Source organism: Callospermophilus lateralis, chromosome 6, assembly GCF_048772815.1.
Source record: "Callospermophilus lateralis isolate mCalLat2 chromosome 6, mCalLat2.hap1, whole genome shotgun sequence".
Classification (NCBI taxonomy): domain Eukaryota; kingdom Metazoa; phylum Chordata; class Mammalia; order Rodentia; family Sciuridae; genus Callospermophilus; species Callospermophilus lateralis.
This window is the reverse complement of record NC_135310.1, coordinates 38,299,736-38,402,457: the sequence shown is the minus strand read 5'-3', so window position 1 is coordinate 38,402,457 and position 102,722 is coordinate 38,299,736. Positions and strand designations below refer to the sequence as shown.

At 34.2% G+C, this 102,722-nt stretch overlaps 1 protein-coding gene across 1 annotated transcript; it reads left to right on the top strand.

Moving 5' to 3' along the window:
• The first annotated feature begins 39,410 nt into the window (after positions 1 to 39,410).
• Positions 39,411 to 91,584, top strand: LOC143401828 (protein LEG1 homolog). The gene is made up of 6 exons (XM_077109721.1): positions 39,411 to 39,711; positions 41,194 to 41,277; positions 42,800 to 42,984; positions 43,893 to 43,993; positions 50,106 to 50,344; positions 91,508 to 91,584. Exons 1-6 carry the CDS (start codon positions 39,411 to 39,413, stop codon positions 91,582 to 91,584), a joined length of 987 nt encoding a protein of 328 aa, XP_076965836.1.
• Positions 91,585 to 102,722: the final 11,138 nt, after the last annotated feature.

Below are 102,722 nucleotides of genomic sequence, written 5' to 3'. Positions count from 1 at the left end.
TTCCTAAAAATTTTATTAAATTTATTACATAGGATAAAATCCAAAATCTCATAGGTTTTCTAACCTATTATTAATTTATCAGCAATTTTAGTAATTGATCTAAATTTATGTTTTATTTGAGCATCTTAATCATTTTTGAATACTAATTTAATAATTATTAGTCAAATTAATAGCAATTTATGTTTAAACTTAAAAGCTCAGGTATAGGTAATGACAAAATTATGCTAAAGTTGCATAAAATAAAAATTAAGTTTTGGTCGTATTGTTCCTTAAGACCCTACCAATGAAAATTTGTATTTCATTATGCTTTCAGAAACATTAAAGTAGATACTGAAGTGTAAGTTCCAACCATCTAGAAAATGTTTCTTTCAAGCTTATAACTTCATAAAAATCTTCCACACAAAAGGTGGGGATATAGCTGAAAGATAAAGTGTTTGTTTGCTTAGTATGCATAAAGCCCTGAATTCAATCCCCAGTACCACTAAAAATTTTTTTCCATACAAACACAATGTCCATTGAAAATGAATGAAAGTTATTAAAATTGTCAAAAATTAACCTAGCAACACAATGTTAAAAACATTAAAAACAAAATTCTACTTAATTACTACAAAGACAGTTTATTTTCATAAACATGCTATAATAAATCACCTAAGGTTCTAAATTTACAATTATGTGTTTTTATTTTGCTTTCATGCTCAAACTAAGAAATATGTAAAAATATTTTTATTTTATTTTATTTTATTTTTAACTTTTTTAAAAAAATTTTATTGTTGGTTGTTCAAAACATTACATAGTTCTTGACATATCATATTTCACACTTTGATTCAAGTGGGTTATGAACTCCCATTTTTACCCCGTATACAGATTGCAGAATCACATCGGTTACACATCCATGTTTTTACATATTGCCATACTAGTGTCTGTTGTATTCTGTTGCCTTTCCTATCCTCTACTATCCCCCCTCCCCTCCCCTTCCATCTTCTCTCTCTACCCCATCTACTGTAATTCATTTCTCTCCCTTGTTTTTTTCCCCTTTCCCCTCACATCCTCTTATATGTAATTTTGTATAACAATGAGGGTCTCCTTCCATTTCCATGCAATTTATTTCCCTTCTCTCTCCCTTTCCCTCCCACCTCTCGTCCCTGTTTAATGTTAATCTTTTTCTCATGCTCTTCCTCCCTGCTCTGTTCTTAGTTGCTCTCCTTATATCAAAGAAGACATTTGGCATTTGTTTTTTAGGGATTGGCTAGCTTCACTTAGTATAATCTGCTCTAATGCCATCCATTTCCCTGCAAATGCCATGATTTTGTCATTTTTTAGTGCTGAGTAATACTCCATTGTGTATAAATGCCACATTTTTTTTTATCCATTCATCTATTAAAGGGCATCTAGGTTGGTTCCACAGTCTAGCTATTGTGAATTGTGCTGCTATGAACATCAATGTAGCAGTATCCCTATAGTACACTCTACAAAAATACATTTTGAATGCCATTCTTCTACTGCTTGCAAAAGACTAAAATTGGAAATACTGAAATCCATTTAATGGAAATCTCTATCTCTCTGTATTTTTTAAAGAGAATGATGTGACCAATATTTGTCAATATCACCCGAAATAGTGTTAGCAAAAAAGCTTAGCAAACAGTAAAAATTTACCTACAAATTCCATCTTTTTTTTTAAAAAAGAGGTAATGTTAATAATTTTTTATTAATTTATTTTAGTTGGAATGGTTTTAAATTTATTTTGTAAAAGAAAATTGTAAGAATTATTTTAAAATATTGAGTAAGGAATAAGGCTTGGTGATTAAAAGCATAAGATTTATTTTAATTTAATATTCTTTCTGTATACTTTCAACTTTAAAATTAGATGAAATTTAATATATCTGAAAATAAGAATAAATTACAGTTATTAGAAAATGAAGGATTATGAAGAAACAAATTAAAAGTAATTAGTAATGGTATGGTGTGATTTTAAGTAGAAGAAAAATGTCAGATTGTTTCAATTAATGTGTAAAAAGTAATCAGTTTCAATGCTACAAAAATCTTTATATTAAGTTTATTTCTCTTTCTTATTTACTTTTGGAAGCAAGGAAACATGGTGGATGGTTAATTTCCATTGCAATTTTCCAGGAAATGTTATTTCCATAAATATTCCTGGATTATTTCCCCAATTCTCATTTTTTTTCTATAAAGGTAAAGGAAGGTACTTTGACAAAGATTGACAAATAGTTGGAACTAATATGTCTCATCTCCCAAGACACAAAGCATTTTGTATCTTTCCATCTTATTCCCTATATGACCAGTAAATCAGCGATCTTTTGAAAGTGTATGTCTTCTGCAAGCTCAACTTTTCCTTTGTTTGCTTTCTCAGCCCTAAAATAACAAACAGAACAAACTCAAAAAAAAAAAAAAACAAACAAACCCACAAATAAAGGCACAAAAATGGAAAATTAATTCTAACTAGAAGCCTACAAAAATGTTAATTTACTTTAGGGCTGAAATACAATGAAATTTATTTCTCTTTCCTGTGTCATATTAAATTGTAACAATTCTGATGTTAAAAATATAGTCAAATGCCATGTTAAAAGCCTTGATTAATATGTTAACATATTTACTATAATCAAATATATCCAGGTTAAAAGCATTTTAATTAATGGCTTTCTGGCCATTGTTTTCCCTCTATCGTCACTTAATTAAAAAAAAAAAAAAATCTGTCCAGGCAGTTGGCTCTATGCCTGAAACTTGAGCATCAATGGTAGTATAAAGCCACTAGATGATGCTAGATAGCTAGTTATCTCATTTTATTACACTTGAGTTTCTTATGTTTACCTGCAGGAGGAACTCAAAAATCCACATTAAATCTAATGCCAAGTTCAGTAAAAGGAAATTCTATACAATTTAGACATTTGCTGCTTCCCAGTCTCAAGTGAAATAATCCTAACACTCTCTTCAAAGCAAGAATGTAAGAGTTTGTTTATGCCATCCAGGAACAGAATTTAACTCTTATATCTGACAAAGTGTAGAAGAAGTTTATTAGATCACTGACTTTTATGCTCCTTCAGTCGGTGGTATAAATCAGAAAAACCTTTTCCAGATTTCCCACCAGCCTACAACCTCCAGAAACAGACTCTGGGAGGTCTCCTGTGACTAGTTCTTACAAATAGAATGTGAGATGGAGTGATGTGCATCACTTCTGGCTCCAGGCATTTAAAGGAAAGGATGTCTCGTGTAAGCTCACTAGTTCTTTTATTCAGCAGATGCAGACAATGGAGAAACACAGGGACAGGTGGAGCCACAGATGGAAGGATCCAAGGACCCTGAATAACTGTGGAGGAAAGCATTCTGACACATGGGTAAACAATCTGAATCATTGTGAGAGTGATAAATAGTGAAATTCTGTAGGGTTGAGCCGTTAACCTTTGGGGGATTTATTATTTAATGCAACTAGAGTTAGTCAAGAGATGCTAACTCTTGTAAAAAATTAATATGCAATGTATTTGTTTTAATTTTGATGTAGCTCCTATTTTTTAATGTAATTTCTACTTCAGAAGAATAAATGTTCAGTAAGTAATCGTTAATAATTCACATATACTTTTATCTAGAGTATGAGCAAATGATGTAGGTATTTTCATAGTAGCCAGGTCGAGTGCTCAACACAATGAGCACATGCTCCATCTATACTAGCCCTCATCCCATTTTTTTCCTTTTTATGTTCTCCCTTATCTTCTATTTTGAAAACTTCAAAAGTCGTTTTGTAAAAATCTGTCCATCTTCTCCCTTGGCTCCCTGCATACCCTTCCATGATCCTGACTCCATTCTCTCCTGCTTATTCTCTGCACTCTTTCTAGCCTCCCTTCTTCTCTAGCTTCCCCTCAGCAGTTTGACTTTTCCCTGGGCTTTCAGCTTCACTTACCTATTAGGTACACCCCCTACTTCCTCCCAGTCCTCTTTCTCTGCTACCCTCACTGTTGTTTCTTCCTCATTTCCATTCCTCTCGCTCTGGGACTCACTGTGTCCTTCTCACCAGTTCTTCCTGCTTTCTCTTTCTATTTTTTTCTTCTGCCCTTCTGGGCCTGCTCACCCTCACACAGGCGTGCGTAAAAGCCTGGATCATTCCCTCAATGCATGTGAATTTTTCCAATCATTATTCCTGTTTTAAAGTGGAATAAGATTCCAGGCTGTTTCACATTGCTATCCTAATTATAGGTGAATCTCCTTCTGAAGGCTGCTTTGATTCCTGTTTCCAAGCAAGTCTGCTTTGTGAAATTTTTTATTTCTATTGGAGAAATAATAAATTTTTTTCAATCAAATTAGTAATCCAATAGGGAAAATGTGAATTAAATAAAATCTGAGTTTGCAAGTAAATTTATTTATATATCTATTCTAATACACATCCTTATCTTTTTGACCTTGCTTTGTAGCCAATCTGTGCCAGCATGTGTCTGCATTCTTCTTTAAACATTTTTTGTTTCGGTTTGCTTCCCTTGGCCACTGCTTCCTCCACACTTGCACCTTATACATAGATTAGCTCTATAGTATCTGAGCTGGTCCCAATGAGTCAGTTTTCTTCTTCAAGTCAAACGTGTTGTTCTTTATAACCCTGATCAGCAACAACAAACAACAAACTTATTTCTCTCAAATTTCTTTCTTTAAGCAACCAAGTAATTCTATACTTCTCACTGCTTCAAACTCAAATTCCTGATCCATAAATTATAATCTTTATGATTATTTTATTTTTCAAGAAAATGATAAATGTTGCTGCTCTGACTAGGCCTCATCCCTCTCTGTCTCCGCTTTCCCCTTCCTTTCTCTTTTTCTCTTTCCCCCCCTCCTCCCCTCATAGACACCACAATAATTGCAAACCCTGTTTTTTTCTTTTCTTAATGCCATTATATCTTTTTAATATTCTTAAAAATTTTATATACATACAAATATTATTTCCTTTTATTCCTGCAAACTCTACCCATTTTTGAGATTTATACCATTTTTCCTTTCCTTCAGTGATTATTCCAGCAGACAATATTCTTTCTCTTCCATGCATCTTAGCATACTCCTATCTAGTATCTTATACTTTGTCTTCTTATTTATCAGAGTTGATTCCTTCCTTTCCCTCTTCCTCAATGACATACAATTTTTTGATGGAAGACACGAAAAATCTCCCTTCAATTCCTTGAATACTCTCTGTAACCCTAATTGAGCTATAGATGGATACAAACAAATGTCACTTCACCAGGTAAAGCCAGAGTCTGGTTTCTATTCTACATCAACTCTGATGTAAATTTGTAGTGGTTTGTGCTCCTCCCTTTTTTCATTTTTATTTATCCTGCTACATATTTCCAATATTTTTTCCCAAGATCTCATTATTTTTCCCCTTAAAATCTTACTGCAAAGAAAAAATATAATTGTATGTACCAATAACATGATGGGTAAATTTCCAAATAAGAATTCCTAAAAAATAAAAAAAAAAGTGTAGGGCTTTATTTTTACAAAATTATACAAAGAGCAAAGAACTACATAGTTAGAAAGCTGAAACATGGTTGCTTAGGGTAAGAGGTATTGGTGATGTTGGAAGGGCAAATGAGGAAAGGAATGCAAAGTGGCTTTTGGGGTAATAGATTTTCTGTCTTGATTGAGATAATAGATGTTTGCAATTTATTATGTCAATAAATTGTTTTTTTAAAGCCCTCTGGTAGTCAAAAAGAAGCAAGAAGCAAACATAAAGTAGACTTAATTGTTGGGTGAGTTCTGGACTCTAGTTTTTAGGTATGACCATGAATCATGCCTTTTATAATTTCCTTTAAATCTTTTCCCCAATAATGACACCAACTTTATCACTAATTCTTGACACTTAACCTCTTAAGTTGATTTGTTGAAAAAAAATTGAATTGATGATATTTTTGATTTATGATAATTTTGTCACAAACAAATCTCCAATTTAATTTCTGAGTGTGGACATAATTTTTTTTAAGAGGAAAACCTTTTCTAAAACGTTTCTCTGAAACACATTTTCTTCTCCAACCAGAGATTTTCCAATATATAGCAAGCACACTAATCTTATGCAGCCTTAGGTCTTTAGTTTGGCAATGTTCGTGGCCTTATTTATTTCATTCCTGTTTGCATGCCCAGTTCTGAGAACTAAGCCTAGCACATAAAATGAATCCAATTAATAGCAGTTGATTGAAGAATGAACTATTTCAAAGTCTCTAGAGTTTGGCAACCATGTGTTTTGCCTTAGTTGATTCTCACTTTCTACTTACAATAGTAACTAGGCATTTGATCTTTTAAATTGGAATTAATTCAAGTGAAACAAATTAAAAATTTATCTCCTCTCTCACACTGGCATGATTTCATGTGTTAAGTAGCTACATTTGGCTACTGGTATCATACTAGAAAGTGCGCATGTATAATACTCATCACAGAAGGAGGTTTATTTGGCCAGGGTACAAAATCTTGAACATAGAAGCATTCATAAATGCTTAATTTAGAAGAATGAGAAGAAAAATGTGAGCCATAGGAGAAGGAGGAGGTAAGAAAGAATAAAACAGTATAGAAGCAGTTCTGATTCAAATTCAAAAATCAGTCTTCACTCTCAGCCTCTGTTCGACCCTATATAGCCACTCCATCTCTGACCGCTCAGGCTTCTGGCCTAGGTTTGGGGAGGTGCAACTTGACAGCTTTGGTGTTCCTTTGCATTTCATGCCAGTTCACACCTCTGCTGCTACGTGGGGGTGGTTGCTAGAACATGTTTGGTACTCAAGCATGTCCAACCAGAATGGCTGGATTGTTTCTACCCTCTGGGCCATTCACAATCTAAATACAGCAAGGATTTAATTTATTAGTTATGACTGAGTGATGGCACAGTCCAGTGCCATGGAAAGAATTTATACTTGTGCTCCTACCCTGCAAGTGCTAGGGACTGAACTCAGGGATGCTCTACCACAGAGACACATTCCCAACCCTTTTTAATTTTTTTCTTTGAGATAGGGTCTCTCTACATTACCCAGGCTGACCTCAAATTTGTAATCCTCCAGCCTCAGCCACCCAGGGAGCTGCAGGTGCTACTGCACCTGGCTAGAAGGTGCCACACCACACAGGGCCAGAGGGAAACATCAGGATGATCAGTAGGCAGATGACAGAAGTAAGAGAAGTCAGGCTAGAGCCTTTAATGGAGTTTCCATAAAAAAGGCAGAGCAGAGTGAAAAATTTAGGATTAGATGTTTTGAATAATTCTGGTAGCTTATCAAAGAAGATGTTCCTTACATGCTTGGTAGATGGCCATGCAATGATTTAGGACAAGGGAAATATTGGCTTGGTTTATGAGTATATATAACAAAGTGGGTGGGAATGGCCTTGGGTTGCCCGTTTGCACACAAAAGTCAGTTTGAGGCAGCAGTCCAACCCTTCGGGAATTACCTAGCCTTGGTATGGGCACTGTCTCCCCAGGTCTGTGAGGCTGCCAAGAGAGTTATTATTAAACAAGTCATTTTCTTATCAGACCTATCAACTATCTATCATCTACTCACCTAATTTTAATGTATACTATTTTAGTTCATTTAAAAGTAATTGTATAAAATACTGTAACATAGCATGAATATGTCATTATTTATTCAAAGATCAATTGTTAATAAGAATTCAATAAATTTGCATCAAATCATCTTTCCTATATAAACTTTAATATAGATGCTTTCATGCCTTTAAATTATGTTAGCAAAGTGAAATGAAGAGTTCATGAAATTTATTTGCATATAAAGTTCAGTAAAAGACATAATTTTATTTGTTTTTCCAAATAGTTAATCAATGGCCTCAATTGCATGCTTTAAGTAATATTTTTTTCACTATTCTGAAGAGTCATATTTTTCACAATTTTTTTCTTGCAAATATAGAGAAAACTATTATCTAGGTTATTTCTTAATTTAGAAATTCTTTTTTAAAATTCTACTCCAATGAGCTAGTTATCTGTCCATCTTGGACACTACCCAGGATTCATGTCTATAAAGACTGTGGAAGTATATTAAATTTAAATATCTGATTGGACATTATCCAATTGTTTTTTTCATAAAATTTTTTGGCTATTCTTATACATAAAAGCCACCTTAGTAAATATACTAAAGTCCTCAGGTTATTTTGTTTCTATTTTGTTATTTTGTTTCTTTTTCTACTCTTGCCCTTGGAAGGTAAAAGAATAACTGAATATGCATAAGAGAATAAGCATGGTGTGTTCTAGTAAAAAATTATTTATGAAAACAGGTGATTTTCTGGATTTGGCCCCAAGATTGCTCTCTTCTGATATAGATATAATGCACAACATATTGGGTAAGGATAATGTATTGATTCATATCAACCCTGTCCTTAAAGCTCTTAATCCTTTTCCATTTTCTTCATTTGATTATATTAGAGCTTTCATCATCTAATTCATCACTTACCTTGCTGAATTTATATAGATCAACTCCTGCATATATATTCAAACATAACAAAATACTTCTTGGACCCCATTGTAATCTTATATATTTACTTTACTATTATAATTATTTGTGCATATTAATGCACTTTTTTTGCTGGAGTGTAATTCAGATTTAGGAAGGAAAGAGAACTAGAATTTGTCTCTATTATTTGCAAGGCTTTTTTAAATCATTATTTTACGTAATTTCACAGTTATTCTATGAAATATATATTTCTAGCTCTATTTTAAAGATTATGGAAAAAGTAGAGCCAAAAAATAAAAATATTTAAGTGCTATTTTTATATAAAAGTACAAGAAATATTAAAACTTTCCTTCTTTAACATTTTGTCAAAAATCATTTACATGGTAAAAAAGTAAAATATGACCCTTATTTAAGAAATTAATCAATAAATAAAACTGATATTAAACTGAAAAGTATGGTAGAATTAGCATGCCAGGACAATAAGTCATTCATAAGTACCATCTATATAGTCAAAAAGTCAAAAAGACATAAATGATTTCTAAAGATGAAAAATAAAATTCTATACATAAAATCATAGTGTATTAAATTAAAATACATAAAACATCACAAATGCTAGATAGACACTGTAGAAATAAGGCGAATTTACTTGAAAACATAACAATAGAAACTATACAAAAGAAATAGAGAAAAGAATACTTTAGGAGATGATCCAAGATGGCAGGCTAGAGGTTAGCTGCATTTCTTGTTGCTCTGGAACCTGAGATTCAAGTAGTGAAAAACTGTTTCTCTGTGTGTTATTAGAGGACCCCTGACAGCTGCTCCTGCTCAGGACCCCCCGCCACTTGTCCATGCAGAACTCCCTGGCATCAGTGCCCTTGCAGGACCCCAGACACCCTTCTGTGCAGGATCCCTGGTGGCCACTTCCATGTGGACCCCCATCTACCAACATGGGGCTCCCCAAGTTGCTTCCATCTCTGGACACTGAAACTGCTGCCATGGTCCCTTTTATGTGGTAGCCTGCATCTGGGGACACCAGACAGGGACTGGAGAGAGCCTTCTGCTTCACCATGCACGCCACAGAGCTCTACTGAATATGCCACCCAATGCTCCTTCCCGATCCACTCTGAATACCCATTCTGAAAGCAGCCTCCTCCATCTTGGGAACCTTTGTCTCCATCTTGGGTTATCCTCACTACCACTATTGCCGTATTTAGTTAGGGCAACTCCCAACTTGGGACACCTGCTGGGGACTAGAAGCAATATCAAGGTACCTATAGTCCCCCAGCTGCCCCCCACCCTCGCCACTAACATTGCTTTCAGCTCCAGATACAAAACAGCTCTCTGCAACAGATGCACAGGCCCCAGAGTGTAGCCTACAAGACCTCCAGAGAGAGAGTTTTCTGGTTGGGAAATAGAAAAGGAGGGGTGAGTGAGATACAGTTTAGAGACTCAATTAGACACCAGGAATTGTGAGGTATACAGGCACTGAAAGGAGATAAAACCCACATCACACAAGTGGGCCCCAAGGAGATTCTTGGGTTATAGTCTCCTAAAGGGGACCAGCAAGTGCTATACCTCACATCCAGGAGTTTTGCCCCCAAAAGTAACCCTCCCACCCTAATAACCTTTACCATCCTGAGGGTGGAGATACCAGCAAACAGCAGACAACCCCACCTACTGGATGAGAAGGGAAGCAGAAAAGATACTGAACTCCAATAGAAACAATCCTGTAATTTTCCACCAAGATTTTTTTTTCTTTTCTTTTCTTTATTTTTACCTGTCTTCACATCCCCAACATTTTTGAAATCCTGTATTTTTCATGCATTAGGCTATTAAGGTCAGGGATGTCTGAATACTATATTACAGTTGTGTTGTATATTCTTTTATCTTTTATTTTATATTTTTTTCTTAATTTTTATGTTTGTTTTTTGTACTCTCTCTATTGTCTTCCCACTTACTTGTCTCCTCCAAATCTGAAAACTAAAGGATGATATAAGAAAGCAAACACAGGCAACAAAAGACCATTTTGATAAAGAGCTACATAAGCAAATACAGGAAAGAAAAGATTACTTCAATAAGATAGAAAGTCTGAAAAAAACAAAAACAAACAAACAAACAACAAAAAAACCCAAAAAAACAAAAACATAAATCTTTGAAATAAAGGAAACCTTAAGCCAAATTAAAAACTCAATAGAAAGCATCACCAAGGTAGATCACTTGGAAGACAGAACCTCAAACAATGAAGACAAAATATATAATCTTGAAAATAAAGTCAACTACACAGTGAAGATGTAATAAACCATGAGCAGAACATCCAAGAATTGTGAGATAACATGAAAAGATCAAATTTAAGAATTATTGGGATAGAGGAAGGCATAGAGTTACAAACAAAAGGAATAAACAACATATTCAATGAAATAATATAAGAAAAACTTCCAAAGCTGAAGAATGAATTGGGAAATCAAATACAAGACAGGACACCAAATCTACAAAATCATAACATATCTACACCAAGGCACATTATAATGAAAAAGCCTAGCAAACAGAATGAAGAGAGAATTTTAAAAGTCATAAGAGAAAGGAATCAGATTATATATGTGTGTGGGAGGGGGGAACCAATTAGGATTTCTGCAGATTTCTCAACCCAGAGCCTCCCAACTAGAAGATACTGGAACAACATATACCAGCCTCTAAAAGAAAGTGGATGCCAACCAAGAGTCTTATATCAAGCAAAATTAAGTTTTAGATTTGATGACAAAATAAAAACCTTTCATGATAAACAAAACTTAAAATAATTTATAATTAGAAAGCTTGCACTACAGGACATTCTCAGCAAAATATTCCAGGAGGAGAAAATGAAAACCAAAAATGAAAATCAGCAAAGGGAGGTATTACACTAAAGGAAAACCAATCAACGAAGAAATCAAGTTAAATTAAAAACCAAAAATAAACAAAAATCACTGGGGATACAAACCATGTCTCAATAATAACTCTGAATGTTAATTGCCTAACCTCATCAATCAAAAGACACAGACTAGTAGATTGGATTAAAAAAGAAAAGATCCAACAGTATGCTGCCTACAAGAGACTCATCTCATAGGAAAAGACATCCACAGACTGAATTTCAAGAGTCAAATGGACCACAACACAACAATACTGGGTGACTTTAACATAACTCTTTCATCACTGGATAGATCTTCCAAACTAAATAAAGAATCTAGAACTCAATAATACAATCAACAATTTAGACTTAACAGACATGTATGGAATATTTCATCCACCAACAAGTGAATACACTTTCTTCTCTGCAGCCCATGGATCCTTTTTAAAAATAGATGATATATTATGCCACAAAGCAACTCTTGGCAATAGAGATACTACCCTGCATTCTATCAGATCATAATGGAATAAAATTATAAATCAATAATAAAATAAAAAGCAGAAGCTATGCCAACACCTGGAGACTAACCCTATCATCCTGATGCTCAAAACCAGACAAAGACACAAAGAAAGAAAACTTCAGACCGATATCTCTAATGAACTTAGATACAAAAATTTTCAATAAAATTCCGGCAAATTGAATATAAAACATATTAAAAAGAGAGTGCATTATGATCAAGTGGGGTTTATCTCAGGAATGCAAGGTTGGTTCACCATATGGAAATCCACAAAAGTAATTCAATAGACTTAAAGGTAAGAATCATATGAATAGACTTAAAGGTAAGAATCATATCAATAGATTTAAAGGTAAGAATCATATGATTATCTCAATAGATGCAGAAAAAGCATTTGAGAAATACAGCACCCCTTCATGTTCAAAACATTAGAAAAATAGGGATAATAGGAACATATCTCAACATTGTAAGAACTATCTATGATAAGCCCAAGGCCAACATCATTCTAAATGGAGAAAAATTGAAAGCATTCCCTCTAAAGACTGGAGCAAGACAAGGAAGCCCTCTGGCACCACTTCTATTTAACATAGCTTTTGACACTCTAGTCAAAGCAATTAGACACACAAAAGAAATTGAAGGAATACAAATAAAAAAGAATAATTCAAATTATCACTATTGCCAATGACATGATTCTATACTGAGGATCCAAATTTTTCTATCAGAAAACTTCTAGAACTAAAATATGAATTCAGCAAAGTTGCAGGATATAAAACCAACACCCATAAATAAAATGCATTTCTGTATATCAGTTATGAATCCTCTGAAAGAAAAATTAGGAAAACTACCCTATTTACAATAACCTCAAAAAAATATATATATATATACAACTTGGGAATCAACTTAATGGTGAAGACCCCTACAATGAAAACTATAGAACACTAGAGAAAAAAAATTGAAGAAGACCTTAAAGATGGAAAGAGTTCCTTGTTCTTGGATAGGCAGAATTAGTATTGTCACAATGACCATACTTCCAAAAGTACTATACAGATTTAATGCAATTCCGATCAAAATCCCAACAACATTCCTCATAGAAATAGAAATAGCAATCATGAAATTAATCTGGAAAATAAGAGACCCAGAATAGCTAAAACAATCCTTAGCAAGAAGAGTGAAACAGGTGGCATCACTATACCAGAACTTAAACTATACTACAGAGCAATAGTAACAAAAATGACATGGTATTGGCAGCAAAATAGACTTGTAGACCAATGATACAAGAATAGAGGACACAGAGACAAATCCACATAAATACAGATATTTTATATTAGACAAAAGTGCCAAAAACATATATTGGAGAAAAGATAGCCTCTTCAACAAATGGTGCTGGGAAAACTGGAAATCCATATGCAACAAAATGAAATTAAGCCCCTATCCCTCAGCATGCTCAAAACTCAACTCAAAGTGGATCAAAGACCTAGGAATTAGACCTGAGACCTTGCACCTAATAGAAGGAAAACATACGCCCAAATCTTCATCATGTCAGATTAGGCCTCGACTTCCTTAACAAAACTCCTAAAGCACAAGAAATAAAATCAAGAATCAATAAACGGGATGGATTTAAACTGAAAACCTCATCAGCAAAATTAATAATCAGTGAGGTGACTAGAGAGCTTACAGAATAAGAGCAAACTTTTATCATATGCACATTAGATACAGCACTAATCTCTAGCATATATAAAGAACTAAAAAACTAAACACCAAAAAAATGAATAACCCAGTCAATAAATGAACTAAAGACCTGAACAGACACTTCTCAGAAGAAGATTTACAATCGATCAACAAATATATGAAAAAAATGTTCAATATCTTTAGTTCTTAGAGAAATGCAAATAAAAACTACTCTTAAGATTTTATCTCACTCCAGTCAGAATAGCAGTTATCAAGAATACAAGCAACAATAAGTGTTGGCAAGGATGTGGGAAAAAAGGTACAGTATACATTGCTGGTGGGACTGCAGATTTGTGCAACCAATCTGGAAAGCAATATGGAGATTCCTTAGAAAACTTGAAATGGAACCACCATATGACCCAGCTATCCCGCTCCCCAGTTTATACCCAAAGGACTGAAAAACAGCATACAACAGTGATGCAGCCACATCAATGTTTATAGCAACACAATTCACAATAGCTAAATTATAGAACCAACCTAGATGTCTTTCAATAGATGAATGGATAAAGAAATATATATATATATATTCTCACACACACACACACACACACACACACACACATAAACATACAATGGAATATTACTCAGCATTAAAAGTGAATAAAATCATTGTATTTGCAGGTTAATGAATGGAATTGAAGAATATCATGTTAAGTGAAGTAAGTCAATCCCCCAAAACCAAAGACTGAATATTTTCTCTGTTAAGTGAATGTTGATCCATAATGAGGAGGAGGAACATAGGACGAATGGAGGAACTTTGGATAGGGCTAAGGGGAGGGAGGGGAACGAAGGGTACACAGGGGTATGAAAGATGGTTGAATGAGATGGACATCAACATCGTTACTCTAGGTATAAGTATAAAGAAACAAATGGTGTGTCTACTGTAAGTAGAATTGGAGAAATGAATAATTGTGCTCCATGTGTGTACTATGAATCAAATTGCATTCTGTTGTCTTGTATAATAAATTAGAACAAATAAATAAAGTATATTTTAAGAAGTGCAAAGATTATTTTCTTTAGGAAATCTTCATGCAGTTTTATACATGAATAATTAAAACCTTTAAAAAACTTGGAGGGGAAACAACAAGAATCAATATTTTGAAAAACAAAAGTCTGTATATTTCCAAATTTGGTTAAATCTATAAGACCACAGATCCAAAAGACTCAATAAAACCGAAGGGCAACAGATAATGCCATCATAATCAAATTATAAACAAAAATACATAAAAAGTTATAACAATTATAAATAAAAGGGGAAATAGAAGTATCTTCTGTTTAGCCTCCAATCAAACAATATAATATATATAGTAAAAAATTACAAGAATATCTGATTTCACCTCTGGTATTTATTTAACATAATACTGGAGGACCTTGGTAGAGTAATTAGGTAAGAAAAATAAATTAAGGACATCCAAATTTGAAAGAAGAAAAAGTTATTTCTGCTCACAAATGATATGACTTTTTTTTTGGTAAAATCAGTAACTACTGTACAATAAGAGTAGTTAGAACTTATAATGAAATTCACCAAAATTGTAGAATACAAAATCTGTAGAAAAAACATCAGATGTGTTTCTGAATGCTGTGAACTATCTAAAAAAGAAAATAAGAAGAAATTCACTAATAACATCAACAATAAGAAAGCACTTAGGAATAAATTTAACCAAGGAGGCAAGACTTGGCCACTGAAAACAGAAGAAAATGTGACAGAAAGAAATTAGACAGAGGTAAATGAAAAGACAACTCATATTTATGGATTAAAAGACATTATTGTTAAGTTACTAATAGTATGCAAAGATATTTATAGCTTTAATATTCTCCAAAATTCCAATGTTGTTTATGGTGGTTTTTAAAAAATATTTTTAGTTGTAGATGGAGACAATACCTGTATTTTTATTATTTAGTTTTTTTATGTAGTTCTGGGGATTGAACCCAGTGCCTCAGGTGTGCCAGGCAAGTGCTCTACCACTGAGCTACAACCCTAGCCCTCCAGTGTTATTTATTGCAAAGATAGATAAATATATTTTAAAATTCATATGAAATTTAAAGGGACTTGGAATAGACCTCAAAATCATGAAAATGAAGAATGAAGTTGGAGTCTTCAAGCTATCCAATTGCTAAATTTATTTCAAAGATATAATACAACATAGTGAGAAGGCCACTTAAGAAATGTGAGAAAATTTTTGCAAATCATATAAATGATGAAGGACTAATGTTCAAAATATATAAAATCTCTGTCAGTTAAGCTGGGCCTGGTGGCACATGTCTGTAATCCCAGTGGCTCAGGAGGCTGAGGCAGGAAGATTGCAAGCTCAAACTAGCTTCAGCAGCTTAGCAAGGCACTAAGCAATTCAATGAGACCCTGTCTCTAAATAAAATATATAAAAAGGGCTAAGGTTGTATCTAAGTAGGTAAGCACCCTTGGGTTCAGTCCCAGGTACCAAAACAAACAAGCAAAAAACCAAAACCAAAACCAAACCAAAACAACAACAACAAACAGCTCTTACAGTTAAACAACAAGAAGAAAAATAATATTTCAACTTAAAAATGGGCAAAGTACTTTTTATGGTTTTGATCTGAAATATTTCTCTAAAACCTCATTTTCTAAGCAATGCAGAAATGTTCAGAGGTAAAAAGATTGGATTGTGAAAACTTCAACCTCATCAGTGGATAAATCCACTTAATGGATTGATAATTTGAATGGACTACTGAGTGATAATTTTAGACAAGTGAGGCATGGCTGGAGGAAGCCGGTCATTTATCTGTCACTGACCCATTTTCCCTCTTTGCTTCCTGGCTACCATGAACTGAGAAGCCCTTCTGTCCTGAGATTCTGCCTCACTCAGGTCCTGAGAAATTGTCTGACCCTGGATGAGACCTCTGAAACTATGTGCCAAAATTAAAATTTCCTCCTCTCAGTTTTTCTTGTCAGATATTTTGGCCACAGCAATGAATCTAGTATGTGAAACTAATCTAGTATGTGAAAAGATATTTTTCCAAAACTATATACAAAAAGCCAACACATACATGGAAAGATATTTAACATCACTAAGGATTAGGGGAATGCAAACCAACAACGAGTTACACTTCACATCTATTATGATGATTACCATAAAAAATAAAAAAAAAAACAAGAAAAATGACAAATGTTCAAGTAAATGTGGAGAAAATATAAGACTTAAGCTCTGTTAAAGAGACTGTAAAATAGTGCAGCTGCTATGGAATATGATAGGATAATTCCTCAAATAAATTAGAAATAGATTTACCCATGTGATTCATCAAATGCATTTCTGTGTATAAAGTCAAAAGATAAAATGGCAGGATCTCACAAGCTATCTGTACATCCACGTTCATAACAGCATTATTTACCATAGTCAGAAGGTGAAAAAAAACTCAAGTGTCGTCTATTTTCAGATGACTGGATAACAAAACATTAATGAGTCTTGAAAGCATGGGCTGTATAGAAAAGATAATAGATTTGTTCAGTGGATAGAGTTTCAATTTTGCAAGATGAAGAGTTCTGGATATTGGTTACATAATAATGTAAGTATACTCAATACTACCTAACCTAAAATTGTTAAAAGGATAAATTCTGTGTTATTTTTAGTTGATAACAGTTAAACTGCTTTGAAGGATATGACATATTTACAGAAGCAGGGAAGCAGAAGCCAGAATTGGGACAAAATGAATCACTCTTAACTTGCACAACTGTCCCAAACATTAAAGTTAGTAGAAAAGAGTATTAAGTAATTTATTACATTCATAATCCAACTGCTCAAAAATTTTAGATATACAAAATATTTTAAAAGATCAAATACAACACATAGAAATGAAAAGTACATCTGTGAAATAAAATAAAACAGATAAACAATTTATAAGTAATTTATCAGACAGCACTGATGAAAAAAAATAGTGAACTTAAAGTCCTAACAAAAAACTATTCAAGGACTGGGGTTATGGGCTCAGTAATAGAGTACCTGCCTAGCATGTGTGAGGCACCTGGTTCGATTCTCAGCACTGCATATAAATAAATGAATAAAATAAAGGTCCTTCGACATGTAAAAATATATTTTAAAAAAACTATTCAAAAGGAACCCAAAGGGGAAAAAAAGAATAAAATAGTATAAAAGGTCATCATTACAAATTTATATAACTATAGAAAGAAACACCATAAGGGATGAATTTTGTTGAATGCAAATTTAGAAAAATTCAACCAGAACACATGATGTAATATAAACTTGGACAAAAAAAATCTACGTGTATTAAAATTGTATGACATATGCACAATAGGGCATAGATTTGACAAGAAATGGCCTAAATGATTTGGTAATGTTCTTAACTATATCTTATGTCAATTTATCTACATAATGACATCTATTTATATATATTTATAAAATAATATAAATACCCTATTTTCTCTAGAAAAATAAAATTATACTAAAGCACTGAATATTAAATTTTTAAAAATTTGTTTCTACATGGTACAGTTTTTCAATGCTGAGTTTCTTATATGTGTATATATGTAATATGCTATATATGAAAATTATATATGCACACTAGGCTTGAATGAATAAATAAATACAATCTAGATAATAAATATCCATATTTTTACAGTTGAGTAAAAAAGTTACTAAAGCAGTGGCAGAATGTTAGACCTGGATAGGAGACACAGATATGATATATGCAGATGATAAAGAAATAAATACAGATACAAATGCATGTGTAAGAATACACGTTTTCTTTTTTATTAATTTTTTATCTATATATGACAACGGAATGCATTACAATTCTTATTACACATATAGAGCACAATTTTTCATATTTCTGGTTGTATACAAAGTATATTTACACCAATTCGTGTGTTCATACATGTACTTTGGATGTCCATCATATTCCACCATCATTTCCAACTCCCTGCTCCCTCCTTTCCCTTCCCACCCCTCTGCCCTATCTAGAGTTTGTCTATTCTTTCCATGCTCCCTCTTTCTACCCCACTATGAATCAGCCTTCTTATATCAGAGAAAACATCAGCAATAAAAGAGAATAAAATCATGGCATTTGTAGGTACGAAGTTAGAGAAGATAATGCTAAGTGAAGTTATACATATGTTTTCTAGCTGTGTTACTGAGTGGGCCTTAGAGGTAGTGGCATTCCAATAGCAATGAGAATATCTATCATCCAGATTTTGGTTTCTAGACATCAATATCCAATGAACGGGATCAGGTTTCTTGAAGACATTGCTGATTCTATGCCTGGTCTAGGGAAGTATAAGATTATCTGGGGCATTTTATAGTGCTGGAAAGTAAGAAAGATGGTAGAAAAAAAGTGAGAAAATACAAAAGTCCAACCTAAGAAAGGAGAATGATTTAAGAAACAACACATGTCAATAGCATTAGATTTTTGCTTCAAGAATAAAACATATATACAAAAGCACACACTGATACAAATAAGTCAATGACTAAGTAAAATAATAAATGGGTAATTATAGACAACAATTTTATGGCAGAATTCCAATTAATAATTATAGTAGGAATGGGGAAAATTGAAAAGTCAATATTTGAACATAATAGTAGTAATTGCTTCCAGTAAGGTTCTCTCCTTCTGAAATTCTAAAGAGAAACATATTCCTCCCAAAGATTAATTATGGTGGTTCTAATACATGTTCATAAATTTCATACTTTTGCCCAGTGTAAGCTTAATTGACAACTTCTTGAGTGTTGGCTTGATTTAGAGACTTATTTCTAATGAATAAAGTATAAAAGGGAATATTTGTCACTTTACAGTGAAAGAATCTAATAGATATCACTGTAACCATCTGATCAATGTTGATAGTAAATCATGTTAACATCGTGTCACAAAAGATTATGCTCATTATGTTCTTTCCAAAGATCCATTACTTCAGTCTGATCATGACAAAAATAGCTGAAAAATCCAAATCTAATTAGTGATGTTGATATAATTCAGCCTCTTTATGGATTCTAGAATACAAAAGGGGCACTAGTACCCTGCCCACATCCCTCATGGGAGGTGGGAATGGAGTTCCTCTTGGTGGAATGGGCTGGCTGCAAAATAAAAGCTAAAAAAGGTAGGGTGGCAAAAAAAAAAAAAAAAAAAAAAAAAAAAAAGAAAAAAAAAAGAAAGAAAAACAACCCATAGGACACAGAAAGTAATTTTAGAAGCAGGGGCAGGACAGTCTAGCAGATCTTAGGGATCAAGCTTCCATGCTAAAAAGAGTAAAATGGAGCCCCTTCTTGCTTTATTTACATCAGGAAACATCAAAGGTTTTCCATGTAATGTTCTTTGCCAAATAAGATGGTAGGTGGGCTGTCCAGTTCCCAATGGTTAGCCCAACTCCAGAGCTATGAGAGGCGTCTTCCTAGTAGAGCAGAGATAGAGGTCATGTGTGTGTGTGTGTGGGGGGTGGTGAGGAGAGGGATAGTTCCCAAGGTTAAACCTAAATGTCCATGGCTCCATACCAAGAGGAGACCCTCCCTCAAGTAATTCACAGGTGGCTCCCTGCACTAGTAGGAAAAGGAGAAAATCCAAATGGAGTCCACAGATAATTCTATTAATATTATTTTCAATATTTTAATGATTTTATCACAAATAACATGAGGGACCTAGGTGATGTACATAAAGGGATTTTCAGTGGTAGCTTTGTTTTTAAATTGTATGTCTAATATTATTCTAAAATAAAAATCTTTTAAAATAATTTAGTCAAAAAGTAAAAAATACACTAATGTAAATAAAGAATCTTACACTAAATATTATTTTATACATTGTCTTATGACACATACTTACATTTATTTCCTGATAGTAAATGAAGAATTGACAGACTTGGACAAGGACCCAAAACTTTTTATAATTGAAACAAAATCACAAGGTTTTTAATTTCAGTCTTCTATTCTCTCTACTAAGCCAACCTAATACTATCAATAAAATTATGGACATATGAAATATAGAACAAAATAAAAGATCAAATATTCTCGAAAGGCCATTATAGTATTTGAATCTTTCCACTATTTTAATAGTAACAATGCAGGCAATTTAAGGAATTCAATAAATCACAAAGGTGAACATCTTCTTTGTGAAGGATGTCACACTAACAACAACAACAACAACAACAACAACAACAAAAGAATAGAGGGAAAAATCCCAAAGAACAAAATAATACTATAGTTTATTTTATTTATTTTTATGTTTATTTATTTTTATTTTTATGTTTAGTCATATCTTCTGTATATAGAGATTTCACTGATTAAATTTCTGAAAGATAATATTCTTTGAGCAACTTCATAATGCAGTATAAATTTAAGAAGTTTAAGTGACCAAAAGGTTAATAAAATGATGCTCTTTTTTTTTCTGAAAATGTTTATCCAATCAGTGACAATTATCTTGATGTTTTGACAAATATCAAACATCCAAAAGTACACAAAAAACTCATTTTTTTTTGATAATGGAGAGTAAATCTGGGGACCCTAACCACTTAGCCACATCACCAGCCATATATATATATATATATATATATATATATATATATATATATAATTTACAGACAGGGTCTCACTGAGTTATTTAAGCCCTCAATAAGTTGCTGAGGCTCACTTTAAACTTGTGATCCTCCTGCCTTAGCCTCCTGAGCTGCTAGGATTACTGGGGAGGGCCACCACACCTGGGCCACAAAAACTCATTTTAAAAATGTCTACCATTATCAATTTTATGTGAATTATCACACTTGATAAAATAGTGCTGTTCAGAGTTTCTCATACACAAAAGAGAAAATGATGTCGATATTAATTCTCTTAGATATTATATGATTTCTAAACAATAATATGAGATTCCTCCTTATTGGTATTCTTTTTATTTTGTACTCTTGCCTCATTGCTCTGGCTAGAATTTCAATTTACTACATTAAATAGAAGTGATGAGAATGGGCAACAGCTAAAACAATTCTAAGCAAAGAAAAGCGACGTTGGAGGAGTTACTTCACCAACCACTCCCTCTGCAAAATGCCAGGCGCCATCTTGGCATTTTGTTGTTTCCATACCTTTCAGACCACACATTGCGGACAAAACCAGAGGCATAACCACAGAAGGTATACTCTATACACCTTGCCTTGTATAAGACAACGGCCTGAAGTACCAGAGGGATCCCACTCTTGTGAGACATATGGAGAAAGCAGGAACCTCAGGTTATGACACAGTATGCTTTACCCTGAAACATACTAATCAGGGACAAAGAAGCAACAGGGAAACTGTACTACAAAGTCGAGTTGGAATTAAGCTCAAACTGTACTGCAAAGTCGAGTTGGAATTAAGCTCAACACTACTCAAGAAATTAATATTCCATTAATATCTTAATGTCATCAAGAGAAGGCAGTTCCCTAAGGAGGCACCCATATAAATATGGAAGAGAAATATATCCAACAGATGCACAAAATGAAGTAGAAAAAAAGTCAAAGGACTGGCACTACCCTACTGTAAGTCTCATTGTAAAGCTACAATAACCAGGAAAAGAAGGTACTGGAAAAACAAGAGTCAAATAGGTCAGTGGAATGAAATAGAAATTGTAGAAATACAACCACATCATAGCTTGTCTATGGCAAAGAAACCAAAGAAAAACTGTGAAGAAAGATGGACTTTTCAGCAAATGATACTGAAACAACTAGACACTTACATAGAACAAAAGTTAATCTAGATCAGATATTAATAAAAAATAACTAAAAGAAAGACTTAAACGTAAAACACAAGAGGTTGGGAGGAGCAAGGGATGAATAGATATAGCACAGTAGAATTTCAAGTAATGAACTAATGGCAAATGCATGCCATTATGCATTTTTCAAAATCCGTAGAATGCTTGTTACTAAGAGTAGACCTTGATGTAAACTGTGGACTGATGTATCAATAGTAAAATCATTGATTATAATAAATGTTCCACATTAGTGGGGTCTTGATAGTGGGATAGGCTGTGCATGTATGGGATCAGGAGGTGTATGGGGACTGTCTTTAATTTTCATTCCATTTTTTAAAAATTTAAACCTGTTTTGAAAAATAAAGTCTTATTTTAAAAGAATGAATACTTACCAAGTTTTCTTGTAAGAGAAGGGAATAGAGAGGCAGGGAGTAAATATCCTACCAAAGTCAAATCCCAAACAGATAGCAAGAACTGTTGTCCGTTATATGCTGTTGTTTAGTCAATATTAGGAAATGTGAAATTGGCAGTTGTTTAATGGAAGTATTGCTAGCTGGCTAGATACTGGGAGCGATGATAATCTAATTCCATTCACTGTAAGAAGAAACAATCAGGAAAATGTGTGAACTCTACAGAGCTAGAGAAGTATAGAGGAAGAGAAAGTGATTAGCTCAGCTTTTTAAAATTAGCAGTGAATGAGAACTTTATTTTTTTAGTCTTGACTTTTAAAATAGCAAAGTGAAAAATTTAAACACACCAAGTGGAAATTTTAAACACATTGAGATATTCAGTAGTATCATTTTCCTGTTCTTAAATATTCTTACCAAAAAAGAAGAAGAAAGAGAAGGAATGTAGGGAGGAAAGAAAGAAAAACTAGGGTATTGTGAAGTGGGAGTGATAGGACAAGAGTATGTTTCATTTTATTTTAAATATATGATGAATTATAAAATTTTTATTGGTTCTTTTTAATTATATATGACAGTAGAATTCATGTTTTGATATAATTATACAATCATGGAACATACCTTGTTCTAGTTGGAGTCCCATTCTTATGGATATACATGATGGTGGGATTTACTCTGTTGTTTTCATATTTGTACATGGGAAACTATGTCAGATTCATTCCACTGTCTTTCTTTTACTTATCCCCCCTCCCATCTCTCCATTCCTCATTGTCCAAAGTACTGTGTTTCTATTCTGCCACACAGACCTCCTCCCCTTACTGTGGGTTAGATTCTACCTATCAGAGAAAGCATTCAACCTTTGGTTTTCTGGGACTGGTTTACTTCACTTAGCATGATAGTCTCCAAATACATCCATTTATAGGCAAATGCCATAGTCATTCTTCTTTATGGCTGAGTAATACTCTATTTTGTATACATACCACATTTTCTTTATCCATTCATCTGTTGAAGGGCACCTAGTTTGGTTCCATAGCTTAGTGATTGTGATTGAGTTGCTATAAACATTGATATGGCTGCATCACGGTAGTATGTCAATTTTAACTTCTTTGGATATTATTGAGGAGTGGGATAACTGGGTTAAATAGTGGCTCCATTCCTAGTCCTTGTAGAGTCTCCATACTGTTTTCCAAAGTGGTTGCACCAATTTGCAGTCCAACCAGCAATATAAGTATAACTCCTTCCCCCACATCCTCTCCAATATTTATAGTTAATTGTTTTCTTGATAATTGCTATTCTAACTGAGTGAGATGGAATCTGTGGTTTTAATTTCCATTTCTTTAATTGCTAGATGTTGAACACTTTTTCATATATTTGTTGACCATTTATATTTCTTTTTCTTTGAGGTGTCTGTTCAGTTTCTTTGTCCATTTATTGATTGGATTATTTGGTTTTCTTTTGGTGTTACATTTTTTGAGTTCTTTATATGTCTTGAAAATTAATGCTGTATCTGAGGTTTGGGTGGCACAATTTTCTCCACAATTTTCTCTGTAGGCTCTCTCTTCATGTTCTTGATTGTTTCCTTTGCTGTGAAGAAGCTTTTCAGTTTGATGCCACCCCATTTATTGATTCTTGATTTTACTTCTGGCACTTTAGGGGTCTTATTAAGGGAGTCAGATCCTGTGCCAACATGTTGGAAAGTTGGGCCTATCTTTTTTTCTAGTTTGTGCAGCATTTCTGGCCTAATATCTAGATCCTTGATCCACTGTGAGCTGAGTTTTGTACAGGGTGAGAGATGGGTTAAATTAATACAGGGAATCTTCAAGAAAGAAGACCCATAATCCTCAGTCTTAAAGAATGAGTAGGACTTCCACTGGTTATCTGGGTGAGAGGGGACCCCAGGGATGATGATGGTACACAAGACATTGTAAAGGAAAGCTCCTGGTGCAAGCCTAGTTAGCTACTGTTACTGATCAGATATGTGGTGTCCTCCAAAAGCTCATGTGTGACATGAGAATGTTCAGATATGAAATGCCTATTTATTATGAGATCCTTAACCTAATCCTTGGGTTAATTCACTGATATGGATTAACTAGGTGGTAACTGTAGGCAGTAGGGTGTGGCTGGAGGAAGTAGGTCACTGAGAGTGTGTCTTTGTGTTTTTTGTCCTTGGTGAGCACAGCCCTCTCTGTTTCCTGTTTACCATGTCTTGAGTGCTTTCTTCTGACAAGTTCTTCTGCATGATGTTCTGCCTCACCTCAGGGCCCAGAGCAATGGAGTCAGCCATCTATGGACTGAAACCTGTAAAACCATGAGCCCTAAATAAGCTTTTTCTCCTCAGTGTTGTTTTGTCAGATCTTTTGTTCACAACCATGAAAGCTGACTAAAACTACTGGGATGGTGCAAGAGGTTGTACAATTGGAACACTAATCATTAATACTAATGTTAATATTTAATTTCTAGTTATTATCTTTAGGACAAGGGAATCTAGCTTTTGGGGAGAATATTACCATAAAACTTACAAATTTTTAAGAGGTAATAGTAATTCTTTCTCAACAAGGCTTCATGTTCTCCCTGATTTAGGCAGAACAGCTTTACTAAAAGATTGCCTGATTCTAGCAGAAGTGTTATCTCACTGTTTTTGCTTTGTAACTTTATACGTGCAAGGGATATTATTACTCATGGCTCTCGGCAGTGGTATTATCTGAGATTCAGTTGTTAGTATTATAACATTGGAAAAAGTAAATAAAACTAAACATTTGATGTGAGAATCTTTTGTGAATTTAAAGGCCTAAGTTCTTGGTTTCACATTCCCTTGGAACAAAGGTTAAAGTCACTACCATCTCCAAAAATATATAAAATATATTTTATTGAGTGAAATATATATGCTTAGTTTGAGGGACAGATAATCATGAAATCATCTTTTTTGAAAACTGTAGGAAGTGAGATTCAGAAAAATGCCAAATTTGTTTGCAGTTATTTCTATTTTTCTTACCTTTGAATATTATGCAGCATACTTTGTAAGAAGCTGGGCTATATTTGAGGACTACAATCCTTATTCCTATAATCTTGAAAAATATTTGTTCCAGAAAACCAGTCACCATGCATCCCTATTTCTGGAGATAAAAAAACCTCTTTATCAGTGGCTTTGGTAATTTATGTGTGTTTTTCCATAAATCAACTAATTTTCCAAGTAAAAGCTTTTGATACATTTTACTTCGTATGGTATGGACAAAATGAAAGCCCAGAGGCTGAATCATAGATATAAATCATTGCAATGTATTCTCAAAAACAAAAGTGTGACTTCCTCTCAATTTTGTCTAGTCAGTCACACCTGTTAATAGGGACACCTAAGGCCCTCCCACAATTGGCTTGCCTCTACACAGGGATCTTAGGCAGCTATTTTATTCAGCTTTTTAGCTGCTGAGACTTAAGGACGCAACCAGCACAATTGTAGATAAGGAAAAGTTAATATTTGAGAGCTTACAGTTTCAGAGGTCAACAGAGGGCCTCCATCCCTCTGGGCTGGAGGTGAGGCAGGATACCATGGCTGGAGAGTGTGGCAGAGGGAAGCAGCTAACATCACCATGATCAGGAAGTAGAGAGAGAAACTCCACTTACCAGATACAAATATGTACCTCAAAGCCACGCCCCAATTCCCATCTCCTCCAGCCACACCCTACCACTTCATTTAATCCCACCGGAGATCAATTCTCTGATTAGGCTAAGGCTAAAACCCAATTATTTCTTCTCCAAACATTCTTGCATTGTCTCACACGTGAGCTTTCAGGGGACACTACATCTAAATAATAACAGCAGCAGACCTCTATAGATGCCCTCCAATTTATGTGGAGGTGATAACCCTTTCTATCTTGTTTTCCTGGTTCTTAGTATTTTGCATCGTCCACCACATTTCAAGAGAAAAAAAAAGTGAAAAATAGAAAACTTGCCTGATTGATGTAAGCAATAATTGAAACTGCTTTACCAGAAGTTTGCCTAACCTGTTCTGTTGATTTTGTACATAAGCAAAATTCCCATGCCCTAATCATACCTATCTGCCTCCAGCATTCCCCGATTCTTAGGTTATATAGCAAAGAAAGTATCTGCAGCAATTGAATGTTTGAAAAAACATTCATTTCTCCTTGTTCTGGAATAAATGTGCCAAGTTGAATCAAGTTTTAATTAAATCATATGTAGTCATAGAGCAAAGAAATCAAAGTTAACATGGAGTGGATCATATATTTAAAAAACTATATTATGAGTATCATTTTCTATAATATAGTTTTTTATAATAAATAAATATAGATTTGGATGGTTACATGTTAGAATGTAAAGAAAAGAGGTTGAAGGCTGAGTGTGATGGTACATGCCTGTAATCGCAGGGACTCTGGAGGCTGTGAGACCCTGTGCATAAATAAAATACAAAATAGGCCTGAGGATGTGGTTCAGTGGTCCAGTGACCTTGAGTTCAAGCCCTGGTACCCGACCCCCCAAAAAAGAGGTGGAGTAAAGAATTGGAAGCAAGTTTTTCTAAAAACATGGGTGTTATACATTGTAGCTCTTTATATGATTCAAGTATACTTAAAACATGGGATGAGATATTGTGTTTGAAAAAAATTGGTGAAGGTGGAAAATTTTTTAAAAATGTAACTGCTTAGATTTATAAACTAGATAACTAGCAACATCTAGTGGTCATTTCCATTGTTACAACTCCGTTATAAGCCAAAAGGATTAGGAAGATTTTGAGTTAAATAATAATAATAATGATATAACTCAGAAAACTAAAATTAAACATTAGTTTTAATGTATATATATAATGTAAACAGACATCACACAAACCATTATTTTCAGCATTTGGTGTTCAGTTTATGATTAATACAATTTGATATATTGAATAAAGTTTATTTAAGAAATGTTCAGTTGCTTTGCCTATCATAGAAGGATTATGATTTTGCTATACCCAGGGTCAGGGCTTTGCAAGAATTTAGAAATGGGAATTCATCAAATTAAAAAGCTTATGCACAGCAAAGGAAACAATTAACAGAATGAAGAGACATTCTACAGAATGGGAGAAAATATTTGTCACCTACTCTTCCGAAAGAGAGTTAATATTCCAAATACATAAAGAATTCAAAAATTTTAACATCTCAAAACTGAATAATCCAATAAATAGGCAAATGAATTTAACATGAATCAAAATAAGTAGAAATAGCTAACAATTATATGAAAATGTGTTCAACATTATTAGCAATTAAGGAAACGAAACACAAAACTACATTGAGAGTTCATCTTATTCTAGTCAGAATGGCTATCATTAAAAATACGAAAAATAATAATTGCTGGTGAAGCCATAGGGAAAAACAAACCTTTACACTTGGTTTGTGGGAATGAAAATTAGCACAGTCATTAAGGAAATAAGTATGGAAGTTCTTCAAAAATCCTAAAATGGGGTTACTATATGATCTAGCTATACCGCTCCTTGGTATATACTTGAAGGGATTAGAGTTGGCATACTGTAAGGCTTTCTGTGTACTTTTGATTTCACTGCAAAATTAACAGTAACAAAGTTATAGAATAATTTATAAGTCCTTCGGGTATAGATTGAGGAGAGGGATAGCTCAGTCAAATGGTGGTTCCATTCCCAGTTTTCCAAGGAATCTCCATACTATTTTCCATATTGGCTGCACCAATTTGCAGTCCCACCAGCAATGTATGATTGTACCTTTTTCTCCACATCCTCAACAATATTTATTGTTGTTTGTATTCATAATAGCTGCCATTCTGACAGGAGTAAGATGAAATCTTAGAGTAGTTTTGATTTGCATTTCTCTAAATGCTAGAGATGTTGAACATTTTTTCATTTGTTGATTAATTATATATCATCTTCTGAGAAGTGCCTGTTCAGTTCCCAGGCCCATTGATTGTTTGGGTTATTTGTTTTTTTGATGTTAAGATTTTTGAGTTCTTTATATATCCTAGAAATTAGAGCTTTATCTGATGTACTTGAGGTAAAAATGTGCTCCCCTTCTGCAGGCTCTCAATTCACCTCACAGATTGTGTCTTTTGCTGAGAAGAAATTTTTAGTTTGAGTACATCCCATTTATTGATTTTTGATTTTAATTCTTGCAATATAGGAGTCTTATTAAGGAAGTCGGAGCCCAATCCAACATGATGAAGATCTGGGCCTACTTTTTCTTCTATTAGGTGCTGGGTTTCTGGTTTAATTCCTAGGTTCTTGATTCACTGTGAGTTTTGTTTTGTGCATGGTGAGGGATAGGGACTTAATTTAATTTTGTTGCATATGGTTTTCTAGTTTTCCCAGCACCATTTGTTGAAGAGCCTTTGTTTTCTCCAATATATGTTTTTGGTACCTATAAGATAACCGTATTTATTGGGTTTGTCTCTGTGTCCTCTATTCTGTACCATTGGTCTACAAAGCTATTTTGCTGCCAATTCCATGCTGTTTTTATTACTATTGCTCTGTAGTACAGTTTAAGGTCTGGTATAGTGATGCCACTTGCTTCACTCTTCACTGAGGATTGTTTTAGCTGTTCTGAGGTTTTTTATTTTTCCAGATGAATTTCATGACTGCTTTTTCTATTTCTATGAGGAATGTCATTGGGATTTTGATTGAATTGCATTAAATCTGTACAGTGCTTTTGGTAGTATGGTCATTTTGACAATATTAATTCTGCCTATCCAAGAACAAAGGAAATCTTTCCATCTTCTAAGGTCTTCTTCATTTTTTTTTTCTTTTTAGTGTCCTGTAGTTTTCATTGTAGAGTTCTTTCACCTCTTTCACTAAGTGTGTTTTTAAAAATCAGTATGTAGTAAACTTATCTCTTCTGACTAACTTTGTTTTGTTTTGAAGTCTGCTTTGTCAGATATGAGTGGAGCTAATCCTGCTTGCTTTGGGGTTCAATTTGCATGGAATGGCATTTTTCATCCTTTTAATCTTCCTATGTTTTTGCTGGCTAAGTGTTTCTTGCAGGCAACAAACAATAGGATCTTGGTTTTTGATCCCTTTTGCTAGCCTGGGTTTTTAATTAGAGAACTAAGACCATTTACATACAGAGTTAGCCTAGAAAGTATATACTAATTGCTATCTTTTTGTTTTATTTCTAATGTTTGAGTCTTTCCTAATTCTCACTTGCATATTTACTCTTCTAATGAGGTTTGTTCTTTCTCATGTTTTCATGGTTGTGTTTCTCTTCCTCTTCTGAGTGTGGAATTGCTTCATATATATTCAGCAATGCTGGCTTAATAGTCATGAATTCCTTTAGTTTATACTCATCTTGGTCGGTCTTTATTTCTTCTTTGAAGCCAAAGGAAAGCTTGTCTGGATATAGTAATTTCTATTAGTAGCTAATTTTTTTTCTAGGCTTAAAATATATCATTTTATACCTTCCTGAACTTCAGAGTGTCTACTGAGAAATCTGTTATTATTTTGGTGGTTTCACTTTTATACATGTCTTGATATTTCATTCTTGCGGATTTTAACATTCTTCCTTTGTACTATTTTTGTTATTTTAGCTAAAATGTGTTCTGCTTGTTTGGGGTAACCAAGATGAAATTCCCATGGAAGATTTGTTTGGGATTTACACTTACTTGGGGCTCTTCTCAGGGCTTATCTGTTTTCCACTCATCTATCATTGAGTTGACACAATCTCACATTAAGAGAAGTCAAACTTTGAGGGGATTGTGTGTTTACAGAACAAAACACAAGAGGCAAGACATTTCAAATTAAATGACTTACGCTGTTAGTTTCACAGAAGGAATTTTTCATCTCTAATAGTGTGCTTTTTTTATTTCCATCATTTTCATTTATTCTTTTAAAATAATTTTCTTCTCACTGATAAAATCTTCTATCTTTTCATACATATTTTAAACCTAGTCATCTAGATGCTTTAACAACTTATCAAAGATATTTATAGTATTTTGACTGATAGTTCTAATGCCTATACCATCTCTGTACCTGTCTTTATTACTTTATCTCTTTACTACTGATAACTATTCTTATTGATTTTTGAGTGTGCCTAATAGAATTTGAGTAAATGTCAGAATTATGTATAAAGTGTAGTTAACAACTGACATCAGTTTTATATCCCCTTGTTAGTATGCATCTTTGTCTTTGGGCTATTAATGTGTGAATTTGAATTAACTTTATTTAACAAAGTTTGGTTTTGATGTTTCTATAGTTATCATTGGTGCACCAAAGAATTCAAATTCATCTAGCTGTGAACTGCTCCTTCCTGTGCTTAGTGTAAAGCCTGGAGTGCTGGCATGTTTTTGTAGAATTTAGTAGTGACCAAATTACAGTAAGCCTTTCATACACTCTATTCCTCAGTCCACAATAAGCTGTTCTTTGCACAGTAGGTCTGCAGCTCCTGGTGGGTGATGGACACTATTCTCTGTTCTGTGCAAATTTCATTTATTCAAATTTCTCTGTGCCTGGGGCTGAAGTGCGGAGAATGCTCACTATTCTTACCTCTTCCTGTCTTGGCAGAGGAAGTTTGCTCTTTGTGGTCTTGCATAGGGGTGGGTTGACCACCTCTCACCACCAACAGTAGTCTTTTTACTAGCAGTATAGGGTCTTGGATGTGAGGAGATTGTGCCCCTCTCACAATGGCCAAAGGTTTTTGCTTTTTGTTTTGTTTTTTTTTACTTCCCCAGCAGCAACCAAACTTTTCTTGGGAAAAGAAATAAAACTTTTGCTCTCCTGCAGCATCAGGGTTTTTGCTTTATATGAGAGAATGGTCCAGATATTCTTCCTGTCTCTTTCTGACAGCCAAACATCACCTGCATATCTTAGTATGGAGGGAACACTACAGTTCTACTGTACAATCATTTTCATGAGCTACATGATGAAGTTCAAGGAAAAGAGCTGCTGAGTGGTGTGTACTCCCATTATGCTGGGACTCCCAGGGATTCTGCATTGTCAAGTTAGCAACAAATCTCCAACACTAGAGCTTATCATATAGTGTGTGATCAGCACATGTAGTCTTATAAGCTTCATGCACATAATTCCAATTTTGGGAGGATTCAGCTGAAGGAAGTACAATATGCAAGTATAGCAATTTGAGAATATTTTGAGATCTTGATTAATTCAGAACAAATGGCACACTATTTTACTGATAGATAAAGTTAAACACAATCACTCTGAAGATCCAAAAGTGAATTTCCATATTTGTCCAGATCTCTACCATATTTTAACACTCTCAGTTATCAGTATTATTCATGATCCATAATGTAACCTCTGATTTTGAGCAGTAATGTAATAGGAAAATAAAGCAAACATTGTAAAGAATCCACTGAATCACAAATAAATATAGATCTTCTTGCAGATGATTTCTGTAAAGCCAACCTCCATGGAAGCTGAGTAGGTGGGGTGCTTTAAGGAAAAGATAAAATCAACACAAAATGATTAAACATAAAAATATAGATTTTTTTCATCACTAAGCTACTTCCCCAACTCTTGTATCTAACTTTTTGAGAAACTGACATAATTATATATCAATTTGAATTCCCACCATTAGTTGTGGATTCTGATTTCTCCAACACTTGCCATTACCTTTTTTTATAATAATCATCTTAGAGTGTGCAGAGTGTTATCTACTGAGATTTTAATTTGCATTTCCCTGATGGCTAATGATTTTCTTTTCATTCATCGAGTGGCACATACATGACTAATTTTGAGAAATATCTATGGATCCTTTGCCTTTTTGGAAAAAGAGTGATCCTTTTATTGTTGAGTTTCTCTCATCTACTTTTATTTGTTCTAATTAATTATACATGAGAGTAGAATGCATTTTTGACTCATAATACATAAATGGTGTTTAACTTCTAATTCTTCTGGTTGTACATGATGTAAAATTGTGTAATCATATATGTACATAGAGTAATAATGTCTGATTCATTCTACTATCCTTCCTACTTCGATACCCCTCTCATTCCTCCCCCACTTCACTCCCTTCTACCCAATCCAAAGTACCTCTATGTTTTTCTAGCCACCCACCCACTCATGGTGAATTAACATCATATCAGAGAAAACATTGGCCTTTGTTTTTCTGGGGGGATTGGTTTATTTAGCTTAGCATGATATTCTCCAAATCCATCCATTTATCTGCAAATGCCATCATTTCATTCTTCTTTAAGGCTGAGTAATATTCCATTGTGTGTGTGTGTGTCTTTGTATGTATGTGTGTGTGTGTGTGTGTGTGTGTGTGTGCATACATATATCTCACATATATTAATCTGTTGAAGGGCATCAAGGTTGGTTCCATAGTTTGGCTATTGTGAATTGAGTTGCTATACACATTGATGAGGCTGTGCCACTGTAGAATGCTAATTTTAAGTTCTTTGGGTATAAATGGAGGAGTGAGTAACTGGGTCAAATGGTGGTTCCATTCCAAGTTTTCTGAGGAATCTTCATACTGCTTTTCATAGTGGTTGCATAAAGTTGCAATACCACCAGCAATGTACTGCATATAATCAACAATATACTTTGTACACTTTCCCTCAAATCTTTGCCAACATTTATTGTTGCTTGAATTCTTGATAATTGCCATTCTGACTGGAGTGAGATGAAATCTTAATGTAGTTTTGATTTTCATTTCTCTAATTGGAGAAATGTTGAACATGTTTCCATTTATTTGTTGATTGATTATATTTGTTCTTCTGTGAAGTGTCTGTTGAGTTCCTTAGCCAACTTATTGATTGGATTATTTGGGGTTTTGGTATTAATGTTTTTGAATTCTTTATATATCCTGGAGATTAATGCTGTATCTGTGGTGCATGTGGTAAAAATCTTCTCCTGTTCTGTAGACTCTCTCTTCACATTATTGATTGTTTTCTTTGCTGTGAAGAAGCTTTTTAGCTTGATTGCATCTCATTTATTGATTCTTGATTTTACTTCTTGTGCTTTAGGGGTTTTGTTAGGAAAGTGATTTTAAAACAAATGTGGAGTGTTTTCAAGTGTGGCGTCAGCTTGGAGTACAATTGCCAAAAATTATTAAAAGTAACAAAGGCAGTAGAGCAGATAAGATCTACTGATAATCAGAGGATAACTGAACACACAAAAACAAAGACAGCAGTCTTGGTGTGATCCCTGAAAGATCCAAAAGGCTCACCATGGCATTTAAATAATCCTGGCATGAAGACATATCACCCATCATCTCATCCTTGAGGCAGTGGTAAAAGAAAGACATATTGTTCTTTATAAAATAATGCCTCTATGCAATGGATATTTCAGACAGAGAAGATGGTGAAAACCTGAGTTGTCCAACAGAACATGGAAGCATTTCCTGCAAAACAAAGATAAGTAAAGGCAGAATACAATGGAGTGCTGTTGGGACAATTATGTCAGGGCTCACAGCACAACATTCTTAATGTGTCACCTTGGGAATTGATAAAAAATTCAGAAACAAAAGTCCACTCTGACTTTCCCCATTTTTCCCTTTGAGAGCTGGACATAGAGGGGTTTTCTGACCCACCTCACTTGAAAGTAGGTCATAAGATTCTCAATCTATAGGGGTTCTTCCCTATACCTAGAAGCAGAGAGTGCTCCAGGGAGAGGCCAAGGAAGATCTGAACAAACAGGCCTTGCTGAGTTCCTCCCCAGTTCATTACTATTAGATTGTGCATCCTTTTTGTCCATTACATTTCTATGACTGTCTATTCCTTATTGAACTAAAGCATAAAAGTACAATTTTCTCTGGGTCTCTGGTCTCCTCCTTTCTGAAATCTCTTGTGTCACATAAAATGTGTACAAAAAAGTCTATTATGCTCTTTTCTTATCATCTGCGTTTTGTTTCAGGGGAATTAGCCATGACCCTTGCCATAGGTGAGTAAAGAATGTTAATTTTTTTCTCTCCTACATATGACATATAAAAAAGTGATAGAACACAATAATGTAAGGTAAATTTACATTAAATTTAAGCAAGAGAAAAAAATCCTTTCTTAACTCTAAAATTAAAAAAAAATATATTTCCAGTAGGTTAATTCATTTATGTTACGTGACTCAGGGCTGAATAGAACATGTTAAAATGTATGCATTTATGTGCTATTTTACAGAACATGAACAAATACCTGAAAAATGGAAATTTAAAAATTGGTCTCTAACATGTGTATTGAATATAAGTAACATTTTAAATCATTAGACTTTCTCAATGTTACCATAGGCATTCTGTTGAGACCAATCTGAAGAAGTAAAGAAATGTAAACATTATTAAGCAACATTACTGCATTCCAATTTATACAATTCACTAAGACAAAGCTAAATATGCACATAGAAAAGCTAGACAAAATATTGATTGAAAAATACAAAAACAAAAAAATATGAAAAGTCGATAGATTTACAAAAAACTGTTTATTAAGGCATACATCAATAAAATGAAGATTAAAACTATGAGATTTGTATTTTTTCTTATTAAGTAAAAGAAAAAAAATAGCTGTTAGTCCTTTGTCGCTTCAAATGTAGGAAAGTAGACATTCTGATTAATAGCAGAATTAATTAACATTCTAATTAATGTTTGAAATTTTAATTTTTGATAGAAATTTAGCAATATATGGGTAAATGTTTAAAAATGTTCATATCCTTGAATCCAAAAACTCCAATTATTATAATTTATTCAAGAGAAAATAGAGCAAAGGATATGATATGCAGTAGCATATAGCAAAATTAGGGAAAAGTTTGAATTTGATTTTAGTTCTGTTTCTTCTTCCTTTCAAAATACTGAATGAGGCTAGTTTCTGGCACTTTCCTCTGAGATTAACCTATAGGAAAAATGCCATATAAAAAATAGGACTCTGCAGGAATCTTTGCAATGATGGTTAAACAGTGGTTTTCACCTAAAGCAGGGGTCAGCCAGACAGTGAGCCTAAGAACCTACCTCAATTCTTGCTGTTACTACAGAATGGAGTTGCTGAAGAAAACAGGTGAGGGCAAGAAAACTTCAGGAACCATCAATGTGGATGAAATACAATCCAAGGAGAACCTCTTCCAGATTCTTCTTTTTGGATAACCAAGATGAAATTCCCATGGAAGATTTGTTTGAGTAAGAGGCATTTGACCAGAGTTTCCTGTTGCTTGGGGCTCTTCTTAGGGCTTATCTGTTTTCCATAGACCTCTCATTGGGTTGATTCAATCTCATATTAAAAAGAAGTCAAACTTTGTGGGGAATATAAGTTTATAGAACAAACACGTGGAGCACTGCTATTAAAAAAAAGTCATATTGAATTATAGTTTTTATTAGAAGCAGAAATGTTAAAATACATGATAAAATAATTTAAAATTAGTCTTATAGCATTCTAAACAAGATGAGATGTTACTAGTATGATACAAGAAAACACAAAAAGTATTCAAAAAGAATATTTGATTTAAGAATCACAATGACCGAAATCAAAACCCAATAAATGTGCTAAAGAATGGAAAGTGAGACTGCTGGTAATCAATAATGAGCTCTGCTCCCTCAGATGTTGAAGTATAACATTAGAGAAACACACGAGGAGGCAAGCATATAAAGCAGGGTTTGTTTAAAAAGAAGTGACACAGACTTTCCCCAGGAGGGAGATTGGGGCCATAGCTGGTGTCCTGATACCCCAAGAAGTAAGAGCCTTCTGCCTTTTTATATGTCCTAGGCTTCCTTTGTTCTCCGGTCTCTTTCCCTTAACTCTCTCCTTCTTGTGTAAGTGACTAGGCCCAGGAGTTGCTTGGTAGGATGGCCAAAAGGTGAGATGCAAACGGGCTGGAGGGGCCAAGGTGGAGAGATAAAGACAGGAAGGGGGCAAAATTCACAATTAATTCCCTGTAGGGAGGGACCATCCCTGGGACAGGTTACCTCAGCAACCTTTGGAGAGGGGCAGGTTATCTTGTTAAGGTTGGAAGAAGGGCTCTGAAGGAATCAACATTTCAATCCCTCCATTCTCTGGATCCCACCTTTTCCTATCTGCCTGTCTAATTCTGGCTTCAAAAAGACTGTCAAACCAGAAAATTTAAATCTTCTAGACATAAAAACAAAGAATAAAATTAATAGACAATATTCAAAAATTAAGCCAAGAAATATGTACTTTTAAAGTGGAACAATGGAAATATTTAAAGATATTTTGAAAAAGTAGATATTTTTACAAGAGTTTTAAAGAAAGATAAAAAAATTATGTATAGTGGAAGATATGAGAAAAAGAAAAATCCCTATATCTGGATATATAATAATGGATTTAAGAACATGAAAAAGTCATAACACGTTATAAAAATTTTGTGGAGACCAAAAGCTGTTCATATACAATAATAGATGATTTAGATATTTCACCAGCAGCTATGCAAACAAAAAACAAAAAACACTACCCCCAAAGAAAAACACCACAGAATAAAATTGTGTGTTTCAAATCACTGAAGCAAAGGAAGAAGAAGATTAAAACAAACAAACAAACAAAAAACCTGAGGATTCTGGAGCTAGAGTATCATTTAAGTTTTAAGAGATATGTATCTATTTTTTTCCTGTAATCTAAGCCCTCCAAGTTTGCAATGAAAACCAACCCTTGAATAAGTGTTGGATGAAGATTTTTAAATAAGTGAAAGAATAAGTCTGGAGATGTTACAAGGGATCTATTAAGTTGTAGTCATGAATAAAATTAAATATCTGGACAAATTTTATTTTTGTCTTAGAAAAGTTACTAGAGATTAAAGAACATGTGCCTCAAATATACACATATTTCACTTAGATATATTTATATATAAATATAACTTTAAATTATGTATCCAAAACTAGAATGCTAGGTATCATCAACTAAGTGTCCATCAACAAATAAAAGATAAAGAAAATGTGGTATATATACACAGTGAAATACTACTCAGCCATAAAGGAATGAAATCCTTTCTTTTGTAGCGACATTGATAGAACATTATGCTAAATGAAATAAGTCAGACACACACAGAAAGACAAGTACTACATCATCATATGCATATGTAGAATCTAAAAATTGTCTCAAAGGAGTTGAGATAGGATGATGGCTACCAGAGATGGGAAAGAATAAGGATGAAGAAAAAATGGGGAAAGGTTGGTTGATGGGTATAGTCATGGTTGAAAAGAGTGAAAAGACTGGTGCATATTAGGGTGATTGTGGTAACAATTATGTCCAATATATTTCAAAAAGCTAAAAGAAAAGATAGTGTTTGTACCTTGAAAACGTGGTGGTCAAGGTGATGGATAAGTTTAACCTGATTTAAACATCACATAATGTATAAACATTGAAAAATACCATGGTACATCATTATTAATTCCAAATGTTATGTTTTTATGTATCTATTAGAAACAAAATGTAGAAAAGTAAAAATCCTCTTAATGTGTACACTTACAGATTGACGTGTTCCTAATGTTCAGTCTACCAAAGAACATGGTATGACTTGATTGATTGGTACCACAAATTGAACCCAGAAGCATTCAACTCTTAAGCCACAACCACAGCACATTTTATTTTTTATTTTGAGACAGGGTCTTGCTAAATTGCTCAGGGCCAAATTACTAAAGGTCTCACTACATTGCTGAGGCTGGCCTCGAACTTGGAATCCTCCTGCGTTACTCTCTGGAATAACTGGGATTACAGGTGTGCACTATCAAACCTGGCTATATTGGAAAGTTGAATAATTAATTATTGAGTGGCTAGTAGGAAAATAATATGACAGAAATAAAGAGTTAAATCATTTTAAGGAGTATCTAATATCTATTGAATAATACCAAGAGTGAACAGTACTCTTGACATACTATGAAGGATATGGATATAGTTATGCTAATAATTGAGATTTTTCCAATGTATTGCTTTTTGACTATGTGTAAATGAAACCCATATGACAATCATTGAAATGAGAAGATTATTATTTCTAAGGTAAAATTCAGATGTAGGAATTCAGTTCAACCTCATAGTGCCACAATCTCCTGGTCTCAGGCACCTCCAACTTTGTATTCTGTAATTCCTGCAATTGTGTCATGTGCTTAGGGATCAGGATTGAGGTTTATATTTATAATCCAAGTCACAATATGGAGGAAGGAAAGGAAAGTGGCATATTCCTTCCACTTATGAACATGCCCCAGAAGTCGTGGATGCCATCCATTTCTGTTTATGTACCAATGGCCAGAACTTAGTTATATGGTTGTTTGTACAAGGGACACTGGAGAGTTAGTCCTAATTCTAGGAGACCATGTTCTTTGCTAAAATTTTAAGATTTTTTTTCTGAAAAAAATGGAGAAAGGAGATTTGTAGTTAATTAGCAGTCCCCCCACCCCATAAAATGGCTTTTCATTTCTTTCTCAAAGCAGAAATGTATAACTGGATCACACATAATATTTTAGCATATCTTCATATATTATTACAAATCCTAATATCTCTGGTTTCAATTATTCAATATTTCTTGTGAAATGTGTGAAAGTCTACATGAGAAGGAAGCATTTGAACACTATTGGGTGATATATTTTGTTACCATGATGTAGACTAGAAAACTTCTGGAAAGTTTTATATTAACAAAATAGTTTCAACTTATATATTATAAGAAACCTACTCTTATATTTAGTTTCAGGCACAGTGTGGTGATACTGAAAATGTGGCAAAACTGAATTATTTTAACTGATTAACTAACCTACCAATTTCCTCTACATCTATCTCTATCTGATCCAAAAGGGTGGGGGAAGCTAAATGATAGTAAGGTGTGATGCAAGAAATTATCATGACTTCCTCCTCCATGCTCTAATAAATACCCTGACACAACTTTAATCCCATGTGTTGGCACTATGGCTTTTCTTACTTGCTGGGCCTGTGTACTAGTTGGTTGTCTTTCTGCTTCTTTAACAAGAGCTTCTGACTTCTCTGACCTGTATCCTCCTCTGTGGAAGGAGAGTCCTGGTCAACTCAGTGATTACCCAGTGGAGAATGGAAAGTACATTATTAATCCTTGGGTATTTTCTGAGAAAATGGGGGTGTATAAAATCTTATTGAACAAAACAGCCACTTATTTTGCAAAATTTGCTCCAGAAAATGAACAAAATCTTTTATGGGGATTGCCTCTGCAGCATGGCTGGCAATATACTTCAGGTAAGAAAGATTCTCATTTTCATTCTCATCATCTATCCATACAAACAAGAAGAGTTTGAAAAATAGGACTCTGAGTATGCCATACATGTCTTGAAAGTTAATTCCTTTTCTTTCCCCTTTTCTCCTCATAACTATCATTTTCCACTCCCTCTTCTCCAGAAATCTTTCTCTTAAGCATTGTCTTTCTATTAGAAATTTCAATGATACAAAGCATAGTGACCAGCTGCAAAAAAATGTCATATCTAAAGTACAAGCATCTACTGCACACCTGTTAGGTGGTTCCTTGCTTTTAAATACTAGGATGAATAGAAGAGACAAGGGATGTACATTGCAAATAGAACATTATGTCAAACTTTAGTTTAAACTTCTTGAGTCTTAATTATAATGGCCTGATTATGGATATGGAGATATAAATGAGAAGCTACTTGTTCATGAAGATCTTTTTCTGCAACTGCTTGCTTTCCCTTGAAATTAAGTTACATTCCAGTGCATACCCAGAAGATACATTTTGGTCTTGTGACATTTTTTTTTTTGAGAGAGAGAGAGAGAGAGAGAGAATTTTAATATTTATTTTTTAGTTTTTCGGCGGACACAACATCTTTGTTTGTATGTGGTGCTGAGGTTCTAACCCGGGCCGCACACATGCCAGGCAAGTGCACTACCGCTTGAGCCACATCACCAGCCCACATTTTGGTCTTAAATACTCATGAGTCAATAAATATATTTTTTTTCTTGTTGATAGAAAAAGCTTATGAGAAAGAGTGGTGACAATTGCCCAACATAGACGAAAAATAAATTATTGACTAACAGAAAGAGAGGTGGTTGGAGTGGGTGAAAAGAGAAGAAGAGAAAGAATAAGGGAAAATGAGAATTTCATTTTAAGGAAAATAAATATTATTTTCAAATGTCTATGTCACATACAGTCACCACATGAAACACAATTGGTGATCTGTCTCACTTCACATAGCAACCTTGGTAACTCTTTACTCCATGTAAAATAACTCCTATAATTTTGATCAGAAGGTAGAGAAGGATGTAAAAATGTGAATACTTACAAAAGCCAAAAATCTAAGACCTATAACTCAAAAGTCAAAAATTATAATGTGGTTACTAAAAAGAAAAGCAGTTGGTTGAGATACGGGTAATAAAAGCTGAAGAGTGATGGAAATACAAATACAAGTAATTCAGAAATAAATGTGGGGGCTGGGGATGTGGCTCAAGCAGTAGCACGATCGCCTGGCATGCGTGCGGCCCGGGTTCGATCCTCAGCACCACATACAAAACAAAGATGTTGTGTCTGCCGATAACTAAAAAATAAATATTAAAAAATTCTCTCTCTCTCTCTCCCTCTCTCCCTCTCTCACTCTCTCTTTAAAAAAAAAGAAAGAAATGTGCATCTACAAATAAATGTATCTACTTAAATGATGATAATAACTGTTTCACACTGTGCATTATAAATACTCTTGCACATTTTCTCTCTAGGCAGATTAGCTGATCCAAGCCAAAGGACAGATTGTGGCTATGAATCTGATCATCTGTGTGTCTCTGTGGACAGTTGGTGGGCTGGTAGGTTCACTTAGAGAGCAAAATAAATATTACCATTTCCAAAAAGAAGACATTCAACCTAAAACTTCCGGACTGAGACTAAACAAAATCAATACTCTTTCTTTTAAAAATGAATAAAATGAATCTAGGGTTTAGGGTAGAGCTCTGTGGTAGAGTGCTTTACTAGGTTGAGCAAGGTCCTGGGTTCAATTACTGGCAGCATAGATAAATTAATAAATAAACACAACAGAATCAGTTTGACATATTCCTAGTGGCCTTTATGTCATGTTATAGACTTTACTAGCCACAATGTTCATAATCATATATTCACCTTTTCACAGAACTCCAAGGGACCAATGCTCAGAGTTATATGGCATGTCCTGAAATTGACAGGGAATATTTGGAAAGTGAAAGACTAAGAAGTGTGAGATTAGGAAAACACTGCTTTTCATTCTGCTCAGATCAAATATGTTAAGTATTAAAATTCATAAACATGTCAGAGAATAATACCTACTGCACTCCATTTTATCATTCAGTAATCCAGGGCTTCAGTTGTACACTTAATGCTAAATAACAAGAAATGATTTTCTATATCTTTAATTTCATGTTTAAGTCATGAAAATAAATTACAGAACAACATTTTAGAAATATTTTCCAATTATTAGAAACAAGAACACACTAAATTTTACTTTCTCAGAGTAACACTCATGATATATAACCCTACGTTTTTTCCTCATGCTACCCTGGGTCTTTATTCTCAAAAACTTACCAACAGTTCTACCCACAGACCGAGAGTTTGAGTTTCATTGGTCTCGGATTAGTCTAGTAGTTTGAATCATCATCCTGTTACACTGGAGCATAGGACTGCATTCACAAATGCAGGGACAATCAGTATAAAACCAATATCTAATTAAATTAAAGTATCTAAATCTTCTGGAATAGGTTATCTGTAGGGAGATATTTTCAAGAGTTTTATTTAATTGTCAATCTAATTATTTATTAATCTAATGATTTATTGCCAGAACTTATAAATAAATTTGCTTTAGAGGCACAGAATAAATAAAAAACCTAGTGATTACATGATAAACTTAAATATGTTAAATAGAAAAGATCTGTTAATCAAAACTATAATCATGTTAAAATATTTTAGAAAAAAATACCATTCACAGTACTACCTCAACGAGAGGTTTTGTATCTTTCCCTGGGCAATGCGCTAGTTTTTTTTTTTTTTTTTCCTTTCTAATGTAGTGTTTTAAAAATCAATATTGCCCAATCCATTAAAAATTACCCTTTTCTTTAAAATATTATAATCAAGTACTTTAACCAATATATATTCATGATTATAGGATTATTAACTGAGGCACAACAAAGTTATCTATATGATTCCCAGAGGGATTCTGTACAATATTTTTTTCAATGTGCTAAAATGTTATCACCTTTCTGGATTTGTAAATTTCTCCTCAATGACCTGTGGCTTACTTAAAAATATGCTCTTCAACATTTATTACTGCTTATGGTAATAATAAATCTTTTGTTCTTACAGATTTAAATTATTTTCTTAGTGTAATACCTTTCCTTGCTGCGGTTGATTCTGGCGTTCTGGGGATATCATCAGACCAAATCAGGTTTTTGCCACCACCCAAGGATCAGACGAGGTTTTGTTATGATGTTTCTGGCTGCCACTCATCCTTCTCTGAGATAATGAATAAGTGGATTAACTTTTACCAGGTTTCTTCTTCAAGTTTTATAATTTATACTTTTAGCATATTAAAATAATTTATTTTGTTGTATAATTCTTTTTGTTTAGGATTTTTTGTGCATTGTACAATATTTTTCTTAATATAAAAATATACGTTGTTATGCTAGATACGTTAATAATGTATATTTTACGAGGGCATTACATGTCATTGACATTACCACCCCAATGCAGCATTAACAAATTCTATGCATTCTTCTTTCCTCAAACAAACTACGATACAAATTGTCAACACACAGGCTTTTCTACTGCAGGTGAATAGGTTAGTATGCTTAGTTGGAATTTCAGGTCAACTGTAATTTTAGAAGAAATGTGGTAATAGAATTGTGTTTGGATCAATAATCTCATTTCAGCTAAATTAATAATTAATCACCTGTGATAGAAGCAAACAATTATCTGTTGTTCTGAATTAAATATTCAATGACCAAAACAAAATACATTGGTCAAATATAGATATGGAATAAAATCCATAATGAAAAGATATATTTATTAGTTGTTTAGATTAATTCATTAATTTAGGTATATTTAAACTTAACATTACAACAGTTTTTTTTTCTTCTTGCTGTTCATATTTTATGATAATTTAATGATGTTTGTGGGAAAAAAGTGACAAAAAAGATTTCTGGCCAGTATAAAATATGGACTCTTTGAAGATATTTGAAGTTTACTTCTTCTAGATGCATGCGCTTTACTCAATATAAAAATTTTTCTTTTGCCCTTTACAAAGGGTTATAGACAAAGGCTTTATACCTACTAATTCTTAAAAACAAAATCTTCCTTTCATGTAGAATATTGTGATATTATAAATCTGAACAAAATTAAATTTCAGGGAGAGGAATTGTTAGAGTCTCTCAAATCCTAATAAGTTTCTCCTTTTCAGTATATGAAGTTACCTACTAGTAACTTTGATGACCTTTTGAAATACCTATGGGATGCACATACCGTATCCTTGAAAACCTCTGTCAAATTTTTTGAAGATAGGTAAGAATGGATCTGAAGTCGTTTCTCTTTAATACGATAAATGATTTTTGTCTTATTCATACCATTTTCTTCTTCTTCTTCTAGAGTGATAGTATTTTCTCAATCTTAGTGTTGAATAGCAGGTCTAATCAATGGGAATTACAGTGATGAGGAGTAAATAAGTTATCATGATCGATTTTAGAAGGTATTTTATGATGAGGGGAGGAAATATGAGCCAAAAGAACTGCATTATAAAACAAATGACATGCAATGAACTTTTCTAATTTTACAAATCAAAATATAAATATGTGGAATATATATATATATATATTCCACATATTTATATATATATATATGACAGTGGTACAGTGGTATATACTGGAGAAAATATCAACCAGAATCATGGTTAGCCACACAGCATCTAGATTATCAATCTCTCCTTATACTGTGTGACACAGAAAGCAAGTATAATAATGGTTTGGGTTTGGCAGTGAATGGCACGCTCTAGGCAATGGAAACCTAAGTGTGGCAAAAAGCAGAAACAAAGTAAGGATGATTCACTGGTATTAAACAAGTAGATAAGTAAATCCAGGCAGCCATATCTGAGTCTTTTTTATACCTCTCACTCATCTTTTTCCTACCCACTCAATCTTTTTCAAGGCAAATGCTTGGTTGGTTGATCATAGGGCATTTTCTCTTCTCCTGTTGATATGGCTTCAACAACTGGGTATTAAATTAGTCTCGGAAGAGTTGAACCCCTTGCAGTGTCTGTGATTTAATTTGGGGCTGTACCCATCACAGAAGCTGGGACTCAGTTGCTCCTTCTATGGTGATTGTGGGAAACAGATAAAATTATCCCACTAGGATCTTGAGTAGGGATGATCAACCTTGCTTGATATTTTTGATTGATGATAAATTAATGCCATAGACTACTATGTTTTTCATTTTCAGGTTATCTGGTTTCACAAAGTAAACCAATAGAAAAATATAACTTTGAACACAGGAAACATGGATATTTTAAACTCAGAGAGAGCCAGAGCTTTAGCTCAGTGGTAAAACACTTGCTTAGTATTAGTGAGGCCCTGAGATTTATCCCCAACTCTGAAAGCACACACATAAAAAAGAAAATTTAAAGATACTATGGATTTTTCACTTTTTAGTTTTGTTTCCTTTCCCTTATGAATTTAGATATTCAAGTACCTTGTCTTTATTTCTATTTGTACAATGCAATTATATTTGAAAACAATTGTATTTCTAACAGGCCAAATTTATTTAAAAATTGGTCAAAAAATCATCATTCCTTTTCTTGATAATGAAACTGTGCCTGAGTTGTTCATGAAGGTGCTTAAAATCTTACAGCAGGACAGAACAGCAGGACAGGTATGCAAACTCCCTGACTCGCCAGCCCATCTTCTCATCTTGCACACTGCAGTCTGTAATGCACAGGGATTGCAAACTGGATTTCAAAGGTCAATTCTACAAAGATTTCCCCTTATTCTTTAAGCTGAATTGAGAATAAAAATATGCTTGAACATTTGTAATGTATAATTAACAATAATAAATGGAACAGAAATAGAAGGTAAAAATTACTTCGTTTTGTGAGGAATTTTGAATATTGAGAAGAGGTAATTCACAGCTGCCCTCACTTAATTGTGCAAAACGCCCTGTGCACCTCTTGTCCCTCCCATTCAGGTAGGTCAGAGGACAGGTGAATGTGAGTAGAGCATCCTACTCCAGGAGGGAGGAGGGAGACAGGCCTTAGAGTTGGATGGCTGGTCCTGCTGCTGCTACTTACAGAACTCTGCAGAGATCCTTCCTTGTCTTCTGTTTATTTTCAATTGAATTCAGATGTGATTTAAAAAAATTATTTACTCTAATTTGTATTTATTTATATACTTTTTACATGCTAATGGTTTAAAAAGTCAAATAATTCAAATAGTATTCTCTTCTCCCCCGCCCACCCCCCCAAAAAAAACCCACCATGGCTATACCTCGAAAGACCACCGATATCATCACTTACTTAATTACTTGTGTATTTACTATAATACTTTCTTGCCGCAGCCCGGCTGGCTGGGCAAAATAACCAGGGGGTGACGAATAACTTGTGTACGTTGATACAGCAGGAGTGGAAGCCCTTTATTGTAGAATAAGAGCGGTATTTATACATTTTACACAGCTTATCTAATTAGCATAAAATAGATACAGCAGTCAACCAATAAGGAATCTCCACACTTAATGGCTCGCTTTTGTTACTTCACAAACCACTCCCTCTGGCATTTTGCCAGGCACCATGCAGACTTATTTACAGACTCTAACATTTCTCTGGCAAAATAACAGGTGCCATCCTGACTTGTTTACAGACCTGACTTGTTTACAGACCTTAACATTAATGTTAAGGTACAGGTACGTAAACAAGTCAGGATGGTGCCTGGCAAAATGCCAGAGGGAGTGGTTTGTGAAGTAACAAAAGTGAGCCATTAAGTGTGGAGATTCCTTATTGGTTGACTGCTGTATCTATTTTATGCTAATTAGATAAGCTGTGTAAAATGTATAAATATAGCTCAGATCCTACAATAAACGGCTTCCATTCCTGCTGCATCAATCTTTTCATTTAATTTTCAGCTTTAGGAGTATCCTGTGACACTACTTTAAGTATTCTACCTATAACCTCTAATTAACAAGGTCTGTTTCCGAGCCACTTTCTGCCCCTTCCTGTACATTGTTTTGGTAGGGCACAGCCCCTAGGTGATTCTGAACAGGTATATAATAGGTAAAATTGTTTTGAGACATGGCATATATGAATAATTTTAATTCTGTATTAGTAGTGCCTGAAACTTTGTATCAGTACAGGAATCTAGGATGGTAATATTTTAGCATCTAGTTCATTTCTCTATTAAATTTTAATTTCATTTTTGCTGTTGAAAAGTCTACATGCTCTCTGTTGGTACATCCTTTCTATGTAATCTCTTCCTCCTCTTTCCCATGGTGGAAGCTCTTGAGGTATCTGGTTAACTGAGTCATCCATTCATATTTAAAAGCAGCACTTAGAAGCTTTGAGCTGGTGTCAATGACAATATCCTTAGTTCCTGCAGTTTTACAGAAGTGGGATTTTCAGTCACTTTCAGGGAAAGGTGTCTGGCCATCAGACTCTTGCATCCCATAGACACAGTCCCTCCCTTCCACTGTGACAAGTCTACCCTCTGCTCTACAACCCCAGGGTAAGCAGCAGGTCCTCGGGTGACATCTGTGTGCATGCTTGCCTGTGTACTTTCTACCTGCCTGATTCTAGCCTCCCCCTTCTCCCAGAGGGCATGGCCCTGCCTTAAATTGGGGGAGATTCTACAAATTGTATGAGCATTAATTCTGAGTTTTCCTCTCTGCTTGGGGGATTTAGATTGTTCTTTTAAATATCCAGATTTCACATTTCATGGTGTCTTTCTTATTTTCTGAGTCTATTTCTTCTTATTGTCATTTTAATGGGGCTTTGGTGGGTGGCAAATGTGTAACTCTTTGTTACAAATTGGCATTTTTACTCAAAAAAAACCTTTAACTTAGAACAGTCTTCTCTGTTGTTAACTGGGATCATTTCAGGATAGTTGTATTATATGCTATTTATTTAGGTTGCAATACACATTGTCTACTAATCTACCTCACTTGAAAGTTTGATAATAGATCCTCAGGCAGTTTGAATCTGTCTGAAGGCCTATTGGTGGAAAGCAAATCTCTTAGTGATGACTATCATGGAAGATTCCAAATGTCTGTTCAGGTGTCCTCTCATTTGTCAATCCAGTTGATGAGAACTCTGCTTGTCAAGTTTTGTGAGCTATTTTGAGGTTCTAAGCTGTTGAGTGTTTCTTGAAATAAAGTAATAATGTGTAGAATAAGATTTTTATTTGGATTTCTACAGATCTATTTTCAAATCTTGGCTCCATTTGACCTGGGAATCCAAAGAGTAAAAAAATCTAATTTTCTCATTTTTAAAGTGGCAGTGTACAGTACCTGCCAGGATAATTTGGGAACTAAATGAGAAATGCAGCACCATGTTAACAAATCACTGGTTCCTGGGATGCATTCAGTGCACAGTAATCACAGTCACCAGGACAAGAGATAGGGAGGACAGTAAAACAAGGGTTCTAAAGGCAGATTGTCAAAGTTTATAACCTGGCTGTGAAGTATATAAGCTGTGTGACCCAGTATTTTATAGCTTTGTTCAAAAGAAAGCAGCGTTATCTACACCATTAAGCCTCAGTGTCATACCGCCTGCTCACATGTGTGGGTTCAGCAGGGTGACTCTGCTGGTGCTTCCTGGCCTCACTCTCAGGTGGGTTGATTCTGACCAGCACCAGTAGAGGTGATTGGATAAGCTCTGCTCTGATGCACTTATCTCCTTTATCAGCTGGGTCTGGGCATTGTCCCTGGTGGTGGCAGAGTTGCAAGAGAGAAATCAAGTGTGAAAATTCACTTCAAGCATAAGCTTATGCTTCATCAAGTCAGTTAATACTGACTTGATGAAGTATCCAAATCAAGTCAAATGACCAAGCAGCAGAGGGGGTGGAAGGGTGTCAGGGGTTGGGGTTCTGCCTCTCACCTACTGCAGGCTGGAAAAATAACCTTATAACCTAATCAGTTACCTTCTTCAGGCAAAAACATGATGTAGTGTTTATTTAAGTGAGAGATATAATACTGTGTGGCCTACACAAATTCCAATTAAGTTCTGTAGTCCGGATTCTATGATGGGTTGATTCATGGATATCTATGTTTTCTCTTTATGAGAACCATTTAAAGTTTATTTTTTATGGACACATTCTATTTCACTCATGGTCTTAACTAACCAATAAATCATTCATATGAAGCATTTTCATTGCTTCTTCTGTTCTGTTGTTCATGTGTCCTGTGTGTTTTAAACCAGTTCCCTCATCCCTTTTCACCTCTCCTATGTCTCTGTCTCCCTTGCATTTTGTTCATTACACTGTTACTAGGGCTTAGTGGCTCTTACTCAATATCCATATGAACTGACATTTCCTTTCATTTTTGCTTGATAGAAAACTGATATATTAAGGGTACTGAAACCAATCCCAGCCCTTGTCTTTAAGAATTCATTTCTGGCTACTCTACTAGTTCCAGGCTGGGGGTAGAGAGAATCTTACTAGCATGGGGGTGAAGGGGACAAGAAGTGTCCTCTGGGTTATTTTATGATTTACTTAACACTGTCAAGCTTCTTTTGTCTGGTGAATCCTACATGTGTAATGTCAAAATAAAATTAGATTGTCTAACTTTTAGAAATTAGAATATAATCTGATGTCATAACAAACCTTCAAATATGTGAATAGTTCCATGGGAACACAGAAGAGTGGGAAGTGCTTGATTTTATTTTAGGTGGAGTGGAAAACTTTTTGAAGAAAGAAAATGTTCCAGGTAAGTCAAATGGGGAGTGCAAAGTGTTTTATGGAGAACAAGAATGTTTGCTAAACTGCAAATTGTTTAGCATGCTTACAATGTTCATAGACACAGGAGCCCTGAAATATATAGTTATAAAACCATTTACTACTTTCTAATGTAGTTATTTGTCCCCCAAATAAATGAGATAGTTCAGTTTTTAAGGGAATTTCTCCAGTAGATTTTTTTTTTAAACTGAAGCCATTTAGCAAACTAGACAAGAAAATTAGACCTCTATTTCACTAGAATGTGCAATGTTTTGGGGACTCCCTAACAACAGGACCCAAATTTTACCAAAAATGTCTAAATCCAGCAATAATTTTTACTTTAATCTTGATATTTTTTCTGTATGTTGCCAAGGAATATTATTTAAATGTATCCTTACATTCAGTTATTTTATGTCTTTTAAGTATAATATGCTTAATTCAAAGCATAAAATGCAAACTAAAATATTAACAATAAAATATTTAAAATATTAAAACATTAGCAGATGCATTGATCCTTCCCAGACTGAATTTTAAAATTATGGTTCTTCGTATTTCCTGAAAGATGGACAAAATTCATCACATTAAAAACCTATCTTCTAAGTAGATACAGTATGAATATTATTTATCAGCAAGAGATCATATTTTCTGAAAGAGGGAGGTTGAAATCTGAGATGATTTACCAAAATTAAATACTTTTTTTCATTCTTTAGATACGCCTTTTACTCTGAAGAGGAATCAGAATTTGAGAAAAATTGGATTATTGCCGTGGAATATATAGGTGCATCCCGCATCCCTACAACTTTAATCAGAGTGCATAAATCCCAGAAGGGCCTTCCACCACGAATCCTTGTTAATACTGACATAGCCCCTGTAATCAGTGACTTCACTGTTTTTCAGAACATCGTTTTGTTGGATCTAAGCACTCTTGGCAAAGTGCATAAATCTTCAGGTAAGAATTTTAAAAGAACACTTCATAAATATCAAGATTATATCAAACAGCTAGCCAATGAATCAATTAAATCAAAGTATAGACGTTATAACCTACTTCAAAAAGAAATTTATGATGTTATATAGGTACCTTTTGCATTTTCTAGGTGTAATCATTCTTGATATATGGCAGGACCATTGAATGACCATGGTTCTCACCCTCATTGCCTATTCTTTTATCTGGAGTCCATATTAAAGCTTGGGGTATAAAAAGATTGGATGATTTAACTATAATGATTTTGTTATTTTTCCCAGGTGCATTTTCTTTGATTTCATGGAAAATTGCAATGAAGACACAAACTTCAAGAAAGCTACTTCTAAAGACTTTTGATATACTTTTAGAAATATCTGAGTAAAAACTTCTCAAAATGGTTCAAGACTCGAAAATGGACCACTCTAAATTTTTGACAATGACTTTTAAAAAATGAATATGATCACCATCATGTATCTTTGTCAATTCTGATGTTTGAAAATTATGCTAATTTGTTAAGATTTGTCCATGCATTCCTACCATGAAATCCAATTTATTACTATGATTATTCTGTTCAAGCAATATTTCTTGATTTTTAAATTAATCAATATTTAAATGTTAAGATATAAGGAGACTGCGTGAAGCTACCAAAAGAATCACTATGAAATTAGTAAATAGCTATTAAACTTGTACGTCTCTTTTTGGTGTTATTCTATGTAACATAATTTCATGAAACTCAAAGGGATATACTCTGCTGATTCATAACTAAAATCTGGAACAGTGTGAAATAAAATAGAAGCAGTCAATTTAAATGTCTATAATTCATAACACTGAACTGGCAAAGTATATACTGATTCATCAATTTTTTTCTGAATGTTTCTGCAGAACCCAAGTTTATAGCAATTACTTGATATATATCAAGTTTCCTTCTTTGACCCATAGTTGATAATGAAAAATCCAGGGTCAATTTTTTTAGGGATGTTTCCTTTTAGGAGAAAGAATGTCCAGGATATGGTGATTTCCAAGTTTTCTAATGTAGGTTTTCTCAGGGTTTAGTTCACAGATTAAATCTACCCACCACCTATTGGTAAGTGAAACTGAATAATTTGGTTTGAATAACATGAACTTTGAAGTAGAAAAGTTGTAATTGTAATATGAGCTCTGGGACTAGCCAGTACTGGGTCACTGTTCCAGCGCCCTCTGTATTTCAGCTTGCTTATTGTTATAATAATTAATATGAAACCTAGTTTGCAGGATTATTTTGAGGGTCAATGGAAACATGAATGAAAGGTGACTAACACTCTTCCCAACATGAGGTAGAGATGCATAAAAAGCAGCAGTTGTTACAATAATTGAACTGAGAGATGAAGAGATGAATGTATGCTCTTATGCTCTGTTGGTGGGACAAGCAACAATATATTAAACTGACAAGGGAGGCCTTAAGTGAAAATATGCACACTGTGTAGTAAAACTACAAATCTTCCTTATCTAGAATTTCCTCATGTGATAAACCAGGCCTTCCTTCTTAAAGCAGTAAACGGGAAATTTCTTATATTCAGTCAGTTCAGGAAGAAAGGCATAAACTTACTGGAAAAATTTAGTGACTTAAATTTCCCAGCCCATACTCTGCAGTACAGCAGTGACCAATCATTAGTTCAGCTCAAAGAGTTTTGAATCAGCTCTTTACTGCTCCTATTTTAAATATCTAAGATATACCATGAATGAATATGACATACTACACAAAGCAATAAATAGAAAGCTACAGAAAATACTGGAAATTAAATAATTATAATTAATATTCTAATATTTACAGAATATTATCAGTGTTTTGTTGCAAAAGAAAAGCAATACGATACTATAAAATCCTCATAGACATCAGTGCTGTTCCTCATTAGGCCTCTTTTTAGAAAGCAATAGGTTTAGCTTCAGCTTTGACTTTTTATTTTAAATGCAAAGTTGCTGATCTCTGAGAGTTGTTATCACAAATGTTATATTTATTATAGTGTAGTTTTGCAGTTGATTGGGAAATCTAAAAATGAAAAACATAGTATTTTATAAACAATATATTGCGACTCTAGTGACTTTATCTAAGATCTAATTGTGCTGTTGATAGTCCCTTTTCTCTTGTCTAATAGCCTCATCCCTTCTTTGTAGTCCTTGGAGTAGGTTCAGTAGTTGAGTCATACCAGTAAGCTATAAGGATGGCTACAATCCTAATTCATTTCTAGGACATGCAAAGGGAGAAAACTCTTTGCATCATGCAATATAAATATCAGCCACTTAAGCAACACTAAGAGACAAAATACACAAAGCAATGTGAGCCTCCTGACTCTGTTTTATTTATCTAAAATGGATATAAGATCAGTGGGAAAGATAATAGTAGGTAGTTAATAAGAAATCCTCAATTATGTATGTTTGAATTTATACACATTTTTAAAAACACTCACCCATTCTTTCTTTATTTCTACCTGGTACTTCACTCTTGATAGAAGATACCATTCCTAACACAGCATTTTTGCTTCCGCACCACGTCATGCTCTCTTTCAACTTCATTTTCTGTGCAGTGGGGAAATTTTCGACATCATTTTAGTTATCTGGCATAATAAAAGAGATTATTCTTTGAATTTCCTTCCAAATATGTGTTAACCAAGCTATAGTCTTTGATCAAAATGATGTGGAAATCCTATTATCATCTGTCATTGTGTCGTTTTGGTTTATAGAACCTAGTTTGTGCTAAACTTTTAAAAAAGAATCTTCTTGTGCTTATGGTTACATTGTTTTTATTGCTTTTATTTTGGTACTTATCTTTCATTATACTTTTCTTCACATTTTTACTCCCATTATAAAATATTTTTTTTGAAATTTATAGATTAAACATTTCTTGTCAGTTTTTTATCACAATATTTATCCATTGATATATTGTTAAATAAGCTATTTGTAAAAACTTCAATGGAAATGATGGCAGAAAATGGAAAGATTGTCACTATATTACAATAAAATCACCTTGGGGTCATTATTACTTAAGGTGAAACAACTTATAATATCAAGAGATGAGGTCTGTAGCCTTTCACAGGCCATCAAATCTAATATACATATGCTATCCAAGAAAGAAAAAAATTAATATTTAGGCAGTTGTAACAGTCTTTCTTCCTAAAAAATAATTGTATTTACAAATAAAAATTTTCTACAAGTTAGATAAAAGGATAATTGTGTTACTAAGAAATAAGGTATAAAATTTTAATGCTTAGTAGCTTTTTAAAGAGCTTAAATTGGTAATATTTATTACTAGTAATTCTGAATCTACTGAAAAGGAATAGATTGCAAAATCATTTGGTTGTTTTTGAACTTGTCAAAATTTTGAAGTATTCAGGACCAGACTTTCAGTACTCTATTTGTTTTTTTCTTGCCATGCAATTAACTTTCCATAAATTTTACAAGTCAGAAATGAGGAGAGTGGGGAACATTTGATCTAATCAAATGCAATATATGACCAAGTTGTCTGAAGGGAAACTTAATCTTTGGCCAAGAACTTTTTCACCCATGACATATTACTTTGGACATCATTATTTGATTCTGATTGTCAAATGATCATTTCAATCAATACATCGGTGTAAATAACATTTGCAAATGAATGATTGCCAAATTCACCACCTTTTCCATAATTTCATTATATAAGCAATTGCTCACTGACCTAAAATTATGAAGAACCAGAGCACTTATGTACTCTTAAGCCATAACTTTGCTGTGCTCTGTGTATAATTTATGGTGTTATCTAAAAATTCATTTTAAAGCTTAAGACTTAGTTAAAAGTAGAAATTTTGTTTGAGGTTTTTGTTTCTACAATTGAGATTCTGGGTTGAATTGATCCTTTGTATAAAGTCATCAGTTTGAGGTTTATTATATTAAACTTACCATCCCACCAACTATCCACAGATACGCACAGAGGATCCCCAGAGTCATGGCCACAGTCAGTCCTATGGGTGGGATCAACTAGTCTACTTAAAAGAGAGGACATAGAATTGGATTTTTTAGGCTCATTTCTAGCCTACATACACAAAAATTTTGTCTATCTATTGAGAATATATATAGATAGATAGACAGACAGATATATAGATACATATATATATCTCCCAACTGTTTATTCTCTGGAAAAATTGTCCCCATTCTCACTACTTTCCTTCTTCTACTTCAAAGCGTTTTGCTTTTCATCTCACATTTATTTGCTTACCTTTCCTTTAACATCGTCCTCTATTGTGTCTCCTGGGCATCATTCATTTTCTTAAGTCTCTGTGGTTGTTACTTTTTGCTTAATAACTTTTCTATTCTTCACTAACTCAAAGTTAGGGAGTCAATATTTATATATGTTAAAAAAATCTAGATTCCCTTTTCATTAAATAAATTCTTTCCCATACCTTACCCACTGTTTGACCCTACCTAGATGATTAAGTTAAAATGTACAGTTTAGTGTATATTTTTGTACATTCTGCAAATGATTTCAGTCAAAGACAAGGTGAATTCTCTGCTGAATTCTACCAGGCCTTTTAAAGAACCAGGCCCAAAGCTCCTCAGATTACTCATATTATTACATGGAATATAAATGGGGGGACACTGCCAAATTCATTCTATGAAGTCAGTATCACCCCAATACTTAAACCAGATAAGGACTCACGAGGAAAGAAGACCACAGACCATTATCCTTGATGAAAATAGATGTAAAATTCTTTCATAAAACATTAGCAAATCATATTCATTAACATATTAAAACAAGATTGTAAATCTTGATCAAGGTAGCTTAATTCCAGGGATGTAAGTTTGTTTTAATATACACAAGACAGAAGATGTGATTTTGCCACATAATTAGAATTAAGGGAGGGAAATCATGTAAATAATCTTCATAAATACAGAAAAAGTTTTGACATGGGGCTGGGACTGTAGCTCAGTGGCAGAGAGATTGCCTAGCGTGTGTTTTAATACCAATTCATGATAAAAAACATTGAACCAACCAGAAATAGAAGGAACTAAGCTCAATATTATAAAGGATATAATGACAACCTCATAATGAATGGCAACAAACATAAAGCATTTTTTTTCTAAAATCAAGAACAAGACACTTGAGTATATGCACCTCACTCTCCTATTCATTTAAGTACCTGAGATTCTAGCCAAAGAAATTGTACAAAAGAAAGAAACAAAAGGGATACAAGTAGGCAAGAAAGAAGGCAAATTATCACCGTTTGCAGATGATATGATCCTATACTTAGAAAATACAAAAATCAGGCTGGGGATCTGTCTCAAGCGGTAGCGCGCTCGCCTGGCATACGTGCGGCCAGGGTTCGATCCTCAGCACCACATACAAACAAAGATGTTGTGTCCGCCGAAAACTAAAAAATAAATATTAAAAAAATTCTCTCTCTCTCTCTCTAAAAAAAAAAGAAAAAGAAAATACAAAAATCTTCCCCTAGAAGACCTCTACAGCTAATAAATTCAGCAAAGAAGCAACATACAAACATCAATATAGCAACATACAGTATCAATAGCTTTTCTACACATTAATAATGAATCCTCTAAAAGGAAATTGGGAAAACAATTCATTTCACAATACCCCTAGCAGGTACCACCTCCAAAATAAATAAATAAATAAATATAACCAAAGAGGTGAAATATCTGTATAATGAAAATTTCAGAACACTAAAAAAAAAAAAAAATTGAAGAATACACTAGAAGATGTAGAAGATGGAATGACTTCCCTTGTTCTTGGATAGGCAGAAATAATATAGTTAAAATTATCATGTTACCAAAAGCAATTTACAGATTCAGTGCAAATCTTATCAAAATTCCTATCAAAATGTGAATACATTTTTCACAAAACTATAGAAATCATTCCTAAAATTCATATATAAAAACAAGACCCAGAATAGCCCAAAGTATTCCAAGCTAAAAGAGCAATGCTGGAGTTATTACATACACCCAACTTTAAATTATTCCACAGAGGTATATTTACAAAAAGAGCATGATACTGGCACAAAAACAGCACATAAAACAATGAAAAAGGATAGAGATGCAGAAATAAACTCACAAAGATTCAATCTTTGGGTCTTTGACAAAGGAACCTAAAACACACACTAGAGAAAAGACAGTTTTGTTACATAGTAGTGCTGGAGAAACTGAATGTGCATTTTGAGAAGAATAAAACTATCTTTATCTCTCATACTTCAGAGAAATCCACTAAATGTGGCTCAGAGACATGGAAATCGGACCAGAGATACTGAAACTGCTAGAACAAAACATAGGGTCAACACTGGTAACATTTACATGCAGGCAATAGTTTTGTAATAGGATTCCTAAAGCTTGGGATATCATACAAAGAATTTTGACATTAAATAAAAAAGGTTCTGCACAGTAAAGAAAACAACTAATAGTGTGAAGAAAGACCTTACAGGATGGGAGAAAATCTTTGCCAACTACTCTTCTGACAGAGGATTAAGAATCAAAATCTATAAAGAACAACCAAAATATTAATCCAGTCAATGAATGGGCAAATTAATCAATCAAACACTTCTCAAAGAAGAAATCAAATGCTCAACAAATGCATGAAAATTTTTCAACATCTTTCTAATCAGGAAAATGCAAGTCAAACTACTAGATTTGATCTAACTCCAGTTTGAATGGCATCATCAAAAATACAAATAATATAAACTATGTTTATAATGTTGAAATTCACAATAGCCAAGCTATAGAACCAGCCAAGGTGTCCATCAGTAGACGAATGGATAAAGAAATGTAGTATATATACACAATGGAGTATTATTCATCCATAAAGAAGAAGAAAGTTATGTCATCTGAAGAAGAACGGATGAACTGGTGAACATTATATTAAGTGAAATAAACCAACTCAGAACCTCAAGAAGCATATGCTTTCTCTCACATGTGAAAGCTAGAAAGACAAAACATGAAAAAGGAGGTCTTATGAAGCTATGTTATAGTTTAGATATGAGATGTCCCTCGAAAGCTCATGTATGAAACAAAGCAAGACTATCCAGAGGCGGAATGATTAGATTGTGAAAATTATACAATAGTTAGTGGATTAATTCACTGATGTGGATTAATTGGGTGGTAATTGTAGGCAGAAGGATGTGGCTGGAGGAAGCAGGTCACTGGGGCTATGCCTTTGAGGTTTATATTTTGTCCCTGGTGAGTGGCACTCACTTCTTCCTGGTTGTCATGTCTTGAACTGCTTTCCTCTGCAATGCTCTTCCACCATGATGTCCTATGTCACTGAGATGGGAGCCCATGGAGTTGGCTGACCATAGACTAAACCTTGGAAATTGTGAACCAAAACAAACTTTTTCTCCTTTAGTTGTTCTTGTCAGGTCTTTTAATCACTGCTAAAGGAAATCAACTAAAACAAGATAGAAGGGAAATCAACAGAATAGAGGAAGAGGATGAGGGTGAGGGAGGAAGGGAGGAAAAGGGAGATACTGAGGAAAAAATGTGCATGTATGTCACAACGTCACAATGAATCCCACTATTATGCATAATTATAATGTGCCAACAAAATTAGATTTTAAAAAGTTAAACAATTTATTTTAAGTCTGAGAAAATATGTAAAGGATACGAACTGTGAAAAGTATAAAATACTGATGAAAGAACCAAACAAAACCTAAATATTCATAGCAACATACCATCTTATGGTTTAAAAATCTTAGAATGATACCAAATTTCTCTTAATTTAACTACAATTTAAGCACAATTTCTATTGAGATTTAAGCATGTTTTTTCTGGACATAAACAATCTTGTAAAATTTATGTAAAAGGGGAAATACTTTATAATAGCTAAAAACTATTTTGGGCTGGAAGAATAAGTTGGGAGGAATTATTCTGTCTTACTATATAGCCATATTAGTCAAAATAGTGTGGTGCTACTAGAGGAGCAGATAGATAAATAAAACAGAATAAAGAATCTTCATCTACAAAAATATGCCCAGTAAATTTTTGAAGAAAAGTTACAAAAGCAACTTAATAAAGAAGTGATGACTTTTTAAGTAAATTATGCTGAAGTAATTAGGCTCCATAATCAAGCAAATGAACCTCATTAATATACCTTTATAAAAAACTCACTTTGAAGTAGATCAGGGACATAAATATGACTCATAAAACCACAACATCTCTAGAAAAAAAATAGGGTTGGCCTGGAACCTAGAATTAGGCAAAGAGGTTTTGGATTAGACTCTAAAGGCATCATATATTAACAGGAAAATAGATAACTGGACCTCAGCAAAATTTTTTAAAATTTGATCTTTGAAAAATCTTGATACAGAAGTGGAAAGATAAGCTAAAGACCAAGAGGAAATGTTTGCGAGCCACATACCCAGTTGTACAGCTGAGATATCATGTGTTCCCCCAAATCTCCCGTGTTAATGCAGGAATGTTCTGATGTGAAGGTACTGGATTATGGAGAGCTTTAACCTAGTCAGTGGATTAATCTACTTGATTAATGATGTAAAGACTACTGTACTGGATGGTAACCATAGGCAGGTGGGGCATGGCTAGATGAGGTGGATCACAGCAGGCATGCCCTAGGGGATTACATCTTTCCCCTCTGGCTCATCCTTACTTCTCTGTTTTCTGGATGCCATGAACTGAGCAGATTTTCTCTGCCATGCCCCTTGGTCATGATGTTCTGCCTTACCTCAGGTCTAGAACAATAGATTTGGCCAACCATTGACTGAACCTCTGAAACCATAGGCCCCAAATAAACTTTTTCTTCTCTATGGTTTTTTTTTTTTTTTTTTTTTTTTTTAGGTATTTTGGTCACAGTTAAGAAAAGCTGACTAAAGAATTAAAAACAACAAACAAGCAAACAAACAAAAACCCAACAACTTGTATTTAGAACACAAAAAGAATTCTTAAAATTCAACAATAAATAATCCAATTAGAAAATGTTCAAATGGCACTAAGAATTTATTAAAGAAAAAATAAAGAAGCCAAATAAACACAAAAAGATGCTTAAAATCATTAGCCACTGAAGAAATAAGAATTAAAACCACAATAAGCTATCACTGCATGCCTATCACAGATGCTAGTGAGGATGTGGAGAAAGTGGGTCACTCATACTTTGCCTGAGGGAGTGCAAAATGATGCAACCACTGTGGAGAATAGTTTGGCAGGTACTTTTAAAATTAAAAATGCATTTACCCAAATCACCTGTCATTTATACTCACAGACATGATGACTTATCTGCTCACAAGGAATTCTGCACAAATATTCACAATACCTTTATTTGTAATAGCCTATAACCCATATTTACCTCAGTGAGTGAATGAATGAATGAACAGTGGTGAATCTGTGACACAGATTATTATTAAGCCATAAAAATAAATGGAGTGTTGATATATGCAACAACTTGAATGACCATCAAGGAAATTATTCTGAGTGGAAAGCAATCAATAAGGAAACTTACTTCATGATTCCATTTGCATAATATTTATGAAAATGTCTAAGTATCACCTTGAAAAACAGATTAATCATTGCCAGGGGTACAGAGTGAGAAGGAATAGGACAGATGTGGCTATAAAGAGTTAGGATGAGAGAGTCTTGTAGTGATGGTACAGTTAAATATCATGATTTTGGTAGTGACACAATGTCAACAGCCTCAATTCAATAATGCAAAATGTTGACATTGGGAGGATAAAAGGAAACATAGAATATCCCTGCAGATTTCTTTGCAACATTTCATGTATATTTAATTATTGAAAAATAAAAAAATTAAAGAAATATTTAGGCTGTTATTATCGACCAAATTCTCCTATAAATGTTATAATATTTTGAAATGATACCACTAAAAAAGGTTTTAAGTTGTCCAGCTTCTTCCTAATTTCTGAGTAGAGACTGGTATCCCAGTATTTATTTGCATTTCTCTTATAATGGATATGTTAACACATGTATAGAACTGTCAAAGAATATTCACATGAATCATAAATTTTCCCACTCCAATCTTAACAAAGGTTTCAAGTATATAAACAAAAGCTAGACATAATTTACTTTTAGAAGGCAAGAAACTTTGAGACACTGAATCTTAATTGTCTTATTCTATAGTAAAGTACAATTTGAATTTGGATTAGCGCATATGTTTTGAACAAATGTAGTTTTATGCTTTGCCATGCACAGACATAAAATGCTTACATGATTAACTCCCATCACCAGCTATGCCCAATAAATTTGTAAATTCTATGTTTATTTGCAATAAGTGATCATAAAGATGTCTGGTACACAATGTCTGATAAGATTTACTTTTAAAGAGTGGGTCTCTGCTAACATTCCACCTTTATCTTGTTTACTGGGAGATCTGTCATGGGTTATTGGCAGATGCATAAAGAGACCTATTTAACTAAATCATTACCTAGGCTATTCTGCTTAGGGAGTGATGAAACACATCACTGTTCCACTAACAAAGTTGAACAGTTTTTTATGATTAAGTAACAGTTGAATAGTTCCTTTGTAAACTTCTTTTTCATGTTTTTTGCATATTACTCTATTGTTTTCTTTAAATTAAATTTATTTTTAAGTGATGCATTTTATATATGTACCCAATTTCCTTTAGCTATCCAGTAGTTGATGAACTCACAGGTTGTTTCTATTGCTTGGTTTTTGTGAATAGTGATACTATAAACACGGGGTGTAAATAGTATTACTTTGACATACTGATTTCATTTATTTGAATATATACCCTGCAAAGGAATTGCTGGATCATATGGTAGTTCTATTTTTATTTTTTTAAGGAACCTCTGTAGTGCTTTCCATAATATTTCACCAACAGTATGTAAGTATTCCCTTTTCTACCCATTCTTGTCAGCACTTATTATGTTTTTGATAAGTCATTCTTACTTAAGTGAGGTGATAGCTCATCGTGGTTTTTATTTGTATTTCCTTGATAACTAGCATATACCTGTTTTCCTTTATTCATAGATGTTCTTTTGAGACATCCCTATTTTGTTAATTACTCATGTTTTATTTCAGTTGCTTTGCTATTGAGTTTTGGATTTCTGTTATATATTTTGGGTATTAACTCCTTGTCAGATCCATAGTTTGCAAATATTTTCTCCCATTCAGTACATTGGCTTTGCTCTCTGTTTCCTTTGCTATGCAAAAATTTTCAAAGTTGATGCAATCAGATTTTCCTAGTTTTGCTTTTGTTTCTTGTCCTTTTTAGATCTTGTTCCCAAACTCCTTGCCCATTAAATGTCCTAAAACACGTGCTTATTTTGTTTGTCTCATTGTTTTATAATCTCAGGTCTTATGTTTAAGTTTAATCCATGCATTGATTTTTGTGACTGACAGAAATAGAGGTCTCTAATTAGGCTTCATTTTTCTGTATGTAGACATCCAATTTTCCCAGAAAAACTTATACTGTCTTTTCTGCAATCTCATTTATAGCAACTAGGCTCTCTATTCTGTTCCACTGATCTGTATGTTTGTTTTTATACCACTATCTTGCTGTGTTGGTTATTATATCTTTGCAGTATATTTTAAAGTCAGGTAGTGTAATATCTACTGATTCTCTTTTTTCTCAAGATGCTTTGACTTTTCAGGGATTTTTGTGGTCGATATGAATTTTAGGATAATTTTTTCTAGTTATGTGAAGAATGTCATTAGTAATTTAATAGAGATTACATTGAATCTATATATCAATTAGGGTAATATGAACATTTTAATAATATTGACAGTTCCAATTCATTGAAATGAGATATCTTCCCATTTTTTAGTGTCATCTTCAATTTCATTCATCAATATTTTATAATTTTCACTGTAGAGATATTTCCCTTCTTTGACTAAATTTTTTCCTCAGTATTTTATATTTTTGTAGCTGCTATAAGTTGTATTGTTTTCCTGATTTCTTTCTCAGATGATTGTTTGCTATTGACATTTAGCAACAGTAACAATTTTTTAATGTTTGTATCTGAAAAGTTTAATGACTTTATTGGTTCTAGCAGTTATTTGATGGAGTTTTGGGGGATTTCTCTATATAAGATCTTGTCATCTATAAACAATGATAATTTGATTTTTCTCTCCAATTTGGTACTGGAGATTGAATTCAAGGGTGCTTTAGAGCTAAGCTACATCCTCAATTATTATTTTAAATTTTTGAGGCAGGGTTTCACTGAGTTTTCAAAGCTGGTCTTAAATTTGTATCCTCCTGCCTCAGCCTCCAGAGTCAATGGGATTACAGTAATGTACCACTTCACCAAATATTTTCTCTTTCATAATTTGGATAACTTTTATTTATTTTTATTGCCTAGGTGTTCTTCACAGGACTTCTACCACTCTGTTGAATAAAAGTGGGCATGCTTGTCTTTTTCCAGATCTTAGAGACTAAGATTTCAGCCTTTCTCCATTCTGTGTTAGCTGTTTGCCTTTTATAAATGGCCTATATTATGTTGAGAAATATTCCCATTACACCTGATTTGTTCAGTATTTTTGTCAAGAAAGAATATTGAGTTTTATAAAATGCTTTACTATATATATATATAGAATCTATATATATGATATATATATATATATATCATATATATATTCATCTGTTGATGTCATCTAATTTATTGATTGGCATATGTTGAACCCTCCTTGCATCCCTGTGACAAATCCCTCTTGATAGGGATTTGGTGCTGTTTGATTCAACTTGTTAATATTTTGTTGAGGTTTTTTATATTTATGCGCATCAGATATTGGTTCATAATTTCTTTTCTTCTTCACCCTTTTCTCTTTCTTTTGTCTTTCTTGGTGTTCTTGCTTTGGTTTTGCTCTATTGAATAGGTTTTGAGTATTTCCATCCTTCTTCCTCTTCTCCCCTGACTTCTTCTGGGATAATTTGAGGAGAATTCATATCAGTTCCTCTTTAAATGCTTTAAAGAACTCATCAGTGAAGAAATTTGGTCCTTGGCTTTTCTTTGATGGTAGACATTTTTATTAGTGATTAAATCTCTTTACTTGTAGTTAGTCTTTTCAGGTTTTCTACCTCTTTATGATTTGGTCTTGTGAAGATGCATGTGCCCAGGAGTTTGTCCAGTTCTAGGTTATAAGTTTTTTTTCATGTAGTTCATAACAATCTAATGTGACTTTGTGGTGTCTTGTAATATCTCCTCTTTTCTTCTGATTTTATTTGAGTCCTCTCTCTTTGACTTTCTTTAGTGCAGTTAAGGATTTGTCTGTTTTATCTTTGTGAAGACCCAATTTCTGCTCTGATCTCTATTACTTATTTCTACCAATTTTGAGTTGATTTATTCTTATTTTTCTAGTTCCTTTGAATGCAGTGATTTGAGAACCTGATGCAGTCATTGATTGCTGTACACTTTTCTCTTCACACTGCCTATGCTGTAGCCCTGTGTTAATCAGATATACATCACTGTGATCAAAATACACAACTAGAACAACTTAGAGAAGGAAAAGTTTATTTGGAGCTCATGGTTGCAGAGGTTTAGTCTGTGGTCCGTTGACACCATGGCTCTGGTCCCAAGGATGAAGCAATGCCCTGTGATCATGGCAGAGGAGTGCTATTACCTCATGGCAACTGGGCAGCAGAGAGAGGAGAGAGAAAAACAGAGGTGGGGGTAGGGAGAAAAAGGGAGGGAGAGAGAGAGAGAGAGAAAGAGAGAAGAAAAAGACCCCCAGTGACACTGATCTTGCAGCCATGATTCACCTGCCTACAGTCACCACTAATTCAATCCATTTAAATGAGGATGGACTGATTAGGTTTTAGTTTTAAAAATCTAATCATTTCACTTCCGTGTAATCCTGCATTAAGACAGAAGCTTCGGGACAACACTTTGTATCCAAGTTATAACAATCCCATTAGTTTTGGTAGGTTATATATCTCCATTTTCTTTTATTCAAGATAATTAAAATTTACCCTTTCTTTCCTGATTTCTTTATTCATCCATTGGTTTGTTAAAATTGTTTAGTTTCTGTGTATTTTTACAGTTTCCAATTTTTTTCTTGCTGTTGACTTTTAGTTTTATTGAACTGTAGTCCTAAAAGATAGTTGATAACGACTTTAAGTTTTATAAATTTGTTAAACCCTGTTTTTTTTGCCTATCAAATAATCTATCCTGGAGCATACCCCAGGGGATAATAAAAAGAGTAGGTACTTAGTAGTTGTTTTATGGGATCTTTAATTATCTGTTGGGTTCATTTGGCTTAGCATGCAATTAAACTTTGCTGGGGTTTTTGCTGTTGTTGTTGATTTCCTGTCTGCTTTATGTGTCCAGTGTTGAAATTGAACTATTATTCTATTGGAGTCTATCTTTTCCTTTAGGTCTATTGATTTTTCCTTTCTATTATTTGTGTGATATGATTTTTGGATGCACATGTATTTAAATTTGTTGTTTCCTCCTTGTTACTTTTTTACTGATTTTGATTTAAAGTCCAATTTCATCTATATAATATGACTACTTCTGCTTTCTTTTTTATTCCATATCAATGGAATACCTTATCCTATCCCTTCATTTTCAATATGTGTTGTAAACAAACATATAATTGGGTATCCATTTTAAAAAGTCCATTCAGCCACTTTATATCTTTTAATTGGAGAATATTTTTTTCCAGTACTGGAGATTGAACCCAGGAGTGTTTACTATTGAGTTACTGTCCTAGGCATTTTTTTTTCTTTATTTTGAAACAGGGTCCCATTAAATTTTCCAGAGCCTCATTAAGTTGCTAAGGCTGGCCTCAAACTTGTGATTCTTCTACATCGGCCTCCCGTTTGGCTGGGATTAAAGACATGCACCATCATGCCCAGCTTAGTTACCAATATGTAGGGTCTTACTTCAAACACTTTGTAACTTGTTTCCTAATTTTATTGTAGTTTTTTTCTTTCTCCCTCATTTTCTTATAGATTTTCTTTGTTGCTAAATAATTTACTTAGGTAATGCATTTTTATTTACTTTCTTATGATTTTTGTTGGAAAACATGTATGAACTATGGATTTTATTTGAGCCATGAAGGCAAGTAAACTGCTTTTTTGGGAACTTCTGGGTGAGATTCCCTAGTTTGAGAAAGCCCAGATCACACTGGACCCTGCCTTAGATCACAGCCCTAGGATCAAACACAGCTGCCTGGAGATGGGCATATTCTTCCAACCACTAAACAACCTGTTTTTCTGAATAAGCTCCTTACTGATTCCCTGTGGTGTGTACCACTATAAATAAGGCATTGGAGGGCTTTTCTCTTTGCTAGGATCAAACCCATCAAGTCTATTCACCTACCAATGCTTCTGCTTTTGAATACACAATTCTCATCTTTTGTCTTTATTTCTTAATATTACTTTCTTATCTTTTATTTTGCTGCCGGCCCACACATCCAATGGTTACCTACTCCCTCCCCACACAGGATGTAGGCAATGTTTGTTGAATTTATTATAGATTTTCAATTTGTTGTTACCATGAGACTTACAAAAAACATCTTTTACAAGCTATTTTTAAATCATAGAAACCTAACATTATTTTAATGATAAGAAACCAAAAAAAGTTAAAATACTACAATTAAAGCTTTTATACTTTTGCTCCATTCACACATTTTACAACTTTCTATATTCTTATCACTCACATATTGATGTAGTTGCAATCATTTTGATCGTTTAGTGTTCATACTGTAGATATGAATGACTTATGCACCATGTTTTCTTCTTACTCATTAATGTCTCTTTCTTTCACTTTGAAGAACTCCCTTTCTCATTTCCTATAGGACAATTATGGTGGAGATAAATTCTCTCGACTTTTTTTTTTTTTTTTTGGCCTGGGAATATCTTTATCCCTTCTTTATTTCTAAAGGATATATTTGCTAGATAAAGTATTCTTGGTTTGCAGTCCCTCTGCCCCCACTTTGGTACTGTGAAAATCTCATACTACATTCTCCTGCCTGTTATGTCTACTGAACAGTAGGCTATCAGGAGAATTGGGACATACTTATGTTTTAACCGTTTCTTTTCTCTTGCTGCCTTGAGTAACTTATCTTTATCTTTAACATTTGAAAGCTTGATTATAATATATTTCGGGGTAGACTTGGTTGAGTTAAATCTGACAAGTGATCCTTGACCTTTCTGTATGTGGATATTTGTATACTCCTCTAGGTTTGGGAAATTTCCTGTTGTTATTTCTTTAAATAACTTTCTTAACCCTTTGGCATCTCAAGTTCCTCTTTGAGCCCCAATAATCCAAATTTTTTATTTAATATTGCTTCAAAATTCCTGTAAGTTTTATTCATTCATCTTTTTTCCTCATCCTCTATGTATTTTTAAAAATTAAGTATTGGAACCCACTAATTCTTCTCCTGGATTCATCCTGCTATTGATACCTTATATGATATTTTTAATTTAGCTTAATGTTTTTTTTCAGCTCATGACTCTGTTTAATCTTTAAAAGATTGCTTCATTTCTTTGTTACATTTTCCTGTAAAAGTATTGAATTATTTCTCTCTGTTTCCTTGAGGTTCGTTGATTTTCCTTAAAATAGGTATTTTAAATTCTCTGAGAGTTCTCCTGTCCTGATTACTATCTGATCAGTTTCTGGCACTTTATTTTGACTTTTAGTTTAAAACATCATTTACCAAAAGCTGTTGATGCTTGTTAGTATGCAATGTCATCTGGGCATTGAAGAATTAGTATCTCATACCAGTGTTCTTCATCTATGTTTGTGCCAGTCTTTTCAGAACTTTAATTAGGCTGTTTATTTTCTCTGAGCCTGTGGTCCCTTCCACTATTTCAGCAATGCATGATGCACAAGTCCAGTTTTGCCACAACACTGCTTTGGAGTATTATCAATATTTTGGGAGTAGAGGACAATCCAAGTCCGGATTTTCCTCAAGTTCACAGTTGGTGTATTGTTCAGAATCAACCAGCAGAGTATCTAGAAAGGGTAGTCCACTGTGGTAAGACTGTCCCTGTGGCTGGTATAGGTGCAGATGTTTCATTCACAGTCACTAGCCTGTGGTCAGTTATTGCAGGATTCTTTCCATCTTTACCCAGAATCACCTTAGATGGACGAGCTCCAGGTTTTTATATCATGCCAGTGGCCACCAATGCATAAACTCTGTCACACATCCTAGCCCACAGCCTTCCAATGCCAACATAGCAAAATACCGTGGCCCATGCTGCTATGGGCTTTCTATTGCTGAGATAGAGTCATGGCCCTAAACAATCACGGTTAATCACAGTTGATCCTGGCTGGAACAGAAATGTCCCTAAATGGGGCTATGTGTCTTTTCCTAGAACCAGGGATATTCTGGAGGTTTTTCCTGTAGGAAGTCCTAGGGATGGGGGACATTAGGATCTGTCTGGTATTAGGTTTAATCAGCCTATTACTAAGTTCCAAGGCAAAGTCCTGTGATTACCACACCGTTATGCCTCCAGCAAAAATGGATATAACTTCTCACTGTGTTTCTTGAGGGTGAGATAGTGTTGGTGAATCTCTTTGCCACCTAGGCTGATGCTAAGCTGGATTGTACTTGAATTATATAATTGCACACCAACCTGCACAGTCTCAGGGAAACACTAAGTTCCACACTACAGATGGTGGTGACATAGGCTGAAACATATCTCCATTCCACCAGGGTGCAGTGTCTGCCTGGTACTGAGGCAGGTATAGAATTCCCTCTGTGAACTCTGGCCTGGTGACAGCTGTGCTACACAATGTTGAGGAACAGACATGCTCTTGGATACCAAGGCGGATGCCACACTAATCACACCTGAGTCTCACAGGCACAGGGACCTGCAAAATTTTGAGGGAAAAGAAGAGTGATCCAGGCCCACTTTAAAGCTGGCAATGATGCAGGCCCAAATCAACTCTGTTCCATAAGAACATAGTGCTCCATCTGATGCTGGGGCAGGTCTACAGGCTATTTCTCTGAATTCTGATGGAGATTTGGACATTTGGTTCACTTCTGGTGCTCACCACAGCAGGTCCAGCACTGAGTTCCAAGAGGAAGTCCTCTTCTAGCTTGTATAGCTTATTTCCCAACAGGTAGGGTCTTGCTCCTTGCTCTTCCATTTAAGGTAGAGGAGGCATAGTGAAGTATTCTCTTTCCCGTTTGGCTAACATAGTTGCAGTAGCTCAGTCTATGGGTATTAGTCATGTGGTATTGGTCTTGGAGCTCTGCCTAGTGCTGGGCCTGTATTGGGTTTCAAGTCCAAGGCCTGGAATTAATTATTCTTTAGAGGCATCTTCCAGCTGTAACTTGTTTGCATGGGGGGGAAGGGCAAATTAGACAACTGCTTTCATCAGGGCATCTATTCTTCTTGAAAGAATAATTAGGCACTATGGTCTATCACCTGGTGTGTTTAGGTCTTGTGAGGGTACTTAGTATATGAACAGCTGTTCAACTTGGTGTGTCTATGGGGAAATGAGAGTTCAAGAATCTTACTCAGGTAACATGTTTCTATTCTCTTTTTTCCCACTTTTTTAAAATGGGCCTTTTTTTCTTTCTTTCTCAGTTGATTTTTAAGATTCTCTCTATAATTCTTGAGCTATGCTTACAAATCTCCCACTTTGTGTCATTCAGCTTTGTACTTTGAATATGTGTATATGCTGAACCACATATCCACAATTATTTCTCTATCTATCAATCTGTACCTGTATTAAACAGGATTTATATTGACAGATCTGACTCTAAGATACCACCACAGGGTGGTATTTCGGCCTTCTCAGGTCTCTACAACACCCTTGTACTTATTTGTTTCTTCATTTTCTGATGTAGATAATCCTGTCTGGCTCAGATTACCTAAACAGAATTTACTTTTTTTCGGTGTTCAATTTAATAGTTTCAGAATTGCTACCCTAAACTTTGAAATAAACATTTAGAGTATGTGTGTACAATTGTTTTTAGTGTCATGGTATCCAGATCATTTTATGGAATTACTTAGGTCAAAACCCCTCCTCCATTTCTGCAGAGGTGTGCATTTGTCATGCATTTTCAATACCTTTAATGTCATTTGCTGCAGTCTTCATTTCCTCCTGGTTTTTCCTAGTATGATTAAGAATGATCTGGGCACAGTGGCAAATGTCTATAATTCCAGCAGCATGGAAGACTGAGACAGGAGGATCACAAGTTCAAGACCAGTCTCAGCAATTTAGTGAGGCTCTAAGCAACTAAGCTCTAAGCAACTGCCCCAAATTTTTAAATAAAAGGCCAGGGGTGGCTTAGTGGTAAAGTGCCCCTGGGTTCAATCCTCAGTACAACAACAACAACAACAACAACAAAAACCCCAAAAACAAAAAACAACAACAACAGAATGAAGTCCTTTGCCCAGATGGCCTCTGGACTTTAGAGACAACAAATACCTCATCTGGGCATGCTGCCCTAATCCATTTGTGAAGTGATCAGAAAAGCTGAAAATTTTAGTGGGGCCTCGAACAACAGAAAACTCTGTCACGAGTCAGAGCTGTTATGCAACAGACTTGATGTGCGTCAACAGACTCATTGGTACTTGAAGACAGAGTGGAAGACAGGTTTGTCAGCTCGAGCTTTTGTTAGGCCCTTGGGTTTGAATCAAAGTCCAGAGCCTTAGGATTCCTGGAGTAAAAGCAGGTCATTCTCTTCAGGTAATGACTCTCCTTTTGAAAAGCAGTTTCTCTCTGGTTTCTGTCACTGGTCTAGCAAGTCACCATACAGCCGGGGCCACTCAGCATGAAAAGATACTGTCGGAACACACCAGGCCTGTCGCCAAACTGCAGTGACATGGAATAGACAGACTGACCTTGAACAGATAAATTGCCTGAGGAACTTGCTCACTTTCCCACAACTCATGCTGTTTACTGGTTTCTCTATCATATTTCTCAAGAACTGATAAATCGGGTAGTACATTAGTAGTCAGTTCAATTTTATTTGTCTTAGAAATATGAATTTTTTTTAAAGTCTTATTCTGCCTTTTGACAATGAACTATGAAAAGTGATTCCTGTGAACTTTGCATAATTATACTGCAAAGGATCAAAACCAAAATCTAGTAGTTTTCTGACCTTTCAATTAATTTATCAGCACTTTTAGTAATTCACTTAAACCTATGCTAGATATAAGCATTATAATTATTATTGATTACTAATTCAAAATTATTAATGTCTGATTAATAGCAACATAAATATAAATTTATAAAATTTTGTTAAATTTGTATAAAACCAAGGATTATTTTTAATAGTGTTATTCCGTATTTTGTTAATTGTGAATTTTTATTTCACTAGACCTTTTCAGGAACATTGGATTAGATAGTAAACTTGCATCTTGTTTCTTTCCAGTAAGCAACAATCCTAAGTAAGTGCATGCCTTCAGCAGATTTGATTTTCCTTTCGTTGGCTTTCTAAACCCCCACCCCAAATAAAATAGTCACAAAACAAGGCACAGAAAATGAAAAATATATTCTAACTTCAAATTTACAAAAATGTTAATTAACTAATTTAAGACTCAAATGCAACAAAATTTAGTTCACTTTTCTGAGAAATATAAAACTATAACCATTCTGATGTCAACAAAAGTAGCAGAATGCTTTGCTTAAAGGATTGCTCAATGTGTTAATTTACTTACCATAATCAAACACACCCAGGTTTAAAAGCATTTTAATTAATGTCTTTCTGTCTATTATTTTAACCTTATATTGACTGAACTCAAAACATCTGTCTAAGAAGTTGGCTCTGTGCCAGAAAAGTGAGCATCAGTGGGAAAATGAAGCCACTAGATGATGCTAGATAGCTAGTAATATTTTTTTCCTTTTAATTAAATTTCCTTTTCTCATTTTTACCTACAGAAGAAACAAAAAAAAAATCATATCAAATGTAATGCCAAGTTTCAGTGAAAGGAAACTGTGTATAATTCTACCCAGCTTCAAGTGGAATAATTCTAACTCTTTATTCAAATAAACAAAGTAAGAGTTTATGTTATCCAGGAATAAAAAGTAACTGTTAAATCTGAAATAGTGAAAAAGAAGCTGTTAGATCACTAACTTTTATGCTCTGCCTGTCAGTGGTATAGACAAGAAAAATCTTTTCCAGATTTTCCACCAGCCTACTAGACCTACCACCCAACTCTGGGTGGTCTCCTATGACTGGTTCTTATAAACCCAATATGAGATAGAGTGATGTGTATCACTTCTGGCCCTAAGCATTTAAAGGAAGTGATGTCTCATTAAGCTCACTAGTTCTTTTATTCAGCAGATTCAGACAATGGAGAGACATAGGGACAGGTGGGGCCACAGATGGAAGGATCCAAGGCCCCTGGATAACTATGGAGGAAAGCATTCTGACACATGAGTAAACATTCTGAATCATTATGAGAGTGATAAATATTGAAATTCTATTGGGTTAAGCCCTTAAACTTTGGAAGATTTATTAGTTAATGCAACTAGAGTTAGTCAAAAGATGCTCTTATAAAAAATTAACATGCAATGTAATTATTTTAGTTTTGATGTAGCCCTAATTTTTAATTTAAATTTTTCTTTAGGAGATTAAATGTTCAGTATTGAATAATAATAATAATTAGAAATTTATATATATACTTTTATCCAGAGTATGAGCAAATGATATAGGTATTTTCATAGTAACCAGGCAGAGTTCTTAGCATAGTGAGCACATGCTCCATATATACTAGCCCTTGTTTTATAAATTTTCTTTTCTTTTCATGTTTTCCCTTATTTTCTATTTTTTAAACTTCAAAAGATTTTTGGAAAAATCTGTTCGTCTTCTCCATGTGCTCCCTGCATACCCCTCTAGCTCTCCTGACTCCAAGCCCATCTCTCTCCTGCTTGTTCTCTGTGCTCTTGTTAGACTACCTCAGCTGGGTTTGACTTTTCCCTGGTGCCTGCAACCTCTTCTCCTTTGAGGTACATCCCCTATTTTCTCTCAGTCCTCTTTCTCTGCAACCCTCACTGTTTCTTCTTCCTCATTTCCAACCCGCCGCCCCCCATGCTCTGGGACTCACTGTATCCTTCTCACCAGTTCTTCCTGCTTCCCAGCAACATAGTTTTTTTTCTCTCTCTTTTCCCTTTCAAGTTTCTCTTTCTGCCCTTCTGGGCCTTATAAACTTCAAGGGGGCATGGATAAAATCCTGGATCATTCTCTCAATGCATGTGAATGTCTCTAAATCATAACTTCTGCTTTAAATGGAAAAGAATTCCAGTCTGTTTCACATTGCTGTCCTAACTTTAGGTAAATCTGCTTTGAGGGTGTTGAGAATCCTGCCTCCAAATCTCTTTCTTTTAAATCTACCCACTCTCTGATGAACTTCATTCACTGCTCTTTAAATTTGGGATTTTTGTTTGTTTCCAGTGTCGCTGAATCCTCCCGGGGGTCCAGTTCTGTCTTTGTCAAGTCTCTAGAGCTCCTCCACCTGGGATTTCAAGTCACCTGGGCCTGAACATGACTGAGATGGAATCCATGGTCTCAAACACAAACAAATCTCTGTTGTGAACATTTTTATTTTTATTTTTTTTAAATATGTGGTCTTCTTTAATAAAAGAAAACCAGTAAATCTATATGGCAAAAATATAATGGTATAAAGAAAAACCAGAGTTTGCAGGTAAACAAATTCTTTTAGACATCTTTGTCTTTTCATCCTTTCTTCATGACCAATCTGTTCCAGCATGTATCTCTTTTTCCCTTTAAACATTTTTTTTTAAAAAAATATTTTGTCTGACTTCCCTTGACCATGCTTAATCAATACTTTTACCTTATGTGTGAATTAGCTCTCTATATAGTATCTATCTGGCTGTTCACTATGATTCACTTTTCTTCTTGTAGTCAAACGCATTGTTCTTTATAACGCTGAACAACAAGAAAATCTGCTTCTCTCAAATCACTTTCTTTCTTTAAGAAATAAAGTCATTCTATATTTATTATTACTTCAAACTCAAATTCCTTGCCCACTTACCCAATATTCAAATTATTTTAACTTCTAATGACAAAATATATATCGCTACTCAGAGTGGGCCTTTCCTCTCTTCACCCATTCTCTCTCTCTCGCCCCCCCCCCCTCACACACACACACACACACACACACACACCATAATATTTACACTCTTTATCTTAATCCCTTCATGTTTTTTTTCCTATGTAGATTACTATTCTTTTTTTCCTTTTATCTATCCAAATTGTGTCTACTGTTTCAAGATTTACATCTCTTTTCTTTCCTTCAGCGATTACACAGCACACAACACTTTTTCTTATATATACATCTCATCACACTAGTACATACCATCTTATTTTTTGACCTTGTATTGTCCAGTGATTTATTTTTTTTCCTTCAATGGTGTTGCAACTTTTTGGGGGAACATACTGCGGAAGGAACTCAGGGGCACTCAGCCACTGAGCCACATCCCCAGCCCTATTTATTTTATTTTATTTTGAGAGAGGGTCTCCCTGAGTTGCTTAGTGCCTTGATTCTGCTGAGACTGGCCTTGAACTCTCCATCCTCCTGCCTCAGCCTCCTGAGCTGCTGGGATTATAGGCCTAGGCCACTGTAGGCAGCCATGTCACAACTTTTTAAGGAAAGGTGTGAACCCATTTAGCACTAAAGCATGTCCATCCAGAACGGTTGGAAAGTTTCCAACCAGTGGGCTTTCCCTATTCTAAATAAGGCATGGATTTTACTTACAAGATATAACTGAGTGCTGACACTGGGGCCAGTGCCTTTGCAGGAGAAATTTCCTGGGAGAAGGAATGAGCCATACCACACAGGGCCATAGGGAAATATCAGAATGATCAGCAGGCAGATGACAGGAGCAAGAGGAAGTCAAACTAGAGCCTTTATTGGAGTGGAAAAGGCAGAGTAAAGAGTTTAGGATTGGGTGGTTTGAATAATTCTAGCATGTTGGAATAATGGAGAGGTTCCCTAAATGCCTGGTACCTGGTCTTGAATGATTTGGGGCAAGGGAAATAATGGGTTGGTGTATGAGTGGTACATTAGAATGCCGTGGGGCATCTTCTCTAAAATAGACCATATATTATGCCACAAAGCAACTTTCAGCAAATACAAAAAGTAGAATACTACCCTGCATTCTATAAGATCATAATGGAATGAAATTAGAAATTGTAAAGAAATAAATAAAGGGTGGCACAGAGCCATGATGCAAAGGCATGAAAGTGACAGAGTGGCTCCTTGTCCAAGTGGCCACATTTATATATACCAATAGGTTACATTAGGTCATTAGTGCCATAGCTACATTATTGTCTAGAGTATCTTAAGGTTGCTTATTTTGCAGTTACATTTCACAGTTACAATATGCAATGTCAGGAGTTTTGTGTAGCTTTCAAGAAAGTCTATTGACTAAATTTACCAGTAGGAAGGCAGACCCAGGACCCCAAAGCTTGATGAGACATTGTAGTTATCCAGTGAACAAGTTTCTTTATTCCCAGAAACTATGTGCCTACAATCAGGTCAAGGCTTGATGAGGCTCAAACACAGAAGTTTCTCAGGGCATTGCCATACCAGCTAGACATTGCACATTTATTAGCTATATTACTAGATCCTAAGAGAGATTGCAGGCATTCTAAGGGTGGGAAATAGGGTGCCTGTTACCCCTTGGAGTTTGCTCATCAGGGGAACGCTTCCCTTTACATTTCCATGATCAGAATCCCTACAAGAAATCAATGATAAAATAAAAGCTATGCCAACACCTGGAGATTAAACAATATGTTCCTGAATGATCAATAAGTTGCAAAAGACATCAAGGTGGAGATTAAAAAATTCTTAGAAGTAAATGAGAACATTGATACAACATATTGAAATCTCTGGGACACTACAAAGGCAGTAATAAGAGGAAAGTTCATTGCATAGAGTTCATTCCTTAAAATAAGAAAAAGTCAACAAATAAATGACCCAACATTACATCTCAAAGCCATAGAAAAAGAAGAACAAATCAATACCAAACAGTAGAAAACAGAAAATAATTAAAATCAGAGCTGAAATCATTGAAATTGAAACAAAAGAAACAATTGAAAAAATTGACAAAACAACAAGTTGATTCTTTGAAAAAATAAATAAAATTGATAAACCCTTAGCAATGATAAGGAAGAGAAGGAGAGAGAACACTCAGATTACTCACCTCCATGATGAAAAATATCACAACTGAATTACAGAAATACAGAAGATAATTAGAAATTATTTTGAAAATTTATACTCCAATAAAATAGAAAATATCGAAGGCATTCACAAATTTCTGGAGTCATATGATTTGCCAAATTGAATCAGGATGATATACACAATTTAAACAGATCAACTTCAAACAATTAATTAGAAGACACCATCAGAAGCCTACCAACCAAGAAAAGCTCAGAACCGAATGGATACACAGCTAAGTTCTACAAGACCTTTAAAGAAGAACTAATACCAATACTCTTAAAATTATTTTGTGAAATAGAAAAAGAGGGAGCACTTTCGAACTCATTTTATGAGGCCAATTTCATCCTGATTCCAAAACCAGGCAAAGACACATCAACAAAACAAAAACAAAAAAAAAAACTTCAGACCAATATCTCTAAAGAATATAGATGCAAAAATTCTCAATAAAATTCTGGCAAATTGAGTAGAAAAATATATTAAAAAGATCGTGCACCACAATCAAGTGGGGTTCATCCCAGGGATGCAAGTTTGGTTAAACATATGAAAATCAATTAATGTAATTCATCACATCAATAGACTTAAAGATAAAAATGATGTTATCATCACAATAGATGCAGAAAAAGCTTTCAACAAAATACAGCACCACTTCATGTTCATAAGACCAGAAAAACTAGAGATAACAGGAACATATATCAACATTGTAAAGACTATCTATGCTAAGCCCCAGGCCAACATCATTCTAATTGGAGAAAAATTGAAAGCATTCCCTCTAAAGACTGGAACAAGACAGGGATGCCCTTTTTCACCACTTCCATTTAGCACACTTCTTGAAACACTAGCAATTAAACAGACAAAAGAAATTAAAGGAATATGGATAGGAAAAGAAAAACTTAAATTAGCACTATTTGCTGATGATAAGATTCTACACCTAGAAGACTGAAAAAACTGCACCAGAAAATTTCTAGAACTAATAAATGAATTGGGCAAAGCAGCAGGATATAAAATCAACACCCATAAATCAAAGGCACTTCTGTATATCAGTGATGAATCCTCTGCAAGGGACATGAGGAAAACTACCCCATTTGCAATAGCCTCAAAAACAACAAAACAAAGCAAATCAAAAACAAACAACTTTGGAATCAACCTAATGAAAGGAATGAAAGACCACTACAATGAAAACTACAGAATACTAAAGATCTTAGAAGATGGAAAAATCTACCTTATTCTTGGATAGACAAAATTAATGTTGTCAAAATGACCATACTACCAAAAGTATTATACAGATTTAATGCAATTCCAGTCAAAATCCCAATGACATTCCTCATAGAAATAGAAAAAGCAGTTATGAAATCCATCTGGAAAAGTAAGAGACTTAGAATAGCTAAAGCAATCCTTATCAAGAGTGAAGAAGGTGATATCACTATACCAGACCTTAAGCTATACTACAGAGCAATAGTAACAAGACCAGCATGGTATTGGCATCAAAATAGACTGGTAGGCCAATGATATAGAATAGAGGAAACAAACCCACATAATTACAGTTATTATATATTAGAAAAAAGTGACAAAAACATACATTGGAGGAAAGATAGCCTCTTCAACAAATGGCACTGGGAAAACTGGAAATTCATATGCAACAAAATGAAATTAAACCCCTATCTCTCACCATGCACAAAACTCAGCTCAAAGTGGATCAAGGACCGAGGAATTAAACCAGAGACTGTGCATCTAATAGATGAAAAATAGGCCCAAATATCCATTTTATCAGATTATGCCCCTACTTCCTGAATAAGACTCTTATAGCACAAAAATTAAAATCAAGAATCAATAAATGGGATGGATTCAAACTCAAAAGCTTCTTCTCAGCAAAAACAAACAAACAAAAAACCCCACAAAAAACAAAAAACACAATCAGTGAAATCAATAGAAAGCCTACATTTTGGGAGAAATTACCACACAAACACACACACACACACACACACACACACACACACATACACACATCAGATAGAGCACTAATCTCTAGGATATATAGAGAACTCAATAATTAATATCAGAAAAACCCAAATAACACAATCACTAAATGGGCCAAGGAACTGAACAGGAACTTTTAAAAAGATGATATATAATCAATCAACAAATACATGAAAAAATGTTCAAATCTCTAGCAATTAGAAGAATGTAAATCAAAACTACTCTAAGATCATATCCCTCTAGTCAGGATGGCAGCTATTAAGAATACAAACAACAATAAGTGTTGTTGAGGATGTGGGAAAAAAGGACACTAATACATTTCTGGTGGGACTATTAATTGGTGCAAACTATCTGGAAAGCGATATGGAGAAACCTTGGAAAACTGGGAATGGAACCACCATAATGACCCAGTTATTCCACTCCTCAGTCTACACCCAAAAGACTTAAAAACAGCATACTACAGGGACACAGCCACATCAATGTTTATTGCAGCACAATTCACAACAGCTAAACTGTGGAAACAACCTAGATTCCCTTCAGTAGATGAATGGATAAAGAAAATGTGGTATATACATGTAATGGAATATTGTTCAGCACTAAAAGATAATAAAATCATGGCATTTGCAGGTAAATGGATGGATTTGCAGAATATAATTCTAAGTGACGTAAGCCAGTCCCCCAAATTCCCAAATGTTTTCTATGCTATAAGGAGTCTGATTCATAATGAGGTTGGGTGGGGAGGAGTGTGGAAGGATTAGACAAACTAGATACAAATAGGAGGGAATAAAAAGGAGGGGGCATGGGGATAGGAAAGACAGTAGAATGAGTTGGACATCATTACCTTAAGTACATGTATAAAGATGCAAACATGTGACTCTGTGAACAACCAGAAATATGAAAAATTGTGTTCTATATGTGTAATATGAATTGTAATGCATTCTGCTGTCATATATAACAAATTAAAATTTAAAAAAAGAATGAGGTGGGGCATGGCTTTGGATTGGACTATTTGCACAGAAAAGGCATGTTTATGGCAAATTGTCTAACCTCCAGGAATTACCTAATCCTCAGGAGGGGATTGCCTCCCCAGGTCTTTGAGGCTCCCAAGAGATTTATCATTAAATAATTCATTTACTTTTCAGATCTATCAATATCTATCTATCTACTTACTTAATTTTAATGAGCAAAATTTTAGTTTATTTTTAAACAATTGTACAAAATACCACAACAGATATATCTTATTATTTAAAGATAAATTCATTAATGTCAATAAAGTTACATCAAAATCTTTCCTGCATAAGCTTTAAAAAAGATGTTTTACATTTTTAAGTTATATTAGCAAAATAAAATAGTTGAAGAGTTCATAAAATTCATTTTCATGTAAAGTTGGATAAAAGATGTGATTTTTGCTTATTTTTCCATAGTTAATCAATGGACTATAGTTAATCAATTGCATAAATCTAATAGTTCTGTTCCTCTGTTCTAAAGTGCCACATTTATTATATATTTTTGAATAAATAAAGAGTAAACTATATTATTTCTTAATTCAGAAATTCTTTTAAAATTTGTATTTCAACAAGCTAGTTATCTGTCATCTTATGCATCACCCAGTGCTCATATCTACAAAGACTATGGATATACAGTAAACTTTAATATCTGATCATACAGTCTCCAGATATCTTTTCCAGAAAAAGTTTTTGTTACATCCTTCAGGCTTATTTACCTATAGTAGGTATTATCCAACTTTTTATACACAGGGCAAATTTGTAAATACATTAAGCTCTTTGGATCATTAGTTCTTTATCACAGTTGCTGCCTTCTGCCCTTCTAGGGCAAAAATGCAATTAACAATATATAAATGAATTAGTATGGAGCATTCACATGACTTTTATTCATGAAAACAATGGATATTTGGATTTGTCCCTGATCCAGAGATTGCTCTCCTCTGATCTAGATATAACTAATAACATATTGGCTAAGGATAATGTATTGGCCCATATCACTCCCATCATTAAAACTCTTGATCTTTTCCTTATTAAGCTATATGTCAGGTTTCATGACCTCATTCAGTACCTACCTTAATGGACTTATTTATAACAATTTCTGCACATAACCTCAAACATAGCAAAATAAGTCTTGGATTCCACTGTGATATTTTCTGTTGAGAGCCATAGTTTAGTTGGAATGACGCCTGGCATTTTGCTAGAGGGAATGGTTGAAAAGTGACCCTGATCCGGGGAATAGGGCGGCTCTGGGATTAGGGTGGACCCTGCTGCCTCAGGTGCCCGCCACTTTGGAGTTCCCATTGAGTTCTCGCTGGGGTTCCAGGAGAATTGGCGCGGAGCCCGGTGGAGGGAGTGTGTTCCCGGAAAGTGTGTGAAGAGTGCCGGTGAGAATTTGGGAATAAAGAGTTGCTGTTTGAACCTACAAGGCTTTTTGGAGGCTCCATTATTTGTGCCCAGCCAGACTATGGCAATTTTCTATTGCCATAGTTCTGCAAAAATTTCTGAAGTTGCCCTTCAGAAATGCTATTTCCTGCCCTTGATTTCTGTCAAACATTAACACATCCTTTTGTTTATCATAAAATATCTGCCTCATTAACATGGATTTTCATTTGTCTGAGTTCCAATTGTGTTCAGATGACATTTTATACTTTCATGTATTATCATTGATGTCTTTTATCTGGATAAATTGGTTTGTAAATATGTCTGCCTCACCCATAAGCAAGAAACAAACTAATGTGTCTTTATATAACAGTGCATAGTTCAATATTTGGCATGTTTGTTGGTGCTTTATATAATCTTTTACCAACTAAATGTAATCAGTGAATCCCAGGGACCACCATAAATATATAAAATGTTGTGTCTCTGTCTACATAAGCTTCATTTTATTTTTCTTCTAGGAAAGCTAAAAGGGGAGATTCTGGTGCATATCTGTTCAAAAGAAGAGCTAAAGAAGAGAAAATCCATGGTAGAGTCACCTTTGAGATGCCCTGGTGATATTTAGATGTTTTTCTTATGTACATCAGGGAACTGAAGTTTGGTTCTGTGTGTCCATTTAAAAAGCTCTTCTTACTTCATGCCAAGTTCCTTAACACTCAATAACATGCTTATATGTTTCTTCTTAACATTGGCATATTTTTCTCTTGTGATCACTATCTCCTTTTCACTTGTTCCCTCTTTATCTCCTACCTTCCTTCCTTCTCATCTGATTATGTCTAACTTTTATATTTCATTTTCACTATGATCTAATGGCAACACTTATATGCTTTTCAAGCCTTTGGTGATTTTTTTTTCTAATTGACATTGTAATATTTCATTGAACCATTTTAAATTACACCATTTTACTCCCCAATGTGGAATGATCAATGAGGATTTTACATTTCTAATCAGTATTCTTCTCCCTCTATTTTTATTACTTACATTGAAAACATTGTGTCAGAATATATGTCATTTAAAATTATTCTTCATACTTGTTCTCATATTTTTTACATAGGCAATTTAAAATATTTAATGTTCCCTATTCATCATTCTCCCAATTTTACCAATAGTTTCTCGTTTAAATGAGATTGTCATGCAGTAGATTCCTCAGAAAAGGCTAGTGAAAGGAGGAACTGGGTGTCTTTCAGTGTCTACATTTCTAATGGACATTTGCCTACTCATTATCTGCCCAATAGTGGCCTGTAAATAGTGTCATAGTTGATTGAACTAGAGATGACAATTGATATAGGCAATAATTATATTGTTTTCTTTCAGGTACATAAAATCTCTCTCTTATAAATTTAGATATATATAGGTAAGTCATGTTTATATGTTCTCATGGACATGTAAACATATAAAGTAATAAACATTCTTAAGCTTTGTTATGGTTTGGTTGTGATGTGTTCCCCAAAGGCTCAGATGTGAGACAATGCAAGAAGATTCAGAGGAGAAATGATTGGGTTATGAGAGCCTTAACCCAATCAGTGAATTGATCCCTGATGGGATTAACTGGTGGTAGCTGAAGGTGGGTAAGGTGTGGCTGGAGGCGGTGGGTCAGTGGAGGAGTTCCTTTGGGGTATATTTTGTATTTGGTGAATGGAGTCTCTCTCTGGTTCCTTTATAATCATGTGAACTGAGTCCTTCCTTCACACTCTTCCACCATGATGTTCAGCCTCATTTCAACTCTCAAGCCCTGAGAAATGGAGTTGGCTGTCTATTGATTGAGACCTCTGAAACCCTGAGCCCTCAACTAAACTTGACCTCATCTAAAATTGTTCTTGTCAGGTCTTTTAGGAACAACAATGAAAAAAACTGACTAAAAGAGGCTTGGAATATGTTTTGAGGAAAGTGATATTTTGGGGCACATATGATTATAGATCTGAAAGTCTGCAGAGAGCCAAAGGTGCATAAAGAAAATGCTCAAAGAGAAACAGAGGTGAACTGGAATATTATGTCAGATATATAAAGAATAACTAGAATACTGGCATTATCCACTTTTGACAATAATACCACAGAAAAGCTAAGTGACCTTCTCAATTCATAACTAAGAGGTTGGCAGTATTAATATGTCACTGTAGATGTCAAACTTCAGGACTTGGTTAAGATGATTTGCTCTTTTTACTAAAATGCTCTTTTCTCAATAACAACATGTACTGTCAATCAGTCCCAAACAGTTTATTTTCATATCAGTTTGTGTTTAATGATTCTGGTGGTCCCTCCACCCCACTGTCAGGCTCCTTCACTAGTGTCCCTCCTACCTAAGTCTTTACCCATGATTTTCTCCAACCTCCCTTTGCTTGGTGAGATGAAGTAGAAACCTATGGGACTAGGCTTTTATTATTTAATTTCTTTTTATTTCTTCTGGTTTTATTTCCACATTTTTTATTATAGTTGTACATAATGATAAGATTTTTTGTTATATATTTATACATGCACAAAATATAGCAATATAAATTGCCAATGTCACTCCCCAGCACTTCCCCTTCACCTCCCTAACTCCTACCCTTAGTTCTCTTTCCTCTACTGATCTCCCTTTGATTTTTATGAAATACCCCCACCTTTTTTTCCTTTTTTCTATTTAGCTTCCACTGAGAGAAAACATAAGACCTTTGACCTTCTGAATTTGACTTATTTTGCTTAATATAATGGTGGCTAGTTCTACCCATTTTTCCTGCAAATGACATAATTTCATTTTTATTTATGGTTGAATAAAACTCCATTGTGTGTGTGTGTGTGTCTGTGTGTGTGTGTGTATACATACATACATATATATACTACATGTTCTTTATTCATTCATCTGTTGATGGACACCTAAGCTGGTTCTATAGTTTGGTTGTTGTGAATTGTGCTGCTATAAATATGGATGCACGTATTACTCTAGTATGATTAATTTGTTAGAATAAACATCTAAGAGTGGTATAGCTGGGCCAAATTGTGGTTCCACTCCTAGTCTTTTGAGGAATCTCCATACTGATTTCCTTAGTGGTTGTACTAATTTACATCCCATTAACAATGTGAAAGTATTCTTTTCTCTCTATATCCTCTCCAGCAAGTATTATTATTTGTATACTTGAAGACTACCATTCTAACTGGCATTTCCCTAAGTGCTAAAGATAATTTGAGTTATTTCTCTATTTCAGCATTGTCTGTCTTTATGTGATGTTAAGGGTTTAGTATTAAATTGACATTCCATAGATGCAAAGTTATTTTGCCTGATTTGGGGAGAAGACTTCCGAAGATATTTAGAACACTGATTCCATTGTTTTCTGCTATCAGGAAATCCTGTCTGTGTTTTTGGATTGAACAAAAACTTATTCATGGTCTTGGTTACACAGATGTTTTTGCTTTTTTACAAATGGAGCATATATCCATCTCTCAGCTCAATATTTTTGACAGTTGCTTCTTTTTATGGATGTCTAGTACATATTGTGAAGAATATTAGCCACTTTATATTTTTATTGACCCCTCAAAATAATCTTGCAAAGTAGATTTTATAGCCACCATTCTAACAGTATGTAAATAGAGATATGGCCCATACTAAAAAATGCTCCAGGTCAATTGGAAAGCAGGAGTTGAAATTTAAACTACATTTTTCTTACATCGGTGTTTGTGCCATTGAAACCACCAAATTCATCCAACTCTATTTCTCTGGATGAGGCCCTGGAAAACCTTCATATGAAAGCTTCCTGACAGCTGTGGAAATCATGTCCTACCTCAAGTGTTTATTATTGACTTTGGATCAAAGAAGGGAATTCTGTCACGCCATAGTAAACATGTCGTCTACCAAAACAAGCAGAAAATTAGTTAGGTAATGTGTTCTAACTCCTCTAAAATTGTTCTTGTTTTATAAGTTTTAAATTGGCTGTGAGTATTTATTTCAATTGTTCTAGTGGTTGGTATAAGTCAACAAGACATATTGCTCTAAGATTAATGAAACCAGGTCATATAGGATAGCAACCAAAAGAGCCATAAGTTTAATATCTGTTTATTAATTTCTTGGTCATTTTTTTTGGTTGCTGCATCCAATATTCTTAGATATTAAACCATTTAAGTATTTATGAATTTTAAAAACAAGATTTATTGCTTAAGCAAAATAATCATGTTATAAATATAAATTTAAAAGTTAGGAATGCACAGACAAATATTTAACACATAAGTTAAAACATTAGAACTTATAAAGTTATGTGGTTATGGTCATATTAATTTTATGAAACTACTTATTTTGAATATGAGAAGGTTGCTTTTTACTTATCAATCAATTCTAGAGATTTTAATTAAAACTTTAAAAACTGTTTCAACAACCTCTAGAATTAACTTCCTTGCAACTTGTGTCTTCATTAAAATTTTCCACATAAACAATGAACTGGAAAAAATACAAAATTATTACTTATAAGCTTTTTTAGTAGCAATTAGCAATACTTGATCTCTTCATATTACTTCAATTTAGTGGTAAGATCAAAAATGATACTATGAAAAGTAAACGTGGCATATCATTATTGCATAACTGGCAAAGCTATTTGGCAATATCTGACCTACCAGTTTTTATTTCCTTTGTGTGGATTTAGTGATAAAATCACAAATTGTGCAAAGAGAATATGCATAGAATGACACAGTTGTGCGATTGGCTAACCCACACTTACAGTAAATTCATTAAGTGAAACACAACACATCTATGAAACATAATGAATCAGATAACCTTATTTTCTGAGGAAAAGTTTCAGACAGGATTTCTGCTGATGGAAGGAGACTTGGTCAACTAATAATTTTCTGAAGGAAAGCTTCTTTACTGCTAACTGACAGTGCAGCTTGGAGCCTTGACTTCATAATAAGGACATAAATTGCACCAACTTTTAACATGTTTGGTTGTTTCATTATTTCACATAATGCAAAGGTTTTAAAAAATACATAATTAATTTCTGGCAATTTCTTCATTTATGTTTTTTAGATTGTTACAAATTCTTTGCTTTTGACAACTCTAATAATATAATTATGTTTTTAGTTGGGTTTAATGTTTCAGTGTAAATATGGGAAAGAGGGATGATATGATGATTTTCAAACTTGAAATTATAGTGTCCATTTTTCACTCTGAAAGGAAATCCAGCACTCAAAAAGCCAGAGCAAAAGACTTTGTCCTTGACAAACAGCAGTTGAAGCAAAGAAATCTAGGTAAGCCAAATTGCTAGTAATTTTGTTAATTTTTGTAGCATTTCTTTTTAAATTATTTGATCTTTTTAGTAATTAAGAACACAGTAGGAAGATTTTTAGAACATATTCAATTTGCAAAATAATATATATATATATATATATATATATATATATATATATATATATATATATATATATATCTGTGTGGTACAAAAGTGTGCTTCTGTTGATGTGTACACTCCAAGTTGCAGTATGAGCTCTAGATGAAAGGACAGGACACGAGTGTGAGGACCAAAATATGTGTTCCTTAAATATTCCTGCCATATATCAAGAGTGACTATTGGTAAAGGATGGAATGGATGTCCACAGGAAATAATTAATTTTCTTTCTGAAGTATGTTGTAAGTCTAAAATTCCAATTTTATTGTTATTTATTCCTCTGTTCAACATAACATTGATTTTTAAGTATTCTTTCAAAATATATTACCTGTGTATCTACCCACACTACAAAAATACTTAAACTAAACAGGACTATTGTGAAATTGAGTAAAATCACAGATGAATTTGGCTATGTCAGTAGAAACAGGGATTTGAGGTAGCAGTGCACTAGAAGTGATATACTCTAATGGCTGTAAGAAGAGAGGTTGCAGCTAAATTCTCCAAAGGCACATACAACTTCCTTCAAAAAGATTTTCTGGTGTAGAACAATCTGAAGGCCAAGTGGACAAAGTATACAATAACAATCAGTAACCTCAGAATCTCAACCCTAGTGCCAATAAATAACATTATAATTTCACTATTTAGAATATAGTTTTTATAATGTGATATTATTTTCTGTACCTCAGGAGATGTGAAGATAGCTATTCAAAACTGAAAATATAATAACATGGGAGATGTTTCCATCTTCTAAGGTCTTCTTTAATTTCTTTCTTTAGTGTTCTGTAGTTTTCATTGTAGAGGCCTTTCACCTCTTTTGTTGACTCCCGAGTATTTTATTTTTTGAGGCTCTTGTGAATAGGATAGTTTTAGTAATTTCTCTTGCAGTGGATTCATCACTGGATGTATAGAAATGCATTTGATTTATGTGTATTGACTATATATCCTGCTATTTTGCTGAATTCATTTATAAACTCTAGAAGTTTTATGGTATAAATTTTTGGGTCTTTTAAATACAGAATCATGTCATCAGCAAATAGGGATAGTTTGAGTTTTTTTCCTATTTGTATCCCTTTAATTTCATTTATCTGTCTGATTGTTCTGCCTATAGTTTCAAGGACAATGTTGAATAGAAGAGGTAAAAGGGGGCATCCCTGTCTTGTTGCAATTTTCAGAGAGAATGCTTTCAATTTTTCTCCATTTGTATTGATATTGGACTTCAGTTTATCATAGATAGCTCTTACAATGTTGAGATATGTTCCTGTTACCCCTAGTTTTTCTAGAGTGTTGAATATGAAAGGGTGCTATATTTCTCAAATGCTTTTTCTGCATCTATTGAGATGATCATATGATTCTTGTCTTTAAGTCTATTGATGTGATGAATTACATTTATTGATTTCTGTTTGTTGAAACAATCCCTCAAATGAACCCCACTTGATTGTGGTACACTCTCTTTTTAATATGTTTTTGTATGTTATTTGCTAGAATTTTATTGAGAAATTTTGTACCCATGTTCATCAGGAATATTGGTCTGAAATTTTCTTTCCTTGATGTGTCTTTATCTGGTTTTAGTATCAGGTTAATACTAGCCTCATAAAATTATTTTGAAAGGGTTTCCTCATTTTCTATTTCATGGAATAATTTGAGGAGTATTGGTGTTGATTCTTCATTGAAGATATTATAGAACTTGTTTGAGAATCCATCCACTCCTGGTCTTTTGTTTGTTTGTAAGCTTTTGAAGGCATCTTCTATTTTATTGATTGAAACTGATCTGTTTAAATTGTGTATATCCTACTGATTCGGTTTGGGTAGAACATATGTCACTAGAAATTTGTCAATGTCTTTGAGATTTTCTATTTTATTTGAGTATAAATTTTTAAAATAGAATTAATATTGTTAATGGCCATACTACCAAAGTGTTATGCAGATTTAATGCAATAGCTATTAGAATCTCAATGACATTATTCATAAAACTAAAAAAAGCCATCATAAAATTCATTTGGAAAATAAGTGACCCTGAATAGCCAAAGTAATCCTTAGCAAGAAGAGTGAATCAGGAAGCATCAGAAACCAGACCTTAAACTATACTATAGAGCAATAGTAACAAAAATGGCCTGGTGTTGGCATCAAAGTAGACATGGAAACCAAAATAGAGGACACAGAGACAAACCCACATAAATATGGTTATCTCAGACTAGACAAAGGATTAAAAACCATACATTGGAGAAAAGATAGCCTTTTCAACAAATGGTGCTGGGAAAACTGGAGATACATATGTAGCAAAATGAAATTAAACCCCTATCTCTCACCCTGAACAAAATTCAAAGTGGATCAAAGGCACTATAACAGAGACCCTATGCCTAACAGAAGAAAAAGTAGGCCCAAATCATCATCATGTCAGCTTAGGTACTAAATTCCTTAACAAGACTCCTAAAGCACAAGAAATAAAGTCAAGAATCAATAAATGGATTGGAAAGTTTCTTCTCATAAAAGGAAACAATCAATAATGTAAGGAAAGAGTTTACAGAATGAGAGAAAATTTTTACCACACGCACCACAGATAGAGCATTAATATCCAGGATATATAAAGAATTCAAACAAACTTAACACCAAAAAACAAAACAAAAAACCCCCCAAAAAACAACAACAAAAAAACCCAATCAATAAATGGTTAAGAAGCTGAACAGACACTTCACAGAAGAAGAAATACAATTGATCAACAAATATATGAAAAATGTTTACCATAGAATAATGAGGTAGAAGGCCATATGCAATTAGAGAAATGCAAATCAAAACTACACTGAGATTTCATCTCACTCCAGTCAGAATGGCAATTATCAAGAATACATGCAACAACAAATGTTGGGAAGGATGTGGGGAGAAAGGTTTACTTATACATTGCTGATGGGACTGAAAATTAGTGCAACTACTATGGGAAGCTGTATATAGATTCCTCAGAACACTTGGAATGCAACCACCATTTGACCCAGCTAACCGACTCCTCAGTTTATACCTAATAGACTTTAAATGATCATACTACAGTAACACAGCCACATAAACATTTACAGTAGCTCAGTCTATATAGCTAAACAATGGAACCAATCTAAGTGCCCTTCAACATATGAATGGATAAAGAAAATGTGATACATATACACAATGGAATATTACTCAGCCTTAAAGAAAAATGAAATAATGGCATTTGCAGGTAAATGGATGGAGATGGAGAATCTCATGCTAAGCAAAATAAGCCAACCCCCCTAAAACAAAGGCTGAATATTTTCTCTGATAAGTGGATGCTGATCCATAATGGGGGGAGGAGTAGGGAAGAATGAAGGAAATTTGGATTGTTCAGAGGGGAGTGAGGGGAGGGGAGGGGCTATGAGGATGGGAAGGACAGTGGAATAAGACGGACATTATTAACCTACATACTTGTATGATTACACTACTTGTGTGACTCTGCACTATGTACAGCCAGAGGAATGAGAAGTTGTGCTCTATTTGTGTATGATATGTTTAAATGCATTCTATTGTCATGTATAACGAATTAAAACAAATTAAAATACAAAAAAATCTTAAAATATAGGCAGGATTGCCACATCTATTGTTAATGTTTGTTTCTCATTTTGTCTCTTTAAGTTAGGCACAATAAGTTGAATGCCATAGAATAATGTGGTAGAAGACCATATGTAAATCATGCCATTTGTCAATGTAGAGATAAATATCAAATTTTTGTTGGACTAAGACATCTTCTGTTGATTTTATCAAAGTCATCAAATTTTGCTCAGGAGATGAGGCATGAAGATTGCAAGTTTGAGGCCAGCCTCAGCACTTAGAGAGGCCCGAGACTCTGACTTAAAAAATTAAAAAAGGGCTAGGGATGTAGCTCGGTGGTAAAGCACCTCTGGATTCAATCCTCAGTAGCACCCCTCCAACCCCCCCCCCACACACACACAACAATGATCACCAAATTTTGAACATCATAAAAATATATATCTGATTTTTTGGTCTAATTTTCAAGGTTTTTGTTTTTTGTTTTGTGTGTGTGTGTGTGTGTGTGTGTGTGTGTGTGTGTGTGATGCTGGGAATTGAACCCAGGGCCTTGTGCATGCTGGGTAAGCATTCTACCAATTGAGTTATATATATCCCCAGTCTCTGTTCTATTTTGTTTTTATGGAAGGAAAACTCCTAGGGATTTTACCATTCACCAATAAGGTCAAATCATTACAGTTTACAAATGTAATAGTTTCGTAGTTGTGTATTTCTTGGCTCCTGTCCCTATGAGTACACTGAACACATTGCTGTTTCCCACACATTCTTGTCCCCCATAAATAAACCTTGCACCCTCCCCACTTGACTCACCAGGAACATTCTCTTTCAAGTCTCATCAAAGGTGTTACCTCCTTCTCAATGTTTGGAGCCCATCTGAGATAAAATTAATCACTTTCTCCCCTATATTTTTGTGATGTCATCTACATATTTAAAGGTATTATGACATTAGATTCTAACTTTTAGAAACCTGCCCATCTAATTTTATTTTGACAGCACCCATGTAGGATCTACCAAACAGAAGATTTCCTATGCTCATCAGTGTTAAATAAACTGTAACATAACAGATGACACTTTCTATTGCCTTCACTCCCTTATTGGTGGGATCTTCCCTGTCCCCAACCTAAATTGGTAGAGTGGCCAGGCATAAATCCTTGAAGACAGGGTTGGAATTGGATTTAGAGTTCTTCTTTTTTGGGGGGGAGATGTTTACTGGGGATTGAACTCAAGGACATTTGACCACTGAGCCACATCCCCAGCCCTATTTTGTATTTTATTTAGAGAGAGGGTGTCACTGAGATGCTTAGAGCTTTGCTTTTGCTGAGACTGACTTTGAACTCGAGGTCCTCCTGTCTCAGCCTCCCAAGCCACTGGGATTACAGGCATGCACCACCACGCCCAAGTGGATTCAGTATTCTTGATACATCAGTTTTCTATCAAATAAAAATGAAAAGAAATGTCACTTTATATGGATTTCAAGTAAGAGCCACTAATCCTTAGTAACAGCATAATGAACAAATTGCAAGGGAGCGAGAGGGGAAAAGAAATGGGGAACTAGTTTAAAATACACAGGACACATGAGCAAAAGAGAAATCCAAAAAAAAAAAAAAACTTTGAAAATGATTCATTTGAATGATTTTTTTTTGTTCAGTGAAGCTAATAAGTGACACAGAATGTGGCTATACAAATTAAGAATAAGCTTCAATTATTTCTCACAAATTAAAAACATAGACATACACGAGCCAGTCAGTCTCAGAACACAAGACCACAGAGCTTTACTGGAGTTTATGTGGGCCACAGAGAATTCATGTTGTCTCACTTCAATAAACACTTCTTAATATTTTTTTCCTGAAAAAAGTAATTGATAAGATTGTAAGGCTGTTTGCCAGACTAGACGTTGTAGCTCCGATTCTTCTTCACTTCTTATAATCCCTTCTTTTTTAATATGACTTTCCAGTAACCCTTCTCCCTACATCGGGTGAGATACTGGAAGAACCTCCTTCCCTTTGCTCAGTCTTATAACTTGATTTGGACTACATGGTATTAACTGACTTGATGAAGCATAAGGGATTTCCATATCTGATTTCTTTTTTTCAACTATGCCACCACTGTGGACAATATCCAGTCCTGCCTGATAGAGCTGAGCTTCCCCAGCCACCCTTGCTGGGGCTGGTCAGAGTCAACACACCTGAGAGTGAGGCCAGAAAAAACCAGCAGAGCCGCCCTGTTGAACCAGCACACGTTGAGCCGGAAGCACCATGCTCTGACACTTAAGGTTTAATAGTGTGGATCCTACTGCTGTTTTTTGTTGTTGTCATAGTTGTTTATTTGTTTTTCTTCAACAAAGTTAACAAAATACTGGGTCACACACATAAACAAACAAACAAAAAACAACTGCAGAGCCAGGTTTTAACCCTGACAATATCCCTTAAAACCCATGTTCATTACTATTCTTCTCCCTGCCTCTTGTTGTGTGGTAAAAGATTCTATATCCTGCATGTATCCCATGTACCAGTGGTTGGTTAAGCTTGATGCATGTGTTTGTTAATTAATCACCCAAAATACTCAGTGTGGCATATACCATTACTATTGCCATTTTAAAATAAGAAACTGGAGTTATTACTCTGTTTAGCTGCCATTTTAAAATTGAGAAAATGGGATGTTTTACTCTTTGGAATCCCAGGTCAAATGGAATCAAGATTTGAAAATCAGATCTATAGAAATCCAAATAAAGATCTTATTCTATACAATATTACTTTATTTCAAGGAACTCTCAACAGCTTAGAACCTTCAAAACAGTCCACAGAACTTGACAACCAGAGGTCTTGTCAACTGGCAGATTGACAAATGAGAGGACACCTAAACAGACATTTGGAATCTTCCATGGTAGTCATCACAGAGAGATTTGCCTTTCACCTGTCGACCTTTGGACAGATTCAAACTGCCTGAGGAGCTATTATCAAACTTTCAAGTGAGGTAGATTAGTAGACAATGTGTATTGTAACCTGAATAAATAGTGAGCCGTAAATGTATCCATAATACAGCTGTTGTGAAATGATCCCAATTATCAACAGAGAAGAATGTTCTATGTTAAAGGTTTTTTTTTTTTTGAGTAAAAATGCCAATTATGACAGAGAGTTATACATTTTCTGCCCTCCAAATCCCCATTAAAATGACGATAAGAAGAAATAGATGCAGAAAACAAAAAAGAAGCTATAAAATGTAAAAGCTGGAAAATAAAAATAATAATTTAAATCCCTCAAACATAGAGGAAAGCTCACAATTAATGCTGATACAATTTATAAAATTCTCCCTCATTTAAGGCAGGACCTTGCCTTCTGGGAGAAACAGGAGGCTAGAGTCAGGGAGGTGGGAAGTGCACAAGTAAGCATGCACACAGTCACATGGGGACCTGCTGTTCACTCTGGGGTGGGTAGGGTAGAGGGTCAACTTGTCACAGTAGAAGGGAGGGACTGTGTCAAGTTTCCAGGATGCTGAGACCCACCCACTAGCTCTGTCTTCCCTCTGTTGACTTTAAGAATATCAGCAGCCAGGTCATCAATTTCCCTGCAGGTGTCTGAAAGTCCCTCTTCTGGAGAAACTGGAGAAACTCAAAGGATAAGGTCATTGATACCAGCTCAAAGCTTCTAAGTGCTACTTTTAAACATGTATGGCTGGATGACTCAGTTAACCAGATACCTCAGGAGCCTCCACCATGGGAAAGATACACCAGAAAAAAATAGCAAACAGTAGGGAAAACTAATGAGTAGGAGGGAGAGGTTTCATAGAAAGGATATGCCATTGACTGTATATAGACTTTTCAACAGCAAAAGTGAAGTTAAAATTTAATGGAGCAATCACCAAGATGCTAAAAATTACCATTGTAGTTTCCTGTACTGATCTAAAGCCTCAATCATTAATAATGATAGAATAAAGTCTATTCATTGCGTGGACTCTCTCTCCATGCAACAGGATAGAGGAGAGTGTGGCTGTGGAGTTGATAATCAACACATCCAGAGACCAAGCAGGAAGCGGGTCTGATTTTTATTGCTCAGTTACCCTGTGTATATACTCAGGCAGTAGCTAAGCAGATTACAGACAGCCACCAAAGCAATTTCTGCTAACTGTCCTTGCAGCGACCAATCAAGAAGTGGGCTATGGAGCAAGCGCAGGGACTGCAACACATGGCCTCATGCCTAGGGCTGTGCCTATGGGGTAAGCAGCCTGCTGCTCATGAGCCTAGCATCAGGGGAGTGGCCTGCCACTGAGACTCCCTTAATGTATGCCATGTATGTATTACTCTGTGCACATTCATATATACAGTGCATCAATTTTACTGATCATTTACATGTTCAGAATTGATTAGAGTGCCCTAACCAAAACAATGTACACCAAGAGATACAGAGATATGACATTTAGAAATGGGTGATGCAACACAAAAAATGGGCAGAAAGAATCGCCAGAGTGTAGTAGTAGACATCACAGGATCACAATCAATGCCTGTAAGTGGGTCTGAAACACAACTATTTAAGAAGAGATTGTGGGTGGGATTCTTGAAGCTTCTAGCAACTTGAGAAGACAATTCCTTGCTGGTGTGGAATGCAATAGTGTTTCATAAGTGGACTACTAAGAAATTAAACATCCAGGGCCATGATCAAATTTTTCCAGGCCAAAGATTACAGGATATAGAGATTACAGCCAAAATAATGTAAACTCTGAATATCAACATACTACTAAACAACTCTACAGACAGAGTACTGGTTATGAGTGGCTTCAATGTGTACTGGGTACAATGTGGGCTAAACCATTATTTTCCACAGTGCTGATTCAAAGGACAATACCTAAAGCTAAAGATAAATGAAAACTTTATAAGAATATGCTTTAAAAATATCATAATAAATACACAAATAATCACAAGTGGTGAAAGTAGTGGTCTCTTTGGATACAGCACCCATTCGTTTTAAAAACACTAAAGAAAATAGGAATTTACCTCAACATCATAAAGGCTGCATGTGACAATCCTAAAACCAACATCATAGTAAAAGGCAAAAAACTGAAAGTATTTCCTCTAAAATGAGGAATAAGACAAGAATGTCTATTCTTACCACTTCTATTCAACATAGTACTGGAAACTCTAGCGAAAGTGATTAATATGAAAAGAAAAGTAAAGGAATACCAATAGAAAAAGAAGCAAATTATCTCTCTTTGCTGATGATATGATCCTATACATAAAGACCCAAAAAAACTCCACAAGAAAACTTTTAGAGTAAAGTAGCAGGGTACAAGTTGAAAAAACAAATATCAAAAGCTTCCTTGTGCATCAATACTGAGCTTGTTGAGAAAAAAAAATCAGAAAAACAATTTCATTCACCATAGCCTCAAAAATAATTAATTAAGTAAAAATATCTGAGAATAAATCCAATGAAGAAAGTGAAACACCTCTACAATAAAATAATAGAATACTAAAGAAAGAAATTGAAGAGTGCCTTAGAAGATGGAAAGACTTCCTATGTTCTTGAATATACAGGTGGACAAAAGAGCCATATTACCAAAATGGATATACAGATTCAATGAAATCTACATGACTATACCAATGAGATTCTTCACAGATGTACAAAAATGCAGTCCTAAAATTCATATGGAAAAATAAAAGACCCAGAATAGCCAAAGCACTTTTGAGCAAAAGAGCAGTACAGGAGGTATCACAATACCTGATCTCCAATTATGCTTCAGAACTAGAGTAAGAAAATCACGGTGGTTTTCCATTAAAGTAGACATAAATAGACAATTAAAATAGACAATGGAATGTAATGAAAGACTTACTTGGAAACAAATCAACATAAATAAAGTCATCTGATGCTTGACAAAGGGGTCAAAACCATATTTTGTGGGCTGAGGTTGTGGCTCAGCGGTAGAGCGCTTGCCTAGCATGTGCAAGGCCCTGGATTTGATCCTCAGCACCACATAAAAATAAATAAATAAAATAAAGGTATTGTGTCCAACTACAACTAAAAAATAAATATATATTTTTTAAAAAGACAGCATATTTTTGGGAAAAGACAGCCTTTTAAACAAATGGTGCTCAGAAAACTGGATATCTAGCTAAGATCCCTCTTTCTCAATCTGCATAAAAGTCAACTGAATCAATCAGTAGGATAGTGTCAAGTTAAAAAGATTCTGCAGAGCAAAGGAAACAATAAAGACTATGAAGAGAGAGCTTAAAGAACATGAGAAAATCCGTGGTGCTATCTTCCCAAAGGAGATTAATATTCAGAATATAGGAATAACTGAAGAAACCTATCACTAAAAGAAATAATCCAATCAATAAATGGGCAAATGATCTAAACAGACATTTCTCAAAAGAAGAAACGATAATGACCAACAAATTTACCAAAAAAAAAAAAAAAAAATGTTCTCCTTAGCAATCAGGGAAATGAAAATCAAAACTACACTGAGATCTCATCTCACTCCAATTAAAATGGCAATCAAGGATACAAATAACAATAAATGCTGGTGAGAATGTGGGGAAAATGTGCCCTTATAAATTGTAGGTGGGACTGCAAATGAGTACAGCCATTTTGGAAGCAATATGAATATTCCTCAAATCACTAGGAATGGAATCACCACATGACCCAGCCATCCCACTCCTTTTTATTTATACAAAAGAACTAAAATCAGCATGCTATACTTCGTTATACAGGCATACCCATGTTTATAGCAGTGTAATTCACAGCAGCCAAGTTATGGAACCCGCTTAGGTGTTTGTCAAGAGATGAATGGATATAGAAAATGTGATATATATAAACAACTGAGTTTTACTCAGTCATTAAGAGATGAAATTATGTCATTTTCTTGCAAATGGATGTCACTGGAAATCATTAGGCTAAGTAAAATATGCCAGACTCAGAAAGTGAATGGTTGAATATTTTCTTTTGTATGTGGAAGATAGAGAGAAAATGCATAAAAGGAGAAATGGAAAAGGGATCTTATGAAAACAAAAGGGAGACTAACAAAGTACGGGTAGAGGATTGAGAGGGAGAATAAAAGGGAAGGCACAGGGAAGTACTGGGGAATGAAATCTACCAGATTATGCTATTCCATATACAAATATATCACAATAAATTCAGTTTTTTGTTTTTTGTAGTTTTTTTTTTTTTTTTGTGGGAGGTCATGGGGAAGGTACCACAGATTGAACTCAGGGACATCCCACCACTGAGCCAAATCCCCAGCCCTATTTTGTATTTTACTTAAAAGACAGGGTCTCACTGAGTTGCTTAGCACCTCGTTTTTGCTGAGACTGACTTTGAACTTGTGATTCTCCTGCCTCAGCCTCATGAGCCTCTGGGAATACAGGAATGTGCCACCACACCCAGCTCCAGTTTTTATATATAGGTGTAGATGGCATTAATTAAAACAACAACAGTAATGGAGATAAGTAGAGCAAGTTGATCAGGGAAGAGAAGAGGGGAGGGAAAGTGAAGACACTAGGGAATGAGAGTGATCAAATTTTATTTTGTGCATGAATGAATATGGCATAATGAATCCCACTAACGTATATAATTATAATGCACGAATTTAAAAACATAAAAAATTTAAATCCTTAAGTTGTATTGCCTGTCATAAACATAGATATTTGCATATTCATATGTAAGTCTGACATTCTTTAGGATTAACTAGGCTTCAAGCGGATGTATAGTTAAAATGGGGTGGAGAGATTACTGGCTAAATTCAGAAATTCTTAAACTTCAAGGGACTAGAAGGAACCAGATGAACTTTCATAGAATATTGATTTAACAATTTATTGCTTTTTATTATGAATTGAATTGATCAACATAATGAAACATGTTCCAGCCACTAAGTATTAGGTATTAACAGTAGATTTTTAATAATGAGTCGTCCAAGAAACTGAGTTATTTTTGAAACATTCATGGCCTTCTTCCAAACTGTTAAAAATGAACCTCCTGTGAAAATAGAAACATTCGTGCTTCCAGTTAATAAAAATGTGAATACAACTCAGAAACCTCAAAATATACAAAATAAGTTTTTTAAATTACAAGGTTTATAGAATATCATAATAGCTCTACCTGACAATTACATTTGGCATAGAAACAAGAAAATGTGAAGGAATGGATCTGACAAAATGTTATCAAACAATGCTATAACCACTATATTATATGGAATCAATAGAGGATAATTTCTAAGTATGATTATGCTATTTTAAATTTTAAAAATTAAGGCTCACAGCCATGCCTTTCTTACCCCTGCTTAGAATGTTTTGTTTTCTGGTTTAAAGGTTTTGCTAAAAGGCAGGAGAGTAGGTAACTGTTCATTATTCAAATGAAAATAAAACTAAGCAATATCTGGCAAGTTTATAACCCTGGGCTTAGAGTCAGTGCAAGAATAGATGGTTTGCAGCTAATGCATCTACCCAGTTCGAATTCTAACATGCTCATATTTAAATGAATAATATTTATATAATATAATATTTGATAGCTTAAATTTTTAAGGAAGAAATGACTATATAGTGAAAAATATTCCCTCAGGGATTCAAGCTAGCCTCTAGTTTAAATCTGTTTTAGATCTAATATAAGGTGTATGACTTTGGGCAGTTAGTCATCTTCAATGAACTTTTAACTCAAAAATAAGGATATTTATCACCCACTTTGTATAATTGTTATAGACATTAAATGAAACCATATATGAAGATTTTTTTCATTATATTTACCTGATGCTCAATAAATATGTAACTGCTTTTCTCTATACCTGGTCTTTCTACTTGCACCTCTACCATCTCTATTACTCATTATATTCTCTATCTTGGAGGACAACATTAACTTACACTCCTCTAACTAAACAAATAAAAAATCAGTGAGTCATCTTCCATGCCCCTGGTAAAATACAATTGCCAAGTGTTAATGATCTGATATCTTCAGCCCCATTGAAATCTGTCTTGTCATGTTGACTTCCACAGCTATTGCCATATTAATCTTGTGACTCTTATCAAGAGTTCCAGATTCAGACCCTTACAATTTACCCTCCAATATCTTTAGTCTTTGTAGCTTCTAAGCCTAAGACATTATATCACTTCCATGCTTAAGATGTATTAGCTCTCCTTTAATCAGTCCAAACATGAGGGACTGTGCAACTCACAGCTATTCCCACAGTTATCTATCTATAGATGCTCATTTTCTTTGGGAAAACCACCCTTCCCTCTCTGATGTAGACTCGTGATCTAAATGGAGATAACAACCTCTTATGTATTCCCTTTTTCCTGTGTTACAATTATGGATCAGAACTTGGGCATCTGCCTTCAGTTCAGCCAGTTTTACTCTGGTATCTAGTGTTTAACCTAGTTACCAGAGTAAAAATGACAAAATAAACATATGTTCAGTGCACAGGAAGAAACTAACAAGTTAATCATTATATGATGTACACAATGGAAAGGGTAATACTGGAAAGTCTACTTTAATATAATAAGGGATAAGGATGCAAATCTTGGTACAGACAGGTTAGTCAACAGAATGGTCAGAGTTGTGGTCAGAGAAAGTAAACCTTTAGAGAAATTGAAAAGAGGTGCAGGGGTCCATCACTGAAGGAATGCAGGGAGGTGGATAATTATAGGTAGCATGCCATGCCTGGGAACTGTGTACCCAGTCTGACAGCAAGGGAATGGTGCTACAGAGGCAAGGGAGAGGTACAGAGAAATAATGCAGGGTATGATTATCACGGATTGCTGGATTTTAATCTTAAATCAGAAATAAGAATGCTTTTAGGATAACAAAAACAATTTAAGATGTATATAAGATATTGATTTTAGAAATGCTGTTACTGCAGTAGCTAAATGATGTATTGAGAATGATTTATCCAAAATCTAATTAAGATCACATAGAGAAATAATAATGAAACTTTTTGAGAAATGATAGTTTCCCTAGAAAAATCCAGATAATAGAGAGGAAGGAACAAAATAAAGTCTGAAAAGACTGAAAATGAAAGAACTTCATACTTTAGGAGAAACAACTTATAGAGGAGCATGAGTGTATGATACAGAAAATGTAAAATATCTATGAGATACATAACTGAAAATTTCCCGGTGTTAATGTAAGGGCAAGTGTTCCAGAGTTAATGTTTGATAGTTAGGTCTTGGCCAGATATACTAATGACCATACTGGCATTAATGCAAACAGACTGCTCAGGTGTTTTATCCAGAAAGAGTGAAAAGAGCATCAGGCTGAAGACAGAACCTATCCTAAAAAATGGAGGAAATGGAAAAGCCTAGAACAAACACAATGTACTTTGTTAGTGATATGGGGAATGAGTTAGCTCCCTCTGTGCTTTTTCCATATGCTATATCAAAGTAATATATTAGTGTATTAATGAAAATATACTGTGATCATTTATATATCTATTTTACTTAGTATGAGGTCTTAACTTTTTTATCATAATTACATTCAGCTTACTAAAAGAATGATAACCAATAATTCTTATATGACTTTAAGTCATTCAAGTTTTGTTTGCATTACATTTTATAAGCATACCTGTCATTTGATTTGTGTTAGAAATGAGTGCAACTGAGGACATCAGTGCTTTTTCTCGTATGTTGAATTCACTTGTGAGAATTGGATCATCTTCATCTGTGAGTGGCCTATGTGGGAAACCCACTAGAAATTCTGCTGAACTTTCAAAGAAAGAGCGATATATTGCTGCTGCACAAAATTCTACGGCAAGTAGAAAATTGAAAGTGAAGTCTCTTTCAGTTGCAGAAGAATATTGGAATCTAAAAGAGATAATTAGCAACATGAGTTACAAAATACTTTATTATAAATGCAAATAAAAGACCAAATGTGTTTTTTTCCTGTGTTCCTTAGATTTAGTATGCAATTTACTGACCAGTTTACTCACCAGAATCTACAACACACTTATGTGGGAGTTAATCCCCACAATATCTTCTGTATTCTACCTGGCTGAACAATCTCTTGAACAGAGAAAGAGAAGTCTAAATTTTGAATTATAATTTTGAAAAATATAGCATATAGCAATCCCTCTCTTAACTTCCATAAGATTTATTCTTCTCCATTCCCCGTTGTATTTCTCCTACAGTTAATTTCTACCATACTCACTTCTTTGAGCATTAATTGCTATAAATGAAGGAAGCTCAGGGACTGGGTAAAATGAATCAACATAATGAGCAGAGGGTTATCTGACAGTAATTTCTTAGAATTTTCCAACAAAAAGCACATTTTACACTAATGCTTATTAAATTCAGATTGTTAGAATATATTTTCATTTATGGAAAGTAAGAAATGGATTCAGAATTTGCTATAGTATCAAAGTAACTTCTTGGTTGTGACTTGGGTAATAAGCAATTCCACCTTTCTTTTGATTTCACTTCATTTAAAGTTTTGAAGTTACAAATTGAAAGATAATTCTTTATTTCAAAAAGTAACTGTAAAATTTAATACAATATACTATTAATATTATATGTTTGATAATATCAGAGAGACAACAAATTTTGAGAAATTATAAAAATGGAATTTAGAATTGTAATGCAAAATAATAATAATAATAATAATAGAGTTCATGTAAAAAAATAAATAAATAAAAATTTTTAAAAATGGAATTTAGAAAAGAAAGAAAGCCATGTGGTAAGTATGATATATGTGGATATTGTCCACTCAAAATAGTAGATGTTTTTGAGTGTATCCATTTTCTAATCCACATCTTCTTTTGCCTTTGAAGACTGTTGTGCAAATGTTGAGAAGATGAGAAGAGCCTGAAGAATCATAGACTAGGAGAAGAAATATTATAGTTAACGACTAATTACATAGGAAAGGCCATGATATATATTCCTAAATTTCATTTAGGACCAGGCCCCAAAATAATTCTCCTTGTAGTAGAATAATACCATCCATAGGCAAAATTTTTCCCTACAATTTTCAATTGAATTTTCTAGCACACATCTAATATGTCTGAATAAATAAGAAAATAAATATCTGAAAAGCAAGAGGAAACACACAAACAGATACATAGGCATTCATGAATAACAAGATGCAAAATAGATACATATATTGGAGCTATTAGGGGTGGACTTTAAAATAGACATAATAATGAAGGGTAAGTTAATAAATTTTAGAAGACAGCTTATATAAAAATTTAATCAAATGGAATTCCAATAGTAAATTTGTAATAACAACTTAAGATTTCAGTGGAAGAATTTAACAGCATAGCACATGTAGCAGGCAGAATGAAACAAAAAATAACATTGTATCATGTATCAAAGGATGAGATAGAAAAATAACATAGAAAAAAGAGATAAAAGTAATGAAAGTACATAAAATCATAAAAATTTCCTGTGGTACATGAACAAAAGGTTTAATCTATATTTAAGGAAGTTTCTTTTTTTTTTAAAGAGAGAGAGAGAGAGAGAGAGAGAGAGAGAGAGAGAGAGAGAGAAAGAATTTTATTATTTATTTTTTAGTTCTCGGCAGACACAACATCTTCGTTTGTATGTGGTGCTGAGGATCGAACCCGGGCCACACGCATGCCAGACAGGCGCGCTACCATATGAGCCACATCCCCAGCCCCTAAGGAAGTTTCTTAAAAAGAGCATTTTAACAAATCAATTAAATCAATATTGGAAAAGAAAGTGACTGAAAAATTTCCAAAACTAATGAAAGACACCCAGCTACAAATCTAGCAGCTACAAATTCCAAGCAGATTCATTACAGAAAATATGTCAAGGAATATAAAAGTAAAATTACAGAAAAGGCAAAGAAAACATTTAAAATTGGACAAAAAAAAAGTCTAAAAAGAATCAATAGAAAGTTAGCTTTAGATTTTAAAAGTGGACATAAGAAGTAATCTAGAAAATGTAGTTAAATATATATGCATATATAATATACATATTTATACATGAATATACAAATTTATAAAATTGAGTTATATAACAAATTAAAATATTCTTTAGAAATAAAAGCAAAAATCACAAAATTTTAGACAAACAAATTGAGAGTATTTGTGATCAGAAATCTGAAAGAAAGCAATTTCTAAGAGGACTTCTAAGGAGAAAAAAACAATATACTAGAAGATGATTTAGAGATGTCAAATGAAATATAGAGGAATGGGAAAAAATATAATTCAGGTGCTGCTAAACAAATGTTACTTTTAAAATAATTACTTTAATAATATTTATCAAGTTAAATTACTACAATTGTACACCTTGCCCTTTTCACAAAGTAATGAAGTCTCTATATTTACCTCCTTCAGAATATCAAACTTAACAAAGAGCAAAGCATGAATATAAGTGACTTATAGACACCTACTTCCTTGGAGTACATATGGGAAATTTCTAAATTTGTTGCTCCAAAAACCAAGACTCAACAAATTACAATGGATTAACATCATACAAAATTATTTTTTTTACATCACAAAAGATTCATAACAACAAAAAAACCCCAGGAAACTTCACATACTTTATATATTTGGAAATTAAGTAATACATTGAAACTAGGTTGAAGAAAAATTCACAATAAAAATTAGAAAATAACATTTATTAAATGTAATGAAAATATGACATTCTAAAATTTGTGGGATATAGGTAAAATCATATCTAAAAGAAAGCTATACTCAATGCATCTGAATTATCTACAATTTTATTTCTTTTTTTAAAAATAACTTTTATTTATTTATTTTTATGTGGTACTGAGGATCGAGCCCAGGGCCTTGCACATACGAGGCGGGCACTCTACCGCTGAGCCATAACCCCAGCTTCTACATTTTCATTTCTTGATGTGAGTAAAAATAACAAATGAAAACAAATTAGCTGAAAAAGGCAAAATTACAGTTAGGAGAAAAGTTAATGAAATAAAATATAAGCCTCAAATAGAATTCTAGAAGTGAAAAATCATTCTTAGATAAAATGTGAGAAAGAAATTATACCAATTTTACACAAAATCTTCTAGAGGTAGCTTACGACTCATTCTCTG

What these genes read in the sequence shown, in the direction of transcription:
- LOC143401828 (XM_077109721.1), top strand. Translation starts at nt 39,411, where the DNA reads ATGGCTTTTCTTACTTGCTGGGCCTGTGTACTAGTTGGTTGTCTTTCT. An exon ending in TGGCTGGCAATATACTTCAG is followed by an intron (nt 39,712 to 41,193) that starts GTAAGAAAGATT and finishes TTTTCTCTCTAG; the next exon opens with GCAGATTAGCTGATCCAAGC. An exon ending in TGTGGACAGTTGGTGGGCTG is followed by an intron (nt 41,278 to 42,799) that starts GTAGGTTCACTT and finishes TTGTTCTTACAG; the next exon opens with ATTTAAATTATTTTCTTAGT.